The sequence below is a fragment of the Malaclemys terrapin genome, chromosome 21 (assembly GCF_027887155.1).
Source record: "Malaclemys terrapin pileata isolate rMalTer1 chromosome 21, rMalTer1.hap1, whole genome shotgun sequence".
NCBI classification, from domain to species: Eukaryota; Metazoa; Chordata; order Testudines; family Emydidae; genus Malaclemys; species Malaclemys terrapin.
In genome coordinates, this window is record NC_071525.1 from 13151197 (window position 1) to 13292962 (window position 141766).

General features: G+C 53.5%; 2 protein-coding genes and 2 long non-coding RNA genes across 4 annotated transcripts; 2 read left to right on the top strand and 2 right to left on the bottom strand.

Moving 5' to 3' along the window:
* Nucleotides 1-52341: 52341 nt before the first annotated feature.
* LOC128826969 (uncharacterized) lies at nucleotides 52342-55118 on the bottom strand. The gene is made up of 4 exons (XM_054010578.1): nucleotides 54963-55118; nucleotides 54731-54828; nucleotides 53896-54045; nucleotides 52342-53478 (listed from the first exon to the last, which is right to left on the bottom strand). Exons 1-4 carry the CDS (start codon nucleotides 55030-55032, stop codon nucleotides 53002-53004), a joined length of 795 nt encoding a protein of 264 aa, XP_053866553.1. The 5' UTR covers nucleotides 55033-55118; the 3' UTR covers nucleotides 52342-53001.
* Nucleotides 55119-55856: 738 nt separating this feature from the next.
* On the top strand, nucleotides 55857-56896 carry LOC128826971 (uncharacterized). The gene is made up of 3 exons (XR_008442915.1): nucleotides 55857-55945; nucleotides 56456-56596; nucleotides 56707-56896. It is a non-coding gene; the product is annotated as an uncharacterized LOC128826971 (long non-coding RNA).
* Nucleotides 56897-63287: 6391 nt separating this feature from the next.
* On the bottom strand, nucleotides 63288-92098 carry LOC128827328 (kinesin-like protein KIF21B). The gene is given in 31 exon segments (XM_054011187.1): nucleotides 63288-64023; nucleotides 65518-65635; nucleotides 66054-66116; nucleotides 66590-66726; nucleotides 68799-68837; nucleotides 70681-70794; nucleotides 71559-71633; nucleotides 72167-72372; nucleotides 73057-73114; nucleotides 74069-74129; nucleotides 74591-74781; nucleotides 75103-75161; nucleotides 77489-77683; nucleotides 77814-77961; nucleotides 78250-78458; nucleotides 79180-79248; nucleotides 80485-80592; nucleotides 80735-80934; nucleotides 81933-82124; nucleotides 82598-82697; nucleotides 83402-83483; nucleotides 83950-84171; nucleotides 85382-85445; nucleotides 85610-85799; nucleotides 87412-87524; nucleotides 87527-87606; nucleotides 88334-88449; nucleotides 88872-89027; nucleotides 89251-89385; nucleotides 91438-91587; nucleotides 92072-92098. Coding segments are annotated over 31 exon segments (4413 nt in total).
* A 2616-nt stretch (nucleotides 92099-94714) lies between these two features.
* LOC128826970 (uncharacterized) lies at nucleotides 94715-101491 on the top strand. Its single transcript, XR_008442914.1, has 2 exons — nucleotides 94715-95554; nucleotides 99076-101491. It is a non-coding gene; the product is annotated as an uncharacterized LOC128826970 (long non-coding RNA).
* The last annotated feature ends 40275 nt before the right edge of the window (nucleotides 101492-141766 follow it).

Below are 141766 nucleotides of genomic sequence, written 5' to 3' on the forward strand. Positions count from 1 at the left end.
TTGGCAACAGCGTGATTTGTGGGCAAGATCTGACTTATATATTGACCTGGGTCTGGGGCTTGGTCCTTTGGGATCAGGAGAACCTTTTTCTTTTACTGGGGTATTGGTTTTCATAACCATTTGTCCCCATAACGAGTGGCACTGGTGGTGAGACTGGGAAACTGGAGTATCTAAGGAGATTGCTTGTGAGACTTGCGGTTAGCCAGGGGGGTGAGACCGAAGTTCTCTTAGTCTGGCTGGTTTGGTTTGCCTTAGAGGTGGAAGAACCCCAGCCGTGGGCTGTAACTGCCCTGTTTAAGCAATTTGTCCTGAGTTGGCACTCTCAGTTGGGTTCCGCCAGAACCGCATTGTCACATATGCTCATAAGCTTACCACAGTTTATCCCAACTCTCATGTGGGCTCTGGCAAGTGCAGTATTTGAATAGCCCATGTGACGTTGCACTCCATATGCTTATGGAAATATGCTTATGAGTGTGAATATAATGTAACTAGAATATGCTTTATGCAAAAGGTCTCTTGTAAGGTATCATTACAACGTTTATAGTCTACTGAGTGTGTTCATCCTATTTGTATGAATGTATCATTCTTGTATCAGAAGTTAGAAATATGAAGTATTACTCTGAAGTCCCATTGTAATAATTGAGAGTGTGGACCATTAATGGTGGCTTGGACTCTTGATGGCTCCCATGGACTAGGACAATTGGTTGTGAATAGCTCTGTTTACTTGCAAACCTTCCGGGGTACGTGCTGGCCAGCCCTGGAAAAATGGAGACTAGGGGTCTCACAGGACATGTGACCATGTCACATGATACTGGAATTAATCTTAAATCTGGTACTTTTACATTTAGAAGGCGAGGTGGGGACCCAGAGAGAGACACAAAGGATTCCCGCCTTGGGTCAAAGCTATACAAGGGGTGGAGCAAAAGAAGGGGGACTGCTAGTCATGAAAACACCCCTGTTTTTCATCTAAGATTCTGGCTGGAACTAACAAGGACTGTACGAGAGAAAGGATTGGGCCCAGACTAGACTAGACGGGTGTCTAGTTGTCTCGCCCTTGGCTGGCATCAGAGCCCGCATCGCTCTCCAGCCCGCGGTATCCTCTTCAGGACTGGCAGTGCCCCTCAGTCCATCCACACCCCCTTCCCGGGGGGTGGGGGGGGGAGATGTTGATCAGCAGTCTCTTTATGCCCCCGCCATCATGTTCAACCACACACCCCAAAGTCTAATCCCTCTTGTTAGGGATCTGGCGTAGTCTATGATGGCCGCTCCCTACAGCCAATGGCTGGGTGTACAGCAAAGGGGGAAGCGGGGGACCCAGGCCCGCCCTCTACTCTGGATCCCGGCCCAGGGACCTTCTGGTGGCAGCCTCGCTGTCCTCCCTCTCTTCCCTCATCTGTCTGCTTCCTTGGGCGGCATCCCCTATGGCCCCTTGCACCCGCTAGGCCCTTCCCTTCAGGGCCTGCAGCCTGGCAGGCCTCAGGCTAGAGCTCCTTTCTGCTCCCCAAGTCTGGCCAGCACTGCTCTGTCACGGTGCTAGTCTCCCTGCTCTAGAGACAGACCTTCCCGTGTCAAAGGCCTGGGACAGACTGACTATGCCTTTCCTGAGCAGCCTTTATATAGGGCTGAGCCTGGCCCTGATTGGCTGCCTCCAATCTGGGCCCCGATTGGCTCCCACTAAGCCCTTCTCCAATTGGCTGCCCATCTGCGCAGGCACACTGGCCTGCTGCAGCCCACACTCTCAAGGAGTGGGGCAGTCCGCCCCACTACACCACCCTAGGAACATCCTTGTGGCCACAAGTTTACCAGAGCATCTGCTCAGAATAATCAGCCTCATAACACGTTTAATTCTCATTTTATATAGTTCAGGGGTCTTTGAAGTGGGGTTTCCAGAAACACATAGTGCACAAATGGACTCTCTCCCCAGGGCATATCTCCAAAAGGTTGGCAAAGGATGAGAATTTGCATTCCCCTCATCACAAGGTATTTCCTAAGGAAATCTCCTTCACATATATTGTTCAAAAAACTTAATTGTTCCATGAACTTTCTCATACTGTCCAGCGATTGCATTAATCTGGTCATTCTGCAAAAGGAGTTCAATACAATCATGCAATAGTACCTAAACATTTTCTTTTGTAATACAAGGAACGCAAAGGTGCTAAACCTAATTGAATAAGGTTTAACTTAATTCTCCTCCAAATGATCAGGACATTATTATAATGGCTTTCAGATGAAGATTCCAGGCAAAATTTGTCAGAGGCATTGATTAATGATTTTCACTTTGTTTTAAACTGGTCAATACCAAATGCTCAAGAAAAAGTCCTAACTTCTTTAAAATTAAGATTCAAAGAGAAATTCTTACCAAGCAAAGATCAGCATTTAATTATGCTTTGTTTACAATTTTCACCCCACTATCTCTTGAAAATGATGTGGACAGAATTCCAATGGTTTTAGCTGAAATAAATTGGTTAGTCTCTAAGGCCTGGTCTACACTAGGCGTTTATGTCGAAGTTAGCGCCGTTACATCGAATTAACCCTGCACCCGTCCACACCGCGAAGGTATTTAGTTCGACATAGAGGTCTCTTTAATTTGACTTCTGTACTCCTCCCCGACGAGGGGAGTAGCGCTAAATTCGACATGGCCATGTCGAATTAGGCTAGGTGTGGATGGAAATCGACGCTAATAGCTCCGGGAGCTATCCCACAGTGCACCACTCTGTTGACGCTCTGGACAGCAGTACGAGCTCGGATGCTCTGAACTGCCACACAGGAAAAGCCCCGGGAAAATTTGAATTTGAATTCCTTTTCCTGTCTGGCCAGTTTGAATCTCATTTCCTGTCTGGACATCGTGGCGAGCTCAGCAGCACTGGCAACGATGCAGAGCTCTCCAGCAGTGATGGCCGTGCAATCTCAGAATAGAAAGAGGGCCCCAGCATGGACTGATCGGGAAGTCTTGGATCTCATCGCTGTGTGGGGCGATGAGTCCGTGCTTTCCGAGCTGCGATCCAAAAGACGGAATGCAAAGATCTACGAGAAGATCTCTAAAGACATGGCAGAGAGAGGATACAGCCGGGATGTAACGCAGTGCCGCGTGAAAATCAAGGAGCTGAGACAAGGCTACCAGAAGACCAAAGAGGCAAACGGACGCTCCGGATCCCATCCCCAGACATCCCGTTTCTACGAGGCACTGCATTCCATCCTCGGTGCGGCCGCCACCACTACCCCACCAGTGACCGTGGACTCTGAGGATGGGATAGTGTCCACGGCTGGATCCTCGGACATGTTAGCGGACGGGGAAGATGAGGAAGGAGATGAGGAGGACGAGGCAGTCGACAGCGCTCACAACGCTGATTTCCCCCACAGCCAGGATCTCTTCATCACCCTTACAGAGATCCCCTACCAACCCTCCCCAGCCGTTACCCCGGACACAGAATCTGGGGAAGGATCAGCCAGTAAGTGTTGTAAAAATCTAAACATTTATTTGTAACAGAACAGGAATATTAACAATTTAAAAAATGGGTTTCTCATGATTAGTTTGATTAGCTTAACGGTTCAGTCATGGGCAGTGCAACTATTGAAAAAAAATCTAGCAATGTCTGGTTTTGCATGATTGTCCTGCCCAAGCCGCTCTACTGGTTAGTCACTGCTACAGCAGCTACAGTAAAATGCGGTCTATATGTCCGGGGATGGAGCAGAAATCCTCCTGTGACATCTCGAGGAAGCTCTCCTGGAGGTAATTGGAAATCCGCTGCATTAGGTTCTTGGGGAGAGCGGCCTTATTGGGTCCTCCGTAGTAGGACACGTTGCCACGCCACGAGACTATCAAGTACTCTGGAATCATTGCTCTGCACAGCATGGCGGCATACGGCCCTGGTCTTTGCAGGCTTTCCCGGAGCATTCTCTCTTTCTCGCTGTCAGAGATCCTCATGAGGGTGATGTCGCTCATGATGACCTGCTTTGAATGAGGTAGGGGAATGTTAGTGTTGGGACTGCTTTGCCGTTCCTTTACAGAACTGTAACCGCTGGTTTGCAGCCACGCGGTGGAGGCGGGAGAGGGGCAGCCGAAAGGGATCGTTCCCGGGGACAGCCACGAGGGTGTGGGACAGGAGCAGACTTCCTGCTTGCCGAATTGCTGGCAGCAGGGACCGACATTGATTTCAATGTGAAATGAGGCCATTGCTAATATTAAAGTTTTAAGCTGCCACAAGTCTACGGCTTACCATGTCTGCCTGCAACAGAAATTCTGTTCTCCTGAGAGGCTTCTCAAATGTGCTGTAGAAGACCCCAGGCACTGAATGCGAAGGCCGAGAATTCGACCTTGTGCTGAGTGCGCATGTGATAGGTGCTGTGCATGGTCTTGTTAACAGAGAAAGACTATGTTCTTTGTTCACAACTACATTTATCTTTCTGAGGAATTCACTCCCTTTTTCCCATTCCCACAGCCCCATCTGCGACTGTCTCACAACCTAGCCTGTCATCACACTCCCAGAGGCTAGCGCGGATTAGGCATAAGAAGAAGAGGACACGGGAGGACATGTTCTCGGAGCTTATAGCCTGCTCCAGAGCCCAGGCAGCACAGCAGACCCAGTGGCGGGAGAACTTGACCCGAATGCACCAAGCCAACATGGATCGGGAGGAGAGGTGGCGTCAGGAAGACCAGCAGGCGACTCAAACCCTGCTTGGACTAATGAGGGAGCAAACGGACACGCTCCGGCGCCTTGTGGATGTTCTGCAGGAACGGAGGCAGGAGGACAGAGCCCCGCTGCAGTCCATCTCTAACCGCCCTCCCCCGCCACCAAGTCCCATACTCCCCTCACCCAAAGTGCACAGAAGGAGAGGCGGCAGAGTCCCTGCTAACTCTCACTCCACCCCTGCAGAGAGCTCGAGCAGCAGAAGGCTCTCATTCCCCAAAATTTGACAAGTTCTTTCCTTCCCGCCTGACACAAGCCCCCGTCCAAGTTTCACTTTCCCAGTTCCATGTTTGGTTGATAATAAAAAATACGTTTCTGTTAACTACTGTTTCCATCATGTTCTTTTGGAGGAGGGGGGGATAGGGGGTTGGTAATTCGACAGGACAGTCACCTTTGGCAGGGTATATAGTCGGGGGCAGGCACAGCAGCAGGGCACATACATAGTGCAGTGATGCAGTGACTAGTTACCCTGGTTAGTCTGGGAGGTTGTTTTCATGTTATGTGGTGGGGGGTGGGTTGCTCTGTGACTTTGTGGCAGGGGAGGGCAGTTACAGATCTTAAGCGGCGGTCCTTAGGCAGGATCACAGAGCCACACAGCAGGGGATCTGTAACCGTCCTCCCCCTGCCACAAAGTCACATAGACCCCCCCATACACACAGTCCCTATCAGGAGGGGTGACAGGCTCCGTTGAAACAACCATCCCACCGCAGCGGAGCCTGTCAATCCTTGAGTTTAGAAGCTGCATTCGCGCCACTACAGTACACCCGCTCCGCACCACAGTCTGCGTCCCAGTTTTAAAAAATTCCCACGAATACAGTATTAAAGAAAACGGTGTGCTTTAACAAAGTAGAACTATTTTTATTTTGAAACGTGTGTTGGAAGTGGGGTGAAGGGGGTATGTAACTGGATAGGATAGTCAACATTAACTGGGCAAAGAAACGGGGGCAGGTTTAGCTTCTCAATACACAAACTTTAAAGTCACAGGTTACCCTGCTCACTCAGGAACTTTGCTTTCAAAGCCTTCCGGATGCACAGCGCTTCCCGCTGGTCTCTTCTAATCGCCCGGCTGTCTGGCTGTGAGTAATCAGCAGCCAGGCTATTTTCCTCAACCTCCCACCCCGCCATAAAGGTCTCCCCCTTGCTCTCACAGAGATTGTGGAGCACACAGCAAGCTGCAATAACAATGGGGATATTGGTTTCGCTGAGATCACAGCGAGTCAGTAAGCTTCTCCATCTCCCCTTGAGACGGCCAAAAGCACACTCCACCACCATTCTGCACTTGCTCAGCCGGTAGTTGAAGAGTTCTTTTTCAGTGTCCAGGGCGCCAGTATAGGGCTTCATGAGCCAGGGCATTAGCGGGTAGGCTGGGTCCCCGAGGATGACTATAGGCATCTCCACATCCCCAAGAGTTATTTTGTGGTCCGGGAAGTAAATACCTTGCTGCAGCCGTCTAAACAGACCAGAGTTCCTGAAAACACGAGCGTCATGAACCTTGCCCGGCCATCCCACGTAGATGTTGGTAAAACGTCCCCTGTGGTCCACCAGTGCTTGCAGCACCATGGAAAAGTAGCCCTTTCTGTTAATGTACTGGCTGGCCTGGTGTTCCGGTGCCAGGATAGGGATGTGAGTTCCATCTATGGCCCCACCGCAGTTTGGGAATCCCATCGCTGCGAAGCCATCTATGATCGCCTCCACGTTTCCCAGGGTCACTACCTTTGGCAGCAGTACATCAACGATTGCCTTGGCTACTTGCATCACAACAACCCCCACGGTAGATTTGCCCACCCCAAACTGGTTCGCGACTGACCGGTAGCTGTCTGGCGTTGCAAGCTTCCACAGGGCTATGGCCACTCGCTTCTGGACAGTCAGGGCTGCTCGCATCCGGGTGTCATTGCGCTTCAGGACAGGGGACAGCAACTCACAAAGTTCCAGGAAAGTTCCCTTCCGCATGCGAAAGTTTCGCAGCCACTGGGATTCATCCCAGACCTGCAGCACTATGCGGTCCCACCACTCAGTGCTTGTTTCCCGTGCCCAGAATCGCCGTTCCACGGCATCAACATGACCCATTGCCACCGTGATGTTCTCGGCGCTGGGTCCCCTGCTTTCTGAGAGGTCTGTGCTACTCTCAGACTTCAGGCCATCACCGCGTTGACGTAGCCTCCTCGCCTGACTTTTCTGCATCTGCCTCAGGGAAAGGTGTATGATAAGTTGCGAGGCGTTGAGAGCGGCCACAACTGCAGTGATGGTTGCAGCAGGCTCCATGCTCGCAGTGCTGTGGCGTCCGCGCTGTCACTGACTAGAAAAGTGCGCGAACTGATTTCCCGCCGGCGCTTTCAGGGAGGGAGGGCGGGAGTGATGGACGGATGACGACAGTTACCCAAAAGCACCCTGGACACATTTTTTTTACCCAGAAGGCATTTGCGGCTCCACCCAGAATTCCAATGGGCAGCGGGGACTCCGGGAACTGTGGGATAGCTGACCACAGTGCACCACTTCCAATGTCGACGCTTTCCCCGTTAGTGTGGACTCACAAAGTCGAATTACTGTCCTTAGTGTGGACACACACGTTCGACTTTGCAATATCGATTCCAAAAATTCGATTTAAGTAAAATCGAACTACTCTCGTAGTGTAGACAAGGCCTAAGGTGCCACAAGTATTCCTGTTCTTAATGAGGAATTTGTCACCCACAACGATCAGTTATTTGTTTTGCTTTATGTAATTTGCATTCAAATAATGGCGGGGCAGGGATGGGCACAAGAGGCAAGGGGGGAGCTGCACATGCAGCACCCTCTCACCAGCGCTGCCCCACGCCTAGCAGGAGACCGAGAGTGCAGGGAGGAGGCAGGGACCCTACCACAGGGAACCCAGCTGTCCCTGGCACATGCCGGTGCAACTCCATTAGCACACATGTATATAGGAAGCCTTACAAGCCATTTACACCAATTGTCCTGGATAATGGGGCAATCAAGATTCCAAACCACCATTAATGGCCCACACTTTGCATAATTACAATAGGAACTCAGAGTTTCCTAGTTTCAGTTATAAGAACGATACATTCATACAAATAGGATGTCCACACTCAGTAGATTATAAACTTTGTAATTATACCTTACAAGAGAACTTTTGCATAAAGTATATTCCAGTTACATCACATTAACAATTCTAAACATATTTTTATAAAAATATGGAGTGCAAAGTCACAGGGAAAATGAAAATGACTTTAGTAAATCAGGTTTCAGAGTAGCAGCCGTGTTAGTCTGTATCCGCAAAAAGAAGAACAGGAGTACTTGTGGCACCTTAGAGACTAACAAATTTATTAGAGCATAAGCTTTCGTGGACTACAGCCCACTTCTTCGGATGCATATGCATTTCGTGTAGTCCACGAAAGCTTATGCTCTAATAAATTTGTTAGTCTCTAAGGTGCCACAAGTACTCCTGTTCTTCTTTTTAGTAAATCAGTTAGCATAATTTTTCTTCTCATGCTTAAATAAGAATACAGTAATATAAGCCAAAAAATGCTAGGGAATTCAAACAAGGCACCTGAACTCAATTGTTAGCTACCCCTGCAGAGCTGAAGAATTGCTGCAAATATTAGAAATTATAAGAAATTGGTAAGACACATTCTCCGAAATTCATGTGGAATTTATGACTAATTGATTTCACTTGAATTCAGCCACCCCCACCATAAAATGCAATAAAATAAAATTTCTCTCCATGGAATTGCTGGAGCTTGCTCACAAGAATGAACACAAGAATCTCTTCACATGAAAGCCCAATGCCCCACCCCAATTCCTCTGGGTAGGCCATATGGCGTTAGGGTGTGGAGATATTGGTAGGGCTCCCTGACCTAGCTTAAGGGTTCTTATGGGTAGGGCACTTGGGTTTAGGGAAAGGGTTCCTATGGATAGGGATCCCCACCCTAGGCTTAGACTCATAGAATATTAAGGTTAGAAGAGACCTCAGGAGGTCATCTAGTCCAACCCCCTGCTCAAAGCAGGACCAACACCAACTATGGGTTCCTATGGGTAGGACACTTGGAGTTAGGCCACAGGGGCTGCTTAACAGGGAGTTTTGAGAGGGAGTGGGAAGGGGGTGAGGTACACTTGCCATTCTTTAAAACCTTTAAACTAAACTATAATCAAAACTACTTGATGTAAACAAAACCCCCTCTCATTAACCTAGGCAACTGTAGGAGAGAATGCAGGCAGAAACCCAGCAGCAGAGTGGGGGCTATCCAGTTTATTACACTCAGCGTAGCATGTATGATTACCTACCCTGTGGGCAGGTGGCGCATGTGTGCATTCAGTGCAAGGAGCTCCTGGCCCTCAGAGACCGCAAATGGGCTTTGGAGAACAGGTTGGCGGAACTGGAGGAGCTATCTTGCTACCCTACTGCTTCCCAGGAGAGAGTCTCCCAGCATGTAAAGATGGCCGACATTATTTGCTTCTAGATGTATACATTTACATGTAGCCATACTATTGTTTGCTTGCACCCATTTTGACAAGAGATCCAGATCACTCTGTACCAGGGACCTGTCCTCTTCATTACCACTCCCTCAATTTTTGTGTCATTTGCAAACTTTGTCAGCAATGACTTTATATTTTCTTCCAGGTCATTGATAAAAATGTTAAACAGCATAGGGCTGTGGAAGTAGAGCAAGAACTGACAGGGATTTGAAGGGGATTTCAATGCAAACAGTCTCTTCGGTGAGCAAGAGTCAGGCTAGCTGTAACCCTAATAACGCAAGATTGGTAGAAGCAAGGATTATGTGAGGCGAGTGGGAAAGAACTGTGTGAGAAGTTGTTGCGACCTTATGTAGATAAATATGGAATGTAGACTAGAGTCTAAATAGGTGAAAAAAATAAGATATCAAGATGACCTACGTATAAACAAAATGCAGCTGTTGCTTATTATTGTGTGTAACAAACAATTAAGGCAAGCATTTATACCTTTTATGAGACCTGCCTAGGAGGGGGAAACCCTGTGTCCTAGTGCACTCTCTCCCTCCCCACAATTGCTAGAGATAATGAAGTATCTGACTTTGCTGCACCCAAGAGTGAGAACTGTGTTTTTCTCTGACAGGGCCAAGAACCGATCCCTATGGGACCCACTGGAAACACAGCCGCTCAATGACAATTCCCCATTTACAATTGCATTTTGAGACTTATCAGTTAGCCAGTTTTTAATCCATGTGATGTGTGCCATGTTAATTTGATATCTTTCTGGTCTTTTAATCAAAATATCACATGGTACCAAGTCAAACGCCATACAGAAGTGTATATCAACAGCAATATCTTTATCAATTACATTTGTAATCTTGTCAACAAGATATCAAGTTAGTTTGACAGGATCTATTTTCCATAAATCCATGGATATTTGCATTATTATAGTACCCTCCGGTCATGAATATAGGGGGAAGGGTAGCAACCTTTATGTATCCTTGTGTAAGAGGTCGGACTCACCCCTGCAGCACCTCCTGCTGGTTATCCTGGGAATTAGCTCAATCCAGCCCAGAGCGCCCTCTGCAGGCCAGTGATCCCCCTTGTCGTTACTAGCCCCCATGTCCCCAGTGCCCCTTGCAATACCCACACACACTGGGTCTCCCCTCCCAGGGGAACCCCCACCCACTAACCCCATCTCACCTCAGAATAAGGCAACTGCCAGTCACCATCTAGCCCCACTCCCTGGGGCAGACTGCAGTATCAGCCACTCATCACAGGCAAGGGTGGGTTTGGACCTGCTCCCTTGGCCTACCTCTAGGCTGCCCTCTACAACCCCCAGTGCCTGTTGGCCCAATGCTAGGCCACAGCCTGGGGCTTTCCAGACTAGAGCGCCCAGCTCCTCTGCCTTTCCCCAGCCCTGCTCCACTCAGGTGCCCGTAACACTGTTTTACATCATTCAGGCATTGGGATCTCAACCCAGAATTCCAATGGGCAGCAGAAACTGCGGGAACTGTGGGATAGCTACCCATAGTGCAACGCTCCGGAAGTCGACGCTAGCCTCAGTACTGTGGACGCGGTCCGCCGACTAGAGCACTTAGAGCATTTTATGTGGGGACACACACAATCGGCTGTATACAACCGATTTCTATAAAACCAGCTTCTATAAATTTGACCTAATTTCATAGTGTAGACATACCCTGAGTGTAGAAAGAGACTACTGAGCTCTGGGCTCCCAGCCTCTTTATAAGCCCAGCTGGGCTCTGACTGGGGCGTGGCCCAGCTGCAGCTACTTCCCCAATCAGCCCAGTAGCTACTTCTCCCTGCAACAGCCTTCTCCCAGGGCTGTTCCAAACCCCTCAGGGCAGAAGTGGGTGTCTACCCCTCCACAGAGCGTGCTCTGGTTGCCCTGCTGGCTGGAGGTCTCCCTTCTTCTCTCCAGCTGCCCTACTGGCTGGAGCTCCTTCTCCCTTACTCCCTGGGCTGCTGCTGATGGCTAGAGTGTTCCCTCCCTGGACTGCTACCGCTACTGAGCGAGGGGTGGGGGGGCCTTGCCGGCCAGCCCCCCCCTTCCCACCATCTCTGGAGGGAGAAGCCAGGATCCTACCTTCACCATCACCACTACCACCTGTGGGGGGTCCTTCCTTCCTGGCTGCCAGGGTTGCTGGAGCTGCTGCTGCTGCCGCTGCTGCATTTTTCCTGGGGAGCTGCTGGAGCCTGGAGGTGGAGGAATAGACCATCGGCTGCTGGGGGAGCGCACAGGACTCTGGAGATCACTGTGGAGGGGGCCATTCAGGACTGAGTAATTTTCGAACTGTGCTCTAGTGGTGGGGGTCTAGACTGTGTTTGTGGGGACACAGAGGGTGTGGTGTGGAGCCTGCCCCCTGGTCCATCTGTGTCCCCCCCCAAACCCCCACCACCACTGTTGCCCCCTCCACCACCCCCACAGCCCATTTACCATCTGCCTCCACTCCGGCCTCTGGGACTCTGCTGCTCTCCTGGCCTGCCACGCCCTATTGACATCGTTTGGGCCTGCAGCGGCAGGCAGCCTGCACATTGACTTTGCACAAGCGCTCGTGGGCGCACCTACCCCCCTGGACTGACCCCTTCCCCTTTGCAACAGGCCCCCCAGCTTTGCCCCTTGCTGCCTACCCCATTTGCCCGCTGTAGCTTTTTGCCCTTCCCCAGCTTCAGTTTGTTTGCCTGCGCCACCCTTTTCCCTCTGTAGCTTGGTTCGTTTGTCCCACCCCAGCCCTACGGTTAGCCCCTTGGTTCCTCTGCCCCATTTCCAGCCTGGTTGCTCCCCTTCCTTTACGCCCCCCTTGCCCTGATTGACCCCTCCCCTCGTGTGCCCATGTGCTTGTGCCCCCCACCCTGTTATGGTTAATCACTGCACCCCCTGATGTTATTGTGACCTTCCCTCCCCTAGTGCAGCTAGAGGAGCTGGTGTCGGTGACTGTCCCTTCCCCCCAAGCCCTTGATACCCCCCATCCCCCTCCATTTCGGCACCCTCCTCACCTGCCTGCAGCCTAGGGGGGAGGAGTGGTTGACCTGCTTTCCCTTTAGCTGCCCCCCTTCTCTGGTGTGTTTTCCCCTCCCTCCCTGCTCATTATGGAGAGGAATACACCGAGCGAGCCCCCCAAGTAGGCCCTGCCACCCCTCCCCCGCCTGCCCCCTTCGCCTCTTCCTCAACCGCCGCTGCCAAGCCACCTGCCACCGCCCCCGCTGCGGCATCAGCAGCGGCGGGCGACGGGGTGACCTCCGCTGCTGCCACATCCTTCGCCCCCTCCAATTCTGGGGTAGCCGCCCCAGCCGGTAGGAAAGGCCAGGGCAAAAAGAAAGGAAAGAGCCCCGCTAAGAAGACTGGGCCCTCCATGGCAGGGGCTGCCCCCACTGCCGCGGCCCTGCCACCGGCCACAACAATCCTTCCCGCTGCTCCCTCCACCAGCTCTGCGGGCGCCCCGGCCTCCAGGGCGTAGGCCCAGGTGGCGGCTGCCCCCCCGCCTGCCGATGCGTCATCTCGTCCATCCACCACCTCTGCTTCCATCTATAGCGGCCAGGGCCCCTTCCCCACCTTGACCAGAAAGCATGGCGTCCGTTGCCTCCTGGTGCCCGCCTTGCCCCACGTGGAGACCTACGTGTGGGCGTTGGCGAGGGTGGTGGGGCCCACGGCCATCGTGGCGGCCTCCAAAATGTATGGCAAGGTTGTCTTCTTCCTTGCCTCGGTGGCCGCCGCCCAGGAGGGGGTGGAGAAGGGCCTGGCGGTGGGGGGCGTGTTCATCCCCCTGGAGCTGCTGGAGGATCTGGGTGTCCGTGTGGTCCTCACCTCCATTCCTCCTTTCCTCCCCAATGTCGCCCTGCTGCCCGCTCTTTCTACCCTGGGGAAACTAATTTCCATCGTCAGCCCTCTCTCGCTGGGCTGCAAAGACCCCGCCTTCCATCACGTCCTCTCGTTCCGCCGGCACGTGTAGTTCCAACTGCCACCAGTGGCACGTGGCGGAGAGGCGCTCGAGGGGTCTTTCCTGGTCCCCTATCAGGGGGCCCATTACCGGGTGCATGTCCGGAGGGACCGCCCCTTGGCCCGGCACGGAGGAGCATCCGGGACCCCCGAGCCCCGGCAGGGCGCGAGCCCCATCATTGCTGGTGCCCCTGGTTGCCCGGTACCCGGAGCTGCCCCTCCTTCTTCTCGGACCACCACTACTCCCGCTCGGGCCCGAGGGGTACCTCCCCCACTATACCCAGACGAGCGGGAGAGCCCCGTCTCTGCTACGTGCATTGTGGCAGGGCCTGTAGAGGAGGGTGCGGTGGGGGTGTTGCTGGGCGCTGGAGAGGGCCCTCCCCAGGGGGAATCCGCCCCCCCTCCTGCTGCCCCATTGTTACCTCCTCAGGTCCTCGAGCCATCATCTCTGTCCCTCGACCCAACTCCTGTCACCCAGCCCGCAGACAATGCCATGGAGGGCTGGACCCTAGCACAGGGAAAGCAGGGCAAGCAAAGGCTCGAGCTCCGCTCCTGCCATCCGGTGTGGAGGCCCCCGGAAAACCAGGAAGGGGGACACTGCTGCCGAGCCTTCCGCTTTGCCCACGGGTGCATTACATCTACCGTTGCCGGCTGGGGAAGATGTGGCAGCACCGGAGGATCCCACCATCCGTCCTCCGCAGTCCCTCCTTGGGGAGGCCCCCATTGAAGCCCCTCCTGTACCCCTTGCCACCTATACCCACTGTGATGCCTGAGGCAAGCGTCGCCTCGGGTGCTAGCGAGGAAGACCCTGGGGTGGTGGGAGGTGAGCTCCCTTCTATCTATGAGGAGATCAAGGCCCTGGGTCTGACCCCGGTCACCCAGGGGGAGGACGACTCTCTGCCAACGGGCCTCGATCTGGCCGACCTCACCCCAGCCCCCCTTTCTTCGTTTTCTGTGCCCCTAACTGCTGCTCCTGCTCCTGCCTCAGAGGAGCCCCTGGACTCTTTGACCTGCCTGGCTGCGGGTGCCACCCCGCTGACGGCCGCCGAGCCTGTTGAGGCGATGGCCGGTGCCTCACGGCCGGGACCCGAGTTACCAGGGGTATCCCTCGTTGGCGTGGGGCAACCGAGTTCCTTCCCGGGGGGGGGCCCTGTTGAAGATTGTTCACCTCTTCCTGCCGTGGCTGTTCCATCTGCCGTAGAGCCTGAGCACGGCATCACTAGGGACCCCCTCCTTAACCCTCAGACTCCTGAGCCCGACCGAGAGGAGCTACCTTCCAGCAGTCCAGCTCCTGGGGCCCAGGATCCTACCTCTGTCCCTCTTCCCGACCCTACTCCTGGCCCTGCCCTTACTCCTGACCTGATTCCTATCCCCTCCACCTCCTGCGATGCCATTGCCGCCCCTGGGGCCGTCTCCTTCCCTTTTGCAGAGGTTGACCCCCAGGGAGCGGCCTTTGTGTTCCCCAGTCCCAACCCACTAGGGGCTGCTGTCCTCCTTCCGCCGTTGCCCCCCATTGAGCCGGGGTCTGAGGCGGGCCATGTGGCGCCGGCCCATCAGGCGCCATGTCGAGGGTCTGCCCCTTGCCTGCCCATCTCGGTGGGCCACGGGGCTGCGCCAGGGTCCCCAGCAGGGGATGACCAGAAGCCAGTGACCCCACCCCCCCATACGCTGTGAGAAGAGCTGCGGGAATTTTTAGAAGACGTCCGTGGCTCCCGCAATAAGGTGCCGCTCGCTCTCCAGCGATGGGGGGGATTTCCATCAGATCCTCCGGGCCGCAAGGGCCCTCATGGGGGAGGGTAAAAGGACTGGGAAGCAGGGTGCCGCGGCTTACCAGCGGGTCCGCAGCTTCCGTGACTCCTTGCTCACCTTCGGGGTGGATCACGGTTTGCTGCACGGCCCAATGGGGGCTGTGAGCATCCCTGCCACCGAGGATCCCCCCCCCCCGCCCTCCTCATGCCACCTATCCCTTTGCAACATTGAACACCTGGGGCTGTAGGGTGGGTCTCCGCAGGTGCCAGGTGCTCTCCTTCCTTCAGGGGGGGTACTCTGTGGTTTTCCTGCAGGAGACCCACACGGATCCAGCCGCCGGAGACAGCTGGCGGCTGGAGTGGGGGGACAGGGTCTATTTTAGCCATCTCACAGTTCGTACGGCTGGAGTGGCTACCCTGTTCTCCCCCCACCTATGGCCTGAGGTGCTGGGGGTTGCCGAGGCTGTGCTGGGCCGCCTGCTGCACCTCCGGGTCCGCATGGAGGGGCTTGTGATCAACCTTGTCAATGTCTATGCCCCGACATCGGGCCCGGAGCGGCTGCCTTTTTATCAGCAGGCGTCCACCTTCCTCGGCTCCTTGGATCCTCATGAGTGCCTGGTCCTGGGTGGGGACTTCAATGCTACCCTCGAGGAGCGGGACTGCTCGGGGACCAAGCAGTGCCCGGCCGCCGCGGACGTCCTCCAGGAGATTGTGGAACATCACTCCCTGGTGGACGTCTGGCGCGACCACCACCCAGACGATGTCTCCACGTTCACCTATGTCTGGGTGGAAGCCCATCGGTTGTGCCACTCCCGGTTGGACCGCATTTACTTGTCACGCTTCCATCTTTCACGGGCCCACTCCTCCAATGTCCGGCCGGACCCCTTTTCAGATCACCATCTAGTCACCATGACGGCCTTTCTCTGTGCGGAGAGGCTGGGGCCGGCCTATTGGCATTTTAACAATAGCTTGCTGGAGGATGTGGGCTTCGTGGCGTCCTTCCGGGAGTTCTGGCTAGTCTGGTGAGGGCAGCGGTGTGCCTTTCCCTCAGCGCAGCGGTGGTGGGACCTAGGAAAGGTGCGCGCTTGGCTCTTTTGCCGCGACTACACCCGGGGCGCCAGCTGACGGAGGGATGCGGCGATAGAGCAGTTGGAACGGAAGGTCTTAGAGCTAGAGAGGCGTCTGGCTGCCAGCCCTGAGGATCCATCCCTTTGCGGAGTGTGCCAGGAGAAGCGGGAGGAGCTCCAGGCCCTCGACGATCATCGGGCCCGGGGTGCTTTTGTTCGATCCCGCATCCGCCTCCTTCGGGAGATGGATTGAGGCTCCCGCTTCTTCTACGCCCTGGAGAAAAAGAGGGGGGCCAAGAAGCCCGTCACCTCCCTCCTGGCGGAGGACGGCACCCCCCTCACGGATCCGGTGGAGATGTGCGAGAGGGCTAGGGCCTTCTACGCACACCTTTTCTCCCCAGATCTGACTGATCCTACCGCTTGCAGAATGGTCTGTCTTCTTCCTTGACTGTGGGATTGTAGCTTTTTGGGCATCTAGTGAGGAGTTTTTATCATTCACATTACCATTCTATTCTAAGCAGATCTTTCAATGACCTTAGGAGGTTCAGCTCTTCTGCAGATCAGACCTCAGGGTCTTGAGCTGGGCACCCAGAAAATGAACACACAGCTGGTGACCTCTGTGAACATTTTGGTGACGAGACTTGCCCAGAATCACACAGGAACTCTGGGGCTGAGGCACAGGGGTAGAATCCAGTTCTCAAGGGCAGCTTTCAGCTGTCGTAATCAAGACACTGGCCTTTCTCTCCCTGAGGTCCCTTGCCTTGTTCATTGCACACTTTTCAATGTCTGCACCAAGACAGACCAGGGTCCTACAGGCAGCAGCCTTTGTCACTGCACAGCCCTGATCCATCTCCAGAAAAAAAGGCAGAATCTTCTGGGCACTGTATCTGTGCCTGGCCCTGTAGACCTTGTGTGTCACTGTCGTTCTTGTTGTAGATTGTGGGGGTCCTGAGGACTGCAAGGACTGAGCTGTTCCCCCCCCCCCATGGCACTGAGCAATACCCACTCTCATAGGGCTGGGCTGTTCCCCCCATGGCACTGAGACAGAGTTCCCCCCTCCAGTGGGGTGGCACTGTTCCCCCACGGAACCAAGCGAGAGCCACCCACATGGGCTGGGTTGTTCCCACCCATGGCACAGAGTGATAGCCACACCTATGTGCCCGGGTGTCAGGATTCCCTCCCCACTCTGAACTCTGGAGTACAGATGTGTGGACCCTCATGAAAGATCCCCCTAATCTTATATTACACCAGCTTAGGTTAAAAACTTCCCCCAGGCACAAATTCCTTGCCCTGGAATGGTATCGCTGCTACCCCAAAGTGAGTTTGACAAACATTCAGGGAAAGGACCTCTTGGAGTTCCTGTTTCCCAAAAATATCCCCCAAGCCCCTTCACCCCCTTTCCTGGGGAGGCTTGAGAATAATATACCAACCAAATAGGTTAACAAGGTGAGCACAGACTAGACTCTTGGGTTTTAGGGGCAGGGAGCAGTAGGGGTTCGATAGAGGGCAGGGGAGTTCGGGGTAGTGGTCAGGGGGCGGGGGTGTGGATAGGTGTTGGGACGCTCAGAGGGCAGGGAACACGGGAAAAGCTGAATAGGGACAGGGGTCCCGGGGGGACAGTCAGGGGTGGGGGGATCCAGGGGCAGTCAGGGGACAGGAAACAGGAGAGGTTGGATGGGGCAGGAGTCCCAGGGGGGCCATCAGGGGGCGAGAAGCAGGGGGGGTTGGATGGGGGCGGGCGATGGGCCATGATTGGCTGTTTGGGGAGGCACAGCCCTCAGGCTTAAAAGTTTGCCCACCCCTGGCCTAGCTCCATCCTCTTTGGAACCCCGCTTCAGGTAGTTGAAGGCTGCTATCAAATTCCCCCTCATTCCTCTCTTCTGCAGACTAAATAACCCCAGTTTCCTTAGCGTCTCCTCGTAAGTCATGTGCCCCAGCCCCCTAATCATTTTCGTTGCCCTCCGCTGGACTCTCTCCAATTTGTCCACTTCCCTTCTGTAGTGGGGAGACCAAAACTGGACGCAATACTCCAGGTGTGGCCTCACCCGTGTTGAATGGGGAATAATCACTTTTCTCAATCTGCTGGCAATGCTCCTACTAATACAGCCCAATATGCCGTTGGCCTTCTTGGCAACAAGGGCACACTGCTAACTCATATCCAGTTTCTCGTCCACTGTTATCCCCAGGTCCTTTTCTGCAGAACTGCCATTTAGCCAGTCGGTCCTCAGCCTGTAGCGGTGCATGGGATTCTTTCTTCCTAAGTGCAGGACTCTGCACTTGTCCTTGTTGAACCTCATCAGATTTCTTTTGGCCCAAGCCTCCAATTTGTCTAGGTCACTCTGAATCCTATCCCTACCCTCCAGCGTATCTACCTCTCCCCTCAGTTTAGTGTCATCTGCGAACTTGCTGAGCATGCAATTAATCCAGTCATCCAGATCATTAATAAAGATGTTGAACAAAACCAGCCCTAGGACCGACCCCTGGGGCACTCCGCTTGATACCAGCTGCCACCTAGACATCGAGCCGAAGATAAGTAACCATTGAGCCCGACAATCTAGCCAACTTTCTAGGGAGTATTAACCTGGTAATGTTGCATGGGAGTTTTACTATTTTACTGTCTGCATTAATACTAGATGGGGATGGGAAATAAGGGTGTGACATCACTGAGGGATGATACCTGGTGGCTAGCAGGTAGAGGATGGCTGCTGCTCTGGGTAATCTGAGCCCAGGAGAGGGTTGGGCTAGGTGACACCTTCTGCCCGGGAAACTGGACAAATGCTGGAGGAGGAGCTGGGTGTGTGGCTGGGTGAGTGTGCTGAAAGGAGTTTCAGTTTGTAGCTGGCTGGGGAGATGGGGGGAGGCCCAGAACCTGTTTCTGGGCTCCCCAACCCCCTGAAGTGGGACCTGACTGAGGGGGGTCCTGTTTTCTGTACCTACAAGCTCTGTTTTAGACTGTGTTCCTCTTGTCTAATAAATCTTCTGTTTTACTGGCTGGCTGAGAGTCACTGTGAATTGCAGGAAGTGGGGAGTACAGGGCCATGATTCCCTCACACTCCTTGACAAATGGTGGCAGAGGTGGGATGTACTGCACCCCGTGGATAGCACTTCCTGCAGTAAGTGACCGGGGAGCAGTAAAATGAAGGGGGATTAACGAGAACCAGGCGTGCTGAAGGCTCAGAGACGAGCAGTTTTGGGGGGCGGAGGAACTACGCTTAATACCTGGGAGTGTTTGATCAGCGAGAAGGACTGTTGCAATAATGGGGCCTCCCTGGGGACTTGTAGGGAGCCAGGGTGGCTTCCCTCCGAACCTGAGGGTAAAGTGCCTTTCCCTCAGCCTGAGTGGGCGGGGCCAGCCCAAGCTCGCTCCACCCCCCGGAAGGGGAGGGGTGGAACAGGAAGTATAAAGGGCGGGGCCCTTAGCTCAGTTAGGGCAGCACCAGGGAGGGAGGCAGATACAGACCGCGGGCTGCTCCCTTCAGAGCCTGCTGCCACACCAGGGGAGGCCCTGGACCCGTGGAAACCTCACCTGGAGGACGGACTGGGGCTGCCAGGACTGCCTGCTGCCGAGTACCCAGAGGAACTGGAGGAGCCGGAGGGGGAGCGGGAGCTGCCAGCAGCCGAGTACCCAGAGGAGCTGGAGGAGCCTGAGCCTGAGGGGGAGCCGGAGCTGCCAGCAGCGGACTACCCCGACGCACTCACGGGACCAGAGGGATTCGGGCGAGCAATCGGGTAGGAAGTAGCCCAGGGACAGAGCTGCACAGTGGTGAGTCTATGTAGCGGGACGACCCCGCTGACCCAGTGGTGGGACCCTCGTTCTGCCACTGTCAGGGCCCTGGGCTGGAGCGCAGTGGTGTAGGGTGGGCCTGCGTTCCCCTACCCGGCAGAGCCACGCCGGGACCTTTGCCGGCGCTCCCCTGCCTGAGGGGCGCGCTACTGGCCTTTGCCGGCGCTCCCCTGCCTGAGGGGCGCGCTACTGGCCTTTGCCGGCACTCCCCTGCCTGAGGGGCGCGCTACAGACTCTGGCTGGCGGCCGCCCCGCCGCTAATTCCCCGCTGACGGAGGCGTGACCCAGACCGGCCAGTGACCTCGTAGCTCCCCACCGCCCCCTAGCGGGTAGGTGGGCCGACGCCGATCACAGGACTGCAGTGAGCAGTTCCAGGGGCAGAGGAATCTATGGCTTGACCCTGGAAGGGAGGTGGGGACATGGAGAAGGGCTGGCACAGTAGAGGTTCTTTCTGAAAACCGTGGGGAGTTGAGAGCACACAGGTCTGCGAGTCCACAACAAATTGGGAGCTGTGGGAGTATAACCAACTCCTTAAGAGGAACCTTTTAGAGCTGTGCAAACAGAGGGGGCTTCGCAAAGGGAAGGCCACCAAAGCACAGCTGATTGCCCAGCTGGAGGAGGAGGATCTCTCAGAGGAGCTGATCCCTCCTGATGCAGATGCAGCGCTGGCACCGGTGTCTGTCCCGTCTGGGAGTGGTCAGACTAATGCCGAGGGCACTCCCCGGCCCCTCCTACCTATGACTGGGGAGGGGCTGGAAGGAACCCAGCAAACCCCGGGGGCACCATGACCCTCGCAGCCAGCAGGGAATCCTCACAGTGGAGCTCCCCATCACTGGAGTTGAGGTGGCTGGAATGGATCGGGAGAAACAGCGGCAGCATGAACTGGAGTTGCGAAGGCTGAGGAGCAGAGAGCTCCCTGCTGCGGTGAATGAGGGGGGACCCAGGACTGCATGGAGCTTTGATAAGCTCATCCTGTCCCAGTTTAAGGAAAGAGAAGACATACATGAATTCCTTATTGCCTTTGAGAAGGCCTGAGAACTGCACAGGGTTGACCCTGCAGACAGGCTCCAGGTTCTCACCGGCTTACTGGACCCTAAAGCCATGGGATGTACAGCCGAATGGATGGGGAGGAGACAGGGGACTATGAACTGTTCAAAAAGGCCCTGCTATGCAAGTTTGGGATGACGCCCAAGGTGTACCGGAAAAAGTTCCGGAGTCAGCATAAAACCCCATAGGACACAAATCTGAAACTGATCCTCCGAATGGAGGGATATGTCCACAAGTGGGCAGATGGGGCCCAGACTAAGGAGGTCATGGTTAAACTGATTGTACTGGAGCAACTGTATGAACATTGCCCATCCGACCTCAGGATATGGTTGGTGGACAAAAGTGCAGGGCAGCTGGCCGATGAGTTTGTGGACAGATGGTCAGGGGGTGGAAAGGAGGAGTCCCAAAAGAATAAGCCCACCATGATGCAGAGAGAGAGTTACCCTGAGATCTCCCCAAAAGGGGAATGTGGAGAACCCCCTCCCAAGGGGAACAACTGGCATCAGGACCAACCACCCGGCTCGAGGGGACCAATCGAACATGAACTGCTATTACTGTGGCCAGAGAGGCTACATACGGACCCAGTGCCCCAAGCTCAAGGACAGACTGAGCAGACCGAACCCGCACAGGGTTAACTGGGTAGGGACCCAGCTGGAGGAGGGGCAGGCTTCCCAGGTGGCGGGGAGGGGAGGCTGGCGGCTTACCAACTGCTCAGGAGGAAGGAGTTTCCCAGACCAGCTCCTCTGCGGGGGCTGGATGCTCCGGACTCAAAGTTCTCAGTTTACAAGGTGGGTGCGGGGCTGTCCCTGCAGAGCGAGTGCTTTGTCCCCCTGGAGGTGGATGAGAGGAAGGTCATTGGATACTGGGAAATAGGCGCTGAGATGATGTTGGCCCGGCCCGAGGTGGTGGCCCCAAAACCTACCCGACCCTGATGGGTGTGGGCGGGACCCCATTCAAGGTGCCCGTGGTGAGGGTACATCTGAAATGGGGAGCCAAGGAGGGCCCCAAGGATGTGGGGGTGCACCATCATTTGCCCACTGAGGTGTTGATGGGGGGTGACCTAGAGGAATGGCCAAGCAACCCCCAGAACGCCCTAGTCATGAGCCGTAGCCAGAGACAGTGAGGGGCACTACACCCTGACATCGGGGAGGGTACCTCACCGGAGGCGCAGGACCCTACCTTGGTGGTGAGGCAGTGCCTAGGGACAAGGCTCAGAGAGGCGGCGGCTTCAGACCCAGCCGGCAAGAGGGAGCAGGCCTCCATCCCTTCCCTAGCTGCTGAGTTCCAGGCTGAGTTGCAGAAAGATCCCTCCTCGCGGAAGCTTCATTGGATGGCTTCATTGCAGCACAGACAATGGGGAGAGGCTGCCAGGAGAGGTTCCTGTGGGAGAAGGGATTCCTGTATGGAGAATGGCGTCCCCCAGGGGAAGTGGAGTTGTGGGGGATCTGGAGGCAGCTGGTGCTCCCCCAGAAGTATCGCCGCAAGCTACTGTACCTGGCCCATGACATCCCTCTCGAAAGACACCAGGGAGTCCGGCGTACGAGGCAGAGGCTGCCATAGAAGTTTAACTGGCCTGGAGTCTTTACTACTGTCCAACAGTATTGCCGATCCTGTGACCCCTGTCAGAGAGCGGGGAAGGCCCGGGACAAGGGGAAAGCGGCTTTGAGACTGTTGCCCGCCCTAAAGGGCTCGAGGGGACAACAATGGTCCGTCGCCCGGTGTGCTTGGCACCAATAAAGACACCGAGGGGAGAAAGCAAGCCAAGTTTATTTCAGAGCTCTGAAATGGCACTAGGAGACTAGCATGTCTCAAATCCAGTGCAACAAATACAAACAACTTTTACTTTTTATACTTCAAACTGTTTGCATACATCTCTTTGTCTGGCTGTTTCCCCCTTCCCCCTCCCTTCCAGACAACTGTTACAATAAGCTCTACATAAGCTTGTGAGAAAACTTTCTCAGTCTTTGTGACCTTGAGTTAGACGCCTGCAAACTAACTACTCTGCTTCTTATCTCTATTATTTCTGCTAGTGTGAGTGAAACTGCAGCCATCTGCTAAAAAGCTGACCAATACATTTTTGCTTCAGCCTGCTTCAGAGCATGTAAGCAGTTAGCACAGAAGTAGGTGAGAGTTCCCAAGATGGAGTCACTGTGGTTCACAGACCTAGAGCAAAAGAGCTTCATCGGCACTTGTGGCCTTCCACTCTCTCGAGTTACCTGGTAGCTATGCCTAGTGGACCCCAACAATCCCTCCTTTGAGAACACTCAACAAACCTTTGTCAGAGTTTTCTCATACTCTAAAGACAAAATGCGATTAAGCTCTATGCAATTAGGATTATTAATGAGAGGGTATAAGGGAACTTCTGGGGTATGGGAGGTACAAATCTTGCTCATTTGCTGTAAAGTGCTCATACGTAAAAGAACAAGAACAAAACATATCACTACACTTGTGAGCAAGATGCGAACAATGTTTCTGCCTATATCTCTTAGTTCTCTTAAACCAGGTATCTAACTCCAAAGGGAATCTAAAATAGTGGGTTTTCCTTTTTGGGCCTTCCACTGGTTCAGCTGACAAGATGTGCTTGTTAATGTCTTGTGAAAACTCCGGGACATAGGTACAATACTGTAATAATAAGAGCACAGACAATTACAACAACCCAACTACCCAGAAGATAAGAAGAATTGTTGACACTAAACAAGTCAAAAAATAACAAGACCAAATATATAGGCCAGGTCGGCCTTCTGTGAGAAAATAAAACCAATGCTCAGGGTTCTCACGGGGAGTATGCTGTGACTGTTCAGAAAGATCACAACGCATTCCCAGTGACCCTTACTGTCTTTTGAATAACAGCTTAAGTCCCAAATCGTTGTTAGCAGTCTTCTCTGCAGGCTGGACAGTCCACTGTTCAGGAGCGGGCACTGCTTTCAGTCGAGAGTGATGAATCCAGTTCTTGTGTCCTTCGACCTTTGCCGCTGTATGGGTGACAAGCAGGACGGTGTGGGGTCCCTTCCACTTCTCTTGGAGAGGCTCGTCCTTCCAGGTTCGCACGAGAACGGAGTCACCCAGGCTGCAGGGAGTGGACCGGAGTATCCAGCAGAAGAGGCTGTGAATCTTTGGTATACCTGTGAAGAGAAGAAAGAACAGCAGACAGAGAGCACATGTACTGAGACAAGAAACCACACCCCATCTCCCACTCCCCTGCCAGAACTGGGGTACCATTCATAGGCCATGCTCTTCCAAACATAATCTCGAAAGGACTAAGCCCAATCCTACCCTTAGGGAAAGCACGAATGCGAAGTAACACAAGGGGCAAGGCATCAGGCCACTTAAGAGAGGCCTCCTGACAGACCTTTGAGAGGTGTCGCTTGAGTGTCTGATTTGTGCGTTCCACTACTCCACTGGCTTGTGGTCGCCAGGGTGTGTGGAGTTTCCAGGGGATTTGCAGAGCACTTGATATCTTTTGAACAATTTGAGATGTGAAGTGTGTTCCATTATCAGATTCCATCCACTGAGGAAGGCCGAAGCGAGGAATGATTTCCTTGACAAACTTAAGAGCCACTGTTTTGGCAGTGTTGTTGTGACATGGGAAGGCCTCAGGCCATCCGCTGAATAGATCCACTAAGACGAGAAGGTACCTGTACCCTTGGGTCCTGGGAAACTCAGTAAAGTCTATTTGCCACACCAATCCTGGGCCTGGGGTAGGTTCCAGGGTGGCTGGTGGCACTGCTACTCCTGGTCGAGGGTTATTCTTTTGGCAGATTAAACATTCAGCTTGTACCTGTGATGCTAGGGGTTTAAGTCCAGAGGTTAGAAAATATTTATTCATAAGCTGGGTAAGAGCCTCTCTGCCTGCGTGTGTGGTCTGATGCAGTTTTTGCAACACTGGTCGAATCAAGCCCTTGGGCAGGAGGATTTTTCCCTCTGTGGAATAAAGCCATCCCTCCTTTTCCTGGAGACCGAGACTGTCAGCCAGGTTTCTGTCCTCTTGGGAGTACTGAGGGGCCGCAAGCTCACCCACTGATGGGATGAGGGCATGCATTTGGGCATTCTCCTCTGTTGGTGATTTCAGGGTAGCAGCTCGCTTAGCTTCCCTGTCTGCTCTGGCATTGCCCTTGGTTACATCTTGATCTTCCCTTTGATGGGCTTTGCAATGCACCACTGCTACTGCTGAGGGGAGTTGTACTGCTTCTAAAAGCCGGAGAATTTGAGCCCCATGCTTGACCGGAGAGCCTTGGGCTGTTAGCATTCTCCTTTGCTTCCACAAACCAGCGTGAGCATGCAATACCCCAAAAGCATACTTTGAGTCAGTAAAGATATTAACCTGTTTGTCTTTTGCCAGCTCGAGGGCACGAAGCAGGGCCACTAGTTCAGCAAGCTGGGCAGATGTTCCTGCCGGTAAACTCTCAGCTTCCACGGTATCATGAAGAGACACAATAGCATAACCCGCCCTCCTTCGCCCATCCACAACAGTACTACTTCCATCTGTATACCATTCCAAGTCAGCATTTGGGAGTGGCTGATCTTTTAGATCTGGGCGGCTAGAGTACTGAACATCTATGATTTCTAAACAGTCATGTTCCTGCTTTTCTGTCTCTGGTAGCAGGGTAGCTGGATTAAGGGAGGGACAGATCTGCAGGGTGACTTCAGGATTCTCTAACAGCTTCGCCTGGTACCGAGCAACCCGAGCCTGTGTGAGCCAAAGACCACCCTTAGTGTCCAGCAAGGCTCGGACCATATGGGGAACATACACTTGCACAGTTCCTCCCAGTGTCAGCTTTTCAGCTTCCCCAAGCACTAGAGCAGTAGCTGCGACCGCCCTCAAACAGGCTGGCCATCCCTTTGAAACTTGATCCAGTTGTTTAGAAAAGTATGCCACAGGACGTTTCCAGGCACCTAATAGCTGGGTAAGCATTCCCAAAGCTACCCCTTTTCGTTCATGCACATACAGTTGGAATGGCTTAGATATATCGGGCAAACCCAGGGCTGGAGCTTCCATTAGCTTCCTTTTCAAGATTTTAAATGCCCTGTCCGCTTCTGGGGACCAGTGAAAGGGGTCCTGTTCCGCTCCCTTAACACATTCATACAGAGGTTTAGCCCACAGTCCAAACTCTTGAATCCATATTCTGGAAAAACCTGCCATGCCCAGGAATGCCCTAAGCCGTTTACGGTTGCTGGGGATGGGAACTTGGCAGATAGCCTCCTTCCTTTCGTTTGAGAGCTGTCTCTCTCCTTGCCTGATGTGAAATCCCAGATATTGAACCTCTGAAAGAGCAATTTGGGCTTTGCTTTGAGATACCCTGTATCCTCGCAGTTCAATAAAGTTTAGGAGACTCACAGTAGCTCTGAGACAAGGGATTAGACCCACAGCAGCAATCAACAAGTCATCTACATATTGCAGCAGGAGGGCTCTGTCTGAATTATCCCACTCCTCCAAGTCTCTGGCCAAAGCCTGTCCAAACAGAGTAGGGGAATTTTTAAATCCTTGAGCCAATACTGCTTTTTAACCCTTCTTTTGTCTTCCCATTCGAAGGAAAATATCTCCTGAGACTGGGTGTCAACTGGAATCGTGAAGAAAGCATCTTTTAAATCTAGGACTGAGAAATGGGTATATTGCCCCCCTATAGAGGCCAACAGTGTATACGGATTTGGAACCAGGGGGTGCAGAGTCTTAACCCGCTCATTAACTGCCCTGAGGTCCTGTACCAGCCGATACGTGCCATTGGGCTTCTGTATGGGCAGAATGGGGGTGTTCCAAGCTGACTGGCATTCCCGTAGTACACCGCACTCCAGGAACCGATCTATAGTCTCTTGTAGTCCCTCTCTGGCTTCCCTTTTAATCTGATACTGTTTGATCCACACTGGGCTTTTTCCTGGGAGGAGCTGAATATGCACAGGGGTTTGACGGTTTGCTTTCCCTGGGACCCCTGATGCCCAGACTAGAGGAAAAACCTGCTTTTCCCACTCACTCCACTCTGGGGCTTGCATAGCTGAGGGTTCAACTGCAAGGGTCATTATCCACGCATTCTCAGGGGGTAAAGTGAGGGTTATATCATCTTGAGTGAAATGCAGGGTGGCACCTAAGCGACAAAGCAGGTCCCGTCCTAGTAGTGGTGTTGGCCAATCAGGGAGATAAACCAGCTTGTGTGATACAGTTCTGTTTCCCAAGGCACATTCCGCTGGGGCATATACTGGGCACTTGGTTCCTTTCCCTGTGGCACCCACCACAGTGAGGGAGCCTGCCACTGGCAATTGTAGGGGTTTGTTTACAGCGGTCCTTGCTGCTCCAGAGTCTATTAAAAAGTCTATATCCACATCTCCCACCCGCACATTTACTCGGGGTTCCGGGGGTAGGATGGTCCGTCTCCCCTGACACCCCTAATCTCGATCCTCCGCTGCCATCATAGGGGTACCTTCCCTTTCAGGGCATTCATTTTTCCAGTGTCCCTCCTTTCGGCATATGGCACACTGGTTACGACCCAGGCGCCTGACCTGGGGGCCAGGGTGTCCACATCCACGGCCTCTCATTCCCCGACCCCTTCCACCTTTCTGTGGCCTTTCGTTGCCGCCGGCCTGCACCGCCGCTACCATCATTTTCACTTGCCTTTTTTCCTTTACTCCCTCTCTAAGGCTATAAGCCCTGTTTGCAATCTCCAAAATCTGAGCCATAGACGTTCCCATTAAATCCTCCTTTTTCTGCAATTTCCTTTTAATATCAGGGGCCGCACGGCTGGTGAAGATACCCTTTATAATTGCCTCAGTTGCCTGATCATCTGGGTTTGCACTCGTAGTTTGCCTGATGGTATCCCGAATACGCTGCAGGAAAACCCCTGGACTTTCTTTCGAGTCCTGGATTAGTTCATAAGGCTTAGCCCAATTGTTATGCCTGACAGCTGAGTGTGGGAGACCGTGCATAAGCAGTTCCTTATAGGAGTTAAGCAGCCTCAGATCCCCCTCCTCATTCGGATTCCACCGGGGGTCCCCTAGGGGGACAGCGACATCCGGCAACGGCTTGCCTTCTCTATCCTCATCATGCCTTTTCTGTGCCTCCTCCCTGGCTTTTGCTATGACCTGATTCCGCTCCACTTCAGACAACAGGGTTCTCATAAGTATATTACAATCATCCCAGTCAGGCTTATGGCTAGCTAGACATCCTTCAAAGATAGAAATGAACTTGCTTGGATTCGTTGAGAATTCTCCTGCCTCTGCCTTAAAAGCAGCTAGATGTACAGGGTTAAAAGGTACATGCGAGTAGACAGATACTATCTGAGCTGGCCGTTCTTGTGTTCCTGGACGGGCTACCACACTCTCAGTAATCAACGGATACAATCCCACGGGGGGGGGGGGGGTACTCTCTGAAGCCTGTGGGGGTGGAGGAGCCGAAGGGGACACCGATTCTGGCATTACAACAGTGGGAGGGTTCTGGGGTTTAGCAGCCGTCACTACCGAGCCTGTCGGAGTCAAATGGCACTTGAGCAAAATATCAGTCCTATTTCTTAACACCATAAACGTATACGCATAGAGATGTTCATTCCATTTACCTGTTCTCTGACAGAACAAGAGCAATTGAAGGATCGTGTTGTAATTAAGTGATCCTTCCGGTGGCCACCTTTCTTGGCACTCTAGCTGGTACTGAGGCCAATCAACTGTACAGAACCTTTTCAATTTACTTTTAATCAACTGATCAGATCCAAACACTTTCCAGTTCACCAGAATGCATTCTAAAGGTGTACACTGTACCCTGCCGGCTGTACTCTGTCCCTGCCCCATACCAAGGGAGACTCTGGGTGTCCCCAGGTCACAACAGGCAGACACTGGGCGTCCCCAGGTCACAACAGATAAGTCCCCACTGGACTGTTCCTACCTTATCCAAGGGTCCGGTTCTGCACCGTCACCGTCGCCCTATCAACGGGACCGGTTCCTCACCGTCGCCCACAGCTGCTTCTCCACTGTCTGTGTGCGTTGCACCATTGTGCCCTCCGGGGTCGAGCAAACCACGTCTCTGCCGAGGCCCCCGATGAAGTCACCGGTGAGCTCTGGGCGTCGGTCGTCGTCATAATCCATCAGCCACCAGGAGGGATCTGGGCAAGGCTAAATTTCAGCCTCGAGCCCACCCAGGGACGCCAAAACTGTTGCCTGCCCTAAAGGGCTCGAGGGGACAACAATGGTCCATCGCCCGGTGTGCTTGGCACCAATAAAGACACCGAGGGGAGAAAGCAAGCCAAGTTTATTTCAGAGCTCTGAAATGGCACTAGGAGACCAGCATGTCTCAAATCCAGTGCAACAAATACAAACAACTTTTACTTTTTATACTTCAAACTGTTTGCATACATCTCTCTGTCTGGCTGTTCCCCCTTACCCCTCCCTTCCAGACAACTGTTACAATAAGCTCTACATAAGCTTGTGAGAAAACTTTCTCAGTCTTTGCAACCTTGAGTTAGACGCCTGCAAACTAACTACTCTGCTTCTTATCTCTATTATTTCTGCTAGTGTGAGTGAAACTGCAGCCATCAGCTTTTTAGCAGACCAATACATTTTTGCTTCAGCCTGCTTCAGAGCATGTAAGCAGTTAGCACAGAAGTAGGTGAGAGTTCCCAAGATGGAGTCACTGTGGTTCACAGACCTAGAGCAAAAGAGCTTCATCGGCACTTGTGGCCTTCCACTCTCTCGAGTTACCTGGTAGCTATGCCTAGTGGACCCCAACAAGACCTCTGCGTGTTGTAGAGGAGCCTTTTCAGGAAGTGGCTTTGGACATAGTGGGGCCTCTCTGCAAGACGACCCGGTCAGGGAAGAAATACATTCTGCTGGTGGTAGATTTCACTACCCCGGGGCAGTGGCCTTGTCTTCTATCGAAGCAAACACAGTGGCAGATGCACTGCTGACCATTTTCAGCTGAGTGGGGCTCCCCAAGGAAGTCTTGACAGATCAAGGATCCAACTTCATGTCAGCCCTGCTCCAGTGCTTGTGGGAGAAATGTGGGGTCCAACACATCTAGGCCTCAGCATATCACCCCCAGTCCAATGGGCTGGTGGAGAGGTTCAATGGAACTCTAAAGATGATGCTGAAAACCTTTATGAACCAGCACCTGCAGGATTGGGACAAGTACTTACCTCACCTGCTGTTCGCGTACTGGGTTTTTGCCTTTTGAACTATTATATAGAAGAAGGATAAGGGGGCCCTTGGACCTGATGAGTGACGAATGGGAGGGGAAGACCACTCCCGATGGAGAATCACTGGTGGAGTATGTCTTGACCTTCCGAGAAAGACTTGCTGAGCTCATGGGCTTGGCCAAGGAGAATCTGGCCAGAGCTCAGAGGAAACAGAAGATCTGGTATGACCGCACGGCGTGGGCCTGCGTCTACGCCACTGGAGACAGGTGATGGTTCTCATCCCCGTGAGAAGAAAAACTACAAACCATCTGGGAAGGCCCTTTCAAGGTTGTCAAGCAACTAAATGAGGTAAACTATGTGGTGGAATTGTCTAACCGGGCACACCGCCACCGGGTGTACCATGTTAATATAATGAAGCCATATTATGACAGGGAGAATGTGGTGTTAGCTGTGTGTGGACATTGGGAGGAGCAGGGAGATGACCCTTTAGTAGATCTATTCCCTCAGACAGGAGCTGGCACCTCCCTGGAAACAATTCCCCTCTCTGATCAGCTAATCCCTGCCCAGCAAGCTGAGATCAGAGGAGTGCTGCATTTGTACCGACAGCTGTTTTCTAACCAGCCTGGACGCACTAATCTGACTGTCCACCGGGTGCAGACAGGATCGCATCCTCCTGTAAGATGCTCCCTCTTCCGAGTCAAAGGGAAAACTGTTCAGGACCTGGAAAGAGAGGTCAGTGACATGTTGGCTTTGGGAGTGATCCAGCCATCTTCCAGCCCTTGGGCCTCACCTGTGGTGCTGGTCCCCAAAAAGGATGGGTCGATCCGGTTCTGTGTGGACTATCGGAAGCTTAATGCCATCACCATGTCTGATGCCTACCCCATGCCCAGGTCTGACGAGCTCCTAGACAAGCTGGGAGGAGCTCGCTACCTTACCACCATGGATTGACTGGCAAGTGCCACTGGATGCAGATGCCAGGCTGAAATCTGACTTTATCACCCCTCTGGGGCTTTATCAGTTCCTGGCCCTGCCTTTCGGCCTCAAGGAAGCACCTGCTACCTTCCAGCGCCTGGTGGATCAGGTACTGAGGGGGATGGAGAGTTTTGCCCTGGTGTACATTGATGATATCTGTGTCTTTAGCGAAACCTGGGAGGATCATGTGTCCCAGGTTAAACAACTGCTGGACTGACTCCAGGAGGCTGGGCTGACCATAAAAGCTGAGAAGTGCAAGGTGGGGATGGCTGAAGTATCTTATCTGAGCCACCAGGTGGGGAGCAACTGCCTAAAACCAGAACCAGCCAAGGTGGAAGTGATCAGACACTGGCCCGCTCCCGAAACCAAAAAGCAGATCCAAGCCTTTATTGGAATGGCGGGGTATTATCAAAGATTTGGCCACACTTTAGCTCCATAGCCGCCCCCATCACTGAGCCATGCAAGACGGGAAAGCCAGACAAGTTGGTGTCATAAACATACAGCTAAGGGTAGCATAAAATCCATCCTTTACCTGTAAGGGGTTAAGAAGCTCAAATAACCTGGTTGGCACCTGACCAAAAGGACCAATAAGGAAAAAAGAGTCTTTCAAATCTGGGGGGGGGGGGGGAGGTTTTGTTTGTGCTCTCTTTGTTTATTCCCACTGGTTAGAGAGAGAGAGAGAGAGAGACCAAGCAGGTAACCCAGCTCCTACTGAAAGGATACTTCTAAAATTACAGAAATTGTAAGTAATAGCAAGGAAATATGTTAGATTATCTTTTGTTTTAGTTTGTGAATTTTCCCTATGCTAAGAGGGAGGTTTATTCCTGTTTTTGAAACTTTGAAGTTCAGCCTAGAGGGGAATCCTCTGTGTTTTAAATCTTGTTATTACCCTGTAAAATTACCTTCCATCCTGATTTTACAGAGGTGCTTCTTTTTCTTTTTTCTTTCTTATAAAGTTCTTGTTTTAAGAACCTGATTGGTTTTTCGTGTCCTAAAAAGCCAAGGGTCTGGTCTGTGCTCACTTTGTTAATGTATTGGTTAGTATATTGTTCTCAAGCCTCCCCAGGGAAGGGAGTGAAGGGGTTTGGGGGGGATATTTTGGGGAATTAGGAAGTGGTAGTTTTCCTGAATTTTGTCTAAATCACTTGGTGGTGGCAGCAATACTGTCCAAGGTCAAGGAAGGATTTGTGCCTTGGGGAAGGTTTTTAACCTAAGCTGGTATAAATAAGCTTAGGGGATCTTTCATGTGGGTCCCCACATCTGTACCCCAGAGTTCAGAGTGGTGGGGGGCTCTCTGTGCACTGAAGGAGGCTCTCGTCAATGGCCCAGTTCTGGTAAACCCAGACTTTGGGTATGTCTACACTACAGGATTAATCCAAATTTATATAATTTGAATTTTGGAAACAGATTGTATAAAGTTGAATGTATGCGGCCACACTAAGCACATTAATTCGGTGGTGTGCGTCCATGTACCGGGGCTAGCGTCGATTTCTGGTGCATTGCACTGTGGGTAGCTATCCCATAGCTATCCCATAGTTCCCGCAATCTCCTCCACCCATTGGAATTCTGGGTTGAGATCCCAATGCCTGATGGGGCCAAAAACATTGTCGTGGGTGGTTCTGGGTATATCCTCCCCCCTCTCCAGGGAAGCAATGGCAGACAACCGTTTTGCGCCTTTTTCCTGGGTGAACAGTGCAGACGCCATACCACAGCAAGCATGGAGCCCGCTCAGCTCAAGACAGCAGTCATGAACATTGTAAACACCTCGCCTAGGGTTATCATGCAGTTTATGCTGAACCAGAACCTGCAAAACCAGGCGGCGAGGAGTAGGCTACGGCAGCGTGGCAGCGAGAGTGATGAGGATATGGACATGGAATTCTATCAAACCGCGGGACCTGGTGCTTTGGAGATCATGCTGTTAATGAGGCAGGTTATAGCCATGGAATGCCGATTCTGGGCCCGGGAAACAAGCACAGACTGGTGGGACCGCATAGTGTTGCAGGTGTGGGACGATTCCCAGTGGCTGCGAAACTTTCACATGCGTAAGGGCACTTTCTTGGAACTTTGTGACTTGCTTTCCCCTGCCCTGAAGTGCCAGAATACCAAGATGAGAGCAGCCCTCACAGTTGAGAAGCGAGTGGTGATAGCCCTGTGGAAGCTTGCAATGCCAGACAGCTACCAGTCAGTTGGGAATCAATTTGGAGTGGGCAAATCTACTGTGGGGGCTGTTGTGATGCAAGTAGCCAAAGCAATCACTGACCTGCTGCTACGAAAGGTAGTGACTCTGGGAAATGTGCAGGTCATAGTGGATGGCTTTGCTGCAATGGGATTCCCTAACTGTGGTGGGGCGATAGATGGAACCCATATCCCTATCTTGGCACCGGAGCACCAGAGTACCCAGTACATAAACTGCAAGGGGTACTTTTCAATGGTGCTGCAAGCACTTGTGGATCACAAGGGACGTTTCACCAACATCAACGTGGGCTGACCGGGAAGGGTTCATGACGCTCGCGTCTTCAGGAACACTAATCTGTTTAAACGGCTGCAGCAAGGGACTTACTTCCCGGACCAAAAAATAACCGTTGGGGATGTTGAAATGCCAATAGTTATTCTTGGGGACCCAGCCTACCCCTTAATGCCATGGCTCATGAAGCCATACACAGGCAGCCTGGACAGGAGTCAGGAGCTGTTCAACTACAGGTTGAGCAAGTGCAGAATGGTGGTAGAATGTGCATTTGGCCGTTTAAAAGGTTGCTGGCGATCGTTACTGACTCGCTCAGACCTCAGCCAAACCAATATCCCCATTGTTATTTCTGCTTGCTGTGTGCTCCACAATCTCTGTGAAAGTAAGGGGGAGACCTTTATGGCAGGGTGGGAGGCTGAGGCAAATCGCCTGGCTGCTGGTTACACGCAGCCAGACACCCGGACGATTAGAAGAGCACACCATGAAGCGCTGTGCATCAAAGAAGCTTTGAAAACCAGTTTCATGAATGGCTAGGCTACAGTGTGAAATTTCTGTTTGTTTCTCCTTCATGAAAACCCGCCCCCTTTATTGACTCATTTTCTGCCCCTTCCCCCAGCTTGCTTTCAAAGGGAATAAAGTCACTATCATTTAAAAATCATGTATTCTTTATTAATTGATTATAAACATAGGGAAAGAACCGACAAGGTAATCTGGGTGAGGTTTGGGAGGAGGATAGGAAGGAAGTAAAAAGCCACTGAAAAAATTCAATATAATGACAGCCTTTTGGTTGGGCTGTCCACTGGGGTGGAGTGGGCGGGTGCACGGAGCCTCCCCACCCCCGCGTTCTTACACATCTGGGTGAGGAGGATATGGAACATGGTGAGGGGGGAGGGAGGTTATACAGCGGCTGTGGTAGTCTGTTATCCTGCTGCCGTTCCTGAAGCTCCACCAGACGCCGGAGCATGTCCGTTTGATCACGCAGCAGCCCCAGCGTTGCAGCCTGCCACCTCTCATCTCGAGTGTCCCTCATGACCTCACGTTCACTGGCAATTTTCCTAAATTTAGATACCGTGTCCTTCCACTCATTCAAATGAGCTCTTTCATTGAGGGTGCATTCCATTATTTCCGTGAACATCTCATCTCGCGTCCTCTTTCTCCACCGCCTTATCTGAGATAGCCTTCGGGATGGAGGAGGGAGGCTTGAAAAATTTGCAGCTGCTGGAGGGAGGGTTGAAAAAAAGGAGAGAAGTTTTTAAAATGATACATTTTACAGAACAATGCTTATACTCTTTCATGGTGAACAACACTATTCACATTACATAGCACATGTGATTTCAGTACAAGGTCGCATTTTCCATCTTAATATTGAGTGCCTGTGGCTTTGGTGTTAGAGATCACAGACGCAGGTCCGGGCAACAGAATTCAGCTTGCATGTGGCCATGGTAAGCCATTGTCTTTCGGCTTCTGCGCCCTCCTTTCCCACATACCAAGCAAAGCCCGTTGACTGCTGAGGTTTTCCTGTTAACCTTCAGCAGCAGAAAACAAACTAAACCCCCCCATCCAATTCTCTGGGATGATCGCTTTATCCCTCCCCCTACCGCGTGGCTGGTATCAGGGAAGATCCCTGCAGAAACCAAACTAACCCCCCCGCCCCCTCCCTCCCACCATGAATTATCTGGGATGATCGCTATACCCCTCCCCCCACCGCGTGGCTGGTAACAGGGAAGATCCCTGCTAGCCAAACGCGAAAAGCTCAGGGCCAATCCCTCCCCCCCCCCCCCCCGCTTGGCTAACTGCAGGGAAGGATTTCTTTTCAGCCACAGGCAAACAGCCCAGTAGGAACGGCCATCTCTGTCCCCTTAATTAAATTCCCGTATTTCAACCTGGTTACCATGAGCGATATCACTCTCCTGAGCATTACACAGCGAGATAAAGAACGGATGTTGCTTGAATGCCAGCAAACACCGGGACCATACGCTGCCAGGCTTTGTCATGCAATGATACCAGATTACTTGCTGCAAGCATGGCGTGGTCAAGTGTCCTACTATGGAGGACGGAATAAGGCTACACTGCCCAGAAACCTTGTGGCAAGGCTTTTGGAGTACCTCCAGGAGAGCTTCATGGAGATGTCCCTGGAGGATTTCCGCTCCATCCCCAGACACGTTAACAGACTTTTCCAGTAGCTGTACTGGCCGCAAATGCATCCCAAGTCCTCAGGGCAAAGTAATCATTAAAAAACGCTTGCTTTTAAAACAAGTTTTATATTTTAAAAGGTAAACTCACCTGAGGTCCCTTCCATGGGGTCATGGTCTTGGATACTGGCTTGGGAGGGTTGGGAGGGTACTTCAGTCAGGCTGAGAAAAAGATCCTGGCTGTTGGGGAGAACGGAGTGCTGGGTGCTCTCTGCAAGCTCGTCCTCCTCCTCCTCCTCTTCCCCGTCCGCAGAATCCTCAGGTGTAGCTGATGAGATTATCCCCGCCTCGGAATCCACGGTCAGAGGTGGGGTAGTGGTGGCGGCCCCCCCTAGAACTGCATGCAGCTCGGTGTAGAAGCGGCATGTCCGCGGCTCTGACCTGGAGCGACCGTTTGCCTCCTTTGTTTTTTGATAGGCTTGTCTGAGCTCCTTGACTTTCACGCGGCACTGATCTGAGTCCCTATTGTGGCCTCTCTCCATCATGCCCTTGGAGATTTTTTTCAAAAGTTTTGGCATTTCGTCTTTTCAAACGAAGTTCTGCTAGCACTGAATCCTCTCCCCATATAGTGATCAGATCCAGTACCTCCCGTACGGTCCATGCTGGTGCTCTTTTTCGATTATCGGCCTGCATGGTTACCTGTGCTGATGAGCTGAGCTATCTGTGGTCACCTGTGCTCTCCATGCTGGGCAAACAGGAAATGAAATTCAAATGTTCGCGGGGCTTTTCCTTTCTACCTGGCCAGTGCATCCGAGTTCAGATTGCTGTCCAGAGCGGTCACAATGGTGCACTGTGGGACAGCTCCCGGAGGCCAATACCATCGAATTGCGGCCACACTAACCCTAATTCGAAATGACAATATCAATTTTGGCGCTACTCCGCTTGTCAGGGTGGAGTACAGAAATCGATTTTAAGAGCCCTTTATTTCGAAATAAATAGCTTCGTTGTGTGGACGGGTGCAGGGTTAATTCAATTTAACGCTGCTAAATCCGAATTAAAGTCATAGTGTAGACCAGGCCTTTGACAAGCCCTTTATGGTGTTCGCCGACGCCTCAGACACGGGGCTGGGTGCGTGTTAATGCAGGTTGATGAAAAGGGGGAGAGACATCCCATCGTGTACTCGAGCAAGAAGTTGTTACCTCGGGAGCAAAACTAGGCGGCCATAGAGAACGAATGTCTGGCTATGGCATGGGCCCTTAAGAAAGTAGAGCCATATCTATTTGAGCGACACTTCACTGTGTCCACCGTGAAAGTAGCCAATGACAAGCTCCTGAGGTGGAGCCTGCTCCTGAAGGCTTATGATATGGAGCTGGTCCATGTGAAGGGGAGTGCCAACATGATAGCTGACGCGTTGTCCCGGAGTGACCCCGCTCAGTTCAGACTCGAAGGGGGGAGAGATGTGACAAAGTAGGGAGTATTAACCTGTTTGGCGCCGCAAGCCTGGGAGGGAGAGAAGCAAAGTGGGGCAGCATGCTCAGGGGAGAAGGCGGAGCAGAGGTGAGCTGGGGCGGGGAATTCCCCTGCGTGCTGCCCCCCCCTTACTTGCTGCAGGCGGCCCTCCCCACGCCCCCCTGCCCCAGCTCCCTCTGCCTAAATGCCGACAACGACTGGGGTGGCAGAAGATCTAGCCACTGTGGTTGCCGCCGAAGAAAATGCCGCCCCCCCCAAATGCTAGTGCCCTAGGCGAATGCCTAGGTTGCCTAATAGGTTGCATCGGCCCTGCCCGGGCCTTTCCCACCCTCTGGCAGGGGTCGCAGGACCTGGAGTACTGCTGGACGGTATCAAAGATCCCGGGTCAGTAAAAGTTCCATAGCAGTCTCTGCCTGGTGCGCTAGATTCTCTGGTGTCCTGAGAGAGGGACATCATGGGCCAGGGACATCATGGGCTTGCAGCAGTACTTTTGGGGGACCACTAGCTGTCTCCTGATCCCCAACGGTTCCACTTCCCTTTGGGGAGCCCATTCCCGGTACAGGAATCTCTTCTCCCACAGGAATCTTTCCTGGCAGCCTTCCCCCAGGGGTTTCGCTGCACTGGGGCCAGAAAGTTCCCTCAGCTTTTCTAAGGAGGGATCCTTCTGCAGCTCAGCCTGGAATTCAGTGGCTGGGGAAGGGGTGGGGACTTGCTCCCTCTCAGTGACTGGGTCTGAGGCTGCAGCCCCGCCAAGTCCTGCCCCTAGTGACTCCTTTCCCACTGGGGTAGGGACCTGCAACCCCAGGAGGGCACTGCCCTCGGTGTCAGGGCAGAGTGCCCTTTGCTGGCTCTGGCTACGGGTGATGACTAGGGCGCTCTGGGGGGCCACCCAGCCAATCCGCCAGGTCACCCCCCATCAGCACCTCGGTCAGCAACTGATGGGGAACCCCCACATCTTTGGGCCCCTCCTTGGCTCCCCATTTCAGATGTACCCTCACCACAGGTACCTTAAACAGGGGCCCGCACATCAGGGTCAGGTAGGTGTTGGGCACCACCCAGTCTGGGACCACCACCTTAGGCCGGGCCAGCGTCACCTCAGTGCCCATGTCCCAGTACCCAGTGACCTGCTTTGATTCCAATGAGGGGTCAGCCCCCGCCTCAGACAGGAGTCCCACCAGGGGATCCTCTCCCTTCTCCTCCCACTGCCCACACACAGCCAGCACCAACTTCTCCCTTCCCAGTATGGCTTCATCATGTTGACATGGTACACCTGGTGGCTGTGTGCCCGGTTGGACAGTTCCACTACATAGTTCACCTTGTTTACCCATCTGATGACCTTGAAGGGGCGTCTCAAGCAGCTTGCAGCTTGTTCTTCCTCATGGGGATGAGAAGTGTTGTCAGACTTCACTGGTGTGGTGCTCTGCTCTGTTCCATGTTGATAACAGTCGGCTGAGTGTGTGTTCCCTCTGTGTGCGGCCCCGGCTCTGTGCAGATCGCTGACACAGCAGACCCTGAGAGAAGCCCCAATGACCACTGACTCTGATAAGGTACGAAGGCCCCCCGGCCATGTTTATTGCCAAATGAAACACAGTCTCTAGCTCCCTGGATCAGATGTCTATGGTTCTGCTAGTGCAACCTGACAATGAACGCAGCTCAGTCAGTGGCGGGACTCTCCACTGCCCCCTAGGCTAGACAAAGACATCCACACAGGGATGCATTCTTATACACAGATACAAACAAGTTACACATCACTCCTGACGCATTGAAGTACAACCCCTCTACGCGTTAGGGTGCTGCCTCCTCCTGGTACATGTTGGTTCGAACAAACAAGTCTATCCATCATATTATCCTTTTACCCCTGTCCTTAGGATGGGTCAGCCTGTTCCTTATTATCTCTGTGGAATATGTTTGCACCAGAATGGTCTGGTGCCATCCTAGTTGATGTTCATCCTATTAATACTTGATACCTTTTAGATATGTGTATACGTTCAATTAACAGCCTTCTTCTGCCTGAGGGCCTGCCTCTGGCTTCCAGGTTAACTTTGCTTTATGTTAGCAAAGTCTTGACCCTTACTTTAGTTCAGGCCTCAGGCCTCATACTGGGCCTCTGATACCAAGGGTTTATGTTTCAGGGCCTCATCTTACTACAAGAAGGATCACCTGGTCCCTGGTAGCATAGGAGCGGCACATGCTGAGCAGTCGTACCAGACCTTCTGCTTCCTCTGTGCCCTGGCTAGGTTTCCCCTGGCCAAGCCCATGAGCTCGCAAGCTTTTCCCGGAAGGTCAGTACATACTCCACCACTGATTCTCCATCGGGAGAGGCCTTCCCCTCCCCCTCCCAGAGGAAGTCCAGGGGTCCCCTCACTCTCCTCCCATACAGCAACTTGAACAGGGAAAACTGTGGATTCCTGAGGCACTTCCCTGTATGCGAACAGAAGGTGGGGTAAATACTAGTCCCAGTCCCGAGGGTGCTGGTCCATATATGTTTTCAGCATCATCTTTAGGGTCCCATTGAACCTCTCCACCTGCCCATTGGATTGAGGATTATACACTGAGGCTCAGGTGTGTCAGACCCCACACTTCTCCCACAAGCACTGGAGCAGGCCCGACATGAAGTTGGACCCCTGGTCCTTGGGGAACCCCACTCTGATGAAAATCATCATCAGCGCATCTGCCACAGTGTCTGCCTCGATAGAGGACAAGGCCACTGCCTCAGGGTAGCACGTACCTAAATCTACCCCACTATGTCCATAGCCACCTTCTGGAAAGGCTCTATGATAGGCAAAGGTCTCAGAGGTGCTTTACACTTACCCCTGGCCTTTCCCACCCTCTGGCAGGAGTCACAGGACCTGCAATACTGTTGGACAGCGTCAAAGACCCCGAGCCAGTAAAAGTTCTGCAGCAGCCTCTACCTGGTGCACCAGACGCCCTGATGCCCTGAAAGGGGAATATCGTGGGCCAAATACAGTAGTCTGCGGTGGTATTTCTGGGGGACCACCAACTACCTCCTGGCCTTCCAAGGTTCAGTTTGCCCCAAACCAGCCCATTCCTGGTACTGGAATCCCTACATCCACAGGAATCACTCCCGGTGATCCTCTGGGATCCTGCACTGCTGTGGCCAGCAAGAGCCCTCAGCTTCTCTAAGGAGGGATCCTCCTGCAGCTCCATCTGAAATTCAGCTGCTAGGTTTGAGGTACAGCCCTGGTTGGCGGTGCCTCAGTTTCCCCACCTTGGGATGGAGGTTCCGGCCCAGCCCTGTCAAGCCCTACCCTCGGTGCTTCGACCCTCCCCTTTGGGAGGTCCCACATCCCTCGCTGTGACGTTCCCCTCTGGTGTTATCTGGACTGGTGATCTGCTAGGCCTCTCCGATCCTTGACTCTGGGAGCCAGCCTTACCCTGCTCTGCTGTGAGAACCCCCACTCCTGGGCTGTTCACGCACAGCCTCTGGCATGTAAGCTGCTCCCAGCTACTTGCAAGTGAATTACACTAGCCAGTAACTCCGGTCCCAGAAACAACCCTAGGAACCTCCATCTTGCAGTGTCCAGTTATGCCCACTGGATGCTGCAAACTTATATAAGTTTGTCAATTTAACAAAGAAATTGATATGTACCAGGCTTGTTATTCCAAGGAGAGTCTCTGACACGCTTCAAACCAAATGCACTGCTTCAGGTAGAATAAACAAATAGATTTATTAACTATAAAGACAGATTTTAAGTGATTATAAATCAAAACATAACAAGTCAGAGTTAGTTACCAAAAGAAAAGAAAATCTAAGCATGCAGTCTAAACGCTCAGCCCTATTAAACTGGGCAGCAACTAGATGAAGCAGTTTTTCTCACCCCACTGGATATTGCAGTTCTTAGTATACAGGTTTGTTCCTTTAACCTGGGCCAATCTCCTGTGTTGGAGTCTTGTCTTCTTCTCAGTGTCTTGGTTGCTTGCAGCGTAGGTGGGGGCAGGAGAAGGGCCTAATATGTGTCCACTCTGCCTGTTTTATACCCTCAGTCCAGGTGCTTGTAGAAAACAAGTCCAGGCATGTCTGAGGAGCATTGCTGAGTCTCTCCCAGCAAGGTTGACCAATTCCCCTGGTGGGGCCTCATGCAGGTGAGTCATTGCATTGTAGCTCCCTTGCTGGACAATGGCTGTTGATGGGCTGTTTGACACCCCGCCCAAAGGATTACTTTCCTTGCTGTTGCCTCTGGGGAGTTAATATCTGGCTGATTCCCCCAATTTACAGCATGTTTTAGTAACAACCATACTACACAATTCTCATAACTTCATATGCATTAATTATATACATATATGGATAGAGAAATGACTTTCAGTAGATCATAACCTTTCCCCTGATACCTTACAAGGCATATATGTAAGATCATGATTATATGAAAATGAGGAATATGGGGGTTACAGCACGCTCCCCCAAGGTATAGAATGTCACACTCGCTGGCTCTGGCTCCGGGGAAGGACCAGGGCACTCTGAGTGTCATCCGGCCAGTTCTCTAAGTCATTAGCACCTCGGTAGGCAGGTGATTGTGCACCCCCAACCTCTTTGGGTCACTCCTTAGCCCCCCATTTAAGGTGTATCATTGCTACAGGCACCTTAACGGGGGGCCCGAACACTCCCCTCAGGGTCATGTATGCATCGGGCACTAGCTGGTCTGGGTCCACCACCTCGGGCCGTGCCAGTGTCACCTCTGCGCCTATGTCCCAGAACCCCTGGATGCTCCTTCCCCCCATCTCAATGGGGATGATGTGGCGATTGTCCCCCGGGGCCTGTCCCATGCTCACTCGGCGGATTGAGTACGGGTGCTCTGGACCCGGAGCCCTGCCTTCCCCAGCTGGCTTGGCCTGGTGGTCCCCTCCCCTGGCACAGCCCTCTTGACTGCAGCCCCCTGGACTGGCGGTGCTCCCTCTCAGTGGGCTTCCACCCAGTTGACACCCCGCGGGTTCTGCTTGGCTGCCATTTCCTTCATCTTCAGGCATTGCGCCACCTTGTGTCCCTTTTGGCCACAGTAATTTCATTTCAGGTCCCTCAAGTCCCACGAGGGGGTCAGCCGACCCCGGCATTCACAGGCACCCCTGAGTTAGGCTTCTTGGAGTCCCACCTTTGAGAGGTCTCTGGGTGACTCCCCTTCTGAGTCCCCGATGTGGGTCTCCCTCCTGCCCCCGATCTGCTGTCCACAAACTCATCCGCCAGTGCACCCACACTGCACAGATCTTTAGGCTTCCAGTCCACTAACCACATCTTAAGGTCTGGAGGGCAGATGTCATACAGCTGTTCCTGTAATAGTAGGATTTATTGTTTGTATTTTGTATAATTTAGAACGAAGGATAAAGAATAATAAGATGATAATGTAGCATGTATTAAACGTATTGAGCTATGATTTGGCCATATCCTGCCAGCCACCCTTTTTGAATAGCAGAAAGGAATGGCCTAATGGGCCATTTGATAAAGATGCATCAGCCAGAATCTGTGTCTGAGCTGATTTCAAGACAGACACAGACCTTTGAGGTCACCAGTTTGTGGTAGGTTTAACATTTTAAAATAAGTAAAAGAATGCCATGATTGTTTTTTTCTACATTGCAATTTGATGCAGAAGAAATGTTCAAAATGTTCTGTGTAAATTAATTCTGTTTTGCATGTGAATGAGGAGTGGGTGTTAAGAGATAAGTGTGAAGGCCATCACTGAACCAGATGTTCTAGGGACCACCAGAGACAGACACAAAGGCGCCAGGAGGCTGCAACACGCCCCTATTGAAATATCAGAGGAAGGCAGATTGACAACTCTAAAGATGAGACAGGCAACAATTAGTGGGGACAAGATGCTGATTTTGATCACAGCTAACTCACTGAGAGACTTGAAAGAACAAGATAAAGGATCAAAAGGACAATTTAAGAAAACAAACAACAATTGACGACGGTGCAAAACTCATTGGTCCCAATAAAGGAAAATCACTATATAAACAGAGTGCCTTTCCATGAAACTTCAACCTAGGTGGACACTAGATTGATCCGGACTCTGGACTGGTAACTATAACATTGACTGGCAGAGGGGTGTGTGTGTGTGTGTGTGCGCACGCTAATTGTTGTATCTTCAATAAATGTGGCTGATTGCCTTTTCCCCTGAAAAAGATCCTGTGTGGTTCTTATAAGCATAACACTCCAACCCCACCAAGTTATACACATCCTCTGCGGTAGTGGCCCCTGTGCCCTTGTGGAGATATTCCCTCTGCAGGTTAGAGTCCTGTGGCACCTTATAGACTAACAGACGTATAGGAGCATGAACTTTCATGGGTGAATACCCACTTCTTCGGATGCAGAAGAAGTGGGTATTCACCCACGAAAGCTCATGCTCCTATACGTCTGTTAGTCTATAAGGTGCCACAGGACTCTTTGCTGCTTTTACAGGTCCAGACTAACATGGCTACCCCTCTGATACCTTAGCAGGTTGGTGACCTCATTGTAAGAGACACCTGAGATCTTGCGTACACCCTGGAATTGTTTCCTGTACGCCTCGGGGCTCAGTTCAAACTTAAGCAGCAAAGCCAGTTTGAACAGATTATAGTCCCCAGTCTCAATACTATCCATTTGGCTGAATGCCTCTATGGCCTTGGTACCCAAAGGGGGGTCAGACAGCAAAGCCTGTCTGTGGGATCAATCTGGTTCAGATCACAAGCCTCCTAGAAGTCTGTGAGGTAGGCATCAATAGCCCCGCCCTCCTTAAACTGGGGCAAGTTTGGTGTCTAGATTCCCCAAAAACTAGCATCTCAGGACCCTTCCCCACTTCTCCCCTGGCAGGCCCTCTTGGCCCGCCTCTCCTCCAACTCCAACTCATGCTTCAGTTGTTCTGCATGGTCCACCAGACTCCACTCTTCCAGCTCCAGCACCTTTGTTTTCAGCTCCAGCTCGTCTCTGCACCTCTTCCAGGGAGAAACCTGACTGGGGTCCCCCTGTGCTTACTGGGGAGTCGGGTCTGATAGACTCCCAGCTGCTACACGGACTTCCCCCCACGGCTACTCCCCGGCTCTCTGGGCATCCCGGGAGCCCCCTCCCCCCAGGGTCTGGAGCCTGTTCCTCAGATTGGTCATTCTCTACAAGCTGCACAATCAGCTGCTCCTTGTGAGTCTCCCCACACTCAGCCCTCTCTCCCTGCACAGATGTGCCAGATCCCTCTTACGGAGCTGGTTATAGACCATTTCCATGCTGGTTCCTTCAATTCCCTCGTTTTATCGCTGGCAGCCACTCACTGCAAAGCGCCTGCACTCGCAGCCGACCATCTACAGGGTACATCCACAAACCATCCTCTGCTATCATGTCGTTGTCACGGACTCACAGGTCATGACCACTCCTGGCCCCCTTCCATTGCTTGGGGATACCCCCTTCAGTGTGACAGCCCTTCTTGGGGGGTCCACTCTTTCTCGAGGGGGTCAAGCCCCTCTGCCTCCTGGAACTGCACCTCTCTGAGCCTTAGCACGCCTGTCTCTCACCGTGGGCCCCCTCAGGGAGTCCATTCGCTCTGGACCCCTGGGGCCTCCACTCCCAGAGTGAATAATGCCACCCTGTTCTCTAGACCGGAGCGACTCTCAGCCAGCATAAAACAGGAGGGTTTATTGAGCGTCTGAACACAGCACAGGAAACTCTCAAGGCCCTCAGGCCTGGCCTCCCTCAACACCGTATAGCTAAGTCTCCCCTCCATCCAGGTGGGCTCTGCCTGCTCTCTCTTTCCAGTCCTGAGATGCTTTCCAGCTAGGTATCTGATATCACCTGCCAGGGCCGGCTCTAGGTTTTTTGCCGCCCCAAGCAAAAAAATTTTTGGCTGCCCCCCACCCCAGCCCTGGGCTCTCCCCCCAACCTGCACCCTCCTGCTGTCCCAGCCCTGGGTCACTGGTAACTCACTCCCAGGGCGGGTCATTCAGCAGGAATTTTGGATGTGCACAGAACACAGATAGGATTGGTTCCCATATGGTTACAGAACTGCAGTAAAGTGGAACAGTTTTCAGCTTGTGTGATTGGAGGATATCTGGATGCATATTATAAGACTGTCCTACATAAATGAGGAAAAGTTGAGGTGCCTTTATTATTCTTTTGTTCCGTTCTTTGTTTCTATGTGGAATTTGCCAATGCAATCACTGTCTTCCTTTTAAACAAATAAAACTGAAAAAAAAAAAAAAAAAAAGCAATGGCTGTTGAAAATAGCAATTCTAATCCTAAAAATCACTGGGAAGCATTGCTTGCTCAATTGTATCCTACTTTTTCTACAGCAAGTTACAGTGGATCAGTATATTTGATTTGGGAGAAATGAAGTAACAGCTGCCCAAATGGAGCTTGAGCACTCCTGAATTTTGAGGGTGTTCACATCTGGAAGGCAGGTGCTAGATTCCCTTTCTGAATATTCGCTATATCTGGAAAGGAAAAGTCAATTTCTGCTTCCATGGCTCAGAAGTGCAAATCCTCCTACATGCCCAGTACTGTATCTAAAGCTGCCCAGGTCCTCTAGCAGAGCCTCCCCTCCCTTACTTTTCATTTTAAAGTCTAGTGGGATCCACGTACCTCCCTTGCTAGGCTTCAGATAGAGAGGTGCACTGTCCCTTTAGTCCACCCAATTCCTTCTTTGGGGGGTGCAAGGTGAGGTCACACCAGTATCCCTAATCCAGTCTGGGGAAGTCTTCTGAAGGGGGTATCTGGGGCAAACCCTTCTACTCCTTGGGCTGGGCACACTTGTCCCCCACTCACAGTGCCACCCCGTTCTAGCAGCCAGCTCTCCATTCACAGCAAGCTGCAGCATGGCTCAGCAACCTCACTCCCTCCCCCTCCCTTTCCTGTTGATAGCTGCCAAGGGATTGCTGGGAAATGTAATTCTTGCCCTGCTCCAGGGCTGGCTCTATAGGCAGGGAGTTAGGCAAGGAACTACAGCTCCCAGGGTCCCATGGGTTCTCTGCTTCTGCAGCATTGCAAAAGGGGAGGAAGTGAGTTAAAAAAAAAAAAAAAAAAGAAGGATGGCCGGAATGCTGCCCCCTGCAAATGTGCTGCCCCAAGCACCTGCTTGTTTTGCTGGTGCCTAGAGCCGGCCCTGTCACCTGCCCCCAAGTCCCACCTCTGTCCTTTGTCTTCTGTCCAGATAAACAGGGTCGCCTGGGCCTCCTCTCCTCTCAGCTGTCCTTTGTTCCCCACTGGCTGGAACCAGCTGGTCAGGTCACAGTGGTCCTGTCTCCACAGCCCATTGTCCTCCCACTGGCCAGAGCCGGCTGTGGCATCCGAGCTGGGCCTCCTGGTTCCAGTCACTGGAGTATCCATTCTCCAGGCCATTGGCTAGGATCCCAAGTTCCATCGCTGGTCCTCTGTAACAACAAACTCTCTCCCATCACCTCGTTAAACCAGTAACACCCAGGGAAACTGAGTCCCACCCCCTCTGCATGCAAACCACTGAACACAAGACAAAAAACAAGAAAATTCCCCACTTCGTCACAGGCTCAGGCCATCTCCACAGAGGAGGGGAGAGAGGGGCTCAGGCTAGCTCCACATGGGTGGGGAGGGAGAGCGGCTCAGGCCAGCTCCACACGGCAGGGGAGAAGGGGGCTCAGGAGAGCGCCACTTGGCGGGGCGGGGGGGGAGGGGCACCAGACAGCTCCACATGGCAGGGGGGAAGAGGGCTCAGGAGAGCGCCACTTGGCGGGGCGGGGGGGGGGGGGCACCAGACAGCTCCACATGGCAGGGGGGAAGAGGGCTCAGGAGAGCGACACATGGCGGGGCGGGGGGGGGGGGGCACCAGACAGCTCCACATGGCAGGGGGGAAGAGGGCTCAGGAGAGCGACACATGGCGGGGTGGGGCGGGGGGGAGAAGGGGCACCAGACAGTTCCAAACATCAGGAGGGAGCAGGGCTCGGGACAGCTTGGTGTCATCATCAAATTGCATAAGCTTCCTCTCCCCCCCCATCATCCAGATGTCTGTGTGTGTGTGGGACAAAGCCAACACAAGCATGGAGACACAGGGAGAGAGCAAAGCAGAAGCAGAGGGAGGAAGTCAAGCAGACATTGCCTGGAAGCACAGCAATGTGGCCCTGAGATTAATCTAAGAGAAAAAGCTTTGTGGGTGCAGAGTGCTGGCTGGAAAAGGGCTTGGAATAGCAAATGAAGGCACCGCCTCTTTCTGTTTGATTCCTCCTCTGGGCGGACAAGCAGGACTTTGTACATTCCTTGTAAAGAAACAAGACGGCATCAAAGAAAACACCAGGCTCCATCATCAATTTCTCCTCGGAGCTGCTTGGTTAAAGGGGGGACAGTATAACCTGATTTTAAAAGATATCCTGATTTTTTAAGCCAATCTCTTGATTTTGGGGGGCAGAGAGGGGAGGGGGATTGTGGGGGCAGAGGGAGGGACTGAGGACTTAGGCTGGAGTTATGCTACAGATTCTGGCCTACATGCAGGAGCCTATAGCGTCACTGCTATTGATAAACGCTGTATTTTCTGTGCCATCCCTGCACGCTAATGGAAGAGGATTCTAGTGACACCTGCTATGATGCTGGACAGTCCAAAGGCTTTAACTGCTTTCTCCTCTTTGCCTGTATCTGTAATAAAGAGGCACAAAGATTTTTGATGGTGCTTTTTCCAATGATTCACAAGCGATAATGTAACATGAAATCACAGCCTGCGCTGAACTGTGTACTGTTGTGACAAGTGAACATCGATTCACTAACATCCCCTCACTGGGCTTGAGACACCCATTAGTAGCACAGCATCTCCCAGAGCTGGGGATGGAACCCAGGCATCCTGACTCCCAGCCCCCCAGCTCCAATCCACTATTCACCATTCCCCTCCCAGAGCTGGAGATAGAACCCAGGAGTCCTAGCTCCCAGGCCCCTCTCCCCCAGCTCTAACCCACCCATCTGCAGAGCCCTTCTCCTGGACACCAGGGTCCCTTGCTGCTGCTCCAAGCGCCGAGACGACATGCTGTAGGATTGATCATTTTTAGCATTTTAGGTATTTTGATGATTTTGAGACTTGGCTGGATTTTATTTAATTTTATCTCACCCCAAACACCCCATAATAGTCACACCCTGGGATCCCCATTCGCCTCAGTACAAGGCTTCCCTGCATGGCCCGAAACGCACTTCCTGGGTCCACAGAGGGGTCTGGCTGGGAGTCAGGAAGTCACGCTCTGTTCCCCTCAGTAGTACCCCCTCCAGCCCCCCACCCCAGCTCTGTTTGTGCCCCTCAATCCCAACCCACAGCCCCCTTCTACCCCAGAGGAGGATGGCTGCTCTAAGGTGTAGGGGACCCACTCTGAGATTCCACTATCCAGTATAACACTGAGAGGGGGCAGATCTGGATGGCTTGATTCCACCCTCCTCCACATTCCCATGGGACCCCCTTGCTCTGGATCCAGGTGGGGGATAGAGCGAGTGAGTGCCCACCAGCTTGTCTGAGTTTGGTGGTGCAAAGTAGCCTCTGGGTATGCAGGGGCGGCAGGTTTGTATAATTTTGGTGGTGTCTAAGTCTCCCTCTGCCCCCCCCCCTTGTAAGCTGATATATATTTAAAATAATGTAAAAATGGACTGGAAACAGTAAGCATTTAACAGTTTCCCTATATTGCACAATATTACTATCATAAGAAAAATGTATTTAACTAAGAATATCAACTGTATTAATACTCTTTTGAATATGGAAACAACCAAGCACTCCTGGATCAATAACCCCCAAAAGCAAAAGGCTCTGTCTAATTCGCTATTGTACTCCAACCACGTAAATCTTGATAGCCAAGATTCATGAAAACTCCTTTTCTTATCTTTTAGATTTGCCACATCTTTCTTTTGTATAACTTCAGTTTGCAAGCTGGGTTTCGAACTCAGGCCATCACTTGATAAATTGCCCTTTTCTTTTTCTCTGGGTGTGAAGTTCCCCTGGTGTTATCCAGACTGGTGATCTGCTAGGTCACTCCAATCCTTGACCCTGGGAGCCAGCCTTATCCTGCTCTGCTGTGAGAACCCCCACTCCTGGGCTGTTCACGCACAGCCTCTGGCATGTAAGCTGCTCCTTGGATTGTGCAACCGAATGACACTAGCCAATATCTCCGGTCCCAGACACAACCCTAGGAACCTCCATCTTGCAGTTATGCCCGCTGGACGCTGCAATCTTATATGAGTTCATCAGTTTAACAAAGGAATTGATATGTACCAGGCTTGTTCTCCCAAGGGGAGTCTCTGACATGCTTTAAACGAAATGCACTGCTTCAGGTAGAGTAAACAAACAGATTTATTAACTACAAATATAGATTTTAAGTGATTGTAAGTAAAAGCATAACACGTTGGATTTGGTCAAATTAAATAAAAGGAAAACGCATTCTAATCTGATCTTAACACTTTCAGTGCCCTTACATACGTCACCACAGGTTGGCTGGTTGCCCTTCAGCCAGGCTCTCCCCTTTGATCAGCGCTTCAGTCACTTGGTGGTGATGTCTGTAGATGTAGGTGGAAGAGAGAGGAAGAGCCTTGCAAATGTCTCTCCCTTTTATCATGTCCTTTCTTCCCTCTTGGCTTTGCCCCACTCCCTTCAGAGTCAGGTGAGCATTACCTCATCCCAGTCCCAGACTGACCAAAGGAACGGGGGTAACTCCCTCGAGAGTCCAACAGATCCTTTGTTGCTGCCTAGGCCCAGTGTTCTTTGTTCCTGTGAGGCTGGGCTGGGTTTGTCCCATACATGCCCTGATGAAGTGTGAACTGCCTCTCTGCTCTTGGAGAGTTTTGCCTAGGCCTGTTTTAAGCCATGAGGACACATTTTCAGCCTCCTAACTATATACGTGAAATTATAACCTATAACATTACTGTAACAACAATTACTATAACATCACTATAACAACAATGCTCAAGTTTCAGAGTAACAGCCGTGTTAGTCTGTATCCGCAAAAAGAAGAACAGGAGTACTTGTGGCACCTTAGAGACTAACAAATTTATTAGAGCATAAGCTTTCGTGGACTACAGCCCACTTCTTCGGATGCATCCGAAGAAGTGGGCTGTAGTCCACGAAAGCTTATGCTCTAATAAATTTGTTAGTCTCTAAGGTGCCACAAGTACTCCTGTTCTTCTTTTAACAATGCTCAGTGCTTCATGTGCCTTCCGAAGACACCCGACATGACAAACTTTGCATTGGATACCACACAATCATATTAAAAGGATGAACATGGGGGTGTAGGGTATTCCCACGATGTACAGACTGTCACACTGGGTGTCACAGACTCACAGGTCATGCCCACTCTTGGCCCCGTGCCGTCCATTGAGGGAACCCCCTTCAGTGTGACAGCCATTCTTGGGGGTCCACTCTCTCTCACAGGTTAAGCCCCTCCGTTGCCTGGAGCTGCACCTCTCGGAGCGTTAGTACGCCTGTCTCTCACCGTGGGCCCCCTCAGGGAGTCCACCTGCCCTGGACCCCCGGGGCCTCCACTCCCAAAGGGAATAATGCAACCCTGCTCTCTAGACTGGAGTGACACTCAGCCAGTGTAAAACACTGACCGTTTGAACACAGTATAAGAAACTCTCAGGGCCTTCAGGCCTGGCCTCCCTCAGCACAGTACATCCCAGTCTCCCCTGCATCCAGGTGGGCTCTGCCTGTCTCCCTCTCCAGCCCAGAGCCCCCCTGCTTCCCAGCTGGGCATCTGATATCACCTCCCCCAAGCCCCGCCTCTGTCCATTGTCTTCTCTCCAGGTAAACAGGGTCACCTGGGCCTCCTCTCCTCTCCTCTCTTTTGTCCTCTGGCCCCCTCTGGCTGGAACTGGCTGGTTAGGTCACTGGGGTGCTCTCTTCGCAGCCCAGTGTCCTCCCACTGGCAAGAACTGGCTGTTACTACCAAGCTGGGCCTTTGGGTCACCAGATCACCAGTCGCTGGGGTATCCATTCTCCAGGCCATTGGCCGGGGTCCCAAGTTCCCTCTCAGGTCCTCTGTAACAACAAACTCCTTCTCCTATCACCTCATTAAACCAGTAACACCCAGGGAAACTGAGTCCCACCTCCTCTGCATGCAAACCATTGGAAAAACAAGGGGAAAAAAAACAAGAAAATCCCCCACTTTGTCACACAGGGTAACTTTATTAAGAATTTATCCATTGTTGATTATTATTACACAAAATTAATGGAGTGGGGCTGAGGGGTTTGGAAGGTGGGAGGAGGATCAGGGTAGGGCAGAGGGTCGAGGTGCGGGGGTGAGGGCTGTGGGGAGGGGCTGGGGATGAGGGGTTCACGTTGCAGGAGGGGGCTCAGGGCTGGGACAGACGGTTGGGGACGGGGGTGTGTGAGGACTCTTGTTGGGGGTGCGAGCTCTGGGCTGGGCCGGGGATGAGTTCAAACTTTGGGTGCAGTAGACAGGCTGCCCAGGGCTGGGGCCAGAGAGGAGGACTTCCCCCAGCCCTCTCCCCACCAGCAGCAGCGAGCTCCAGGGGAGGGCCCCTCACCCCCGGCACGACACTCACCCAAGCCCCAGGCTGCTGCTCAGGAGATCCAGACAAGATAAGCCCCCTCGGAGTTGTCTGCCGGGATGGGGAGGGATGCCACTGCGCCTCCAGTCAGTCAGTCAGTCTGCCGTGGGCGGGCAGCAAGGGAGTACAGTGCGCAGCTACAGGGGGCAGCCGCCTTCTGCCCAGGGCGCAGGTGAGGCAGGGAGGAGGGAGGCGCGAAGGAGCGGCAGGCGGGGCCGGGGGAGAGACCAGGCCCTGAACATTGCTGGATCCGGGCCCAGGTGGCCCTGAATTTGCTGGAGCATGGGCACCACAGGCCCATAAAACTCCCACCCCTGCCTAGAGGACAGTGATGCTGGGGGACTTATCTCCCCTACTGGCCTAATGGGGGATATGCTCCCACTCTGTCTCGTTGGCGTTCTCCCTGAGATGGTCCCCCAGGCAGCGGTAGCAGAACTCCAACCAGCACTCCGGGCACTCCACCAGGGGGCAGCCTAGCACAGGGTGGCTCACCAGGGTGTGGCACTTGGGACAGGCCCACTAGTCCTGTCCCCCAGCAGCCAGGTGAAGCTGCAGTGCCCACTGCATCCCAATAGGCTATAGAGGAGGAAATGCCCCCTGCACTCCAGTATCTGGGGGAGGTGTCAGTCTTCTCTGCACCCCAATACCCAGGAGATGGGGCAATGGCCCCTGCAGCCCAATAGCTAGGAGAGGTGTCAATTCTCTCTACACCCCAATACCCAAGAGATGGGGCAATAGCCCTGTCATAGAGTCACCAGGCGATGCTCTGGAACTACTCCGTATGAAGCCAGCCAGGACTCTGGGGGAGCCTCCTCTCTCGGAGCAGACTGTCTCCAGGGCAAGAAGCTTACACAGCTTCGACCTTCCTGGGTCTGACCTCGGAGCATTCAGCATCCCCTTCCACACTGTGCACTTCCCACAGCGAGTCCGCCTGGGCGGGGCTCCTGGAGAAGCCAGAGAGCCCTGCACCCCAACTCTGCAGTCAGCAGTGACTCTCAGCCAGCATAAAATGGAAGGTTTATTAGTCGACAGGAACACAGCGTAGAACAGAACTTATCAGCACAGAAATCAGTGACTTTCAGCAAAGTCCATCTTGGGGAGTCCTGGGCCAGATGGCCTGGACTCCCCCTCTTCCAGACCCCCAAGCAGACTGCCCAGCTTGCTCCTCCTCCTTCTTTTTTTCCGGGGCAGTCACCTGCTCATCACCTGGTTGCATCCCCCTCCTGGGTCTCAAGTTACGAAGGGCATATGTGCAGGCAGCTGGAGCAGCTTCACCTGTCCAGAGGTCTCAGCCAAAGTCACACACCTCTATTCCCACCACCAAGGTATCAGTGCAGCACACAGGGAAATTGAGGCACACACAGTATTCATGCAAAACAGTAAAACTCACATCTGCTCAACAGTAAGACACATACAACATGACAAGGGAAAATCCCCACTTCGTCACAGGTGCCTGCACCCCTATCTCTGGCAGAGGCATTACTCCTCCCTGCAATGCACTGCCCCTGGCATCCTGTGAGCAAGGAGGGGGGGTCGGGCCGCTGGGGGTCCCCAAAACCTGGGAACAGGGCTGAGTGTGATGGGGCGGGAGCTGGCCTTGGGGAGGCAGGAGGGAGTTCTCAGGGGTCGCAGCAGGGGTTGAGTCCAGGTCTCCCTTGGGCTAGGGGGACCTGTTCAGCTCCTGCCTCCCGGCAATACTGCAGCTGGCCTCCAAGGAATTATCGTAATCCAGGTCTTCATCCTCGTCATGCTCCCACTCGGTCTCATCGGCGTCCTCCCCGAGATGGTCCCTCAGGCAGCGGTAGCAGAACTCTGTCCAGCACTCCGGGCACTCCACCAGGGGGCAGCCTAGCCCAGTGTGGCTGACCAGGGTGTGGCACTCGGGACAGGCCCGCAGTGAGGGGCAGCCATGGACAGACGATCCCGGGGCCTGGATCTCCAGGGTGTCGTAAAGCACAGCCTGTAGGGGGCACTGGGGATTGGAGCAGGATTTTCCCTGAGGCGAGGGGTCCTTCCAGTCCGTGCGGCAGCCCCAACAGAAGCAGTACAGCTCCCCGGCCCGCTGGGAGCAGGGCAGGCAGGGGGTGCGCAAGCTACCGGGGTCCAGACGCTGGACGAGGTGCTGGCAGCGCGGGCACTAGGGGAAGTCATGGCAGGCAGTTAGCCACTGGGGCGTGATGTGTCCTCTGTTCCCCTGGGCTCTGAGCTCTCAATGCACCAGCCCAGCCTGTTGGAGATGCCCCTCCTCCCACCGCAAAATACCATAAATGGAGACTTAACAATTGTAGCCAGTTTCACAAGGTTATTGGCTGGGAATTTCCTTAGCTTTTGTTTTAATATAGTATCTCTCTCTCTCTCTTTATCTATCTCCATCCAGCCCCTCTATCTATCTATCTATATACGCACCCATTCCTCCCCATACATACCCCTCCATACACACTCATCCAGCCCCATATACACCCATCTATCCATCCATCCATTCATCGTTAGCTACTGAGACTCACTCATCTGGGACAGGGGGGCTGAGATCCCCCCGGCCTCCTCCAGGACTCACCTGGCGGTAGTTGTCCCTGGCCCCATCCTGTGCCAGGATTTGGGCCTCCAGCATGGCCTGGTCCTCATCTGAGAAGAGTCCGAGTTTGCACAGCTCCTGCCAGAGCCAAGGGGTGTCTGGGCAGCAGGGGCAGCGGAATAAGGTGACACCCTGGATGGGAATGGGGGGACCTGGATCGGCCACCAATTCTCCCCTATCCTGCAGCCCCCGGCAACCCACCTACCCCACCCCCATCCCTCCCCAAGTGCCCTCCCCCTTGAACCCTCTCACCTATCACCCCAACTGACCCCTCCCCCTTGAACCCTCTCCGCTTCCCCTCTCCCTCCTCATCCAATCCCCCTAGCACCCCCTAACCCCTCCCCTTCTCCATCACCCCAAATGACCCCACCCCCCTAAACCCCACTCCCTTTCCCCTGTCACTCCACATCCAATCCCCCGGCACCCCCTAACCCCTCCCCTTCCCCATCACCCCAACTGACCCCTCCCCCTAAATCTCCTCCCACTGTCATTCCTCATCCAATACCTTGGCCCTCCCTAGCCCTCCCTTTCCCCATCACCCCAACTGACTCCTCCCCCCAAACCCTCACCCTAACTGATCCTTCACCCTTAACCCCCCCTTCCCCTGTCACCCCACATCCAATGCCCCTGGCACCCCCTGACCCCTCCCCTTCCCCATCACCCCAACTGACCCCTCCCCCTTCAAGCCCCGGAACCCGTCCCGTCACTCCGCATCCAATCCCCCTCCCCTGGCACCCCCCACCCAACCTGCCTTCCCATCACTCCCTCAACCACCCCCAAAATCTCCCCTGAAGATCCAACCCCGGCGGGGGGTTACCTGGTCCAGCAGCGCCCGCACCCAGCCCCGCAGCCCAGCTGCGCTCACCCAGTGCCCACAGGACGCCCGTCCTCGCAGCACCCCGGGGGACCCCGCACCTGTAGGGAGAGAGGGGGTGGGGTGAGACAGGGCCCGACCCCCCGGAGCTCGGCTGCTCCAGCCCTTCTCCTGGGGTGACCCCAAAGGGCCCCACGGGGGGAGGGGAGGGAAAGGGGAGGAGCCGGGGTCTCACCTGGAGCCCCCCCGGGGGGGCAGATCACCTGGAACTGCTCGGCCAGCGCCCGCCACTGCCCCGACGCCATCGCAGGCTGCCGGGATCATGTGTCCTGGGCTGGGAAACCCCGCGGGAATCCACCCGCTTTCCCTTTCGCTTTTGCCTCCCTACGGTGCCCAGCCCCCCAGTTCTGCAAGGGTCCCTCACTCCTGACCTGCAGCCCCTGCTAGCCCAGCCCTGGGTCCCCCCGCCCCAGCTCTGCCGGTGCCCCTCACTCCGGACCCGCAACCCTCTGCTAGCCCAGCCCTGGGTCCCCCAGCCCCAGCTCTGCCGGTGCCTCACACTGTGCTCAGTTACTGACAGCTGGGTGAGAGTTGCAGCTGCCCTGCACAACCGGCTGCTGTCGGCTTTCCTCAGCCTCTGGGCCAGGAACGTAATGCACCTGCGGGGCTGGGCGAGGCGGGGCTGGGCTAGCAGGAGGCTGCGGGTCGGGAGTGAGGGGCACTGGCAGAGCTGGGGGTGGGGAGCCCAGGGCTAGGATAGCAGGAGGCTGCGGGTCGGGAGTGAGGGGCACTGGCAGAGCTGGGGGTGGGGAGCCCAGGGCTAGGATAGCAGGAGGCTGCGGGTCGGGAGTGAGGGGCACTGGCAGAGCTGGGGGTGGGGAGCCCAGGGCTAGGATAGCAGGAGGCTGCGGGTCGGGAGCAAGGGGCACTGGCAGAGAAGGGGGGCTGGGTTAGCAGGGACTGCGGGTCTGGAGTGGGGATCACTGGCAGAACTGCTAGGGACCCCCAGGCTGGGCTAGCAGGGGCTGCAGGTCGGGAGTGAGGGGCACCGGGATTGCTGGGGGGCTGGGCAGAAAGGGAAAGCGGGTGGATTCCTGCGGGGGGGGGGGGTGTTTCCCAGCCCAGGACAGATGATCCCGGCAGCCTGCAATGGCATCGGGGCAGTGGTGGGCGCTGCTGAGCAGTTGCAGGTGATCTTCCCCCTTTGGGGGGCCCCAGGTGAGACCCCAGACCCTCCCCTTATCCCTGCCCCTGGGAGGCCCTTTGGGGTCATCCCTTGGGAAGGGATGGAGCAGCTGAGCTCCCAGGAGGATGGGGCCCTGTTTCACCCCTCCCCCTCTCTTCCTCCAGGTGGTGGTGGGGGGGTCCTCTGGGGTGCTGTGAGGACATTGGGTGAGCGCAGCTGGGCTGCGGGGATGGGTGTGGGTGTTGCTGGACCAGGTAAACGCCCCCCCCCCTCCTCGGGCACAGGCAGGTGGGCGTGGTGGGCGGTTGCAGGAGGGAGGAGTCGAGGAGAGTGGGAAGGCTGGATTTTCAGAGCAGATTTTGGGGCCAGTTGAGGGAGTGATGGGGAGGGGAAGTTGTTGGGGGGTGCCAGCGGAAGGGGAGGAGAGTTCAGGGGGGTTAAGGAGGAAGGCAGTTGGGGAGGGATGGGGGTGGGGTAGGTGGGTGGCTGGGGGCCGCAGGAGAGAATTGGTGGCTGATCCAGGTCCCCTCATTCCCATTCAGGGTGTCACCTCATTCCGCTGCCCGGACACCCCTTGGCTCTGGCCGGAGCTGTGCAAACTCGGGCTCTTCTTGGACAAGGACCAGGCCACACTGGAGGCCCAAATCCTGGCACAGGAGGGGGCCAGGGGCAGTTACCGCCAGGTGAGTCCTGGGGAAAGTGAGGGGGACCTGATCCCCCCGGCTGGATCTGGCTCAGGCTGGGATGTGGGGTGGAGTCTCAGTAGCTAACACGCCCTCATTCTGCCCTCCAGTGCCTGCGCTGCCAGCACCTCGTCCAGCGCCTGGACCCCAGGATCCTGCGCACCCCCTGCCTGCCTTGCTCCCAGCAGGCCGGGGGGCTGTACTGCTTCTGCTGGGGCTGCCGCATGGAATGGAGGGACCCCTCATCCAATGCTGACTCGTGATGCCCCCTACAGGCCGTGCTGCATGATGCCCCCAAGATTGTCCATCGACAGCCACCCCTTGCTGCAGGCCTGTCCCTGTTGCCACGCCCTCCTGAGCAACATTGGGAAAGGCTGCCCCCTGGTGGTATGCCCTGAATGTGGGTTCCCATTCTGCTATCACTGCCTGGGACTGGCAGCTGGTCTGCGGGGGAGGGACCCTAACTCCCAGGGGGAGCCCTGCAGTGCCCCATGTCATGGGCTGGATCCAGGGGCTTTGGAGAGGGGGGATCTGAGACAAGGGGGGGGCTGCTTTGACCCCCACCAGGGCTATCAGGACTCAAGGCATTGTGGGTATGTGTGTGTATGGGGATGGGAAGGGGGATGAATGGATGGATGTATATGGGGATGTGTATGGGCTGGGGATGGATAGATGGATGGGGATGTGTATGCGGATGGAGATGGGGATGTGCATGGGGATGGCAATGGATGGATAGATGGATGGGGATGTATGGATAGAGGATTGTATATTGGGATGGATGGCTGTGTATGGGGATGTGCATGGGGATGGATGGATGGGGATGGCAATGGATGGATAGATGGATGGGGATGGATGGATAGAGGATTGTATATGGGATGGGGATTGGGATGAATGGATGGATGGGGATGGGAATGGAAATGTGTATGGGCTGGGTCTGGATGGATGGATATGTAGGGGGATGGGGATGGATAGAGGATTGTATATTTGGATGGATATATGGGATGGGGATGGATGGATGTGTATGCGGATGGTGATGTGTATGGGGATGGATGGATAGAGGATTGTATATTTGGATGGATGGATGGATGGATGGGGAATGTGAATGAGGATGAGGATGGATTTGGATGGGGATGGATGGATGTGTTTTGGGATGTGGATGGGGATGCGGATGAATGGAAGGACGTGTATTGGGATGGGAACGTGTATGGGGTGTGGATGGATGGATGGATGTGTACGGGGATGGATGGTGTAGCAGGGTGGTCACCCCGCTCCTGCCTGGAGGGCTTAAAAGCAGCCCTGGAGAGGGCTGTGGCTGGGGAAAGGCTGATTGGGGAAGCATCCTCAGATGTGGCCACGCCCCAATCAGGGCCCAGCTGGCCCTTATAAGAGGGCAGTGGTCCAGGAGCAAAAAGTCTCTCTCTAGCTTGCTGAGGGAGAAGGGCCTGGCTGCTGAGGAGCTGAACAGAGTACCTAAAGTGGAGCAGGGCCGGGGGAAGGGTAGAGGAGCTGGGGGAGCTCCAGCCTGGAAACCCCCCAGGCTGCAGGCCTTGTTAAAGGCCGGAAAGGGTACTGGGGTTGCAGAGAGCAGCCCAAGGATAGATGTGTATGGGGATGGGATGGGGATGCTGTAACAAAGCGACCTTTGGTGGGACACTACTGAGAGTATCAATTGAGGACAAATTGCTTAGAGCAGGGCAGTTACAGCCCAAGGCTGGGGCTCCTTTACCATTAAGGCACAGCAAACCAGCCCAACAGAGAGGACTTCGGTTTCACCCCACTGGCTAACCAGAAGTCATACAAGCAATTCCCTCAGACACTCCAGTTTCCCAGTATCACCACCAGCACCACTCCTTATGGGGATGAATGGTTATGAAAACCAACACCCCAGTAAAAGAAAAAAGATTCTCCCAATCCCAAAGGACCAAGCCCCAGACCCAGGTCAATATACCAGTCAGATCTTACCCACAAATCATGCTGTTGCCAATCCTTTAGAATCTAAAATCTAAAGGTTTATTCATAAAAAGAAAGAAATATAGATGAGAGATAAAATGGGTTAAATGGAATCAACTACATACAACAATTGCGAAGTTCTTAGTTCAGGCTTGTTTCAGGCTTGATGGGATTACTGCTGATTTATACCAATCAGGTCTCTGGAGTACAAACATCCCAGCTTGGATGGGTCGTTCAGTCCTTTGTTCAGAGCTTCAGTTTCAAACACAGTTCCTCCACAGGTAAGAAGCAGGACTGAAGACAAAATGGAGGGGTTCCCAGGGCCTTTTATATCCTCTGCCATGTGGAAGGACTCTTTGTTCTTACTGTGGAAAATCACAGCAGCAAGATGGAGTTTGGAGTCACATGGGCAAGTCACATGTCCATGCATGACTCAGTTTGCAGGCGGCAGCCATTGCTCACATGCTACCTTGAACATTCCCAGGAAGGCTCCTCAGATGTGGATTGGAATCTCCCAAGGTCCATTGTCAGTTAAGTGTTTCTTGATTGGGCACTTACTTAGAATAGTGCTTTCTCAAGAAGCTGACCAAATGCTTCACTGATGTTACCTAGAATCAAACACATTGAGATACGAGTACGTAGCCAATATTCATATTTCAAATACAAAAATGATACATTTTTCAGAGTAGCAGCCGTGTTAGTCTGTATCCGCAAAAAGAAGAACAGGAGTACTTGTGGCACCTTAGAGACTAACAAATTTATTAGAGCATAAGCTTTCGTGGACTATAGCCCACTTCTTCGGATGCATATAGAATGGAACATATATTGAGGAGATATATATACACACATACAGAGAGCATAAACAGGTGGGAGTTGTCTTACCAACTCTGAGAGGCCAATTAATTAAGAGAAAAAAAAAACAACAACTTTTGAAGTGATAATCAAGCTAGCCCAGTACAGACAGTTTGATAAGAAGTGTGAGAATACTTACAAGGGGAGATAGATTCAATGTTTGTAATGGCTCAGCCATTCCCAGTATAAATGATACAGACATACAGACAGCATAATCATAACCAGCAAATTACAGTCTCTCCATAGACACCCTATTTGATCTCCTTTGTACAAGATTTGGTGCAACTATAGGACCTGGTTGCAACAATGATCTATATGGTCACAATTCATGTCAATAACATCACAGATGGGCATGGGGATGGATGGATAGATGGATATGGACGGGGATGGATGGCTGGATTGAGGATTATATATTGGGATGGATGGATTGACAGGTAATAGATACTAAATTAAAATAAAAACGAAGGAAATTCCCAGCCAATACCCTTCTGACACAGGCTACAATTGTTAAATCCCCTTTTATAGGGTTTTGGGGTAGGGTCTCCAACTGACTGGGCTGGGAGCCTTAGTGCTGGGATACAGAGAGCTCAGAGCTTGAGGGAATAGACTATCACACCCTAGTGGTCAATGCTTCCCATATCTCCCCTCAGTGCTCGTCCAGGTCCTGGACCCAGGGACCCCACGCACCCCCTGCCTGCCCTGCTCCCAGCGGGCCGGGGAGCTGTACTGCTTCTGTTGGGGCTGCCACATGGACTGGAAGGACCCCTCGCCCCAGTGCCTCCTACAGGCCATGCTGTACAACGCCCCGGAGATCCAGGCCCCGGGATCGTCTGTCCATGGCTGCCCCTTGCTGTGGGCCTGTCCTGAGTGCCACACCCTGGTGAGCCACACTGAGCTAGGCTTTCCCCTGGTGGCATGCCTGGAGTATGCATGGCGTTCTGCTACCGCTGCCTGAAGACGGCCATGGCACACTGTGTGCAGCACAGCGACCCTGTGCATGGTGGATATGGATCACCCTGCTACCCTGTCAGCCCGAGGCAGGAACCATGACAGGAAAGCAGCGCCCGACTGCGACGGGCATGAGGGGCACAGCTCCTCCTGGGACTTGCTCTGGCCTGGGTTGAGCATCACAGCCAAAGGGCTGGGCCCCATCTCACCCTGGTTACTAGATCCTCAGTTCCTCCCCTCGGCATCTAATGGCTCTTCAGGGCCAGGGCTGGGTCTGTCCAGCACTAGTCATAGTTGGGAAAAGTCAGAATAAAGAATCATAAATGGTGTGTCTGAGTTCTCGATTTAGAGGGGAGTCCCAACTGTGAACCCCACTGATAGCCAAGTGGCTGGGAGTCTCACAGGTTAACCAAGTGGCAGGGAGTCCCACTGGTGAACCCCATCGAATAACATGGCAGGGAGTCCCATAGGTTAATCCCACTAACTAGGGGTCACACATTTGTAGCATCTGCAGGCTGAGCTCACTGCACACCCTGGGGGTTCCTGGCATCCCTCCATCCCCCTTCCCATATGCTACCCGCATGCCACCCTCCCAGCCCCTTCTATTTCAGGGAGTCCCTGCAACTCCTCTGTGAACCTACCCATTCCCCCTCCCCCATTTGGCCCCCCCATGCCAGTGGCTGTGCGCACCCCCATCCCTACTACCCCCTGCTCTGTCTGCCCCTTTCCCCCATCACGGTCCCTGGGCAGACTGCCCCTGCTGGGACCCTCCTTTAGTCCCCGGAGCGCTTCCCTCCCATGCGACAAGCCAGCCCCTCCCCTTCCCTCTGGGATGGGATTCCTCAAGCCAGCTCTGTGGGTCACGCCACACTGGGTGCCACCCAGGTGCCCTAGTGGGGCAGGTGCAATGTCAAAAACTGCTCCCGACAGATTTGGCTACTGACGTCTGGGGTGTTCTTTTTAGCTGCCCTATAACAATTTGCTACCTCTTGTTTTTCCATCTTCAGGTCAGGGTCGGCCGTTGTGACGGATTGAGTCACTCCTGTCACAATGTGCTACCGTTATGAAATCTCTGTTTTAAATTTGGACACAACTAAAGAGAGGTATTTTTCAAAATCTGAAAACTTCATTATTGTACAAGGTCTATAAACACGCATAGCTTACTTTACATGTCAACATTATTTAAAAAACAAGCATCTAAACATGTTTTTGGATACAGAGTTAACATTTTTTTCTTTACTCAAATGTATATTCAAATTGAACTTTATTACTCAGTTATATTCCAACTGAATAATTCCAAGAAAGCCAAAATATTTCTCTTAAGAAAATAATTATACACTATATGTTTTTTGTAAACATTTCAACTGTGCACACTTTGTGCAGTTGTACTTTCTTCTGATCAATTAGGATGTCTTCATTGGTTCCCTCTGGAAGGCAGGGCTCACACTTGGATAAGTAATAGATGAGAAAATGACACAGAACTAATAATGGTGTCAAGTATCAGGGGGTAGCCGTGTTAGTCTGTATCTACAAAAACAACAAGGAGTCTGGTGGCAGCTTAAAGACTAACAGATTTATTTGGGCATAAGCTTTCGTGAGTAAAAACCTCACTTCTTCGGATGCATAGCTAAAGTGAGGTTTTTACTCATGAAAGCTTATGCCCAAATAAATCTGTTCGTCTTTAAGGTGCCACCAGACTCCTTGTTGTTTTTGTAGAACTAATAATGCTAACTATAATGTCAATTAACTCATAACATTTATAAAACAATATTCATTAGTCAAGATATGACTGTCAACAGCTGTGGAAATATTTACTAATGTGGAATTATCACAAGAATCCTGACCCTTAGCCAGGTTATTCCATCGGGTCTATATGCAGCTAACCACGACTTTTGTTCTTGTACTATAAATAATCATATTCTGTGTCAAGTATCGGGGGGTAGCCGTGTTAGTCTGTATCTACAAAAACAACAAGGAGTCTGATGGCACCTTAAAGACTAACAGATTTATTTGGGCATAAGCTTCCGTGAGTAAAAACCTCACTTCTTCGGATGCATAGCACACATATTCTGTGTGTTTATCTGCTCCAACATACGCTGTGTGTTTCTGATGCAATTTTGTATTTCTTACCATCATGCAATCTTCATTTTCACCTTTGCAAATAACACGGTTGCAGTACATGCAGTACGCCGCCATGCTTTCTGCAAAATCAATATAATGTACTCAGATAATGACTACCTTGTGACCAATGTCATCCGGCCCACGGGACTGTCCTGCCCGGCCCGAACTCCTGGCCCGGGAGGCTTGCCCCCGGCCCCTCCCCTGCTGCCCTCCTCCCCTGCAGCCTCGCAATGCTCTGGGCGGCGGGGCTGCAGAGCCCGGCCTGACCCAGTGCTCTGAGCTGTGTGGTGGTGGCGGCAGCATGGCCTGGCTCCAGCTGGATGGCGTGGCTGTAGCACTGCCAGCCTCCGGTGCTCCAGGCAGCACGGTAAGGGGGCACGGAGCAAGGGGGGTTGGATAGAGGGCAGGGGAGTTCAGGATGGTGGTCAGGAGCGGAGGTGTGGATAGGGGTCAGGGTGGTTGGGGGGGGAACAGGGGGTTGAATGGGGGCAGGGATCTGGGGGGGCAGTCAGGAAGGAGGGGGGGTTGGATGGGGCAGGAGGGGTAGTCAGGGGCAGGGGTTCCTGGGGCAGTCAGGGGACAGGGACTGAAGAAGAGCTCTGTGTGGCTCCAAAGCTTGTCTCTCCAGTAAAAGATATTCCCTCCTCCACCCGGTCTCTCCAAAAGCCCATTGACAGTGGATGTTATTTAAACTCCTAAGTGCCTAATGAATGACTTATGAAAATGAGATTTAGGCTCCAAAATTAGTTGAGGACGCAGCCCTCAGGGCAGCCAGCCTCGTCTCTTGATCTCTATCCCTCACCGATCTCAACCTGTGTCTTCAGCCACCGTCCAGCTCGCCCGTTTCTCTGCAGCCTGGCTCTGTCGCTAGAGCTGAGTAGCTGTTTGTCAGTCTGCGCATCAATAGCTCGACCCGACCCCTCTGTCCTAGGTATTCATACAGCACCAGTCCCCACAGGATCCCGGGTGGCACAGCACACACACTAGCGACTCTGGTAAGTTCCCCCAGCCTCCTGCTGCCTTCCCCGAGTGTGGGCTCCCCAGCGCCGGGGCTCTCCACCCTGTCCCTTGCCACGCACCCACTGCTCCCCCCGGAAAAGGGAAGGCAGGGGACGGGAGTCCCCTCCAGTCCTCGCCCCGCTCCCACGTGAGTCCGGCGAACTACATTTCCCGGCGCCCTCTGCAGGGGAACGGCTCCCGGAGGGGAGGGCTCGCACTGCAGGCGCAGTTTACCCCATCTTGTCAGTGCGCCCCGGGCCAGGCTGGCTGTGCTCCCCGCCGGGCGCTCGCGGGTCGCGGTGAGTGGCTGTAGGTCGGGGCTCGGCTCTGCCGGAGCAGAGGCTCCCACGGAAGGGCAGCGTCCTCCAGCCACCCCTGTCGTGCCCAGCTCCGCTCCAGGGCCGGGCCGGGGCTGAAGCGCAGCGGCTGGGCAGGTGAGCATGGTGACGGCGGGGTTGAGTGCGATCTGGTTGATTTGGTGCTCGCCCTGCACGCTGGTGATGGTGCGGGTGGTGGTCCCGGCACAGGCGTCCCCAGAGATCACCTGACCTGAAGAGCTAAGCCAAAGAGACAGAAACAGGTGAGCCTCAAGGCAGAGACCCTCGGGGGAGGGAGGGGGCAATTTACACAGTGTGGAATGGAAGATCTAGCCCGTTGTGGACTGATTAGAAGGCTGGACAGCATCTGTCCCCAGCCATCTATAGGGTGAAGAAACGCCACTTTCTGACCACATGCAGTGCCAGTGGTGCCAGGATGAGACCCCCCCGCTCAGCCCCACGTCCCCTCAAGCCGGGAGCAACGGCACAGCAAGGGTGACCCAAGCAGCAGCTTTTGGCACCTAAGGGAGGTGCCTTGCCGCGCAGCCAGCCAGACCCGTACCAGCAGGCATGCCAGCTCCACGCCCAGGGCACAAACCCCAACCCTGGCCTGGAGTTGATGTTGACAGGCAGCCCAGGCATGTTCCCGCCCAGGGCCGGCGCTTCCATTTAGGCGACCTAGGCGGTTGCCTAGGGCACCAGGATTTGGGGGGGGCGGCAATTCGGCAGCGGGGGGTCCTTCCGCACTCCGGGTGTTCGGCGGCAATTCTGCAGCGGGTCCTTCACTTGCTCCAGGACCCGCCGCCGAAGTGCCCCGAAGACCGGGAGCGTGGAAGGACCCCCCCACCGCTGAATTGCCGACGACGACCGGGAGCACGGAAGGACCCCCGTCTAGGGCGCCAAAAACCCTGGTGCTGCTCCTGTTCCCACCAGTCAGATTGGGGAGGCCTAAAAGAGAAGTCTCAGACTGTGGCTGGGCACCAGAGAGAGGGGCTGATTCGCTGGGGTCTGGAAACGGCGCTGGCAGCTGCAGATGGGTCATTACCCATCCCTGATCAAAGCAACTGTAGGGTGCACGGTGCCCAGGGCCGGCTTTAGGCCAATTCCACCAATTCCCCCGAATCGGGCCCCGCGCTTAAGAGGGCCCCGCGCCCAGTGGCAGGGTCGCCCAGAGTGGGGCAAGTGGCAGAGAATCCCTTCCCTGGCTAGAGGCACCTTTTTAATTTTTACTCACCCGGCGGCACTCCAGGTCTTTGGCAGCTGGTCCTTCACTCGCTCCGGGTCTTTGGCGGCACTTTGGCGGCGGGTCCTTCAGTGCTGCCGAAGACCCGGAGTGAGTGAAGGACCCGCCGCCAAAGACTAGGAGCGCGGCCCGGTGAGTACAAGCCCCACGTGTTTTTTTTTTAACGTGTTTTTTTTTTTTTAAGTCATCCCTGTTGGGGCCCTGTCGAAACTGTTCGAATCGGGCCCCGCACTTCCTAAAGCCGGCCCTGACGGTGCCCCCCGAAACAGACGAGAGGAGCAACTTCCCTGAGAGCAGAGCACCAAGCCACGGAGCCTCCACGAGCCAGGCCAGGCTACAACGACCTGCATTGCAGCATTCCTAGACTCAGCCCTGCAGACCAGCCCGGCCGCCTGGCCTTTGCAATGCTGACCTGGGTGCAGAACGCTGGCAGGGCAGCGCGTCGAGCTTGGCCAGGCCCACAGGGCAGCCTCGGTGCGTCAGGTACTTACGTGAGGGTACGGACGCACTTGGCCGAGTCCCGGATGTCCCACACCTTGATGTAGGAGGTGGAGACAGTGAAGACCAACCCTGCGTGGCTGCAGTACTTGATGGACACCACATTATTGGCAGGGCTGGCTCCGGGCACCAGGCACCCAAGCACATGCTTGGGGCGGCACCTGGTAAGGGGCAGCGGGGGGAGTGCAGCGTGGCATTCCGCGGGGGGGGGGGCGCTCCGGCGGCGTGGCTTGGCGCGGCGCTGGGGGGGCAGGCTCCGGTTGCGCGGGGCTCGGAGAGGGGGCGGCGCGGGCGTGGCGCTGGAGGGGGGTTCTGGCGGCGCTCGGCAAGGGGCGGGGGTGGGCTCCGGCGGCGCAGCGCGGCGCTGGGTGGGGGGCGGCGCGGGGCTCGGCGCTCGGGGGGGGGGGGTTCCGGAGGCACTCGGCTCAGGGGGTGGGCGGGCTCCAGCGCTCGACGGGGGAGCTCGGGGGCGGCGCTTTTTTTTGCTGCTTGGGGCAGCAAAAAAGCTAGAGCCGGCCCTGATTATTGGGGTGGCCCTTTAGAGAGGCGATTTCCTGGCCCGTCACCAGGTTCCACATTTTGCAGCTCTGGTCTGCGGGAGGAGGCAGGAGCACATGACACTGCGGGACCCTTTCTGTCCTCAGCAAAGGATCCCCATGGCTTCCTCCTTCCCTCCTCCCCGCCTCCCCGTGCTCCCACGAGTGCCCCAGGGGAGCTCAGTCCCTGTAGCCCATCCAGCCGCTGGCACCTCCGCCAGACCTGCTAACAGGGGGAGAGTCTATTAGTACCAGGTGCGAGGTGAACATCCATCCACTAGGAACCGGGCAGAGACCCCCAACAACTCACTTCAGGGATGTCACCACACAGCATCGCTGCCCTCTGCTGGGGGGACCCAGAACTGCACTGGCCCGTTGTGGCTTTCAGGCAGGCCGGTGCCGTCTGAGCAAGAGGCTCCTGTCCTGCCCCCGCAGTTTGGGGTGGCTCAGCCCCTCCCCTGGGTAACAGGCTCACTCCCCAATGATCACACCCAGAGCTCAGCAGCTGGCCCGCCCCTGAGGCGCGCACCTTTGGATCCGGAGAAGAGCAGCTCGTCGGTGGCGTCCACGCAGAGAACGGGCTTGGAGTGTCCTTCCGTCACGGAGATGCACTGCAGCGGGGCCGTCCGGGTGCTCCTGGCACCGCCCACGGGGTTAATGAGGCCCCTTCCGTGGGAGAGAGAGAGCAAGGGCGTCAGCAGGAGGGCGCTGGCTGGGTGACCCAGGACGAAGCCAGATCCCGCCCCACGAGGCTGCCAGGGCCTGCTAGTGGGGCTCCGGAGCAAAGCAAACCACAGACAGAAGCTGCTGGGCAGCCTGCTCCCCAGACAGGCCCCCCGGGGGCAGGTCACACCCCATTGGTGCTAAGGGCTCAGGGACTCGTGCAGACCCGGCCTTGGCTTGGGGCAGGGGCTTGGAAAGGAAACGGGCTTCACCCCCTGGCCATCTCGCTGCTGGCACAGATGAGCTACCCCCCTCCCCCCGTGAGAGCTGTGGGTGGCCCCTGTGCCCCATCCAGGCAAGATCCCGAAGCCAACAGAGTCCAGGCTGCTGCATGGCACACGCTGCCCCATCCCCTGTGGAGTCAGAGACTAGCAGGGACAGGCTGGCTCTGGACCCAACCCCCAGAACCTCCAGGCTTGAACAAACTGGGGCCCTGCTCCAGCCGTGCTATGTGGGGCATAAGGGCACCACCCTGTGGTCAGCGGGGGGGAAGCGCCCTCTCTCCATCTGACCCACTCCGGTTTTGCAATGAGCTTCACCCTGCTTTGGCAGATGGGGAAGGGATTTTTAACAGGTCATGTGGTGAATCAATGGCAGAGCTGGGAACGGAGCCTAGGAGTTCTCAATCCCCCGAGAACAGGGAGAGAACCCAGGAATCCTGGCTTCCTGGCCAGGAGACAATCCTGTCTCAAACCAGTTCTAGGCTTTGCCCCAGCAACAGCCAATGGGGCTGTGAGCAGAGTTCAGAGGGAGGTTCTAGAGCGCTGAGCACATGAGAATCGACACCCCTGAGAAAAGAGCCCAGGTGGAAGAGCCCATCATGGAGAGGGTTGATAGCCCCAAAGCAGCTTCCCAGCCAGGATCTCTAAGCACCTCCCCTCCTCCCAGCAGGGTTGGATTACAGGTGGGGACACTGAGGCAAAGGGAGGGGAAAGGGCTAGCCCAGGGTCACACGGCACATTTGTGGCATGGTTGGAATGGATTTTTTGAGGGGCGCTGAGCACCCACTACTCCAGCTGATGGTGCTCAGGGTGTCAGAGTCAGGCCCATGGTGTCTCAAATAGGCACCCAAAGGCCAGTGGGGAGATGATCCTCTGCCAGCCTGGCCCTTTTGATGTGCAGGGAATGGGGGAAGGAGAGTTGTCCTGGCACAGACACTGCCTTGGGCTAGCGTAATTGGTTCTATGTGGCTCGTGTTGCAAACCCAGGCATGCTGGGGGCAGAGCCAGGGCCTTAGCACACCCCATTAGGGGAACTCTGGGTTGTGGCATAGCCGGCAAGCAGCCCTTTGGGAGGTTGCAGTGAGTTAGAGCAACCCCAAGGCTGCTCTAATATATCTGGGAGGCTGCACAGGCCTCAGCAGCAGCCACAGGATCCTCGGTGCCAAGAGGCTGCACCCCAGGTGTTTACTCTTTGCAGATGGGGAAACCGAGGCACAAGACAGGGATAACAATCCTGACCAGCCTTGCCATGGGTGCTGGGAGGCTGAAGCCACGTTTGTCAAGTGCTTTGAGATGTCTGAACTGAAGATGCGAGAGAAGACCCCCCAAAAAAATCATCATAGCCTGGATCCTCCAAGCATCCACCGGCTCCAACAGCTGCCCTGCCCTGCCTCTTGCAGCTAGGCCAGACACAGCGCAAGATATCATCACTACCCGCCCTGCCCTCGAGGCAGAATAGAGCATGCAGCTGCCCCCATTCAGTGAAAGCACCGTACGCTATCCGCTTAAACCCCCAGCACTGCATTTCAAGACGATGGCTCAGACTTAAGGCACTGGAGACCAGAGGCAGAAAGGGACTTCCACAGCTGGACACAGCATGCCAGGGCCATGCGGGGAAGCAGAAAGAAGGAAAGAGGGACACACAGCGAGCAAGAGCAGCACCAGGACAGAGTCCCAATAGATTTAGCAAAGAAGCAAGGCCCAGAGTTTGGCCAGCACGGATTCAGCATGCAGGGCAGGGGGAGGGAAATGCGAGAAGCAGGAGAGTTCTAATCAATAGAAAGTTGTATGTACCTCAGCACCTCCGAGACAGAGGAATCGCTGTCGTCAGACCTAGGGACAGAAAATTAGCAGGATTACGGGAGAAAAAATCCCGGATGAGAGAGGCAGCAGCGGAGTCAGAGAGTGGAGTGTTGTTATAGCATCCAAGCTAGCGGGATAGAGAGGGAGGAGCGGACACAGAAAGCCAGAGAGGAAAGGGGCAGAGGAGCAGGATGGGACACGTGGCTCGGACACAAGATCTTTCAGGCCGGACTGGAGTCATTCAGCCAGAAGGGACTGTTACAATCACCCAGTCTGACCAGTACAGTGCACGCCTGAGGCCTCGCCCGGGGATTCCTGCATCCAGTCTTCATTTAATCTTCCCATGGTCCCCCCTGTCTCATCACTGCCACCAGCCATCCAACCTAGCCCCTCAGGTTCCGCACTCCTGGTTTTGGGGTACGGTTGGGGCGTTCTGACATGGTCCGGCTCTGCGCTATCGTGCGGTCTGATAGCAGGCAGGATGGGGACCAGGGGCTGGTCCTGAGCTGCAGGCAGCGCCATGGGCTCCCCCCGGTTAGAACATCGCCGCCAAACTGGGATTCTGCAGGGAGGCAGATGGGAGGTGGTTGCTACCAGCTCCCATAGGGCCAGGTCCTCGGGAGCTGTAAATCAAAGCCGCTCTGCTGCCCCCACGGCAGCTAGGCCAATTTGTACCTGTGCAGGGGCTGGCCCGTGACGGTCAAAGGCAGTCCTAAGGTGGGCTCGTTCCTCCGTAGAAACCACAGGCTGCCACTGGAGAGCACCCCCACCCCCCTCCGAAGGGTCACAGCCCCTGGCACCAGGAGCAATCGGAGCACCTACGGGCCCCTGGCAGAAAGCTCGCCCCACCCAGAGCAGCCATGTCACCTCCTGAGGGGGACCGGGACCTGTGAGCAGCCGGCATCTCCCCACAGAGCACAGTGGGAGAGGGAGCAGGGCCCAGAAGGGGCAGGTGCGATGGCACAGCCAGTGCCCCACAGAACCGGGGTAGGGCTGACTGGGAAATGGCTTCCCCACCGCCTGGGGACCCCTGCCAAGCCCAGCGCCGACGAGCCCCATGCTTCGCTGGGGACAGGATGGTGGCTTAGTGTCCTCAGCTAGCAGCCCCCTGGACCCACCTCACCCGCTTTATAACTGCAGCCAAACCACCCAGCAGCGTCCCTGCAGGTGAAATTCTCCTCTGCCAGCAGCCAGTGTGACAGCCGCCATCTTGGCCAACACACTGGGGCCTGAACCAGGGCCCTCCAGAGCTACCAGCAGGAGCTAAAGAGCCCAGGGGGTAAAGAGCCTGTGACAGCCCCAAACCCCCAGGGGATCCCCACGGGCCCAGCGGGGGACCGGGCACTGCCACGTGTGTGCACACAACGCTAAAGGCCAGGGCACCGCTTCGGGCCTGTTCTGAGGGCTCTAGCAGTGCAATGTAATGACGAGCCTCCAGCTGGATCATCTACAGGGAGGGCATCTGACACCCCAGGCTCTCAACAGCAGCTGCTTCTGCCTGAGCTAAAGGCCCAGGCTTGGCAGCTCAGGGGCAGCCCCGAGACAAGGTCCAGCCAGTAGAGTGGGGCCAAAGACCCCCCCCATATCAATGGGGTTATAGACAGGTCTGGCATAGGGCCCCTGCCCAGGGAGATGCTGCCCCATGTGAAGTTCTACTGCACTGGTATTGCAGCTCTCTGCCTTCGCCCTGGTCGCTTCATGAGCCTGGCAGGAGCCTGGGGCTGACTCCAGCTGGGACTGCCAGGCCCGAGGCAGAGCGGGGACGGTACCTGGGGACAGCCATGGGAGTCACCGTCTGCCATTCACTGCTCTTGGGGCTGGGCTCCCTGGAGCTTCACCCCCCTACCCGCTCCTTGCCCCGCGAGGCTCTTACTTGTCCAGCGCGGAGCCCTGGCTCTGGTTGCTGGTGAGGCGGGAGAAGACGTTGCGGTCATTGCGCGGCCTGGTGGGAGGGGACGAGGGAGGCATGAAGCCAACGTCCGAAGTCCTGAGCCGGGGTGTTCAGAAAGAGACCCATGATCACAAGCCTAGTCCGGGGATCTACCCCCTGCCCCGCACCTCCACTCAGCACAGGGAGGCCTGCAGTGCCAGCCCATGGTGAAGTGATTATTCCCCTCTATTCGGCACTGGTGAAGTCACATCTGGAGTATTGCATCCAGTTTTGGGCCCCCCGCTACAGAAAGAATGTGGACATATTGGAGAGAGTCCAGCGGAGGGCAACAAAAATGATTAGGGAGCTGGGGTACATGACTTATGAGGAGAGGCTGAGGGAACTGGGCTTGTTTAGTCTGCAGAAGAGAAGAGTATGGGGGGATTTGATAGCAGCCTTCAACTACCTGAAGGGGGGTTCCAAAGAGGATGGAGCTTGGCAAATGACAGAATGAGGAGTAATGGTCTCAAGTTGCAGTGAGGGAGGTCTAGGTTGGATATTAGGAAAAACTATTTCACCAGGAGGGTGGTGAAGCACTGGAATGGGTTCCCTAGGGAGGTGGTGGAATCTCCTTCCTTAGGGGTTTTTAAGGTTTGGCTTGACAAAGCCCTGGCTGGGATGCTTTAGTTGGGGATTGGTCCTGCTTTGAGCAGGGGGTTGGACTAGATGACCTCATGAGGTCCTTTCCAACCCTGATATTCTATGATTCTATGGCACAGCTGGATCCAGCACCCAGCGTTGTGCCTGGACACAGCCGAGTGCACAGGTTGGTCCCCGATGGGGAGCTAGGCCCATGTGCTCTCCAGCCTCTCCCCACTCACCTGGCAGGCTGCCTCTGGTCATAGGATTTCCTCTGGGTCAGAGGCGAGGTGTCCGAGCCACGGGACTGCCTAGGTGTGGAACAGAGCAAGACCAGATCAGCAATCGCCCCTCCTTGGGGCCAGGGCCCTTCAGCACTGAACAGGCCTACCCCAGAGCAAGCGAGCCGAGAGCCCTGGGGCAGCGCACAGATCCACCTCCCGAGCCAGGGGTCCAGCGGGCTGGATCAGGCCCCGGCAGGGCCCAAGGCCAGGCCAGCGGCCCCGGCTAAGGGTTTGCGCTGTGAGCGCAGGTCCTGTTGGCTTCATCACCGAGACTGCTTCTGGAGAAGACAGCTCTGTGCCTTCAATAAGAGGGCTGTGGAGACTGGACGCCCAACTCTGTCCGACAGCAGAACCCGGTTTGTGCCCGCCTTCCCCAGGCCCCATCCCCCCGAGGGGCAGTTTGTGGACACTGGCAATCCAAGATGGCAGAGCAAGCTGGCCCCACCACTGCATGCTGGGGCAGGCTGGGTCGACCGAGAGGAGTCCAGACTCAAGGCTCCAAGGGCAGAATACGATGGCCCAGCCCACCTCTTCCCCCAAGGGCCTTTAAGCTTGCCAGGGCTTACAAGGTGCTGCCGCGGGTGGGCAGGCTGATGGTGTGGGAGACCTTATCCTTGTAGTAGGAATCCTGGATGGAAAAGCCGATCCCGTCTTCCTTAATCTCCATGAGGGACACCAAGGACTTGGTGATGTTCTTGGTGGAGATGTCCAGCGTGGGTCCCAGGCACTCGGTCGACACAGCCTTCATCTGGCCTGACAGCTTGGGTTCCTCCTATGGCGTGGCACAGGGAGGGGAGGGCTGAGAGGCGAGGAGTTCACTGCCCCGAGGGTAGCACGTGGAGCGAGTCTGAGACGCTGATGCCCCTTGGCCATTCAGTTCCAAGAAGCCTCTGGGGCCAAGCACCCAGCAGTGGCAGATCTAGAGAAGCCCCGGTTGCCAGCATTAACGTTTCATGAGCTCATTAATGAGGGCAACAGGAAGTACCCTCTGTGCAAGGCTGAAACGTGTATGGCCCAGAGTGCCGGAGCAGCTCTCCCAGGAGGATTCGGCACATGGAGGGACTGGTCCAGTCAATTAGATGCTGGGAAGGGCGCACAGCACCAGGGTGTCACATGGGTTTTATTTGCTCCCAGAGGAGGGCTAGACAGCACCAGGGCACCTTGCCTGGATTCAGGGAAGCCCAGTACAGCGCAATGATGTGGCATTTGGGGGTTTAAAGTGGGCTTTACGACTCAAGGAGCCATTTATAGGGCCAAAGTAACACGCCAGGCATGGCTGTCACCAGGAGACCAGACCCCGGGCTATTTCAGTTCCAGACCCAAGACATTCCGCCCATGGAGAAGACTCCCGCCAAGGGCCACCGCCCAGCCGTGAGCACAAAGGGAGAGGGGGTACAATGGACCAAAGACCCCACATCTGGACGTTAAATGGCCCTGTCTGTGGCTGTGAACTGACCTTGAACTTGAAGTCATCCTGGCTGGCCGAGCGCTTCATGATGAAAGACTGGGAGAAGCTGTAGGAAACAAAGGGTTAAATGGCCGATCCCCTTTAAGGCTTAACTTAAAGCTAAAGGAAGAAACCACTGCCATTCACCTCCACTCCATAACACCCTATCACCAGCCCTGTGTGACGAACTGGGACTGTTCTTACTGTGGGTTTTGAATGCTGACAGGGGAGTGTGGCTAGGATAGTCTGCACTGGGGGATGGGAGACTGACCGACAGAGAATACTTGAGCATGTAACATGAGAACCCAGGAAGGGGTTAGAGGCCAGGCGACACCTTTGCCCGGGAAACTGAACAAAGGCTGTGGGAGGGGTCGCTGAAGGCAGAGTTTCGGGAGCTGGCTAGTGACATAGCTGGGAGGCAGACAGGGCTCTGACCTCCCAGGGGGGCTAGGGCGCCCGGGGACCCCAAGATGGACCTAACTGAGGGGGTCCTGTTGTCTGCGCCTGCAAGACCTGTCTTGGACAGTATTCCTGTTGTCTAAATAAACCTTCTGCTTTACTGGCTGGCTGAGAGTCATGGTGGATCGCAGGAAGCCGGGGGTGCAGGGCCTAGTGTCCCCCCACTCTCTGTGACACCCTGCTATGGTTCCTCCTCCCATTCCCCAAGGTACAGCCCATCCCCCGGTCCCTTCCGGGGCCCTCTTCCCTCCCAGCTCCGTCTTGCCCCTGGCCCTCAAGAGGAACGATTACTGGGACAGTTCTGTACAGCCCCTGCACACCTGGGTTTGAGCATGGCCAGTCATCGCGTGTGGGTAGCCTGTGCACCGTCGGGTCACACGTAGGAGCTCCGAGGGGCTGGAGCATGCTCGGTGCAGACAGAAACTGGAGAATTTAGCTGCCAAGCTCTAACGGGTCTACCTTGCCAATGAGTGCCACAGAGATGCGCCCCCCCTCCCTCCATAGATCCCACCGCTCAGGGGCGCACGAGGCTGGGACACTGCACGCTCCCTGGTGCGCTTACCTCCCCTCCGAGGCCAGGCTGAACTCCGAGATCTCCTCGTCCGTGCTGGCGTAGCCCTTCTCTGCACAAGGAACAGCCGACAAGGGTGCGTCAACGCGACAGAGGGTGGGAGGGCACCGCACTGGGCCGGTCTGATCAGAGCCAGCCAGCAGGCGGTCGCCAATCAGCGTGTGGCCCTTTAGGTCCTTGGGACCCCCCCAGACCACTGCTATCATTAACTCTTTGCCACCAAAGCGCCATCAGTGCATCCTCACGGCTGGACAGGCTGTGACCATGTGGGCTGATACGTCTGGATGAAGCGTGCCTATCACTCCTGCCCACAGAGTCAGAGCAATGCCAAGAGCCCTGGGGTGGGCTCCATCTGTCCCAATGGGCAGACATGCCATCTGTAGGGGCAGGGAAACACCCCAAGCCTTCCCAGCTGCTGCCAGCCCCAGGCCCCACATCAGCGCTGCCGGCTGCTTTGCCAGCCAATGCCCAGTACTCACGGGGGTCCCCAGGAGGGAAGAGCCCAGCACCCACCTTGCTGCACATTGTGGATGAGCGCATGCAGCTCGGGGTGGGACTCCGCTTTCTCCCGCAGGGCATCCAGGATCACATGGTTCTGGGAGGAGCTGGTCACATCCATTTGTCTCAGGCGCCCTTCCAGCAGGCGAATCTGGGCTTCTTTCTGAGCCACCTGCAGCCCCTGTTTGGCGGGAGCAGGAGGTTACCTTCCGTCCAGCACACAGGACGGGCCAGTGGGTTGGACGGGGAATCAGCTCCTGGCTTCAATCCCTGTCCCTGGGCACAGATGCAGGTTCCACACCAGCCTCACTCAGCTGCTGCTTGTAACCCATTCCCCTCCCTGGGTCCAGCATAACACAGGCCAGGCCAGCCTCTCAGTCTCCCTCACCCACGCACAAAGGATGCCCCAGGTGCAGCCAAATAGCCCTGGCTCCAAACCTGACCTGCAGCAATTGTGATCCAACCCCAACAGGGGGCCTCCTGGGATCCCATGTTCTGCGATCCACCCCCCAGAGCTGCACCCCCACTTGAAGGCCAAGGAGCAGGAGCTGATCACCACAGAGGTGTTGGTGGAGTCCAGCTCCTCCTACGGTGCAAGAGAGACCCTGAGGGAGGGGAATTAGAACGGCGCTGAGGGCGGTGAAGGGCAGAAAGCAGAGGGCCAGCAGAGACACCAGCGCCACGGAACCGGGGGGGTTTCCTTGACTGGCTGACGCCGGCAGGGACGCAGGTGCTCTGCGAGCAGGCGGCGGGGAAGACGACTTGCATGCCAATACTGTGCATGAGCACTCGCACTGGATGTGTGCCTGGAACCAGGCCCCTGATTGGGCCATCTATGGGGACTGAACCACACACCTGCGGATTTAAAGAAGAGGAGCTTCTACCACCTGGACGGCAGGAGCTGCTCGCTAGCCAGGTGACCAGAGCAGACCAAGGGCAGGTTTACACTGGGAACTTATACCAGCATAGCTATGTCTCTCCAGGGTGTGAAAATCCTCCCCCCCTCCCCCCCCATCCCGGAGAGTGTAGCTCTGCTGACCGAACTAAACAGCCACCTCCTTGGGAGGTGGATTACCTACTCCAACGGGGAGCGTCTACACATAAAGCCTTGCAGCTGTAGCAGATTAAGCGTAGACATATACTAAAAACCTGTTTACGACCTCCAGCTGCTAGGAGGGGAGCAGAGAGCTACACTGTGCTGAACCTGGGTCAGACCCCCCCATGTCATTAACGGTGCGTCCACACAGCAAAGAAAAACCCACAGCAGCGAGCCTCTGGCCAAAGGATTTGGGCTTGCACTACGGGGCTAAAAGTAGCAGTGTAGACATTCCCGCTCATGGGCTCCAAGACCCTCCAGAGCCCAGGCTCCAGCCCTTGTGTGAATGTCTACACTCTTTGTTTTAGCCCCGTAGCCCTGCGAGCCAAGGCAATGGATCCAGGCTCTGAGACTTGTGCTGTGGGGTTTTCCTTGGAGCACAGACACCCGACAGGTGCCAGGGAGAAAGGCTCATTATTAGGCTATTGTTTCTCTGTGGAAATATCTGATTAAACAAAAATTTCCTTTTTGGTCAAAATCCCACCCTCCCTTTACAAAAATTTGACATCAGAAAAGAGACTCAATGTTTGACAACAGCTTTCAGCACAAGTTTGCGGTTTCAAAAAAGGGAAACTCTTTCCCAAGACCCCCATTTTTTTTGCCTTAAACCATCAAAACTGATTTTCAAAAACCACAAAAATTCCAGTTTCTCAGGGGGTGGGGTGTGAGGGGGGGGAGGAGAAACTGATTTTTTCTTCCCCCTGGAAATTTCGAAAGAAAAACTAAAAGGGTTTGAGATTTCCTATAAAAGCAAACAGCATCTTCAACCCTCTCTCATGGCTACACCTGGAGTTGGCCCGTGCTTAGCTTCGGTCTAGCCTACAGGAACACCACTGTGGAACTGGGCTGGGTCGAGGCAGTTTCTCACAGGAGGTTGTGTTGCCGTATACGCAGGGAATGGAGAAAGCCCATGTTCTAAGCATGTTTGGAGCCTGGCAGCGACCCAGGCTGGAGCCTGGTGCTGACATGGGTTTTTCTGTGCACACAGACAGGATTGAGCATGGCTAGACCACGCCTTGCCCGCAGCACTGGATACACCATGGGTACATTTGTCCCATGGTACGGACAGGGCTTCCACTGACTCCAGCATGTGCAGAACTCCCATCAGGGCTGTTGGGCCTAGCAGCTGGTGGTGGACATCATGCTCTCCGCAGCCATCCCTTCCACAAATAAACCATCCAGCACCGATGGAGACCCTGGTGGACCAACATATAAGGGGCTTCCTAAATCCTGGCCCCGACCTTGCAGACCGTGCAGCGTAAGAGGGCTGATTCTTGGCCTCTGCTGGTCCAAGCCAAGCCACAGCCATGTCCGTTAGCCTGGCGCCCACGGGCCTACGGCAGCCTATCGCAACAGCCCCATGAGTGCTCAGGCACCTGCTAAACTGGGCCTTATACAGCCGTCATCAGCAAACAAGCAGAGAAAGCAGCCAGACTGCAACAGCTGCTCTGTTTCTGTAGGGAGGGGGCGAGCTCTGGGGGCTAAGAGCAGGGAGCCAGCTCGGCCCTGACTCCCTGTGTGACCCACGACAGAACGTTTCAGCCCAGAAGTCGGAGCTTAGAAAGCAAGAGGACCCTGCAAGCCTGCCTCCTGCACCCCTTATGTTTAAACTGCCTAGAGGAAGAGTCCAGCCAGCCAGCCTCCTGCTCACGCCCAGTCCCCACCCCAACTATCAACCAGCCCCCAGAGCACCCCCTTTCCCTTACAGCACACAATGCCCTGGGGTGATCTCCCCCGCTCCCCCTCCCGTGAGACCAACTCCCCATATACAGACCCCCTGCACCTCGCCCCCGCCCACAGGCCCCCTCCCCCGGTACCTTGGTCTCCTCCAGCTGCATGATGGTGGCCTGGCAGTCGGCGATACTGTCGTTGATGTAGTCAATGTTGGCTGTCAGCACCTCGATCTCCTCGTTCAGCTCCTGCAGGCCCTTCTGCTCCTCCGGGCTCTCCACCTGCAGCTTTCCCCTCTTCCCCTGCAGCGCCTCCTGCAGCAGCGCCAGCTCCTCGCGTTTCTGGGGGGTGGGTGGGAAGGAAACGCCTCAGCCGGCGCTGTCCAGGTGCCAGCAGCCTCCCAGCACTCCTGGCCCTCGGTCATGCTCAGACCACCCAATCCCCACCAGGGCACTGCCCCCCACACCTCACCTTGATCAGCCGCTCCATATCTGCCTCCAGGTTGACAATGGTCATCTTCTGCATGACAACGTCAAAGATGCGCCGCTCCAGCGACTGCCACTTGAGCCGGGCCGCCTTGCTGAAGGTCTGGCTCATCCCCTTCTTTGGGAACTTCTTCCTGCAGTGAGATGGGACATGGTCAGGGGGCTTCCACCAGGCGGGCGCTCGGCCATCACGCCCACTAGTGCTCAGGACAGAGGGGCATTTACACATCAGGTCTGCCTCCAGCCAATGTGGAGAGTCTCACGTGTCAAACCACATGGCAGAGTTGCCCACGATGATAGAGTGATCGTTTCCCGTGTTCCCACAGAACTCCGCTCCCATCTAACACCCAGGAGCCCGGGGCCTGAGGGCCAAGCAGGGAACGAGGCCGCGGGGGACACGGATTCGGAAGCACTGGTCTGACCCGGAGGGCGAAGGGTCTCCCAGGAAGTGGTCGATTTTCCAGTTCCACTGGCGCACGATGCTGGAGACCGAGCGAGAGCCGGACTCCGGTTCCGAGGAGGTGGTGCTGGCGGACACCTCCGCACCCGAGTCCAGCATGGCTGGCTTCTGACTCAGCCTCCCAGAGACCCGGTCCGACATGGGCTTGGCCAGGCGGCGCAGAGCAGAGACCTGGGTGAGAGCAGTGCCAGAGGGCTGGGCCTCCTGGGAACACCCACAGGGGGCATCGCCCCCCAGCCATCCCAGTGGTAGAGCGACTCCAACACTTCTCAGGTGGCAAAGTGAGCCTGGAAGCAGCTGATCACCTTTCAAGAGAGCTGAGCCTATATGGGATGGGTGAAGGTCCGGTACCCTTGGATAGCAGTTTCCCAGAATGCATCAGGAGGGGCTGGGAAGGGGCTGGGATCGAAGCACCGCACCGTCCCGCAAGCTGTACGGGTGCTGGGGCAGGAGGCAGCCTGGACGAGTCACCTGACCAAGTCAGCTGCCAGGACCCAGCTCCAGGAAGGAGGGAGGGGGACACAGCCTGTTGTGCACGGTCACACATGGCATGCAGAGAATTCCTCCTTCCTGACCCCAGAAGATCAGCTGCCCCCAGAGGCAGGCATTTCCTCCCCCACAATCACTGTCATCTCCTGCCTGGTTACTCCTAGCCATAAAACCACCAGGCTCTGTGGGAAATCCACCCCACCCAGGGCCAGCACCTTGGGAACAACCCAGCATTGGCGGAGCACGACCCACTGGGACAGCAGAGGGGACTATTCCATCTGGAGAGGCCCCAGGGCCCTGCCCTGCCAACGGCCCGATCTAGGTGCCAGGCCTCAGCGCCCACCCAGTCATGGCCCCGCGAGCGGCTCTCCAGACTCCCGCAGGTGCAGGGGCTGGCACTCACCTCCTGGGTTTTCCTTCACAGCACGATTTCCTGCTGCCGCTTCTGAGACTCCAGCGCCCGGATCTGAAACTGCGCGGGAGAGAAACCAAGCCTCAGTCGACTCCTGAGCGGGCGTGAGCCGCTAAAGAGGAACCCAGGGTCTGGGGTAGAACCCATGGCAGCAATGGAGGCCAGCACGTGGGATGTTCTCAGTGCAGGCCCTTGGCCAGATTTTGATCTCACCAGCAGCGGTGTAAAACCTGGATTTATTCTGCTGTAACCGATGGCAGCACTGTGGCATTTGTACCTGCCCTGAGCAGCAACCAGAGATGCAGGAGGAAGCAATCACCTCCTCTGACCTGGGGAAGGCGGAACCTGCCACCCCACCAGGTGCTGATCTCAAGGGATGGACAGACAGATGGACATGTGGTTGGGAGAGGGGACGTGCTGCGCCTTCAGCAGGGGGAGGAGTCCCCAGACAGACAGTGGGGTGGCTGGTTTCCGCACAGGGTGCCCAGCACACAGCTCCCCAACCAGGCAGGGTTTTATGCTGTTCTATGCTGCCGGCCCCATTCCTGGCTTCACAGGACCTGCAGGCCTTGGCCGGCCAGTGGCCCAACACGGGCTCTGAAAGGAGTGGGCCTGGGTGCCAAGCCGGGCACTGATCCCAGCGGCCGGGCACCCAGAAGAGCTCTAACACACTGTCGAGCAGAGGTAGGGCAGGACTGAACGTGGAATGTTCTTGATGCAGGTGATGGCTGGATTCACATCGCAGCAGCAGCAGTGTAAATCTGGAGCGACTCCGCTAATGTCAATGCAGCTACTCCAGATTTACAACGAGCGTAATAGAGAGTGGAATCTGGTCCTCTGTTGGTGCAGCGCTTGCTCCAGATTTCCCATCACCTTGCTCAGCCATCCCTGCAGCTCAGCCACAGCTTTGCAGGGCTCCCCTGCTGCCCCATATCCCGAATGGCCCCACTCCCTGTCTCAACCCTGCCCTGTCACAGGGGCTCCCCTGCCCCTGCCCCACCCTGCGTCAGGGGCTCTGGGTACAGGCTGGCTCACCCAGGTAACTGTTCACCTGTGCACAGGGGAGGGGACCTGACACATCATGCATCAGCGAGGGCTCTCTAGCACCCTTCCCATCTGGTCCCAAGAAGCCTGGCTTGGGGCATCTCCCCAGGAAAGGCCCAGACCCCTTGGAGAACCCGCACTCCCCGCTGCACCCTGGCCAGCTGGTGTGGGAGCTCAGAGCCGAGTGAGGGGCACAGGCCCCAGCCAGAGCTGCCCTCTCTGCAGAGCCCTGGCGAGGAGCTGGGTTCTCACCTCCTGCCTACGCTGCTCCTTCTTCAGCTGGGCGATCTCCCGATTCCGCTTGGTCTCCACCAGCCGCCTCCGCTGCTGCTCCTCCCGTGTCTGCTTCATCAGTGCCACCTGCGGGCCCCCCGACAGCCACACCCAGCATAAGGAGTGTGCACAAAGGGCTGTGCCCATCCACTGCCCCTCCCCAGTTTGAAGAGCTAGCGCAAGCGGGCCATGCCCCTCCAGCCCCCTCCTCCTCTGCCCAGCCAGGTACCTTCGCCTTCTTCATCTCTGCCACCTCAGCCTGCAGCTTCTTGAGCTCCCGCTCATAGCGCGACTGGTTCTTGAGCAGGCGAGCGTGTTCCTTCTGGGCTGCCTGCAGCTTCTGCAGGTCCCGATTCATCTCCTTCAGCCGCTCCTCGTAGTCTGCCTTGATCTTATTGGCCTTCTCCTCCATGTAGCATTCCATGGTGCCTGAAGGGGGTGGCGCAGAGCCGCTCAGAGTACCAGGCTAGGCCGAGCCCATCACGCTCCATCCCACCCAGCTGCCCCCTGGACCCACCAGGCCCCCAGGGAAAGCACCCTCAGTGGGGGGCACTTTAGATTAACTCTTGGCCTCCAGGGACAAGCCTGCCTGGTCCAGCAGCTCAAGAGATGTTCAATGGCCGAGTAGCCTAGACCAGTCATTGCCTGCAAGCCAGAACCATGGGCCTATTTTAGACCAATAACCCCGTCAGCAGAGCAGTGCCAGGCATGTGCCAGGGACAGCACCGCTCCAGGGACTGGGTGCACACTGTTCTCCTCCAGGCAGCCATTGCTGTTCAGCCCAGAGGGGGATGCCGCTGAAATGAGTTTGGTGGGACTCAGCTGGGGGCAGGTGTCTCAATCACTAAAGTCTCAGTTATAGCATCAGCTGCCCCCCTCGGGGAAGATGCCCAGGACTGAAAAGCCCTGGAGATGGAGCTCTCTGCATGGGCAGGCTACGCTGCTGCTCCTGCATTGGAGAGCCACAGTTTCCTCGCTGGGAGGAAGTCGGGAGCAGCTGGGAGCTTGGCCACAGATGCCAGGTGGCTTTGCCTCTTTGCCTGGCCCTGTCTCCCTGACGCGTGTCAGAGCTTGGAGCTCCTCCGAGGGAAGGGACTTTCCCTGGGCCCTACACCCACTGTCTCCCCACAGCCAGCGGACTGCACAGCTGGGAGGTCACGGGGTCACCAGGCCCAGCCCTGATCAAGAGGCGGGACAAGTGGCACACAGCTGAGGAGAAGGATCGATCCCAGGAGCTGGGAAGCCAGACACTGAGCAGCCAGCGGGAATCTCTGGGGATCGCAAGAGGGACATGGAATGCAGGGGGCAGCAGCCCAGTTTGGGCCTCATTGGGCACCGGGAGAACCCCAGGGTTTCTCCTGCCAGCGCTGGTTCAGAGGACCCGTGCGATGGGATGAGCAGGGGGGTGGAGGGGGCACTGCCCGTACTGAGGTTCTGCAGCACCCGGTCCCTCTCCAGCTGGGTGTCGCGGATCTTGTTCTGCAGCAGGATCAGCTTCTCCTCGTACTGGTGCTTGAGGGTCTGCAGGCGCCGCTGGCTGTTCTCCAGCTCGTCAATCAGCTTCTGCTCGATCTCGATCTCGCAGGTCAGGTCGGCCAGATCAGCCTGGAAATTCACCACTAGAGGTGGGGGGAGAGTCAGTCAGCCAGGCAGCCCCGGGGAGGTCAGGAGGGGAGAGCCAGGCAGTCCTGGGCCGGCCTGGAGAGGGGAGGGGCAGTGCCTGGCTCACAGGTCCCCTATGGACTCTGGCATTGCAGAGGAAAGGAGGCAGATGAGGCAGGACTCAGAGGGGATGGCATCTCGCTCCTGCGGTCTTAGCCTTGCCTGGGTAGCCGAAGGCGAATGCGGGGGGCTGAGGAGGAAGGGACAGAGCTTGGCAGCCAGGCCTGTGCCACTGAGCACCAGCTGAGCCGGACCACCTTAGCACCCTGACTGGCACCTCGTGCACCTCCAGCCAAGACCTGCCCAGCTCACCCTACAGGCCCACTGCAGCCGCCTACCGCCTCCCCAAAAGGGGCACAGCCCTGAGTCACTGCAGATATCCCCGGCCCCAGCCTGAGCACAGAGCTGGGCGCCGTGCCCTCCGAGTTACCCTTCTCCTCCGCATCGGAGTCCGAGTCCACCAGGCTCTCGTCACTGCCCGAATCCTCGTCTTCATCTTCACAGCCACTCTCCTCCCGCTCCTCCTCCTCCTGGGAAACAAGCGCAGGGTTAGGGCAGAGATCAGGAGCCTTCGGCCCCTCTCCTATCGTCGCAGGGGCTCAGGCCTCTCCCCATCCGCCACCCCCAGATGTGGGTGAATTAAAGCGATTGCCTCGGAAACCAGTGCCAGGCAGAGGCAGGAGAGAGGACGTTTGACCCGGGGCCAGGGGCAGGGCTGATCCCTGTGTGCAAAGGGAGTGGGCCATGTCTGGGGAGTTCCCCCCACCCTCCCCGCTGAGATGGCAGCTGAAAATGAAGGACCTGATGAGAACCTCCGGGACGGCTGGGGCAGAGGGGACACGGTTCACGGGACGAAGCCCAGCTGCACGAAAAGGCCTGTGGCTAGTTGCCCTGCCCCACCTGTTGCCCGGGTGTCAGATGGCACATGGCACTGCCAGGGAGCAGAGGGGACTGTCTTACCCGCCATCCTCGGCCATGCCCTGCCCCCACTCTCCACACCTAGGCGGGGCCAAACAGCAGCAGACTGGCTGCCCTATGGGGGGGTGGTCATGGACCCTGCCTCTGCCCCCCGGATTCCCTGCGACTCCCACAGACAGGCTGGGCTTTGCCCCACCTCCCAGGGTGCGGCAGGACACAGCTGCCCCAAGCGCCGGCGAGGCACAGAGAAGGCCGCTGGCATTCTGGCTAGCAATCGGGCTCCCACCCCCCACTCCACGGGGGAAGCCTCCCCCACCTCCTCGTTCTCCTCGTTCTCGTCCGTCTCCTCGTTCTCGTCCGTCTCCTCCCAGTTCTCCTGCTGCAGCTTTGGCCTTCTTCTCCAGACGGCCAGGAAGAGACGGGATGAACCCCGGTGATAGGGGAGCCCTGGCACACGGTCCCCTTAGACCATACATCCCCAACACCCTCCATCTCAGAGCCCTTCAGGAACCCAGCTTCACTGCCCTCCAGAGGGACGGGCCAGGCAGTGTTACCAGATGGGGAGACTGAGACACAAGGAGGGGAAGGGACTCACCCAAGGTCATGTGGCACGTCAGAGGCAGAGCTGAGAAAAAAAACCCAGGAGTCCTTATTCTCTGCTGTATGGCTTTGGCTTCCCAATGATGGGGCAGGACAATGTCTGGACCAGCAGGGCTGATGGGGGCTGGAGGGTGCCAAGGCTGGAAGCCAAGGGAGAAGTGGGCATCCCAATAACTATGGTCCTGCCATAATAATGAAGAGCCAGGGGTGGGAGCACCCAGAACAGCCCCCGCCCTCTGTTCCCAGCAAGGAGTTGGCCATCACCTCTTCCTCCGTTGCCTGGTCTCCTTCTTCAGCTGCTCCAGGTCCTGCTTGGCCCGCCTGAGGACTTCGGTGGCCTTTGCCTCCATGGAGACCACGGGGCTGCTGAGCGCCCCCAGGCCTGGGCCTGGAGATGAGCCCAGGGAGTACGGGGGCCTGGAGGAGACCCGCGACAGACTCCAGCGGAGCGACTCGTTCATGGCTTCGCTCTCCAAGAGCTTTGTCCTGGGGATCGGAGGGGCTTTTGGTTACGGAGATCTGCTGCCCTGGGCAGATGTCCAAACACCCCAGGGGAAAAGACACCCCCTCCCCCCAACCTCTAAGGAGGGGTGACCGGGAGAGTGTGTGTCTGGAACCTAAACTGCCCTCGCTCAGCTCGGACAAAGGGGCTCAGGGCTCTGCTCCCGGGGAGGGGTGCTGCAGAAGGACATCGCAGGGAAGGAAAGCTGGCATGGCCACCACTAACCATCTGCATGCCTCTCGTGGGAGCAAAGAGTCACAGCAGATGCCACTTCATGGATTTAGTGCCTTCACTTAGATGGCAATGCAGCCCAGGCCACGTCACAAAGGCCCCAGGGCTTCCCACCAGGTCTGAATGCTAAGGGGAGAGAAGCAACCCTATGGCCAACAGCCAGTTCTCAACAGCCACGGTGATACGCTGACATGGCAGCCTAAGGGTTAATCTTCAGCAGCGGCTGCGCTAGACACGGTGGGGCACCTCTGTTTTCTAGCATTACGGACAGGGGTCTGGATCCTCAGCGGGAGGGGCGTAAATCGGCATTGCTCCAGGGACCCCAGTGTGACAACGCTGATTTTACACCAGCTGAGAATCTGGCCCAGAACGAGCGAGGGGATTCCTGTCTCCGGGATTGTCAGTTTCTCCAGCACGAAATCCACATTTATGAGCAGCACTAGCTATCAGACTGCATTTCAATGCACCCCTGGGAGGCATTTAAGTCCGGATCAGCCAAGGCTCCAGAGAAAGCTTGGGAGCACAGGGCCGGACCGGACGCCCTACAGGATGGAGACATTTCCATCTCGAATGTGGGGCTTTTATTTATATTTCAGCAGCACCGAGAGAGACAGGATCAAAGCCCTGTTGTGCCAGGTGCTGCACACACCCGTGAGACGGGCGCTGCCCCAAAGCGCCGACAATCTAAATGGTCACATCAGACCAAAGGCAAGAGAGAGGGGAAGTGACTTGCCCAAGGTCATTGGCAGAGCTGCGATGCCAGCCTACTATTTGAACCCAGTGCCCGCGGCACCAGTCACCCAGCCGGGAGCGGCAGAGCCAGAGAGGGAATCTGGGCCTCCAGAGCCCCAGGTCAGCAGCCCCCCCGCTAGCCCGCACTGCCTCTTTGCAGGTCCTCTCAAGCTGCACGCGATACGCGGCCCCCCCAGACGGGCGGAAGGAGAGAACGTGACCCATGCCCACCTGAGCTCCTCGATCTCCCGGATGTAGTTCGGGATCAGGGCGCCGATGGCCTCGTTGCCATCACCTGGAGGGACAGAATTAGGATCACGGACTAGATCAGAAACACCTAGCAGCTGGGTTGCCACTCAGCTGCCCTTGGACCTGAGTTCTGGGGTGGCTGTAATTTTCGTGGAACCGATCCTCATGCCCCACCTCGCAGACACGTTCTCCGGAGGTGCCCACCCTCACCTGCCTTGGCCAGTATCAAATTGGCCTCCTGGCTCATCAGGTGGGTGACCTGGCTGTTGATGGCATCAATGGCCTCCTGCATGGCCTTCACCCTCATGCACAAGGTGGCGTTCTCCTTCTGGAGCATGGTGTTCTCCTGGAACAAGTCACTGTAGCCATCGGCGCCGTCCTCCCCGATCACACACTTGCCCTGCAGGGAGAGGAGAAAGGGAGATGCAGAGAGGGCAAAGCCACAGCGTCGGTCAGCCCTGGCCAAACCCAGCCGGCCACGTGCTCAATGGTGCCGCACTGAGGAAGATGGGTAGGGTAACCCTACGTCCCGTTTCGGCTGGGACAAGTCCCTTTTTTAAGCCATGTCCCGGGCGTCCCGACTTTTTTTTGGCAAAAGTGGGCATTTGTATCCAAGGGCAAATGGGACAAACACCCAGTTTTGTCAAGAAAGTGGGGTGCAGAGGAACGTGGGGGGGAGGCTGGGATCCAGCGGGGGGCAGGCAGGGCTCGGGTGAGCAGCGACACTGGCCCCAGCCTTTGGGAAATAGTCGGCCTATCCCGTATGTGCTTTGCTGCTCGCCCCAGCCCTGCCTACCCTCTGCACAGGGATGGGGGCTCGCATGAGCGGCTCAGGCCAGCCCCACATGAGGGGAGGGACTCAGGCGAGTGGCTCGAGGCAGCCCCGTGGTGGCGGGGGAGGAGGAGGGGCTCAGGCCAGCCCCAGGGGGTGTTCTGTTTTCCCTTTGGGAAATATGGTCACCTTAAAGATGGGTCACAGCAAGAGGAGCAGGGAAAAGGCAGAGACTCAAAAAATGGCAGGCGTGCCCGTGGGAAGGCCGTGCTCGGGGGACGGCAGAAACAGGGAGCAGCTGACATGCTGTAAGTGCCCTTTACTCAGGTAAGGTACTGATCTGAGCCCCATGATGGCAGGAGCTGAGCACCTCCCAGTTTAATGCATTTACCCTCATGCACCCCCAGGGGGCAGGGCAGTGCTCTGACCCCGGCTGGGCAGATGGGGATTGAGGCCCTGAGGCTAAGGGAGTTGCCCAAGGTCACATGGGGAGTCTGTGGCAGAGCAAGGACTTGACCGCAGGGCTCACAAGTCCCAGGCCAGTGCCATGACCACTGGGCCATCCTTCCTCTCGGGCTGGGGAGATACATGACTCAGCTCAATAGCAACCTCTGGCTGCCGCTGATGGGAAACCAGTCCAGACAAGCTCAGCATGAAGCAGGATGTCTGATATGCCGCACAGGACAGGGATATAAAGCAGGAGGTGCCTTCCCAGCTCCCAAAGATACCCTGAAGCCTTCTCCCGTTCAGACATGACATACAGCCCTTTAACAGCCTACCTCACCATAGTTCCTTGCATCCTACCCACAAACTACAGCACCACTGACACACAGCCATCTCTGGGGTGGAGCCCAGTGCCACAGCATACACCGCACCCAGGAGGGCATGGTGCTGGCCAAGGCCAGCAGAGGAGTAGCTGTACACACAGCATGGGGCCAGATCTGTGCAGGGGAGGCAGGAATACTTTCCCCATGCCATTCGAGGCTGTGTTGCTGCAGCTGGGATTTGAACCTGTGACAGCGAGGAGTCCAGGTCATACCCAGGCTTTGTACATGCAAGTAGGTCTCCCTCTAGCAGCCAGTCCCAGCAACCACAACAGCCTGCCACAAACTCAGTTAGTGGAGTTACTCCATTAGCCCAAGCAGCAGGGGCCGGCGTGGAAGGTCCTGGGTTCGATCCTCGCTGGTGACCCGAGTGGGCCGTACACACACGAGGCTTCACCTGCTCAGCCGCCCCTTACCGCCTTGTACTCCATGAGCTCCATCTGGAGGCCGGCGATCTCGGCCCGCAGGGCGCTGATCTGCTGGCTGGTTTTGTCCTGGTTCACCACCACCTTGTTCTTGATGTTGCGAGTCGGTTGGCGTACTTGAGCGTGTTTAAGGTCTCCATGAAGTCCCGGTCAGAGGGGCTGATGCAGGCGATCATGATGGTTTGGCTAGGGGGGACGGAGAGCCAATGGGGTCAGCTGGAGCTGCCATCAAACAATGCAGCACCTGGGCCACGTCAGATCAGCCAATTCCAACGCTGGCACATGGGTGCCTATTGGCAGCTCCAGCCACACCCCCCTTTGGCCTTTATTTACTTTATAAACGGGGTGTGGGCCCCTTCCACCCTGGGCCGGCACAGGCTGGGAGTGTGGCTCAGGCAGCAGCAAAGAGAACCCTGGGTGGCCTCCCCTGCTCATTACAAAGTGGTGTTCAGGGAGTCGCCACCCCGGGCAGCCCACGGCAGGGCATTCGGGGCATCACTGAGGCAGGAAGGGGGAGGGATTAGAGCAATCCCGTGCTGGGAAACTCAGCTGCCAAGTCCCAGATCACGAAGGGCTCAGAGGTATTTTGCAAGAGCTAATTCCACGAAAGCTGCCTAATTGCGTCTGGGGCCCGGGATCAAGAGAGCAGAGATAATTACCTTCGAAAAGTCACCATGGAGACTCCACCGGACCCTCAGCAACGCGCCACCCCAGGAAACCCACACGGCACTTCAGGTCCATCCCTGAGCCCGACCGGCCCTCCTGTTACTCAGAAATCCCTCACCCGCCTCAGGCGACACTCCCAGGGTGCAGACCCAGCGAGGGCACAGCTCTTCCATTCTGGGTCACACACACCCAGCTGAAGCTGACACCCGTTGGGGGACCCCACGCCCTGGCTCAGGGTGCCTGTTACCTGTTCCCTGCAAGGGAGTCCTGGAGGAGCCGGGTCAGTTTGGAGTCTTGGTAGGGTACGTGTACCGCTTTCTTGCTCTGGTCTCCAAGGGCGCTTATGAAGTTTTCCAACGCCAGCTGCCAACAAAAAATGGAAGGGACTGAGTTTTCCCCCCGTGCTGGGGAGGGCCCCTCCCTGTAGAAAACAAAGCTCAGGGTGATCGGAGCCACCTCTTTCCAGGGAGCGGGGGGGGCTCTGGACCAATGCTCTAGCAGCCAGTCAGTGCAGCTATACCAGCCAGCCAGTGTGCAGCCCCTCTCCTGCCTCCACGTTATTCCCGAGCCCCCAGATCCTGGAATCTACCCCTACTGGGGACAGTGCTGGATAGCGCAGCTAGTGGCCCCATCCCTCACCACCGAGTCCACCGCGCGACCCCTAGTGGTGACCCATGGTGGCTCAGGCTGAGAGCTAGTGAGCCAGGCAGGGTCTGTCTGTGTCCAGCAGCCCCTTTATATCCACTGCAGCCTGTCCCAGTCTCCTCCACCCGCTAAGAGCCTACCAGGCCGCAGTTGATGGAGATGCCCTCCTTGGTTCTCTCGCCCGTAGCTCCCGTCCGCTTCAGCCTCTCCGAGCCAGCCAGGTCGATGAAGTGGAACTTGGCGGTGAGGGTCTCGTACTCGCTGGTGGCCTGGGATCCCTCTGGAAGGCCGGTCACCTGGCAAGCAGACACACTGCAGCGTCAGTGCCTCCCGCAGGGGAACAGGGCTTTATCCCTCTGTTATGATAGATCCCAACCCGCCCCCTCGCAGAGCATCCCGCTGTGGCTCCGCTGTCAACCAGCACGTGGCAGGGAGACGTAGGAACTAGCCTGACAGCGGCTCACGCCTGCTGTGCTGTGCGGCGAAGGGCGCTCCCCTGTCCCTCTCGCGCAGTCTCACCAGGTCAGGCTGGGCACAGACTCGCATTTGGCACAGGTGGATGGTGAAGATGGCGTGGGAGCAGGAGCTCTGGACATTCATCTGGGTGCTGGCGGTTGTGCGGGACAGAGCTCCCTGCTTCAAGCACTGGATCAGCTGCAACAAGAAGGAAAGGGTTCAAAGAAATTTCCACCCCAGCCTGCTGGGAGTGGGGGAGATGCCAGAGTGGGGAGGGCACCCTAGGTCAATGTGCCATAGTCACCCTGGGATGGGGGCAGCTGAGTCCCTGCATGGCATGCAGGCTCTCCTGCCGAGCCATCCAGGCCCGGGTGCCAGGGCCCTGCGCTGGGAGATCCCTGCCCAGTGGCCACAGGGAAGAAGGGAGCAGGCACTGTAGGGAGACCCCGGAACAGCCCCGCTCACGAGTCACCAGGAAAGCCAAACCCCAGGCAAGCGGCCAGGGCAGAGGCTAACTCAGGGTCTGTGTGCTTGGAGAAAGGTAGGGTGACCAGATGTCCCGATTTTATAGGGACAGTCCCGATTTTGGGGTCTTTTTCTTATATAGGCTCCTATTACCCCCCACCCCCGTCCTGATGTTTCACACTTGCTGTCTGGTCACCCTAGAAGGGATTGGGAACCCGCCCATGCACAGCCATGGTGAGTAACGTGACACTCTACAGACCGAGGCCCTGGTGTGCTAGGTGCTGTACAAACGCTGAGAGACCACCCCAGCCCCAGCCCCACGCAGCTGACAGAAAAGGGACTTGCAAAGGTTACACCGCAGCAAGTGGCCCTGTGGGTAACAACCCAGCTCTCCCAGGCCCAGCCCAGAGTCCTAAGCACTGATCCACGCTGCCCCCCGTGCTCTCTGCTGCACAGGAAGTGTCCAGGGGCAGCAGAGGAGGCATTTGACCTCCAGGTCCTGAGGGTCGTTTCTGCTATCCCCAGTGGCTGGGAGACATTCCCGCTCACAGACAACGCACAGGGCAAGGGCTTCTCCAGGACCAACCCCCTCCATGCGCTTGTGCCAGGAGATACCCGCTTGAGGCAGCAGTAGAGACGCGTCCCGGCTTCCCGTGCTCACAGTCCTGCCTTTGGGCCTGACTCGTCTCCCCCGGGACCAGTGCCTCCTGCAGCGATGCCTGGTTAACTAATGGCTCGTACTGCGTGCTAGGCGAGCGATTCCCTCGCCCTGGTGCTACAGGATGGGGGCTGCATTCCCACCCCCCCTTCGCCCCAGGACGCTGCTCCCATGGGAGACAGGTACCACGTGCCAACTACACAAGGGGTCATGGGAGGGCTGGGCATGGAGCCCAGACACCTGCCCTCGGGTAACAGGGGATGAGCATGTGGGCACTGAGGATGCCAGCGGGATGGCTCTCAGGCCCTGCACCACATGGCACGGAGGGCAGGAGCAGGGGCCTGGAGAGAAGGAAGGATCCAAGCACACAGATTGAAGGGGTGGGGAGTGAATCATAGAATATCAGGGTTGGAAGGGACCTCAGGAGGTCATCTAGTCCAACCCCCTGCTCAAAGCAGGACCAATCCCCAGAAAGATTTTTACCCCAGTTCCCTAAATGGCTTCCTCAAGGATTGAACTCACAACCCTGGGTTTAGCAGGCCAATGCTCAAACCACTGAGCTATCTCTCCCCTCTGGGGACTGGCAAGGAGAGAGTTAACTCTGTCCAAGTTGGGCTCCCTTCTTGCTGCAAGGGGGGCTGCTGAGTGTGGGCAAGAGGAGAGGGCTGGGATCAGCAGGGGGACAATTCTTCTTTGAGCGGGGGCTAGTAGAGCATTTGGGGGCGGGGAAGGAAAATCCATTCACAGTCCATCCCCCTCCGCCCCTCCAGACCAGCTTTGGGACCAGGGGCACAGTTGTACTGCGAAGCCGCCACAGGAAAATCCGAAGCGTTCGGCATCCTGGTGCAGTGCCCTGATGCCACGCAGGGGCGCATCAGCCGGGCACATGTCAATGCCACACCCTGAGTGTGTCTGTCCCAGGGCGGCAGCAGCCAGAGCCTCGGAGAGCTGGCTAGGAGAGCTTCTGCCCTGGGGCTGGGGCACGCTAGCGCCTGACTCCCCTTGTCATCACTGGGGGCTCTGGCCCTCACAGCACCCGGCCCCTCCATTCTGCCCCTGCCCGCTCTCCGGTGATCCAGAGCAGCCGACTCCCCCCCCGCAGCAGCCAGGTCCCGGGCGTCGCCCACCTCATCCTGGGAGCTGATGAGGCGGGAAGTGACGCCTGTGGTGTAGATGCTGCCGCTGGCATCCTCATGGATTTTGATGTTGGACTTGCGGCGGCAGGAGTCAGGGTCCCGGGCACTGTCGAACAGGTCCAGGATCTCCTCGGTGTAGAGCTGTGGGGGAGGGAGACAGGGCAGCGGGTTACTGGGCGGCACGAGGCTTGCTGCAGAGCCTGGCACGGGGCTTCACAACTTACCTCCCGCCACTGCGGGGTGCACAGGGGCTGTGCTCAGACCCCTGGGGCCTCCTGGCTCACTCCAGGTAACCCGACCTCCCCCATATGCCTCCTGGGTCGTCCCCTGCACCTCTCCTCCAGGTACTCCCAACTTCCCCCCAATGCCTCTTGGGTCCCCCCCTCCTCAAGGCCTCCCCTACCCAGCACACGCAGAGCAGCACAGTGCCAGCGTGCTGTCCCGATGATCCCTAGCTAAGGGCACAGACTGGAGCAGTGAGTTCCCCAAGGCCATGCGCCAAACCAGTGGCAGAACCAGGAATAGAAAGAACCCAGGCATCCTAGCTCCAGGCCATGCCCACTAGGCCTTGCTCTCTCCTTAAAAGCTCTCAGAGAGCAGACAGGAAGCCGAGGAGCCAGCTCACTGCACCTGGCGTTCCCCCCATCGCCATGGCCGTCAGTCACCCAGCACTGTCCATACGTCTGGGGACCCTGCTGTCCCCCTAGTTATCTGGGACTAGAGTCCGAGCAGGGTAATTATCCAGAGCCCAGCAAGTCAGGCCTGGCCCGCCGGGGTGGGGGGTGGGGAGAGTGTCGTCACTGACAGATTGACCTGCCCCGATGGAGAAAGGGGCTAATTAGGGCTCAGAGCCGGGAGGTCCCCAAAGGCAGGGAAGCCAGAGCCAATATTGCACCTTGCCCTGGATTAGCTTTGCAAGCAAGCCGTGTATCGCCAGCCCAGCTACTGCTCCCCTGCCGGGAGCAGGTGCAGCATGGAAGGGGCGAGCACTGAGCAGAAGGCGGCGGAGGAGGAGAAATGGATTTAGTGCCGGTGGCTAATCGGGGGAAGGGGCAAGAACAGCAGGGCAGATGCATTGAGCCCATCCCAGTCACTACAGGGCAGGATTACAGGTGGGCTCAGAGGAAGCCCCCGAAGGCCCAGGTCCAGAGGGGCTATGTAGTAGCTCCTCCTTGGCAGAGCAGCGTAGAACAGACAGGCTTCACCCCATCTACGATATTAACAGGCCCCTCTTTACCCTAATATACAAGTTTCAGAGTAACAGCCGTGTTAGTCTGTATCCGCAAAAAGAAGAACAGGAGTACTTGTGGCACCTTAGAGACTAACAAATTTATTAGAGCATAAGCTTTCGTGGGCTACAACCCACTTCTTCGGATGCATATAGAATGGAACATATAATGAGGAGATATATATACACACAATCTACCGTATTTATCCTCATGCCTCATTGTACAGATGGGGAACGGAGGCCAGAGAGACCAAGGGACCAGAGTTACCTTGGGCGTGCATGGCAGAGCAGGGAGGAAAAACCCAGGTCTCCGAAATCCTGCCGTAGGGCTGATCCAGGCTGTGACCCTACACGAGGGATAGGTAAAGTGACCCGGCCGTCCCCCTTCCCCAGCCACCACCTGCAGATGGGATCCTGCCCTGGGGTGGTGGGCGTGCCTGGCCTCCCATTCCTTCGCCCGGCTGGCTGACAGTTCTATGGGTGGCACAGGCTGGGACCTGCCCATTTGCGTAAGTGACGAGAATTCAGCGAATCATTAACAGGGTGGGTGGTGCGCTGAAGTCCCAGAAGGAAGCTGGGCTGGAGCCTCGCTGTTTGTGGTGCTAGACAGGCTGCAGATCTCAACCTGGGCCTCTCACCCACCCGGCCTTCGCCAGAGATGCTGTGAGGCCATGTTCCGATCACAGGGTCTGGGCCCTGGCCCAGGACACAGAGTGGAGCAGTGAGTTCACCAAGGCCACATGCCAAGTCAGGGGCAGAACCAGGGGTAGAAGCCAGGAGTCCTGGCACCTGGCTGGCATTAGGCCCGTACGCAGTTCATTGCAAGGATCCCAGCTCAGGGGCTAGCGGGAAAGCACCGCAGAGCGGTTCTGAAGATAAGGCTAATCCGTTCCACTGTCCCTGGAAGTTAGCTCCAGAGCAGTAAAGCCTCCCTTCTAATGAACCTGCCCGGAGAGGTCACAGGACACGGGGAAGAGCACAGCAGTAACAACAGCCCAGGTAATTACCTTGCATGCTGGCAGCCTCGGGAGCTTTAACGGACCCCCACTATCACCCCCCCAACGAGAGCACTTTTTATTCCAGCTGTGCATACCGCGGCGCCGAGATGCAGCCACCTCTGGGGTGGAGGGCAGCTATCAGCACACCCCACTGGGGGAGAGGGGACATTGGGGCAAACCAGTTTCCACAGGACTGCGCTGCCCTGCTGGGTTTGCAGGGAGCATGGGTGTTCAGCGTGGAGACGACAGGCGCTATAGGCCAGCTGAGTCGGTCCCTGCATGCGTAGTGATGTTCGGGCAAAGCAGCCAAGCAGGCAGCTAAAGAAGGCCTTATCTATCCTGGCCATCTCCTGCTGGCTGGCTGGCTGGCTGCAGCTGCACAGGAGCCGGCAGTGTGGTCTAGTGGCTAGAGCACTGGCCTAGGACTCCAGAGACCTGGGTTCTGGTCTGTTCCCGGCTCTGCCACTGGCCTGCTGGGTGAGTGACTCCCCCTCTCAGTGCCTCAGTTTGTCCATCTGTAAAATGGATCATGATACTGATCTTCCTTTGTAAAGCACCTTGAGCTCTCCTGAGGTAAAGCGCTAGATAGCAGCTGGGTCTCGATGATGCGACGGTAAAGCCTGAGCTCTGCCTACACTAGGGCCTTCGTGGTCACTGTGATTCTGTGGATCGCCTGGAGCGAGCAAGGCTGGGCACAGCCTGCCGGGGGAATACGAACGGGTGTCTCTGATATAGACCAGAGGGGTTTGTCTGGAGGAAACTCCTGCCTCCTGCTGGGACTGGAGGCTCCAGAAGCCCAGACATCTAAGTTTCTGAAACTATTTAACAGGCAAAAATATCCTGACCAGAAAACAGACAGGACACAATAAACTCAGCAGGCAGCCCCCAGCTCCAGCACTGCCAGTGTCATTAACCCTTGCAGTGCTGGAGTCTCTGCTGTCACCCCAGCAGCCTCTGGGCTTTGTCAAAGCTTCTCTATAGCCTAGAAGCTAGCATCTGCCAGCCCGGCCTTCAGACTGGACGGCTTCTGGTGCTGAATCTACAGAGCTGCAGCAAGGCCAAGGAGAAGGGTTTTCAGATGTAGCTTCTCTTAGACTAGGTGGGATGGTTTGTTAGGCCCAAAAACTGAAAAACATGTTTATCTCGGCTTCTGCTTGTTATCCCAGTAAAGATGCTTATCTCAGTTCTCACTGTCGTTTCCCATGCATAAAGCTGCACGTATACAGGATGTATAGAAGATATATGGAAAAGGGGAGGGGGTTGGACGGACCCTGGGAAAGGAATGTGAAGGACGGGAAGCTAAACAGATGTATCCTGATTACTACTAGAACTGAATTTAAACAATGCATAGGTTAGCAGAATTTAGACACGCTAAGTTGTTTGTCTCTCTGTATAAAAGAAGCCCAGTTGTGCTTGTAAGGTGTGTTCCTCCCTCTGGCATGAGTCGAGGGGGACACCCGCTCAGCTGACTGATCAATAAAGAACTTGAAGCCGTCTTCTAGACTCCCGTGCCTCCTTGGGGTAATTGGGCAGCTCCAGGGGGAAACGAGCCCATTTGGCTAACAAATGGCGACTCCGCCGGGACTTCTCTCCCTGTAGAGGGCACTGACCGACGGCCGAGGGCGATTCCGAGGAGTGGCCACCTCGAGCTGTTGCTTTGCTCGGGCCTCGGATCGTCACAATCGGCCGGGGCGGCTGCGTCCTCTCTAAAGAGAACTCTGAAGGACACGGAAGCAAGACGGCTTCAGAAGGAGGGGAAGTCTGACTGCCGGACGCGGCCACTTCGGGCGGTAAGTGCGTTTACCTCCTGGGTTTGAGGAATAACGCCCCCGAGGTGTGGGTTGGACAGTGGAAATCCCCTAGGCAGCCTGTATACGGGAAGGTATGTTAACATTATTGTAGCTTTGTAAATGTCTTGTTGTTCTGTTTTTGGTTAAAGGGTAAGCAAATAACGGCCAATGAGTAACGTAACTAACTCCACAAGTCCATGGGCCGTTTTTAACAATTATTGGGACTTGGAGCAACCTCAGGGATTACTCTTGTCTATAGGAAGGGTAATCTTGTTTCTCCTCTTAATGGTGTGTTGGAAACCGAGATTGTAACTGATTAAAGGATCTGTGTGAAAGATGAATGAGTGCTGCTGACAGGTCTGAGGCTTAAGCTGACTTCAGCCGCCCCAAGACTCCTGCAAGGGGAAACCCGATGACCAGGATATCTTGATTGCAAGGGGGGTCAGCCGAACCTCGTGACCCAGCGGATATCTGAGTTAGAACTAGATCTATACCTCTTCCCCCTCTTGATATCTCTGTCTCGGAAAACTCTGGGTAAAGCATAATGGGGTCCGGACGAAGCACCTTCTCCTGGACACCCCTGGGGTGTATGCTGCATAACTGGAAGGCGTTTAGACGCCAGGCTAATTATGGAATTGTATTATGTAAAGACAAGCTTGTAAAATTCTGTACTCTTGAATGGATGACATTTGGGGTGGAATGGCCCGAGGGCGGGACGCTCAAACCAGGGGTTGTACAAGCAGTACATAGCATTGTGATCTGGGATGGGCATTGGGACCAATATCCCTATATAGATATTTGGCAGGACCTTGTGGCCAATCATCCCCCATGGTTACAAAAATGTAGATCACAAACTATTAAAACCTTAATGGCCCATGCCCCTGTTAGGAAACCCTGTTTCCCTGTTAAGAAATCTTGTCTGCGGGCTGTGATTCCCTCTGCCCCTGATCCTATGCCCCCTCCCCCTTTGTATCCCGGCCTCCTGGCTCCGGTATCCTCAATTGAAATCCCCACCCCCTCCTCTGAGGATAATGGCTCAACTGAAAGGGGTGAGCCAAGCGACCAGGACTTTTCCAAACGGGAGCCCCCTCCAATCTCTCTGAGCTCCCCGGTGTCTAACCACACCAGGAGCAAGGGTGGCCCGGTACTCCAAGGGCCCCTGCAACAGAATTATTTGTATCCACTGCAGGAAACTGTAGCCCCTGAGGGTAATCTCACTATGGTATATATTCCCTTTACCACTAGTGATCTATATAATTGGAAGCAACAGAATCCCCCGTTCTCGGAAGAAAGGGGCCCACGTTTTAGCCATGGCCCAAAGGAAAGGATATGAAGAAAGGGAGGACAAAGTTAAGGGACGGCCAGGGCCACCGGGGTAGGGGTGGGGCCCCTGCCTGGGTCGAAATCAGTGCGCTATCTGTAGGAAAGAGGGGCACTGGAAGAATGAATGCCCCCGGTGACAGGCCATGGGAAAGGAACATAAAGATAAAACCCCGTCCCTTCCCATCCTCTACAACAGTACAGGACGTTCAGGGGAGGAGTCTTCCCCATAGGGGGGTCGGGGAACCCAGCGACCCCTCCTGACAGCACAAGCTGCCAGCCTGGATCCCACAGTAAAAATTAAAGTGGAGGGCCGCCCAATTGAAGCCCTTATTGATACTGGGGCCACTCTTAGTTTGCTCCCCCTTAATAAGGCTCCCCGAGATAGAGCTCGGGGACGTGCCATAGTCCAGGGGATAGAGGGACAAACTACAGCTTTGGAAAAAAACTTTGCCTCTCCTAGTAAAAATAGGGGACCGTCAAATTTGCCATCAGTTTGTTTGCAGTCCCTCCTGCCCCATAGCGCTGCTTGGACGAGATATCCTCACTAAATTACAGGCGGAGATCTCATTCGATAACGGGACAATGGAAGTCAGAATCCCTAAGCAACAAGCCTCTAATTACCAGATGGCTCTCATAAATGCTAGAGATCACTCCCTGGAAGCCAGCTGCTGGGAGGGGGGTGTAAATCCCAAGGTCTGGGCGGAGGAAGGAGGCGTGGCCCGAGCCAGGAATGCTACACCAGTGCATATTTCCCTTAAGGAGGGAAGCAGCCCAGTCTGAATTCGACAATACCCCCTTAAGCTAACCACTCGGATCGGGTTAAAACCCCTGATTCAAAAGTTTTTGCAGTGCGGGTGGTTAAAGGAAGACACGTCCCCATACAATACTCCAATAATGGGGGTGCCTAAGCCTAATGGGCAGTATTGGTTGGTCCAGGACCTAAGACAAATTAACAAGTTAATAGCAGAGACTGTTTGCCTTTGAGTGGGAGGATCCGGACACCCATTACAGGGCCCAATATCTTTGGACTGTTGTCTCACAGAGACTCACCTGTGCACCAGAGATTTTTGGCAGCCAGCTAAAAAGGGACCTGGCCCCATTCCTGGCTAACCATCCTGCATGTAACATAGTTCAGTACTGCGATGATCTGCTCTTGAGTACTGAAACAGACAGTCTGCAAGGAGCAAACTGTAGATCTCCTCAATCCCCTTGGGGTACAGGGATATAAAGTATCAAAGGAAAAAGCTCAGTTGGTTAAGCAGCAGGTCACCTTCCTTGGATACCACCTCTGCCAAGGGAGTCGCAGTTTGGGTAAAGAAAGAATCCAGGTTATACTTAACAGCCCTTAACCCCGGCACCCCCGAGAATTAAGGGCTTTTCTGGGACTGACTGGCTTCTGTCGACTCTGGATCCCTGACTATGGCGGAAAAGCCAGACCACTATATGAGTCTTTAACTAAAGAAGGTCTGCTCCACTGGAAATGGACCAGGGAAATGGAAAAAGCATTTCGAGAGCTTAAAGAAGCCTTGGTTCAGCCTCCCGCTCTAGCCCTCCCAGATTCCCGGAAGCCATTCACCCTATACGTTCATGAAAGAGGAGGGGTGGCAGCTGGAGTCCTGTGCCAAAGGTCAGGACCAACCTGGCGACCCATTGGATACTATTCGAAGGTCTTGGACCCTGTCGCCAAGGGGTGGCCTGCCTGCTTATGGGCCGTTGCAGCAACCGCTCTCCTTGTACAGGAGGCTGAAAAGTTTACCCTGGGAGGGGACACTGAGGTTGTGGTTCCCCATGGGGTGCCTCAAATACTGGGGACAGGTGCTGGGGAAAAGCATCTAAATCCCAGTCGACATACCAGATATGAGGTAGGGCCCTTGCTAGCCCCTAACTTAACCTCTAGGACAGTTAGCTCCCTCAACCTAGCTACCCTATTGCCTGACCCTTGGGTTTCCTATGAGACCAGCCCCACTCATGACTGTATTGAAGTCTTGCAACAGGTGTCCCAGGCACTCGGTATACAATGGAAGTTGCATACCCCCTGGAGGCCGCAAAGCACGGGACAGGTGGAAAGAATGAATAGGACTCTCAAGGATACCCTCACTAAACTATGCACAGAGTCTAGTTTAAAGTGGCTTGATGCGCTACCGCTCGCCCTTACCCGCATTCGAAGGGCCCCACGTAAGGGTCTTAAGCTTTCACCATTATCCCGGGGTTCCGGGAGGATGTAAACTGGGAAATGGGGAAGGACTCCTTATGGAAACAGGTCTCTGGGTTGCAATCTGTTTTGTTACAGCTGCATCGACGCAGTGCCTTTTCAGGCCCTTCCCTTGGACCAGCCCATGTACCCGTTCCAGATCGGTGATCAGGTCCTCGTCAAGAAGTGGAAGCGTGACCCCCTTACACCACGGTGGGACGGCCCGCACACTGTCTCGCTCATCAGCCAAGCTGCAGTCAAAGTTCTTGGGAGTGACAAATGGACACACCATACGCGGGTAAAGCGGTTTCTGAACCCTAACCCGGAGACTGAACTAGCGGAAGAGGACACCAGCCCTCTGCCCGCCCCGGCTCCGGATGCCCGGGGTGGCACAGGTGAAGACTCCACCTGGGAGTATCAGTACTTAGACGGACTAAAGGGACTGTTTAGAAAAAGATAATGAAATTATTGTTAATATTTTTGTTTATGTGCTTCCACCACTATTATGGTTGGGAAAATAGGTTTTTACAGCTGGGGGGAGACAATAGCAAAATCCATTAACCTCAGTAACTGTTGGGTATGCGGAGGCCCAGGGGAATTAAATGAATGGCCTTGGGTAGCCCAGCCGGTACAGCCCAAATGGTGGCTCAGCAATTTGAGTATAGTCCACGATGGAACGGGGGTTTGGACTGAGGATAGTAGCCCCTGGCGACTGTATTCTTCTGGAAAGGGTATTCTCTGCCTTAATTGGACAAGGCGGGAGGGAGTGTACTTGGGAGAAAGCAAGTATGATTGGACTCTATCCCCAGGGTTTGATTGCTGGGACCCTTATTGTCATCTGTATGACTGTTCTAAATATCAGGGGCAATGGAACCAGACCCATGTGAGGCTCACCAATAATAGTTGGGTGAAATGCTCCAAACAATACTACCCTACGGCCGAAGGTTGCAGAGCGGTAGGACAGGATGGGTTCTTTGACGCCCTATTCACGAGTTGCCAGGTAGACAATACCACTAGCAAGGACCACGGGGTACGGTGGTTTCAAATGGGCATGGCAGAATCAGAATGGAACTCGAGTATGGGGTTTTAAACAATTCTGGTCTAGCACCAATCAGCCAAAATGGGGCTGCGATTGTGTCTGGAAAGCAGGAGCTGGGGCGTGGAGATGTGATTATTGCAGTTCAGCTGATGGAATGGTGGGGGGACCTTTAGGGCCAGGTAATCCTTTATATTTTGACCATCTAGAGGACGATGAGAATGAGGAAACCTGGGATGGCCCCTTTGCTAATGGAACCTGGGCTCTAAAGGGCCATTATTGGATCTGCGGGTCCTATGCCTACTGAAGATTGCCTCCAAATTGGTCTGGGATATGTTATGTTGGATATATAAGACCCTTGTTCTTTCTATTACCCCAGATGCAGGGAAATAAATTGGGAATTAAGGTTTAATTAGAGAAAGGCGGTTCGTGGATTCCACCCTGACCGCCGGGAGCTCCCAAACATGGGGGGCTCAGGAGTGGCCCCCTGAGAGAATTATAAAACATTATGGTCCAGCCACATGGAATCCTAATGAGTGGATCTCAGGGGCAAGGGAGCCCATTTACAACTTGAACCGGATAATTAGGCTGCAAGCCATTTTAGAAATAATAACTAATCAGACGGCTGCAGCTCTTGATCTTTTGGCCGATCAGTCCACTCAGATGAGGAATGTGCTCTACCAGCACCATCTAGTTCTTGATTATTTGCTGGCAGAAGAAGGGGGAATTTGTGCAAAATTAAACGAATCTAATTGCTGTTTACAAATAAATGATAATGGAAAGGCGGTAAAACAGCTAACAAAAGAAATGAGGAAGTTAGCCCATGTCCCGGTCCAAACATGGGGTGGGTGGAATACGGACTGGTTCACGTCCTGGTTACCGCAACTAGGATGGCTCCGAGAAGGCCTTCTTCTCTTTGTACTCTTTATTACAACCCTATTAACCCTAGCTTGCTTAGCTCCCTGTATAGTTGCATTAGTCCGACGAATGGCTAATCAAATTATACACCAACAAATGATGGCCCTATACCAGCCGGTGAAGGCTGAGAATTGGGGGCCATAAGGCTCTCAAAATGCTTTTTAGGGGGGAATCTTGTTAGGCCCAAAAACTGAAAAACATGTTTATCTCGGCTTCTGCTTGTTATCCCAGTAAAGATGCTTATCTCAGTTCTCACTGTCGTTTCCCATGCATAAAGCTGCACGTATACAGGATGTATAGAAGATATATGGCAAAGGGGAGGGGGTTGGACGGACCCTGGGAAAGGAATGTGAAGGACGGGAAGCTAAACAGATGTATCCTGATTACTACTAGAACTGAATTTAAACAATGCATAGGTTAGCAGAATTTAGACACGCTAAGTTGTTTGTCTCTCTGTATAAAAGAAGCCCAGTTGTGCTTGTAAGGTGTGTTCCTCCCTCTGGCATGAGTCGAGGGGGACACCCGCTCAGCTGACTGATCAATAAAGAACTTGAAGCCGTCTTCTAGACTCCCGTGCCTCCTTGGGGTAATTGGGCAGCTCCAGGGGGAAACGAGCCCATTTGGCTAACAGGTTCAGTCCACGTAAAGGGTCCACCAGCCACCCCGTGGCAGCCACGGCATTGGCCAAGTTTGCACAAACTCTCCACATGCCAGTTCAGTGGGGCCAGATCCTCAGACATAGCTTCATTGAAGTCACTGGAGTTACCCAAGCCCATAAACTCTAACAGGGCGTTCCCAAAGTGGGTGTCGCTGGGAGGAAAGGGATCGAGCAAAGGGAAATGTAGGCTGAATAGCAGGAGGTTTCGACAACAGCGAGATCTTCTTTGGCGACTTACACGGTGGGAGTCCCGGCACCCTGTGGCATTCACAAGCAGGACTGGCTGGCTCTGGGGAAGATGCTATAGGAGGGGGAGAAGGGATCTCACAGGGTTCACTGCAGCACTTGTGTCTGATCCTATGGCTCACGCCCGAGGCTGGGCAGTCACACAACGCTGCTGGCGGAGGGGCACTGCCTGCCATACTGAACGAGGAGCAGGGTTAACCACCACTCAGAATAGCCTCGCCCCGACAAAGGGATTTCAAAGGAGGTGCCAATGAGCAGGAAGTCCTCCCGCGTCCTGCTTCCGTGCCAGCTCACAGGCACTCAGGGAAGAGCCAAAGCCCTGCCAAGGCTAGAGATCCTTGTGTTACCGAAATATCGGGTCCACCTAGCTGAGAGCCAATAACAGCCAGACAGGGATAAGGAAGAGTTGCTTTATTCTGCAGAAGAAAGGAGAGCTTTGCACCTTAGTACAAAAACTCTGTCTTACACACATTTTACAGATCCTTTATACACATTCAGACCAAGGTCCTTGCAGTGTTAACACTTGATTGGTGGTGGTCAGACCCGTGCTTTTGCTATCTGGTCAGTGAAAACTAGCTTGGGACCAGCTCCAACTACCTTAAGGCCTTGAAGGGAAAATAGTTGAAAAGTTCAGCCTACTGTGTCCTTAAGGTGTCTGCTTCCCCCTAATGGCCGCTGGCGGACATAATGACTGCTCGGATTAAGGGGGGTCACTAGTAACTTTCACAGTCCCCCCTTCGGGCATGACAAATTCAAAAATTGTCAGGCCCGTTACGCAATTTGCGATCAAGCTGGAGGGATAGATACTGGGTTTTCTTATGGACAGCAGAGTTTTTGATCATAGCATTACACAGGGATTTGGCACATTGTATCATTATCCAAATAACACATTGAAAGAAAAGAAAGAAAAGAATCCATTTAACAATTGTTTGAAAGAGCCCCGTAAACCATGACCCAAGGTCTGGACACGGGTCCTCAAAACTAAAGGTGTGATCAAGAGATACAGCATGGAAAACAACAGCAGCATTCTTAATGGCTTGTAAATCCTGCTCAATTAAGCCAGAATGATTAACATAGAAACAACATTTTTCCCCGATGTGAGCACAAGCCCCCCCTAATTCAGCATTCATAGCATCTAACACACGTCTATTTTGCAAAGCTATTTCTGCCACCTCATCAATCTCCTGTTTCAACTTTTGGAAAGCGTCTATTGATGCATTGGCTATTTTTTCTAGTTCTGCAGAAATATTTACTACTGCTTTTTCTAGCTTGGCTACCCCCAATCCAGGAATGAGCGCACAAACAAAGGAGTGAAACCCCGTTTGCCTGACTACTAGGGGATTGTTGGCACGTTTCGCTCGAGTCCTTATAAAGAGGGGGGGGGGTGAAAAACTTATGGGCATAGCTGCCCAGGTTGAGGATCTGGCTGGCATCCAATGTGTCGTTCACTTGGACATCTGGTAACACCCGGGCCACACCGCACCGACCTTGCCAACCTAAAGGGAGAGCTTTGTAGACATTGTGGCCACAGATAAAATACAAGCCAGGGGTCTCTAAATAGAGGGTAAGGGTATTACCCACAACTCGATGGCGCCAGGTCACCCATCTATCCCAGCGCCCGGAGTTACTCACTAGCCGGTCCTGGCACCTCCAATGGGAAACATTTAAGTCTCCTAGGGCATGGGTATTGTTTAAAATGGCCCCACAATACGTAACCCCAAATATGTTAGCTGTAAAACTTGCAAGTGATCCCATGGACTCCGGGCATCCAGACATCCTTTCAAGGGATGTGTGGGGCAACAGAATGCCAGAGTAAATATCCATATAATACATATGTGTCTTATTTATGGGGCCTAATGGGAGGAATAAGGGAAACCACTGCCCTTGATAACAAATGCCTGTTGGTCTCACAGTAATGGCCATGTGCAGGAGACAATGGGGTTTTGGGGCATTCTCAGGGGTATTTAAAGGGTAAAAGGTTCCATTTCTGACCTCAAACCGAAGGGTTTGATCACAGGCCTCCAGGGGAAGGTAGCCCAATTCCCTCCCACTTCCTTCAGCATTTTCCAAACAAAGGGGCATGTTATACCCGATCCCAAGAAGTTCAAAAAGAGGGACCCCCTTAGCTGCCCAGTAATAATGCCAAACTTCAGACCTTCTCCCATATTTGTCATATTGATATTCCCCAATCCATGCCCATTCAATTTTCCGTTCTACCTGTAAGGAGAGTACTTCAGAAAGATTTGCAGGTACAGCCCACAACTCTATTCCTTCCTCAGAGCGGGTTTTGTGACACAGCCAACAATCAGATAAGTGTCCCAACATGGCTATTTGCTGAAGAGATTTAGTGGCTGGGTGTGGGTTAGGATCTGGCTGGAAGGGGCAAACCCAAAAGCCATAGCCACTGCAAAACCGTCTGAGAACCCATACTTATAAAGTCTTAGGATTTTGTTCGCCAGAACAGAAGCTTTAGTTCCTCAAGAGGTTCAGCTTTCCAGGTATCGTCTGCTTCTGGCTCTTCCGGGTCGCGGTAGGAAGAGCTGGCGGTGCTCCCTCGAGGTCCGAAGTCATCTGCTTCTGGCCCCGTCCTAGGGGCTAGCTTGACTCGGGTGTGGTGTATCCAAGTGTCTTGCTCTTTCACTCGAATAGCAGTGTGAGAGGTGTCAAGGCTGGATCCCCACTTTGAACTTTAGGGTACAAATGTAGGGGCCTGCATGAAAACTTCTAAGCTTAACTACCAGCTTAGCTCTGGTTCTGCTGCCACCATTTCAATGGATTCCATTCCTGGGAAACCTTGAAAAACCTTCACCAATTCCCTGGTGAATACAGATCCAAACCCCTTGGATTTTAAAACAAGGAGAAATTAACCATTCCCCCTCCTTCCTCCCACCAACTCCTGGTGAATACAGTTCCAACCCCCCTGGGATCTACAACAGGGAGAAATTAACCATCCCCCCTCCTTCCTCCCACCAACTCCTGGTGAATCAAGATCCAAACCCCTTGGATCTTAAAACAAGGAAAAATCAATCAGGTTCTAAAAAGAAAGCTTTTAATTAAAGAAAAAAAAGGTAAAAATCATCTCTGTAAAATCAGTATGGAAATTAACCTTACAGGGTAATCAAACTTAAAGAGCTTAGAGGACTCCCCTCTAGTCTCAGGTTCAAAGTACAGCAAACAAAGATAAACACTCTAGTAAAAGGTACATTTACAAGTTGAGAAAACAAAGGAACTAACACGCCTTGCCTGGCTATTTACTTACAAGTTTGAAATAGGAGAGACTTGTTTAGAAAGATGTGGAGAACCTGGATTGATGTCTGGTCCCTCTCAGTCCCGAGAACGAACACACTCCCAAACAAAGAACACAAACAAAAGCCTTCCCCCCCCCCAAGATTTGAAAGTATCTTGTCCCCTTATTGGTCCTTTAGGTCAGATGCCAGCCAGGTTACCTGAGCTTCTTAACCCTTTACAGGGAAAAGGATTTTGGAGTCTCTGGCCAGGAGGGATTTTATAGTACTGTACACAGGACAGCTGTTACCCTTCCCTTTATAGTTATGACAAGCGGTAAGAAGGACTTGGAAAGGGCCTGCCCACCGGGGTTGGAGAGGCTCGTGTTTCCACTCTTTCACATAGACCCAGTCTCCTGAAGCGATCCGGTGGGCAGGAACATCAGCGGGTAGGGACTGAAATTGAGTCCCAGCTGTCCTTATCTAGAGGAATGCTAAAGGAGTTGGCGGGTGAGATTGCAGAGCCATTAGCCATTATTTTTGAAAACTCATGGCGATCAGGGGAGGTCCCAGATGACTGGAAAAAGGCTAATGTAGTGCCCATCTTTAAAAAAGGGAAGAAGGAGGATCCGGGGAACTACAGGCCAGTCAGCCTCACCTCAGTCCCTGGAAAAATCATGGAGCAGGTCCTCAAGGAATCAATTATGAAACATTTAGAGGAGAGGAAAGTGATCAGGAACAGTCAGCATGGATTCACGAAGGGGAAGTCATGCCTGACTAACCTAATTGCCTTCTATGATGAGATAACTGGCTCTGTGGACGAGGGGAAAGCAGTGGATGTGTTATTCCTTGACTTTAGCAAAGCTTTTGATACGGTCTCCCACAGTATTCTTGCCGCCAAGTTAAAGAAGTATGGGCTGGATGAATGGACTGTAAGGTGGATAGAAAGCTGGCTAGATCGTCGGGCTCAACGGGTAGTGATCAATGGCTCCATGTCTAGTTGGCAGCCGGTTTCAAGCGGAGTGCCCCAAGGGTCGGTCCTGGGGCCGGTTTTGTTTAATATCTTTATTAATGATCTGGAGGATGGTGTGGACTGCACTCTCAGGAAGTTTGCAGATGACACTAAACTAGGAGGCGTGGTAGATACACTAGAGGGTAGGGATCGGATACAGAGGGACCTAGACAAATTAGAGGATTGGGCCGAAAAAAACCTGATGAGGTTCAACAAGGACAAGTGCAGAGTCCTGCACTTAGGACGGAAGAATCCCATGCACTGCTACAGACTAGGGACCGAATGGCTAGGTAGCAGTTCTGCAGAAAAGGACCTAGGGATCACAGTGGACGAGAAGCTGGATATGAGTCAACAGTGTGCTCTTGTTGCCAAGAAGGCTAACGGCATTTTGGGCTGTATAAGTAGGGGCATTGCCAGCAGATCGAGGAACGTGATCGTTCCCCTTTATTCGACATTGGTGAGGCCTCATCTGGAATACTGTGTCCAGTTTTGGGCCCCATACTACAAGAAGGATGTGGAAAAATTGGAAAGAGTCCAGCGGAGGGCAACAAAAATGATTAGGGGTCTGGAGCACATGACTTATGAGGAGAGGCTGAGGGAACTGGGATTGTTTAGTCTCCAGAAGAGAAGAATGAGGGGGGATTTGATAGCAGCCTTCAACTACCTGAAGTGGGGTTCCAAAGAGGATGGAGCTTGGCTGTTCTCAGTGGTGGCAGATGACAGAACAAGGAGCAATGGTCTCAAGTTGCAGTGGGGGAGGTCCAGGTTGGATATCAGGAAAAACTATTTCACTAGGAGGGTGGTGAAACACTGGAATGCGTTACCTAGGGAGGTGGTGGAGTCTCCTTCCTTGGAGGTTTTTAAGGCCCTTGACAAAGCCCTGGCTGGGATGATTTAGCTGGGAATTGGTCCTGCTTTGAGCAGGGAGTTGGACTAGATGACCTCTTGAGGTCCCTTCCAACTCTGATATTCTATGATTCTAAAAAAAGCATTACACAAGTCTATTACTGAATAACAAGCAGTACCTGCTGGAATGGCAGTCAGGATTGTGTGAGGGTTTGGTACCACATTGTGTCTAGCTTGAACAACCTTATTTACTGCACGTAAGTCCTGGACAAATCGGTATACCAGTTTTCCCTCTGAATCCATGTCAGGTTTTTTTGACTGGCAGAATGAGAGTATTGAAGAGACTTGGTGTGAACCAGCACTCCCAACCTCAGGAATGTGGTGATAAGACTCGGGAGGCCAAGCAGAGCTTCTTAGGGGATGGGATACTGACGAATCCGAGGAATTTCAATGCCTGGCTTCAGGGTTATACGCACTGGCTCTGTCTGGAGAGTCCCCAAGTCTGCCCTTGAAGTGTCCCACAGGGAGATGTTTACCTCCTGTCTGAGTCGCTTGGGTCATTCTTTGCTAGGAATTTTTGTTTCTTCTGTGACTTGGCTTTTACAGTCATAAACGACATTTGTTCCCATTAGCAACAGCGTTGTTGGTCATTCAACTTTAACAAAACAAAATATATTTTATAATTACTTTCGCTGGCTTATTCCTTGTTTCTTAATTAATTTAACTGATTTTGTTAGTGTAGTGAGCTCATTACATAATGGTTAGTATGTCTGGAACAGCCTATAGTCAAATAAGCATCATCCTCTACTTACAAATAAAAGGTCTTCTGTGTTGTGCCTAGATACCATGGTGACTTGTACATATTTAGGTAGGTAGACTTGAGCTGTATTGTAACCACATGTGCATTTAAACTGTAGGCCCTTAAGGCAAGGGGTTCCATTATTTTGTGGATCATCCAACTTATTGTAAAGCATTCCGCACACCATAAAGAACTGTATGCACCTGTGGCACTATAAAGAATGCAGCCAGCCTAAAGAGTTGAATGTGGGGGAGAAAAAGATATAACAAGAATGAATGACTGAGAGTTTAAAGCCAGACAAATTCAAATTGGAAGTAAAGCACAAATTTGGAATAGTAAAGATGGAAAAAACCACTGGAGCAAACTACCAAGGAGCATGGTGGATTCTCCATCTGTTATGTCTTGAAGTCAAGACTGGATGCCTTTCTGGAAGATGTATACTTTAATGAAACATATGTTATTGGACTGAATAGAGGGGCAACCAAGTGAAATTCGGAACCCTGTAAAAAGAACGAGGTGTACTTGTGGCACCTTAGAGACTAACAAATTTATTTGAGCGTAAGCTTTCGTGAGCTAAAACCCACTTCATTGGATGCATGTAGTGGAAAATACAGTAGGAAGATATATATACAAGAGGACATGAAAAAATGAATGTTGCCATACTAACTATAACGAGAGTAATCGATTAAGGTGGGCTATTATCAGCAGGAGGAAAAAAAACTTTTGTAGTGATAATCAGGATGGCCCATTTCCAACAGTTGACAAGAAGGTGTGAGTAACAGTAGGGGGAAAAAAATTAGCAAGAGGAAATAGTTTTTACTTTGTGTAATGACCCATCCACTCCCAATCTTTAGTCAAGCCTAATTTAATGGTGTCCAGTTTGCAAATTAATTCCAATTCTGCAGTTTCTCGTTGGAGTCTGTTTTTGAAGTTTTTTTGTTGGAGTATTTTGAGTTTGAGGTCTGTAATTGAGTGTGTTATACAGGAGATCAGACTAAATGATGGTCCCTTTTGGCCTTCAAATGAGACAGTGGGTATTCATTCATCCGGTACTTGGATATCAGCATGATGGGCGCAGTAGAGTGATAAATTTCAGTGGTAAAGGATATGATGATTTGATGCATTTTAGGAGATCTGGATTTGTCTTTGTCTCCTGTTCTAGGTAATCTCACACTACTGCTCGTCACAGTAGCATCTAAGCGCTGCTTACACAGGCTACACAAATGATTGAGTTTGGTAGCTTTCTTGTTGTTTCCATTTGTGTTTATTCCAAAACCACTATACAGGCTGGCATGATTGTTAATGCAGGACTATTGGATTGATATGGGGAAGCTGTGAAGAATTGCACCATGTCTCTCTGCTCTAACAGCTCACTGTCATGAGCTTGAAAAATATAGTCTCTACCCCTCTATTGCTACTTAATCTAGTCCCTCCGCTTATCTCCTCTTGTTTCTGAGTGTGCCTCCTTTTACCCTCAGATAGATAGCGCATAAGAGCCTGATCATGCTCCCATTGCAGTTAGTTGGAATTCTGCCACTGGACACAGGAACAGGCCCAAAGTGATACACTGCAATCAAACTTTTGACAAAATTATTCTGGTAGCTGATGGCAATGGAAGGAGTCTTTCTTAAGTGGGCAGAAGAAGCAGTGTGTTAGTGGACTGAGCACAGGGCCGGAAGTCAGGTCTCCTAAATTCTAATCAGGGCTGTGCCACTGATTTGGGAGTGTGGCTTTGGGCAAGTTATTTAAAACCTGTTTATCCAGTCCAAAAAAAAAAAAAAAAGGCGGGGTATGGAGTTACCTGGTGTCTTTTTTTTCCTTTCTCTTGACAAACCCCAAATTTAAATCCCATTGAAATCCAAATGCTTTTGTGTCATCCTGGCCTGAGAGTACAGCCTTCATTGAAAACGCAGGTGGTGCAGTAGCACTGTTAATTACTCAGCACTGACAGTCAAGACAACTAACCCACTTCTCAATGCAATTATTGCCTAATCAAGGGCCTGTTGTAGATTTTAATTGAATTGCTATGCACCTAGATACTGTAGTGATCTAAGATATTGAACACACCTAAGCAATAGACTTTACTCTTCAATGTATCTAAATTGCACTTTAAACAAATTACTGTAGTTAATCTTGAATACAGTTGCTTTTCTCTCAATTTTACCAAGATTTTGAAATGAAGCCCATTAAGAAATCAAGGTTCCACTTCTACTCAGCAGGTGTGTTGAGGCTTAATGTATGTTCAGTGTTTTGAAAACTTAAAGCACTATGCAAAAAGCTGAGTAAGATAGTAGGCTACCTTTAGGCTAGTTGTACTTCATTGTACATTACTAGTAAATATATGTGGTTTCCAGGCTGAGGTCAACCCAGCTGGTTTACTCTAGGATGAAAATGACATGTGTTGTTTGTATATGGAATACAGCAATATCTGTATGTATACTTAATTGTGAATTCATTCATTGATATCCCAGATATGTACTGAGAGAGACTTCACACCTTACTTGAAGGGGCTGTTTGTTGAATCTTTCACAAAGGCATCCTTTCTACCAAGTGTTTATAAGTCATTGGAGTCAAATAGGTGTTAAGCAAAAACTAATGCTTTAAATATTTTGTTTAAAAACCCCATCCTCTTTCAGTGGATAGAACATTGGACTGGGGCTCAGTCCTATTGCTGACTGCCATTGGCTTGCCTGGTGACCTTAGACAAGTCACATCACTTCTCTGTGCCTTAATTTCCCCCTCAGTAAAATGAGGATAGCTGCCTCCTTTGGTAAAGTGTGTTGAGATCCATGAACGAAAGGTACTAAGAGCTAGGTGAGGTACTAATTTCTAATGAACTCTTTTTTTTAAAAAGAAGAACTTCTTTTTGATGTTGTTGATGTTGACAGTCTTTCAAGCCAACTTTTATTCATCATAGTTTTAAAACTCTTATCTTTCCCTTCCCCCTCTCCTGTGTGTGGTGTGTGTGTTTTATCCATTTTTTTTTTCCAGTTTCAGCACTGGATACAACTGATTTTTTTGTGTTTTTGTTTGTTTTAATGCTGTGTTTTGTTTGGAGCAGCAATATTTTCCATTAGTCCTGTGGAACAATTAATGGAAACTTGTGTGTTTGAATTGCACAGCCCAACTCTTCCTCTGGCAGCATTCAGTCATTAAATTGCTAATGTGAAAATTAAAGTTCAAGGGGAAAAAATGAAGTTGGGGGTGAGAAGGCAGGATGACTCTGGAGCACTCATTTTACTGCCCGTGCTGTTGAAAACAATCATTTTCTGAACTTTTCTGCTTGAAGGGGAAAAAAAAATCTGATTAATTCCCCCCCCCCCCTCCATTCTCAAGGGCCTCTTCCTCCAGTCTGTCACATCAACTGTGCTAGTCTTGCATAAATGTTAATTTGTGGATTGTCTGTTTGGGAATAAAATGCATGGCTGCTTTTCCTTTGGTTTAAAATTCTAGTGCTTACATAAGGTGCTAGATTAGGGTTACCATATCTAACAAATAAAAAAAGAAGACCCTCCACGGGCCCTGGCCCCGCCCATTTCCCCACCCCACCCCCGCCCCAACTCCGCCCCTTCCCCACCCTAACTCCGCCCCCTCCTCCCTCCCACTGCCAGTCACGCGGAAAGGGCTGCCCGAGCGGTACCGTCTTCAGGGTTTGCCGGGCAGCCCCCAGTCCCTGCACCCCCGGCCGGTGCTTCCCCAGCGCAGCTGGAGCCCGGGAGGGGAAGCGCCCAGCCGGGGGTGCAGGGTCTGGAGGCTGCCCAGCAAACCGTGAAGCCGGTAGTGCTACCGGCTTTGGGCAGCCCCCATGCCTCCGGACCCTGCGCCCCCGGCCGGGCACTTCCCCTCCCGGGCTCCGGTGGCGCAGGGTCCAGAGGTATAGGGGCTGTCCAAAGCCCGTAGCGTTCGGCTCTTAAACGGAGCCGAAGAGTTGGGGAGGAGCAGAGCCGCCGCGGCTGGAGGCTCTGCTCCTCCCCTGACTCTTTGGCTCTGTTTAAGAGCCGAGCTGCCCCAGCACTACCGGCTTCGGGCAGCCCCCATGCCTCCGGACCCTGCCGGAGCCCGGGAGGGGAAGTGCCCGGCCGGTGGCTGGGGTCCGGAGGCAAGGGAGCTGCCTGAAGTCCATAGCGCTCGGGCAGCTCGGCTCTTAAACAGAGCCAAAGAGTCAGGGGAGGAGCAGAGCCGCCATTTTCCCGAACATGTTCGGCTTTTTGGCAATTCCCCCCCGGACGGGGGTTTGAATGCCGAAAAGCCGGACATGTCCGGGAAAAAGAGGACGTATGGTAACCCTATGCTAGATGAACATTGGAAACTCATGTAGCTATAATTTTCACAAATATTAAACCTGCAATTTTACAGCTTATATATAAACCATCAAAGGCTACAGAGACATATATAAGAATACCCTGCAGCTGCTCAAAATTCAAGCTATAATATACCTGTAATAGGTTTTCTTTAAAAGAGACAAAGATCTTATATACACAGACTGTTTTTATCTGTTTTAAATTTTATATTGTGGTTTAGTACTGTATTTTTTATTTGACTAAATATGAAAAATAATCAATTTCTGACAGCACTCTTTAAATAACAGTGTGAGGTTTTTATTTTTTAAATTATTTTAGAACTTGTTTTAATGGGGGATTTTTGTTGCCTTCTAGGGGTTAATATACATTTTATAAAGGATTTTTTTAAATGAGAGAAACTGAACTCACTATAGGTTTGAGCATTGGCCTGCTAAACCCAGGGTTGTGAGTTCAATCCTTGAGGGGGCCACTTAGGGAACTGAGGCAAAATCAGTACTTGGTCCTGCTAGTGAAGGCAGGGGGCTGGACTCGATGACCTTTCAGGGTCCCTTCCAGTTCTAGGAGATATGATAAATAATAATATATGGCGATATCCTAACTAATTTTTCAGCTATTCCTAGTAATCTTATTAGGTTTAACCTTTCAAATAGCAATGTGATTTAAGTAAACTGTGTCCTTTTGAATTGTTTTTATTATATTCTATAGGTCTCTGAATGCAGATACAGAGGAAGACCGTAAACAACTTCATAAGAGTATTTATATTGCAATTAGTTGCTGTTTGTCTGGAGACACAAACACCCTAAATTAATCATTAAAGCATCACAAATGTAAAGTCCAATTTGTGATAAATAAAAAATAAACTTCATTTTTCATAACGCATATCCTTCCCCAAAACTCTTTTTACTAAGGATCTTACAGCCCTTTTCAAAATTTTAAGCCTGACAAACACAGGGTTAATGTAATCACTTTTGCAAGACTTTTATAGCTTGTCATGTCAATGAAGAATTTAGAATTTGAGGTCACATCAAGTCTAAGACACAGGTGGGAACAGAATCCAGGAATTCCTAACTTCTAATTGTCTACTCAACCATTTGACCACTGCCTCAAGCACTGTACTGCAAGTAATCTAAATTAGAAGTTAAACAGTTTTGCTTTACCTTAATCTCTATTCAACATCATGCTTTCATTGACGCTACCCTTACATATGGAATGCTTTCTATAAATCTGCCAGTGACAGGGCCGGAGAGGAGCCCTCAGCCGGCCAGCTGCTGGCTGAAAGGAATGAGCAGTTGACAGGGGAAGAGACCATGGGTGAGGTGGAGCTGGTGGGTGGGGCCGAGAGGTGGAGAGAAGCCCTGGGCCAGCTGGCCGCGAGGAGTGAGCGGTGGAGAGGGAGGGGTCAGGGGCAGTAGCGTAGCTAAGGGGGGTGCAGGGGAAGCAGCCGCTTCCCCTCAGCACATTTTCCAAAAGCGGCGCCTTAGTTAGGGGTTACCATGGCGCCAGTGGGCGGGGCCCACGCTCCGCTCTGAAGCTTTGCAGTGGCTGTGAATTCAGTGCCAGGGGTGCGGCTGGCTCTGTAGCTGGGAGCAGTTCACAGTTGCCCTGCTTTGGAGAACAGCCCCGTTTGATGACTGGGGACCAAGAGAGCACAGGGACTCTGAGCTAAACCAGACCCGCTGCCAGACGCATCCCTGGGCACCAGCTTCCCAGTGCGCACAGCCCCCGCGTAATGACAGAGCCAGGGCCAGGGCTCCCCCCGCCGCCATCTGTCCCCCTCCCCCAACTGCCCAGAGCAAGAGGAAACCGGCCAGATACTTTCTGACTCAGGCACTTGGCTTTCATACTAATATGGTCTGAGTGCGGCTCCTTTGACGCGCGCTCCAGGGCCGGGATGGGGCCGGGGGGGGGGAAAGCCCCGGGGCAGAGCGGGTCTGGGTCTCGCCGGACAGGGAGCCGCAGTCACGATGCGCTGCATGGGCCTGGGGGAGCCCACGCGTGGGCCTGGGGGAGCCCACGCGTGACCCTGCAGCAGGAGCACATAGAGGATCTGGCCGGACTGGGGCAGAGTCCGGGTCCCGGCCGTGGGAGCAGCTGCCCCGAAGGCACGTACCTGCTGCTGGGCTGGACTCTACTTGGCGCTGCGCTCCCCGGCTGGGCTCTGCTGGGGGCTGGGTTTTGTTGTCCCCGGGAGAAGGCATGTCCCGAGGCATACACACACACGCCCCCGCAGGCCCGGGAGGCCGGGCTCTTTGCACTCCACCCCGAGGGGCTGATGTCACGGCTCCGGAAGAAAGAGGCCCCGCTGCCCACCCAAGCTCCCGGCGAGGGGCAGGGAAGCGGCACCTGGGGACCCGCCCGCGCAGGAGCCCGGCACAGGCTGGGAAAGGCACCCGCGAAGGGGCGCGGGCCAGGGTGCCACCTCCCCTGGGGAAAGGGGGATCAGCCTGGCCAGGGCTCCCTGGTGCCCGGCTCCCCTGCACTCCGGAGCGCCCAGCCGGTTAGCAGGAACAGCAGCAGGTGCCTTGTCCGGGCCGGGGCTACGCTAGCTCAGGTGGCAGGAGCTCTACAAAATGTGTTCAGTGATACCCGAGAAACCGGACCCGCAGCCCCCCGCTATTCCAGGCGGGGCTCCCCTCCCAGCTCTGCTGATACCCCGCAATCCTGCCCTCGGCCCCCGCTATTCCAGCCTGGGGCTCCCCTCCCAGCTCTGCTGATACCCCTCAATCCTGCCCTCGGCCCCCGCTATTCCAGCCTGGGGCTCCCCTCCCAGCTCTGCTGATACCCCTCAATCCTGCCCTCAGCCCCCCGCTATTCCAGGCAGGGCTTCCCTCCCAGCCCGCGATCCGGACCCTCAGCGCCCTGCTCTTCCAGCCTGGGGCTCCCCTGGCAGCTCTGCTGAGACCCCTCAATCCTACTCCAGTGCAGGGCTCCCCCCCAGCTCTGCTGAGACCCCTCAAATCCAACCTGCAGCCCCCCTTGTTATTCCAGCTCTGCAAATGTTCCTCATCTTTAACCCATAGCACCTCCTGCTGTTAGTCTTGGGCCTCTGCATATCCGTCAGCATTCACAAAGAACCACTAGGAGCTCAACTGAGACCAGCAAACTCATTTCATTGGTAACCTACAACAGATTTGGGCTAGCGGTGTTGGGATACTCAGTAGGTGTGGGCAAGCTAGTTTGGATAAATGATTCACCTGGCCAACTATCCAGCTCAGAGCGAACCATTTTGTAGGTCCATAATATGTTCCCTTAACTGCCCTCCCAGATTAGCCCCGTGCCCCAACAGCCACTGTGCCTTACCCACAGTGACAAGGTGTGATAGAGCCCCCAGTTTAGTAGCCATCAGCTGAAGATTCATGGTTACATTAGATAGGGGGAAAGGCAGGAATATTAATAAATTAAGATCCACCAGTCAGGTTGCTGTTTATTCTCATGGAGCAGAGAGGGAAGTGGAAGTAGAGAAGTAAGGGGATTTTCCCAAGTCACACAGCAAATCAGTGACCAAGCCAAGATTAGGACTCGGGACATGCTGATTCCAAGTATTGTGCTGACTCCTCTAGGTCATGGTGTCGTGTAATCGACCAAGCCCTTGCAGAGGACAATAAACTTTGGTCACTGTGGACCTGGGCCAGATTCTGATTGAGACACAGAGCTCCTCGCCTTATCAGCTCTCCAATCCCCTCTTGCATGCTGGATAAAAGAAAAGCCCCCTCACACTTCAAAGGAGCCCTCACTGGAGCTGGGCAAATGCCTGATTTTTGGTTTGCTAGAGAGACAAGGTGGGGGAGATAATATCTTTTATTGGACCAACTTCTGTGGAGAAGAAACATGAGCTTTCTTTGGTTTGTTGGCAGTTCCAAAAAATTGGGGAAGAAGAAGAAAAAAATTGGTTCAACCCAAACCAAAACTTTTCAGAATTTTTGGAAAATTGGAAAAGTCAGAAAAAAATTGTTTCAGACCTTTAAAGCAAAGGAAATGAAGGGCTAGATTCACAACACAGAAGCGGTACGTTCCCTCCACCCCCAATGGTTCGGGCACTACCAGGGCCGGATTAAGACTTTTAGAGGCCCTAAGCACTGAAAAGATTATGATACCCTGCAATATGTAATTCAAAATAAAAACAATACTATACCGTAAATGACACAAAACTTACATGTATGCAGAAATTAAAATAGCTTCTTTCTAGATTTTCTGATTGCAAAATTCTGGATAAGTTCATCGAAGCTGATTCGACAAAACATGTCCACTTCCATACACAATAGAGAAAGTGAATCAAGTCTGTCCTGACACATTGCTGTTCTCTGAGGGTTTTTTATTCTTTTCAGCTGAGAAAAAGAGCATTCTGCGGAGCAGTTAGTAATCATCAATGTTAGAAAAATACGTAGTGCGATCTCTACATTTGGAAATACACATTGTATTCTGTCTTTCAATATTGTGTCATGAAGATCAATGTGACTGAATTTCATTTTTCCTGTTTCATTAAACTTTGCGCGCATATAACAGTGGAACTGCCGTACTTCTCCACAGAGATTCATATTCAAGTCAACAGGGTCTGAGTCAACTAGCTTTTGGGAGCCTTGTGAATATTGTTCGTCAGATAAGTCCATATCGTTTAGAAAAGAAAATCTACTTGATACTTCTTTGTACACTTCACCTCTCCTCTTCATATGAGCTTTAAGTGTATCAATTATAGCATAGTAAGTAGATACACGAAATTTGACTCTAGGATTCAATGCTGTTTCTGTTGCACTGCTATCATTTGCTTGTTTTTTTCTGATTCGCTTGTGGGACTGGGCTTCTTTGTAATTAGAATCAGGCAAGATATCTTTTGATATGTCTTCAAATCTTTCGAAATCATTCCTCAAAGTGTGTAAGTGGTCTGCTAATGGTTGACAGAGGTCTGCACAAATCCAATTCTTTTTCTTGGAGAGCTTGACTTGTGTGGTAAAAGTGTTGTTAAATTTCATTCCACATGGTCAACATGAATACAAACTTTAGTTCTTGCATCTTGTTTGCAATGTTTTCTGCCTCTCAAATAGAGGATAAACACCTACTACTGCTTTCAGATACTCCCTTACCTCAAGTGGGAGAGGTCTGTGCAGTAGATTTGAAGGTGCCAGCCCTGCTGATGAACCACATACCTGTCCATATGATGGAATATAGTTTGTCAATTTGCTTTTAAAACCAGCTAGGAAGTTACACATACAAAACTATGTTAAAAGAACATCAAAGTGGTCAAGATGGCCTGTTTAGCTACACAGGCCTGATTCATTCCCAGAGCAGGCTCAGCCTGTGCATTGAATGAGGCCGGGTTCTGTGGGGGGAAAAAAGTATGTGATCAGGTCATTAAAAATTGTATTGTAGCGTGTATGCACATGCACAACAGACCAAATTAAGGTTGCATAGGCAGCCTTAATTCTAGCATTGCCTAACTTCTGAGTGCTTGCTTTTGGAACCTTAATGTCCTTTTAATGTAGGTTTGTGTTTAAACCTACATCAGGTTAACTTGTGCTGGTAGGTTTACGGATGCAAGTTAAGTCAATATAACTAGTTTTAAATAAATATATTTTGTCCACACAGGCATTTGCACTGGATTAACTAAATCCGTTTTTCAAACTGATGCAACTTCTGTGTTTAGAGAAGGCCTTACAACAGAAGAGGGCGACCAGAAGAGAGTCCATGCATGCCCCTATAGAGAAAGTGAAGCAGGAATTGCCCTGTTCTGTGCATTCCCTCTGAAGCATCTGACATGGGCTGGAAACAGGCTACTGGGCTAGATGGACCATTGGTCTGACCCATTATGGCCGTTCTTAGGAACCAAGTCAGACTGCCTTGAAGTCGAGTTCAAGAGATTGTTGGGCACAGTGGGTGTCGTTCAGCAAGCGGAAATCCAGCCAGAGTGAAACCGTAGAGAGGAGGAGAAAGGACAAGAAGGAAGTTACGGGGTATAAGACATGGTTTTGAGGAACAAATCACCAAAAAGAGGGCTACTGGCCCTGATGGATGGTCTCCCCTGGGCTGTGGGCTAGGGTCATGCTGCTGACCCCTGGCCCCATGATAGACTAATATTGAATCCTGCTGTCCTGCTCAGAGGCACAACAGGCTTGTGCTGACATGTCTAGTCATCCACTCAGGCCACACCCAGGGAGCCACTTTGTTGTACTTAAAGTACTGCACAGGATCTTTTCAGGGGGAATAAGACAAAACGCCACATTTATTAGCAATACATGTATTCATTAACACTGTATTATATGCATATAATATATTACACTTACACTCACACACACACACAAACACACTCCATCTTGTTGTTACCAATTAGTTGCTCCCCTTAACTTCACTGGCCAGGTGAGTTAGATGGGGGAGGGGGTGGAGCCGGGCTTCTGCCGATCCGGATCGATGCTCCCATGTTGACAAGACGAGACCCGGGGTCCTCTGCAAGACACCTCACTTTTATAGCAGCTTCCCTCTTATGCAAATCTAGACCAGATTTAAACTCTGTGTCTGTGTCCATTGGTCCTTTGTGCTGCTTTCTTTTGAGTGTTGTCCCAATGCTGCAAAGAGGGTGTTTTCAAAAGAAGGTGCTTGCTTCTAACCCCCAAGGCCGTCAGTATGTCTGCTTGTCTTTAATGAGCCCACTTGACATGTTTTATTGTTCTTGGGTCTGGCTCCCAGCCCCTCTCCAACAGTTGAGGCTGTCTGGAGGTGCTGCCTTCCATGCCTTGTTCATCCACACCTCATTCATTCAACAAGGCAATTGATTAAGAGTGGGGGGGGTGGGGCGGGAGAGCTCTTGTTCTACTGCTAGCAAAAAGAAATTTTCTTCTATCTTATTCTATCCTTAGGGGCTATAATATTATACCAAGGGCAATGCAAAGTTTTTAAATGAGGCTTTGATACAAAGTCCCATGAAAACAGAGGTCACACGTGGGTAGACCCACCACAAGGTTATATGAAGAGGCACAATGTAAAGTCATATGAAAATTATCAGAGATTTATCTACAACTTGTTCTGCCACAGTCAGGGCTGGTTCTAGGGGCAGGAACTTCCATAGGATGCCATACCACTGTGTCGCTTGGCTTTTTTTATAGACTAAAATGCAGTAACACATGTCTCTCATCACCTTACAGAAGATGCAGATAGGACCATCTGCCTATGCAGTAAAGAAAGTAGAGGGAGTACCCATATAACAACCATCATACCTCTCCAGCATGGAGGTGGAGCCACTGCCTCAGTTTCCCCAGGCTGGTAGGGTGATTTGGCCCTGCAGTCAAATCAGTGAGCATTCTCATCTTGCAGGGGCAGGACAGTCCATACAAAACATCCCTCCTCAAGGTCAATAGCCTTTCTCCCAGGATCTGCCCTACTCTTTCCCCTTGAAACAGGGGAGTTTCCTCCCACCATCTCTGGAAGCCATAGTCTGGGACACCTGACCAGAGACAGGTGGATACACTGGACCTCCAGCCCACAGAAGTATTCTACTATCCCTAGTCTTTTCTGTCATCATTTCCCAGGGTCCAGCGAAGTCCTGCCTCTTCACAGCCTGTTCAGCAGTGCTGCCTGGGCTGGGTACTCCTCTAGCTCTGTTTGGCAGAATCCCCCCCACCGAAGCTAGCCTCCCTTTCCTACAGGGGAAACCCCACAAAAAGCCTCGCTTCTCTGTCACCTCTTTTGTCTGAGACTTGGGCTACACCTAAAACTTGGATCAACCAAGCTATGTCATTCAAGGGCGTGAAAAATTCACACCCCCTGAGCTATGTAGTTAAGCCAGCATAGACACCATTAGGACGATGAAAGAATTTTTCTGTCGGTCTAGCTACTGCCTCTCGCTGAGGTGGATTTACTACAGTGAAGGAAAAACCACCTCTGTCACTATCCTGCGTTTACAGTACGGCTGTGCCACTGTAGCACTTGTAGTGTAGAGATACCCTGAGGGAGGATTGCTATTTATATAGCCTGGCATTCCTTCCCAGCATGCCTTGCAGCAGCCTACAATTCCCAGAACCCCCCTGGGAACAACATCTCTTTAAAGGGCCAGAACTTGGAAGAGAGACGTGCTAACCGCGAGGCCCGCTGTTAAAGGGGGAATGCACTCTGTGATCTAGGGCGCAGAGCGGTGTCGGAGAAAAACAGAGTTCTCACTATTTGTTTAGGTACAGCAAGTCAGATGCTTTATTAACTCTCACAATTGCACAGAGGGAGAGAGCTAAGCAGGTCTCTCAACAGGTAAACAATTACAGCAAGCATTTATACTTTTTGTTACAGACAATAATGAGCAACAGTTGCATTTTGTTTATAAATAGGTCATTCTGATATCTTGTTTTGCTCACTAATGTAGACTCTTAGTCTACATTCCATATTATCTACACAAGGTCGCAACAACTTCTCACACAGTTCTTTCCCACTTGCCTCACACATTCCTCGCTTCTACAAATCTCGCGTTATTAGGGTTACAGTTAGCCTAACTCTTGCTAACGAACTGTCATGCATTGCATCCCCTTCCTGTCAGTTCTTTCTCTGCTTCCACAGCGGTTACCAGGAATAAAAGAGAACAGGCTGAGCTCTGCAGCTGGGTGGGAAGGTGGGGATGATGGTGGTGGGGAGACGGAGTGAAGTTCTTTGAAGAACTTGGCCCCTCTGTCGCATGGGAGGCGGGCAGGGGATGTGGCAGGACTTGGGATTAGCTGAGCGCAGGAGGACTCAAGTGGAGAGGGGTTTGGTAGGAGTCAAGAGACAGGCAGGTGCAGAGGCCAGTTTCAAACCCAAACCATCACCCATTCCGGGGGCTGGGGGGAGAGCAATCGTCTGCTCATGCTGTCACTTTCCCCCTTAGGCTGGGGCAGCGGCAGCCAACAGGGCGGCTAACAGGGGAGTTTGAGAGGGAGTTCGCAGGGGGAGGTAACGGGGGAGGCAGGAGGGCGGGGTGCGCCGTGTGCTCCGTGTCCCCAGGTGCTGTGGGCAGAGACCGCAGCAGCCATGAGCCAAGCAGCAGCAGCAGACAGAATGCAGATGGCCGCATGTGGAAGCTGTGGTATGTATATAGTCCTAGCAGGAGACCCGGAACAAAGGTATGTGTGTATGAAGTGTCGCCTTATAGTGCTACTGGAGGAAAAGATTAAGGGGCTGGAGATGCAGGTAGTGACCCTGGTGGAGTATAGGCGGGGGTTTGAGCAGCTGATGGAGGATGGGCAAGGCGGGGCTGAAGGGGAAGGCTCTAGGGTGCAGGAGGAGGCAGTAGTAGATGACAGCGAGAGGGGAATGGAAGGAGGAGATCCAGGGAAGTGGAAGCATGTGACTGTGAGAAGTAAGCCAAGGAAAAGGAGGGCCAGTGAGGGGGGAATAGAACTCAGGAATAGGTTTGAGTGTTTGGAGAACGAGGTAGAGGGGCAGCAGGTGGTGACTGAAGGTGGGAGGGTGAGGAAGAAGAGAAGAGCTGCTAGTCCGAGAGAGAGGGGGGAGGAGTTGATGGAGACAGCACCAATTATGGGCCACCAGAGGATACAGGAAGGCATAAGGGGGAGCATAAGGGAAGATAGGAGCAGACACAGGTCAGGACTAGAGGGATCGGAGACTAGATTACTAGATCGCACTGTTGCCAGGCGACGGCAGGTGTATGTAATTGGAGACTCTTTACTGAGGAGACTGGACAGGCCTGTGACCAGGGCGGACCCGGAGAACAGAAGGGTGTGCTGTCTACCGGGTGCAAAGATACGCGATGTGGACCTGCGGTTGAAAAGGATCCTAAAAGGAGCAGGTAAGAACCCCTTGATAATCCTTCATGTAGGAACGAATGACACGGCTAGGTTCTCGTTAGAGAGAGTCAAGGGAGATTATGCCAGGCTGGGGAAGACTCTCAAGGAGATAGAGGCTCAGGTTATCTTTAGTGGGATTCTGCCTGTTCCGAGGGAAGGGCAGCAAAGGGCTGATAGGATTTTGAGGATAAATAGTTGGCTAAGGGAGTGGTGCTATAAGGAGGGCTTTGGGATGTATGGCCACTGGGAGGCTTTCGGGGACAGACACCTGTTCTCGCGGGATGGGCTTCACCTGAGTAGGGAAGGAAATAGACTTCTGGGAGGGAGGCTGGCTCATCTTATCAAAAGAGCTTTAAACTAGGAAGTTTGGGGAGATGGTTGGGAGATGCACAGTTAATCTCCACGCCAGTTTCCGGTATTGGAAAGCTGAGTGCAATAAGAGGAGACATAGCCGGGGAGATGAGATTGGACATAGGAGGGACAGGGGGGACGAACACAAAGAGGCCCGCAACATACAGTGCTAGTAATGGGAGACAGGCTAAACGACATACATTAGGCTGTTTGTACACCAATGCGAGAAGCCTAGGTAATAAAATGGAGGAATTGGAGCTCTTGGTCCGAGAATTGAAACCGGATATCGTAGGAATAACTGAAACGTGGTGGAATGGCAGTCACGACTGGAACGCAGGTATGGAGGGGTATGCGCTGTTTAGGAAAGACCGGGATAAAGGTAAAGGTGGGGGGGTGGCATTGTATGTCAATAGTGAAATAAGCTGTAAAGAAATAATAGTGGATGGAATAGATAATACAGAGTCCGTCTGGGCGATACTCAAGCTGGGTAAAAGTACTACTAGAGCCTCTCCGGGGATAGTGCTTGGGGTGTGCTATAGACCACCGGGATCGACCCAGGATATGGATAAGGAATTGTTTAATGTATTAAGGGAGGTAAATACTAATAGAAACTGTGTAATTATGGGGGACTTTAACTTCCCGGATATAGACTGGGGAACAAACACTAGTAGCAATAATAGGGCTCAGATGTTCCTAGATGTGCTTGCGGATCAATTCCTTTATCAAGTGGTAGCTGAGCCAACGAGGGGGGAGGCCATTTTAGATTTGATTCTGGTAAGTAGTGAGGACCTTGTTGAGGAAGTGGTAGTGGGGGACAACTTGGGCTCCAGTGATCATGAGCTAATTCGCTTTAAACTAAATGGAAAGAGTACCAGAATTAAGTCAAAGACTAGGGTTTATAATTTTAAAAAGGCCAATTTTAACAAATTAAGGGGACTGGTAAGGGAAGTGGATTGGGCAAACGTATTAAGGGACCTAAAGGCAGAAGAAGCCTGGGATTACTTTAAGTTAAAGATGCAAGAGCTGTCAGAGGCCTGTATCCCCAAAAAGGGAAAAAGATTACTAAGCAAGAGACTTAGACCGAGCTGGATGAGCGACCGGCTGAAAGGGGTGATTAGGAAAAAACAGAAAGCGTACAAAGAGTGGAAGAGGGGAGGGATCAGTAAGGAAACTTACCTTAGCGAAGTCAGAGAATGTAGAGATAGAGTGAGAAAGGCCAAAGGCCGGGAAGAGTTGGACTTAGCGAGGGGAATTAAAAGTAATAGTAAGAGGTTTTACAGCCATATAAATAGGAAGAAAGCAAAGAAAGAAGAAGTGGGACCGCTGAAGACTATAGCCGGAGAGGAGATTAAAGATAATCTAGGCATGGCGCAATATCTCAATGAATATTTTGCATCGGTGTTTAATGAGGCCAATGAAGGTATTAGGGATACTAGCACCGTTACAGAGGGGCATACGGGATGGGGGATTACCGCATCCGAGGTAGAAACAAAACTAGAACGCCTTAATGGGACTAAGTCGGGTGGACCGGACGATCTTCATCCGAGAATATTGAAGGAATTGGCGCGGGAAATAGCAGGCCCATTAGCGACTATATTTAATGAATCTGTAAACTTGGGGGTAGTCCCGTTAGACTGGAGAATAGCCAATGTGGTTCCTATTTTCAAGAAAGGGAAAAAAAGTGACCCGGGTAACTATAGGCCTGTTAGTTTAACATCAGTAGTGTGCAAGGTGCTGGAGAAGATTCTGAAAGAGAAACTAGTTGAGGACCTTGAAGTTAATGGCAAATGCGATAAATTACAGCATGGTTTTACGAAGGGCAGATCGTGCCAAACGAATCTGATCTCCTTCTTTGAGAAAGTAACGGACTTATTAGATAAGGGAAATGCGGTGGACCTAATATACCTGGATTTCAGTAAAGCGTTTGATACAGTACCCCATGAGGAACTATTGGTTAAAATGAAAAACATGGGGATCGATATGAAAATCCAGAGGTGGATAGGGAATTGGTTAATGGGGAGAATGCAGCGGGTCGTATTAAAGGGTGAATTGTCGGGTTGGAGGGAGGTTACTAGTGGAGTGCCTCAAGGTTCGGTTTTGGGACCCATCTTATTTAATCTATTTATAACTGACCTCGGGACCGATTGCAAGAGTGGGCTGATAAAGTTTGCGGATGATACGAAGGTGGGAGGAGTTGCAAACTCGGAGGAGGATAGGGATACTCTGCAGGGAGACTTGAATGAGCTTGTGAATTGGAGTATCAGAAATAGGATGAAATTTAATAGTAAAAAGTGTAAGGTGATGCACTTGGGGACGAATAATAACAATTTTAGTTACAAGATGGGGACGCATTGGTTAGAAGTAACGGAAGAGGAGAAGGACCTAGGGGTCCTTGTGGACCGCAGGATGACTATGAGTCGGCAATGTGACGTGGCGGTGAAAAAAGCCAATGCGGTCTTGGGATGTATTAGGCGAGGTATATCTAGTAGAGATAGGGAGGTCCTGCTTCCGTTGTATAAGGCGCTGGTGAGACCTCATTTGGAGTACTGTGTGCAGTTCTGGTCTCCCATGTTTAAAAAAGATGAACTCAAACTGGAACGGGTGCAGAGAAGGGCGACTAAGATGATCAGAGGAATGGAAAACCTGTCGTATGAAAAGAGATTAGAGGAGCTTGGGTTGTTTAGTCTGACAAAGCGAAGGCTGAGGGGGGATATGATTGCTATGTTTAAATATATCAGAGGGGTTAATACAAGGGAGGGAGAGGAATTATTCCAGTTTAGTACTAATGTGGACACGAGAACGAATGGATACAAACTGGCCGGGGGGAAGTTTAGGCTTGAAATTAGACGAAGGTTTCTGACCATCAGAGGGGTGAAATATTGGAACGGCCTTCCGAGGGAAACGGTGGGGGCGACGGACCTGTCTGGTTTTAAGATTAAGTTGGATGAGTTTATGGAGGGAATGGTTTAATGATAAAACATAGTAGCCAAGGAAAACCAAGCAATGGTACATGAACAGCATAATGGCCAACAAGGGTCAGGCTAGAGACTCTTGCCTATATGCTCGGGGTATTACTGATCGCCATATTTGGGGTCGGGAAGGAATTTTCCTCCAGGGTAGATTGGCTGAGCCTCTGGAGGTTTTTCGCCTTCCTCCGCAGCATGGGGCAGGGATCACTAGCAGGAGGGTCTCAGCCGATTGAAGTCACTAAAACACAGGATTGGGGACTTCAACGGTAGAGTTCAGGGAAGGGTCTTGCGGCCTGCAGCATGCAGGGGGTCAGACCAGATGATCATAATGGTCCCTTCTGACCTTAATGTCTATGAGTCTATGAGTCTATGGGTACTTATCAGTCAAGCAGATTCTCCAGTTTCATTTCCAAGGCTCCTTTGGAGTAGGGCTACCATATGTCCAGATTTCCCCGGACATGTCCGGCTTTTCGGTCTATAAATAGCCGTCCAGGGGGGATTTTTAAAAATCTAAAAATGTCCGGGATTTCCCCCGAGTCGGCTATTTATAGACAGAAAACCGGCGGCCAAGCGCCGCTGGGTACCCAAAGCCCCTTCCTGGCTCCCCCAATCCCCTGCAGCCTTAACATGCTGTCCGGCCCCGCAGCTGTCTTCCCCCTCCTCCCCTCCACTGAACGCTCCGCCCACCTGCTCCTCCCCCTCCCCTGCTTCCCGCGAATCAGATCTTCGCGGGAAGTCTGAAAAGAAGCAGGGGCAAGCGGGAGGCAGCAGCAGGTAAGCTGGGGCGGGGGTGCGCGAGGAGGAGAGCTCCGGGGAGGCGCGGCCCAGGCCGAGGGGTGCCCGGCGGCCCCAGCGGCTCTGGCCCAGCTCGGGCCCCAGCGGCTCTGGCCCTGGTTCCGGCCCCAGGGCGGCGACCCCGGTTCCGGCCGAGCGCGCCAGCCCGGCACCGGCCGAGCACCCTAGGCCCGGCCTGGCTCGGGCCCCAGCAGCATCGGCCCGGGCCCGGCCCGGCTCGGGCCCCAGCAGCGCCGGCCCGGGCCCAGCCCGGCTCAGGCCCCAGCAGCACTGGCCCTGGTTCCGTCCGAGCACGCCGGCCTGGCCCCAAGGCGTGCAACCCCGGCCGGAGCTCCAGACGGAGTGCAGCCCGATTCCTGGGCTCTTTAAAGCCGGCCCTAATCAGGGGACAGGGAGGGGAGGTTGGATGGGTTGGGAGCTTGGGGGGGGGGCTCTCAGGGGGGCAGGGGTGTGAAGAGGGGTTGGGACAGTCAGGGACAGGGAGCAGGGGGGGTTAGATGGGTCTGGGGTTCTGGGGGGGCTGTCAGGAGGGCAGGGGTGTGGAGGGGGTCGAGGCAGGCAGGTAGCAGAGGGGGTTGGATGGGTCAGGAGTTCTGGGAGTCCTGTCAGGGGCCGTGGAGCAGTTGGATAGGGCATGGGAGTCCCTGGGGGTCTGTCTGGGGGCGGGGGTGTGAATATGGGGTGGGGGTGTGGATAAGGGCAGTCAGGGGACAGGTAGGGTCGTAGGGGGTTCTCAGGAGGGGGCAGTCAGGGGACAAGAAGCAGGGCGGCTTAGATAGGGGGTGGGATTCTAGGGGGCAGTTAGTGGCAGGGGTCCCAGGAGGGGGCAGTCAGGGGACAAGGATCGGGGGGGGTTGGGGTTCTGAGGGGGGCAATCAGGGGGTGGGAAGTGGGAGGGAGTGGATGGGGGCAGGGGCTGGGCTAGAGCGGGGCTCCTGCCCCCCCTCCCCCAGTGTCCTCTTTTTTGCTTGTGGAAATATGGTAACCCTACTTTGGAGAGCAAGAGGAGGCAGCTCTTGCCCAGACACTGTCCAATTGTCAATGGCGCCCCCTACTGTTACCATTGCAACATGACACTGGTTGTTTCCCTGCAAAGTTACTGCTAGCTTGCTGGAGGTTGGACTGCCAAAAGGAGATGCTGTAACTGACTGAAATGAAAGCCTGAGCCAGAGCCCACTGAAGTGAATGGAGAGATTCCCACTGACTTCAGCAGGCTCTGGTGAAAGGTGATGGCTGCCATAGAGCTCTTTATTTATAACAACACCCAGCTCTCATATAGCGCTCTTCTTCAGTAGATCTCTAAGCACTTTACAAAGGAGATAAGTATCATTGCCCCCATTTTACAGATGGGGAAACTGAGGCACGGGGAGGGGAGGTCTCAGGTCACCTGAGCTCATCTGCTAGGCTTCACTGCCTCAAATGCCTTAAGTCATTTTATTTAAAGGGGAAATAAACAAAGGCTGTTCTGCAGTTTCTACCCGCCTGTAACCCAATATTATAAAGGAACATACCACCAGACTGGATCAAACCAAAGCTCCTTCTGGTACTAGATGCTGTCTCCAGCGGTGTCCAAAATCAACCCCTTCAGAGGAAAGAACCCTGCAATAGGCACTTACCTTATCCCCCAGACAAAGTCCTGCTGAGAGCTGCGTTCTGATACTGTTCTTTAATAACAACAATTTTCTGGGTAGTCATTATTTTATTGTACAACAAGGGGGTTTGGTTGGCATTGTTTTCTTTCCGATATCTAGGCTCTTGATCGCTCTTTGTATGTTTTGTATTTTGCAATACAAGAGTCTTTGCATTAATACCCAGTTTGTTTGAATGTATTCTGAAATTATTAGCAATTTATTTTGAAAGATTCAAGCAATCAAGCCTTATTATCCTGGCAGCTCATAGAAAGTCAATTTCAAGCCTGCATACTCTGCTATTTTCACGAGAGTGGAATAATCTGGGACAGTTGTTCTCAAACTGTGGTCGGGAGGACCCCAAAGTGAGTTTCAAGCCCATTTTAATGGTGTCGCCAGGGCCAGCATTAGACTCGCCGGGACCCAGGACTGAAGCCGAAGCCTGATTGCTCTGCCCCCCGCCCAGGGTCATGTAGTAATTTTTGTTGTCAGAAGGGGGTCATGGTGCAATGAAGTTTGAGAACCACTGATGGGCTGTTGTCTCTCTTGCACTAAAATCTGCTTGGTCCAAACTAGGAGAATGCTGGGGCCCAGACACAGCTGTCTGATTTTGTGGATCAATCTATGCAAGCTCCAGTTTTGGTCAAGCTGTAATTTAGGCCTTGCCTATACTTAGAGTTACACTGGTTTAACAAGACGCTGATCCTGGAAACACATATATGCTACCATGCATAACTGAAGTCAATGGAACTACTCCTGGTAGTCGAGTTAAACATGTTTCCAGGATCAGTGACTTTAATCTAATTTCATTAAACTGGTGCAAAAAGCAGAGTAGATGCTTTAAACATGATTTATATCTGTGACACTACACCCCATATTCTTCACAATGATCATGTGAGGTGTCACTGGAAAAGTTATGATTTGCTGAATATATCCTATTTGTATGCATATATCATTTTGGTATCTGAAATTATGAATATTGACTAGGGATCTGCATTTCAAATGGGCTTACTCTGGAAAACACTCACAACCAGCCTTTCAGGTACAACAATGAAGACACCAGACGGGGCTGATGGCCCATCAGCAAAGACAATGGACTGTGGAACAGCTTAACCTTCCTCTGGGTGTTTTGGCCAGCCTGTAAGCAATGGCTGCTATAACACTGCAAGGGCATGTGACCAGACCACATGTTTCTAGACTCCATCTTGGGATGTCAGTATTTTTCCACAAACCGGTCTGGGGACCAAGTTTTGAAACAAAGGGTTCCCACCATATGCTAAAGCTATAAAAGGCAGGGGAGTGACATCTTCTGTTGTTCTTCACTCCCCACACAAGGAGACTCCTGGAAATATCTGAGGAACAAAGGCTGAACTGTAGGGAGGAGGGGTGCTGGACCCAGGCTAAAGGGATTTTTTCATGTGCATGAAAAACCTGGGGATTCCAAGCTGTAAAGCAAGTGCAACTTGTATCTTAAGAATCTGCAGCCCACTTGTATCATCCATCAGGTTGAGAGCTGTTAAGTCAAATCCTATCTCTCTAGTATGTAAAGCTTAGTTTGCTTTTTCGTTTATTTACTAGGTAATCTGCGCTGATCTCTTTGCTATCACTTATAATCTTAGGTATCACTTAAAATCTATCTTTTGTAGTTAATAAATTTATGTTTTAATCTAAGCCAGTGAGTTTGAAGTGAAGTGCGTGGGAATCTTAGCTTGGAGGGGGTATTTCATTTCCTCTTCACATTGAGGGGGAGGCAAACTGGATAATAAAATTCATACTGGTTGAGTTTGGACCGGGGCAAGATGGTACATTTCTGGGGTGCTAGGCTGGTAAACTGGTGGTTATTTTGGCTGTAGCCTCCCTATTGTTGGATCACATGCAGTGGCTGGTCAGATAGCCTGCATGTTACTGCAGCTGGGTGTGTCCCTACCTGTGTGAATGCTGGTGGAATTGTAGGACCGGGAGCGGGTCTGCAGCTAGGTCTGCAGGAGCCCAGGCTGGTGGGTCAGAGGGCTCAGTGGTAGCCCAATCTGTAAGGTGCTGATTCACCTCCTGTGCTGGGCTCCAGCTAATCCACAAGCCAGGAACTGGCCTTGTGTCTCCCAGAGCAGGTACATCAGTCTCACAGCAGCAGCTCAGTCTGCTCAACATCACTCCAGGGCTAGGAACTTGCTCCTGCCTGACATAGGCAACAGGCTGAGCTGGGGGAGGGGAGAGTTCGGGAACTCCCGTTCTGTGCTGTCATGAGGAGGAGGAGCCGGGATGGAACTGATTCTCCCACTCGGGGATCCAGAGAACCCCCTGGCTCCAGCTGCATGGACGCGGGGAGGGGCTCTGGCCTGGGGTCTGCAGGAGCTGGGACTAGACGAGCCCAGCGGTCCCTTCTGGCCTAACGTCTGTGACTGTGGGGAGCAGAAGGTCCTGTGACGGTACCTCCCATAAGGCTTTATGGAAATATGACATAACTGGAATAGGGTTTGTGCAGCCTGTGCCATGTAACATATCTCTGTAAAGGTTATGGTCTACTAGATCTATTCATCCTATTTGTACACATATATCAGTTTGTACTTGAGGTTAAGAATATTGGCCGTATACTTGCTTGATTTCTAAGTAAGCTTTGTGAAGCATTTGGTCAGCTTCTTTAGGAAGGAATTCGCAAGGTTAAGTACCCGATCAGGAAGCACTTGGGCAACAATGCATCGTGGAATGCTCCAATCCGCATAAGAAGTCTTCCTGGAGACATACAAGATACCATGTGGACAATGGCTTCTGCCTGTAAAGACTGTGAGTCATGCGTGGACATGTGACTTGCCCAGGTGACTTCAGAACTCCATCTTGGAGCTGGACTTTGCATAGGAGTGAGGAGGGGGGTCTCCACCCACAAGAGAAAGTCTATTTAAACCCGTGGGAGACCCCTCCATTTTGTCTTCAGCTGGATAAAGAGGGAGCCTCCCCACCTCCCAGGATACTTGGAAGAAACTGGAACAAAGGGGTGTGAGTGATTGCTGGACCCAGGCTAAAAGGAAATTAGTCTGTAAAAGGGAGCATTCTAGAACTGGTGAGGATCTTATCTGTATTCAGTGTTTGATTAGACATAGATTTGTGCATTTTATTTTATTTTGCTTGGTGACTTACTGTTACTGCTTGGAACCACTACTGTCTGTTACTACTTGGAACCACTTAAATCCTACTTTCTGTATCTAATACAATCACTTTTTACTTATTAATTAACTCAGAGTATGTATTAATACCTGGGGGAGCAAACAACTGTGCATATCTCTCTATCAGTGTTATAGAGGGCGAACAATTTATGAGTTTACCCTGCATAAACTTTATACAGGGTAAAACGGATTTATTTGGGTTTAGACCCCATTGGGAGTTGAGCATCTGGGTGCTAAAGACAAGCACACTTCTGTGAGCTGTTTTCAGGTAAACCTGCAGCTTTGGGGCAAGTAATTCAGACCCTGGGTCTTTGTTGGAGCAGACGGGAGTGTCTGACTCAGCAACACAGAGTGCTGGAGCCCTGAGCTGGCAGGGAAAACAGGAGCAGAGGTAGTCTTGGCACATCAGGTGGCAGCTCCTGGAGGGTTTCTGTGATCCAACCCATCACAGATCCCTCCCATGACCCCGGTGGGGAAGGACAGGCTCTAAAGCCCCGGCCAGGCCAGAACTAGTCTGGGCTGGGGCATCCCATGGCTGGGCAGTCACACATTGTGACTCGCCTGCCCATTGTGACACGCCCCCTGCTGGCTGGCACAGCCTCATCCCCTCGCTGCCAGGCTTGGCTCTGGCAGAGCGAGAGCTGGCACGTGGGAAAGCTGATCCAGCTGTTTCAGCTCCGCCACTGGCAGCAAAAAGTGGGTGGCCCATATACACGCCAGCTTCTGTCCACTCCTGACTCCAGGTAGGAGAATCTTCTGTTGACTGCCTCTGCTTTTCCATTGCATCGCCAGCCACACCGAGCCTTCCCTGAGCTCCTGGCTGGGCAGCGCACCTCTACCAAGTGCCCCGGTGCCAGCTGTCTAGCCTGGTGCCAGTGAGGAAGTGGGCAGCGGCATGCGCACAGGAGGGAGTCTGGGGTGGCCAGACAGAAGGGGTTGCACCAGTCCAGCCCGGAGGGGACAGAGACAGGGAGGAGGGTTTGGCGGGGCAGGTGACAGGCCACGGGAAGGCACCACAGGCTGGTAGATGAGGCATTGGGCTGGGATTCAGAAGAGCTGTGTTCAGTTCCCAGCTCTGCTGTAAGTCTTCTGTGTGAGATCAGGTGAGTCCCTGTCACTCTGGGCCTCAGCAAACTAGGGAGAGCAGGTCCCTGCTTCATGGGGGTGGGGGGGGTTTGAGAGGCTAAATACAACAACACCCGCATGCTCAGCCACTGCCATGATGGGGCCAGGTAAGGGTCTAGACAGGGAGGTAGCTGGTGGCCAACATGGGCCACGTGGGGGGTGATTAAAGGCAAATGGGAAGAAGCATGAGAGGTGTATGTCATGGAGTCCCCGGACATTGCTCTGGAGCTGCTCCCTATGAAGCCAGTCAGGACTCTGGTGAAGTCTCCTCTCTGTGAGCAGTCTGTCTTTTGGGTCAGAAGCTCAAAGGGCTTCCACCTTCCTGGGTCTGATCTTGGAGCAGTCAGCATCCTCTGCCCCTCCTTGCGCTTCCCACAGCGAGTCCGCCCAGGCGGGGTCCTGGGGAAGCCAGAGGGTCCTGCACCCTCCCTTCGCAGTCAGATGTGACTCTTAGCCAGCCAGTACAACAGAGGTTTATTAGATGATAGGAACACGGTCTAAAACAGCTTGTAGGTACAGAGAACAGGACCCCTCATCTGGGTCCATTTTGGGGGCAGTGAGCCAGACACCCACATCTGCACTTCACTCCTCATCCCCAGCCAGCTCCAAACTGAAACCCCCCTCCAGCCCCTCCTTTCTGGCCTTTGTCTCTTTCCTGGGCCAGGAGGTCACCTGATCTCTTTGTTCTCCAACACCTTTAGCTATCCCCTTGCAGGGGGGAAGGGCCCCGGCCATTAGTTGCCAGGAGACAGAGTGTCAGCCATTTATGCACACTGGCCTTTATTCCCCAATCCAGAGACTTAAGAAATGCATAGGGGAAACTGAGGCACCCCTACAGTATTCAGAGGAAACATTAAGAACAGTCCCACTTCGTCACAGTGAGGGAGTTGGAGAGTCTGTGGGAAGCCCTCTCTCTTGTGAAATCAACCACCCCCACACGATGCGGGCTGCTCCAGATCGGGAGAAGGGGCCAGCTGTGAATTTGGAGCCAGATCCTGGTTTGGATCTGAATCCACCGGCGCTGCGGAGCGTTCAGCTGTGGGGAGCTAGCTCCCACCCGTGCCAGATCACAAAGTGCCACTTCAGCCAGCCGCCTGCCAGGCTCTGGCAGCGCCCTGTGTGGAGCTGCAGCTGGGCCCTCCAGAGCCGAGCTGCTGCTCCTCCTCTCTGCTGGCCAGCCGGCCGCAGCTCCTCAGCACCTGCCCGCTCAGCCCCACCTCAGTGCTCCTGCCTCCCCAATCTCCTCCCTGGCGCTGCACCTCGCCCCTGCACCTGGCATGTCAATACCCAGCGGGGCCGGAAACCAAGCGTCCCAGGAGCAATCTGTAAGGTGCTGATTCCCTCCTGTGCTGGGCTCCAGCTAATCCACAAGCCAGGAACTGGCCTTGTGTCTCCCAGAGCAGGTATATCAGTCTCACAGCAGCAGCTGAGTCTGCTCAACATCACTCCAGGGCCAGGAACTCGCTCCTGCCTGACATAGGCAACAGGCTGAGCCTGCTCCAGCCCTGTTCCTAGTCCTACTCCAGCCCTGGTCTCACTCCAGCCTTGCTCCACCCATGCCCTGCCCCGCCCCCTGAGTCCAGCTCCAACCACTAGGCCTGACCACCTCCATCACCTTTGCTGACACCATCACTTCCATAGGAAATGGCACTGAGGTTGCCGGGGGAACAGGCATTCTCAGGGTGCCAGGAGCCATTGTTCTATTTACCAGGACAGTCCGATGCCAGGACAGTGCCCCTGAGCGCTGGAGAGGACTAGGGCTGCATTAGGACACCTGAAGCGCAGCTGCTGGAGAGTTTCAGAGTAACAGCCGTGTTAGTCTGTATCCGCAAAAAGAAGAACAGGAGTACTTGTGGCACCTTAGAGACTAACAAATTTATTAGAGCATAAGCTTTCGTGGACTACAGCCCACTTCTTCGGATGCATATAGAATGGAACATATAATGAGGAGATATATATACACACATACAGAGAGCATAAACAGGTGGGAGTTGTCTTACTAACTCTGAGAGGCCAATTAATTAAGAGAAAAAAAAAAAAAAAAAAAAAAAACTTTTGAAGTGATAATCAAGCTAGCCAAGTACAGACAGTGTGATAAGAAGTGTGAGAGTACTTACAAGGGGAGATAGTCAACGTTTGTAATGGCTCAGCCATTCCCAGTCCTTATTCAAACCGGAGTTGATTGTGTCTAGTTTGCATATCAATTCTAGCTCTGCAGTCTCTCTTTGGAGTCTGTTTTTGAAGTTTTTCTGTTGTAATATAGCCACCCGCAGGTCTGTCACTGAATGACCAGACAGGTTAAAGTGTTCTCCCACTGGTTTTTGAGTATTTTGATTCCTGATGTCAGATTTGTGTCCATTAATTCTTTTGCGTAGAGACTGTCCGGTTTGGCCAATGTACATGGCAGAGGGGCATTGCTGGCACATGATGGCATAGATCACATTGGTAGATGTGCAGGTGAACGAGCCCCTGATGGTATGGCTGATGTGATTAGGTCCTATGATGATGTCACTTGAATAGATATGTGGACAGAGTTGGCATCGGGGTTTGTTACAAGGATAGGTTCCTGGGTTAGTGGTTTTGTTCAGTGATGTGTGGTTGCTGGTGAGTATTTGCTTTAGGTTGGGGGGTTGTCTGTAAGCGAGGACAGGTCTGTCTCCCAAGATCTGAGAGAGTAAAGGATCATCTTTCAGGATAGGTTGTAGATCTCTGATGATGCGCTGGAGAGGTTTTAGTTGGGGGCTGAAGGTGACAGCTAGTGATGTTCTGTTATTAAGCTGTCACCTTCAGCCCCCAACTAAAACCTCTCCAGCGCATCATCAGAGATCTACAACCTATCCTGAAAGATGATCCTTTACTCTCTCAGATCTTGGGAGACAGACCTGTCCTCGCTTACAGACAACCCCCCAACCTAAAGCAAATACTCACCAGCAACCACACATCACTGAACAAAACCACTAACCCAGGAACCTATCCTTGTAACAAACCCCGATGCCAACTCTGTCCACATATCTATTCAAGTGACATCATCATAGGACCTAATCACATCAGCCATACCATCAGGGGCTCGTTCACCTGCACATCTACCAATGTGATCTATGCCATCATGTGCCAGCAATGCCCCTCTGCCATGTACATTGGCCAAACCGGACAGTCTCTACGCAAAAGAATTAATGGACACAAATCTGACATCAGGAATCAAAATACTCAAAAACCAGTGGGAGAACACTTTAACCTGTCTGGTCATTCGGTGACAGACCTGCGGGTGGCTATATTACAACAGAAAAACTTCAAAAACAGACTCCAAAGAGAGACTGCAGAGCTAGAATTGATATGCAAACTAGACACAATCAACTCCGGTTTGAATAAGGACTGGGAATGGCTGAGCCATTACAAACGTTGACTATCTCCCCTTGTAAGTACTCTCACACTTCTTATCACACTGTCTGTACTCGGCTAGCTTGATTATCACTTCAAAAGTTTTTTTTTTTTTTTTTTTTCTCTTAATTAATTGGCCTCTCAGAGTTAGTAAGACAACTCCCACCTGTTTATGCTCTCTGTATGTGTGTATATATATCTCCTCATTATATGTTCCATTCTATATGCATCCGAAGAAGTGGGCTGTAGTCCACGAAAGCTTATGCTCTAATAAATTTGTTAGTCTCTAAGGTGCCACAAGTACTCCTGTTCTTCTTCTAGCTGCTGGAGAGTCAGCAGAACCGCCCGGAGACAGCCACGCTTGCCTCCCAGCCCGGGAAGCCCAGAGACCCAGAGCGTAGACGTCTCTCAGAGCATCTCTGCCAGCAGGAGACATTGGGTGAGGAATAGAGCCGTCCCGCCTTCGGGCAGGAGCCATTCAGGAGACCCAGCGTGGGGGGAATCGGGCTGTGTGTGTACAATGTCTAGCACTGCAGGGCCCTGATCCAGGACTGAGCCCTCTGGGCACTGCCAAAATACAAAGGAGAACAGCAGGGCTGGAGGATTTACAGGCTCTGTGTGGGGGAGGGATAGCTCAGTGGTTTGAGCATTGGCCTGCTAAACCCAGGGTTGTGAGTTCAATCCTTGAGGGGGCCACTTGGGGATCTGGGGCAAAATCAGTACTTGGTCCTGCTAGTGAAGGCAGGGGGCTGGACTCGATGACCTTTCAAGGTCCCTTCCAGTTCTAGGAGATGGGATATCTCCATTGATTTAGATTTAGAGGAAGGCTGGTTGGGTTGAGCCAGCAGTGAGTCCCCAGTAACACAGAGCTGCGCTAGTGATGGAAGATCTATTTTGTCTTCCCTACCTAGCACAGTTCACAACTTAGCACTGACCAGCTGCAAGGATCCTGGCTGGCCCTGGTATGGTTGTAGCAGCAGACTCAATGTTCGGGAAAAGCGAGATATGTGCAATAGGCAATGTAGTTCCATCTGGGCACCGGCCAGCTCCTGTGCCCCAGAGAGCTCTCACAGCTCACCCTGAACCAGGGACAAAGGGGACAGGAGGTTGGAAGAGAAGGTGCCAGCCTGGGACCCAGGAGACCCATGGTCATTTCCCAGCTCTGCCACAGATGCTCTGCGTGGCCTCAGGCAAATCCCTTATTCCCTCTGTGCTGCAGTTCCCTGTCTGTTCAGTGGGGGTAGCAGCCAGGCCGTGCCCTGCAGGGGGCGGTTAGAATAAATGCAATCGAGGTTGGGCAGTGCTCTGATGCCACGGGGATGAGGGCCAGGATGGGGCGTAAGACAGACCAAAAGCAAGGGGGAGCTACACAGCTAGTGGTGTGAGGGGTTTGGCCTTTGACAGTCTGCTCTGGTTGCCTGGGCTGTGAGACTCCAGCCAGCCACTGGCATTGCCAGACCTCCCTGATCTCTGGTGCTGCTGCTCTCCCTGCTTCTAGGAGTCACTGCCTCCCCCTGGGCCGAGACTCCTGCAGCAATCATCTCCTGGGGCTGCCATGGCACTGAGCGGCTAGCAAGGCCTGAGACTCAGTTGGGCTGGGGGGCAGGGGGGTGCTATGAAAGCAGTTTCTGTGTTGTTGCTGCGGTGGGAGGGGAAGCAGAGATGGGGCCATTTTACATCCTACGGCCAAGGCGCCCAGCAGCTTGGGCAGGCGCAAAGAGCCGCCCGCGTGGGCTGGGAGCTCGGGGAGGGGAGCGTTCGGGAACCCCCGTTCTGCGCTGTCACAAGGAGGAGGAACCAGGATGGAACTGATTCTCCCACTCGGGGATCCGGAGACCCCCCCCCGGCTCCAGCTGTATGGACGTGGGGAGGGGCTCTGGCCTGGGGTCTGCAGTACCTGGGACTAGAGGAGCCCAGCGTTCCCTTCTGGCCTAAAGTCTGTGACTGTGGGGAGCGGAAGGTCCCTCCCATGACCCCGGTGGGGAAGGACAGGCTCTAAAGCCCCGGCCAGGCCAGAACTAGTCTGGGCTGGGGCAGCCCATGGCTGGGCAGTCACACATTGACTGGCTTGTGACTCGCCTGCCCATTGTGACACGCCCCCTGCTGGCTGGCACAGCCTCATCCCCTCAGTGCCAGGCTTGGCTCTGGCAGAGCGAGAGCTGGCACGTGCCGCTGGGAAAGCTGAGCCAGCCATTTCAGCTCTGCCACCCGCAGCAGAAAGTGGGTGGCCCATATACACGCCAGCTTCTGCCCACTCCGACTCCAGGCAGGAGAATCTTCTATTGCCCGCCTCAGCTTTTCCATTGCATCGCCAGCCACACCGAGGTTGGATGAGAAGGTACCAGCCTCTCTGCCACTCTCCTGCCTTCTGCTCCTCCCCCTTCACTGGTGTGTCTGAGCAACTCCTGCTGCTCACGAGCCCGCCCCACCTCCCCCACCCCTCTGGCCTCGCCCACCTGCGAACTGCCACGGCCCCAATATTCCTGGGGGAAGGGATCAGGGTCATTTCATTGGGGAGGAAGAATCCTGAGTGGTTGGATCCAGCCTGTCAGCTGTGCAGCTTGTGAACCAGGAGAAGGAGAGGTGGGAGTGACCCAGAGGAGGCCATTTGCTCTGTTGGATGGGCTGCTGGCCTGGGAGTTCAGAGACCTGGCTTCTAATCCTGGGTGACTTTGAGTACATCCCTTCCCTTGTTTCCCTGCTGGCTGCCTTGGCTAGTTAGAGTCTGAGCCCTCCAGCCCAGCGATTGTCTGCAGCACCTGGTGCAACAGGGCCCTGAGCTCAGCTGGCATCTGTAGGTGCTGGTGGGACAGAAATAACTGGGCTGGCCCTGATGCTGAACAGGGCAATCGCCTCTCGTCACTCACAAGCAATGCCTTGTCCTGGCTTCTTGTAGGATGGCTGAGGAGGCCCCCAAAGCCCAGGCGCGCCGGGGAGGAGACAAAACCTCCCCCAAGGAAGAGTTGGCGGAAGAGGCTATGGCAGCAGGAGCTGTGTGTGCTTCAGCCCTTCCGTGCCGGTGAGTGGGCGCCTTCTGGGTGGGCGGAGGGGGCTGCAAAAATGGCTGGGGCCATGGCCCTGCATGGGGGTGGGGCTTGGACCCTGTGGGGGGTGGGGGGCAAGACTAGGGTGTCATTGGGGGGAGAAGACTCCATAGACCTTGTACTGCTCTGGGTTGCCATGAGATGGAGAGACAGGAAAACCCAGGCGGGGGGGGCGGAATGGCCCCTCCTGCTGGCAGCAGCTGCAGCCACTAAAGCTGATCGGGGCAGAGCGGCAGAAGCATCAGGTGGAGACTGACTGAATCGCCCACCCCGCTCTGTCACGCTGCAGGGTCGGAGGATGTTTTCCACCAGTCGAAGGGGATGCTTGGTGCACGGTGGGTTGTTAAAGCCTAGGATTGCAGGGCGCCGGCCAGAGCATAAGATGCTCCCTGATGTTGCAGCCCCATCTGCTGGCTCCTTTGTCGCATGTCGCAGCACAGGGCATTTGGGGGGAGTGTTGACATGGGAGCCCAGTGCCTGCCCAGGTTACACCCAGTGGCTCTGGCTGGCTGTTGGTGGCAGGAGAGACAGTCAGAACAAGCAGAACGGGCAGGCCCTGGGTCCCCATATCCCATGCAGACTGGGCAGCTGTTCCCTCTCCTGCCGCAAGGACCAGACCGATTCACTCCCAGTCCTTCTGCCCCCTCCAGCAATGGCCCGGAGAGTGGGGACACCCCTCATGGCCTGACATCGTCCCTCCTTCCAGGTGTGGCGCTCCCCAAATCCCCAGACTGAGCCTGCATGCTGGGCGGGGAAGTGGGGTGGCCGCTGGGAACCAGGGCTCCGACTGTGTCTTTGCTGGGCTGGGCAGCAAAGAGGTGGGGAAGCCAGGGATAGCTGTGCCAGACCCTGCCGTGCAACGGGGCTGCTCCCCTGCTGGGGCGGGAGTGGGGGCAAGGGTTTTCTCTAAGATCTCTGTCACCCAGACTGCAGCTTGGCAGACCCAGGTATTACCACTGCTCTGTCTTTGATCAGATTCACCATGCCCATGTAGCACCTCCTGCTTTAAGGGGCCAGACTGGAAGGAGAAAGAGGCCCTGGACTGCATAGACGCCTTTCTGAAGGGCAATGAACAGGTACCAAGAGCCCTCCTCTGACCTGTCAGCTAGTGCCCTGTCCACATGCACATCTGCCCTTCTCCAGATGATGCATGGATTCTAAGGCCAGACGGAACCACTGTGACCTCCTGTATAACACAGGGCAGGGACTGCCCCCAAATAATTCCTGTTTAAACTACAGCATTTTAAGAAGTCCTGTCTTGAGTTACAAAAGGTCACCCACCATGCCCCTTGCTCAGTTGTTCCAATGGTCTATTACTTTCTCTGTTAAAAACGTACATTTCCAGTCTGAATTTGTCTAGCTTCAATTTCCAGCCCCTTGTGGACTTGTGCCCACTGGATTTGGTCAGTCCCTAGTGTGACGGGTTGCCCCCCTTTGAGGTGCCACCTGCTGTACCGGGATACCACCGAGCCCACCTGTTCTGCCAGCCTGGGCCCACTTTACCTTGTCTTGCTGGGCTAGGCTCACAAGCCTCTTCCAGCCATACACTCAGGCAGGGCCACGCCCAGCTGCAGAAAGACACAGACACTGAGATCAGCTCTGGGAAGACTCAGGTGAAAGGGCTTGTCCCAGTACTCTGGTGCCCACCTCCTTTGGAGTACAGACCCAAAGGTTTTATGAAATTCGCCCCCTCCCTCAATTTGGAGAGAGGTATGCACAACTCTTTGCCCCTCCCCCCAGTTACTAATTGCACAAACTGGGTTATGGTATAAACAAGCAATAAGATTATTAACTACAAGAGGTAGATTGTAAGTGGTTATAAGAGATAGCAAACGGTACAAAGCAGATTGCATTAGTAAATAAACACAACACGCAAACTAAACTTTCCACACTGGATAGATAGGCTCTACATGAGCAAATTCTCACCCTGAGTGATAAACAGGTGGGCAGATTCTTAAGGCACAAGCTGCCTTGGCTTTGCAGCTTGGATTTCCCAGGTTTTCTTACACAGGCTAGGAATCTCTCTCCAGCCTGGGACCATCACTTCTCATAGTTCAATCTTTGTCCCTCAGGTGTTTCCAGGTGTCTTATTGCAGGGAGCGTGAGGTCCCTCTGATGTCATTGTTCCCCTTTTATCTCCTCTTCCCACCCGCTGGAAAACTCTTTTGCTGTGACCTGGGTCCAACAGTTCCCATTGTGTAGCGTTCTCTCTGAGAGGTTTCTATTGTGGACAGTTCCTGGAGTAACCCTGCTGCTTATGTGCATTTCCTCAATAAGCCATTGTTTGGTGTTTTTACTGTTGTACCTGAAAGGCTGTTTTGAACCTCACAATGTGTTTCAGGAACACAGACGTAGCTGAACTTCATAACTTCACATACAATGCTAGCACATACAATCCAATGAGACATTAATGTCTAGCAGATAAAGACTTTTAGAATGATACCTTACAATACGTACTTTGTACAAAACATATCCTAATGACATGACAGTGGCGAATATTGGGGTGTCAGGGTGTCCCACCCAGCTGTTCCTCCCACTCTGTCAAGCCCCCAGTAACACTGTCTGGCTGCCTAGCCCCCATGTTGCAGTTCCGCTTTGGACACCTACCCCGTGAGTTCTGCTCCCTCTCTAGCCTGGTTTCACACAGAGCTGCCCTGCCCTCCCCAGATAGTCACTCCTGTTACCAGATGAATGGCCTTCTGCCATTCAGCATATCAAAGCCTGAGCAGCACTGGGGGGAAGCTTTCTAACATCTCTCCCACTGGCAGCTCCTTTCCACGCTAACCTTCCTGTTTGTGTCTAATCTCTGCGGGGCGTAGGACGAGGCCCAGAAAATGAAATTTTTGAATTCAGTCATCAGGCTCAGCAGAGCCATCGGGGCCAGGAGCCCAGAAATAAATATGATCAGCAAAGCCCTGCTACTGGAGAAGATAAAGGTGAGTAAAACACACACTAGGGCTGTGTTACCTGGCGGGTTTAGTGATTGGCCTGGAGATCTCTGCAGATTTGTCTAACTTGAGCTGCCAATCATTGGATCGTGTTAGACGTTTGTCTGTTAGACTGAAGAGCCCATTATCAAATATTTGCTCCCCGTGTAGGTACTTACAGACTGTCATCAAGTGACCCTGTAACCTTCCCTTCGTTCAGCTGAACTAATTGAGCTCCTTGAGTCTCTCACTATCAGGCATGTTTCCCAATCCTCCAGTCACTCTTGTGGCTCTTCTCTGACCCCTCTCCAATTTATCAACATTCTCCTTGAATTGTGGGCACCGGACCTGGACACAGGATCCCAGCAGTGGTTGCACTAGTGCCAAATACAGAGGGAAAATAACCTGTCTAACAACTGGAGTTTGCCCTGTTTCTACATCCCAGGATGGCATTAGCCCTTTTGGCCCCAGCGTCGCACTGGGAGCTCATGGGCAGCTGATTACCCTGACTGCTAAGTCTTTTCCAGAGTCACTGCTTCCCAGGTTAGAGCCCCCCATGCTGTGAGTGTGGCCTGCATTCTTTGTTCCTAAACATATAACTGTATGGAAATGTAGATTGTTCC

Coding starts and splice junctions, on each gene's coding strand:
- LOC128826969 (XM_054010578.1), bottom strand. CDS start 55,032: ATGGCGTCGGGGCAGTGGCGGGCGCTGGCCGAGCAGTTCCAGGTGATC. Junction 54,829..54,962: donor CCCCCCCGGGGGGGCTCCAG/GTGAGACCCCGG, acceptor CTCTCCCTACAG/GTGCGGGGTCCCCCGGGGTG. Junction 54,046..54,730: donor TGCGGGCGCTGCTGGACCAG/GTAACCCCCCGC, acceptor ATTCCCATCCAG/GGTGTCACCTTATTCCGCTG.